The sequence below is a fragment of the Borostomias antarcticus genome, assembly GCF_949987555.1.
Source record: "Borostomias antarcticus genome assembly, chromosome: 15".
Classification (NCBI taxonomy): domain Eukaryota; kingdom Metazoa; phylum Chordata; class Actinopteri; order Stomiiformes; family Stomiidae; genus Borostomias; species Borostomias antarcticus.
In genome coordinates, this window is record NC_140248.1 from 20,256,940 (window position 1) to 20,401,118 (window position 144,179).

Consider the following 144,179-nt stretch of genomic DNA (forward strand, 5'->3'; position numbering starts at 1 on the left):
CAAGAAGACTTGAGGCTGTAATCGCTGCCAAAGGTGCCTTAACAAAGTACTAAAGTACTGAGGAAATGGTCTGAATACTTATGTACATGTAATATTTTAGTTTCTTTTTTTTATTACATTACAATACAATACATTTGCAAACATTTCTAAAAAAAACATTTCACATTGTCATTGTGGGGTATTGTGTGTAGAATTTTGAGGGAAAAAAACTAAATTTAATCCATTTTGGAATAAGGCTGTAACATAAATGTTGAAAAGGTGAAGAGATGTGAGTACTTTCCAGATGCACTGTATGTTTATTGCCTAATTTGTACATGTTTCTATAGTGTATTGTATGTTATTTTGTATCACTTCAGTGTTGCATTTTGCACTGTCCTGTCTTGCTCTTGCACTATTTTATCATCATGCATTAACACCTGGAAATGAATCTGTTACTGTATGATGACAAAACCATGGTGTCTAGAAAGGCAAAGTGAACTTATATTGATTTATGTTTTGTTTTACTAGAATTTATTATATTGTGCAAACCCAAATCAACCCTAGTTCAGTTTGGCCCCATTTCCTTGTACTGCTGTGGCAGTCAGTCATGAAGATACTGTGATAGCCTTCTTGACCAGGATATCAGACCATGCATCTCTAAATCAAGTGGATTGAAAATGTCAAAGGCTTCTACAGTATACCATACATTGTTGTAGTCAGGCCTACAGCATTTTATCACTCAAACAAATATACAATGGCTGTAATTGTAAATACTAATTGTTCCAGTTGCTGAGAAAGGACACTCTATTGACATTATGATTATCCTTTACCAGTGTCATGTAATTCATAGTGATTATATGTAGTTTACATTTCGAACCAGAAACTCACAAGTATCCATTTAGTCTGTAACCTGCTGTTCTATTTATCATATTTACTAATGAAAGATTCATTGTAAAGAGCACACTTGATCGAAGGAGTGGAGATTCGTTTACTTGGGTGCACATAAGAGTGTTGTTATTCTTTGCTTCAATAATTACCCCAGCAATGTCTAAGCGAATCGTTCAGGCTCGGCTGAGCAATTAGGCTGAGCACAGAGACTAATGGAGGGAGAATCAGCATGACCTTCCCCCATTAGCTTCCATTTCCACCAGGAAACACAAGGCGCTGTTCCTTCCTTCCACATTTCCTCTCCTCTATTTCTGCCTCATCTCCTGCCCTTTTACATCTTGCACCTTTAGAGACTCTTTATCAGATGTTCACTTCTTTTTTGTCTTCGTCAGTCGTTCCCTCAGCATCAACCCCTCTCCGTTTGCTGCAGTCTTACTCTTTTTTTCTTTCACGTTCCTTTTCTCTCTCCTCAGGCAATTATATTGAAAGTGAAGGCAGTGAAGTGGGAAGACAATGTTATTTTGAACTATAGAGGTATTCTTATTGGACAGCTAACCTTTAGATGCCACAATTGGAATTCACTTTGCCGAGATATATTTTTTGTCACATAGATGGAGCTAAGTCTAAAAGGAAAGATAGCTTTTGTCATTCACATTCTTGATTCTTTTTTAATATATGAAAAAAGAGTATTTGACGAATGCCACAGCTTTCCTGTGAATTTTAATAGAATTTCCCATTAGAACATTGCACTGCTACGAGAGTATAGGAGCTCACGAAAGTATCAAATAAATCCCTCAAAAAAATAAATGAATAAAGCACTGTATTCTCTGGCAGGCTCCTTGACATCTTTGACAATTACAAATTAGCATTAGCTTTTCGGGTGATGCAGGGATATGAGGGAGACCCAGAGAGCACAGCTATGCATGATTAGCTCAGTCCCACATAGGCCAAGGCTGGGATCAGACATGGCAGCCCCATGGAAAAGAGCAATGGCTTTTGTCTGCAAGTGTCTGGGAGTGTGTAGTGCCTAGCCAGAGATCTGATATCCCAGCATCCTCTCTGGGGACTCTGGGAGCTATCCTCCCAGAGCCAACCTGTGAGCTGGCGCAGTCTTTTGACCCACAGTTTCTGTGATCTGCATCTGTCTCCAAAAAACACCATGCCTGTGGGCTGCCTTGGTGCATGCAAATGAAAGATTGCAATACAGTACCAGGTCCTCTGTGGTTTAAGAGAAATCTATGACCTCCAGAGTACAGGAAGATAGGAAGCACATCTATAACAGGAAATGGGCAGATCAAATTAGGCTACCTGACTGCTGAATATCATTTGTTTTTAACATATGTAATACTGTTGCTACGGTGGGATGCATTAAAATACATATTTGATTTTGATTGGAATAATTAATCCATAGCCACATCCACGAGGTCCGCCTGCCTGCATCTCAATCAATCATTTAGTATCTCAAGCTAACACACACCCACACGCACGCACGCACACACACACACACACACACACACACACACACACACACACACACACACACACACACACTATTGTGAGCAGTCATATTTTCACTGAGAGTAATTTCAGCACACCACTTCTGAGAGTTCTGTAAGACGAAGAGTGCAGTGTTGTTTGTGTTGTTCCTCATTTGCACTCGTCACTTCAGATCTGACCACACAGGCTGACATCACACTCAATGTCTGTCCACAAGACAAACTGCATGATTGTAAATACATGAGCACAATGACCGCTATCCAGGGCTAAAGCATTTCATATGGCTTCAGGAAGCCTCTACGAAAGGTCCCAGATTTGTAGAACCCTTTTCAGGTTTGCAAGGTTCCATTTGAAGTCAGAAAGAATGTTTAGGGTTTCAAACAGCACCTTGCAGAGCTAAAAAGGGTTCTGCAATATCAGGAACATTTCCAATGGAACCTATTTTCAGAGGATTATTCTATTGTTACAAGATGGTTCTAATAACACCCTTTTAAGAAGAGACCTTACCTACATTATTAACCACTTCTACTGTGAGTGTGGGAGTTCAGTACAGCTTAATGAAGAACACGAGCCTTGGTCGGGTTTTTATAGGGATAAAAGAAGAACAGGATGTTTCCATGGCAACTTCATCAGCAATCATTCCTCGCATAGTTATACAACACTGTCTGCTGCTACTTGATTGTATGTTTTTATAGTATAACGACAATGGAGTATTGCACCATGACAGACGTTGGAGAATCTGAGACTACCTGTAACTGTCATACAGTACATCACGTCATCTTGCAGATTACTTTTGTAGCTCAAACATGGAGGCCTACTGTAGCCTACAATATGATAAAACTGATGAATATGCAGTCTGGGAATTAGTGTAGCCTAATTCTTCGTTTTAACCTCCATAATGTACTACGGAGCTTTGTGTCATCGTAGTCAAATACAGTAGTTACAGACACTGTACTTCCACCGGCCAGTTGAAGTTTAGTGTTTGTGGCATTGTTCTTGGCATTTTGAAATCAATGTGGAACAAACAAACCACATTAAAATGGTGACAGTCGAGAGTGGATGTTGTGTAACAGTCCTGCAGTGGAGGTACAGTGAGCTGTGCCTGCAGAAGGCTTAACGGAGGAGTGGAACGACTGGTTGAGTGGCCGTGCTGCTCAGGTAAATCACTCAGAGAGATTATAGTCCTTCTGTAGCTCTAATGGATTACTGCTACAATGAGTTGACAGAGAATGATGCTTTCAAACTAATCGGCTACGGTGATGACACAGACGTGGCTTAGAAACTACCACCCACGGAAGAAGTCACAGCTACAGTACAGTAACTCTGGTACTTCTGGAGAGCCTTTGTGAACATAATGCTCATAATGATAATAAAAATCAGAAATAGATTTGTTTTTTACTGACACACCTAAATAATTTATTTTACTGGGGACCACTGTAATTCACAAAACTTGTGTAAAGATTAGAAACGGAACGAAAAAGGCTAGTTGTTGAATAAAGACTGTGGAAAAAAATAGAAAAAGTACATTCTTTTGAAAGATTCTAATGTGGTTCTCCAACACTGGACTCCGGATGAATATTTCAAGCAGAATAGCCTACTGTGTGCTCCGGTTCTGCCGCGCTTCTAGAGTGCACTTGAGAGTTGGTGCATGTTGAGCTCCCGTCCGGCGGGGCAGAGGGTCCAGTGCTCAGAGCACTTTCGCTGCAGTGTGGTGGTGGGAAAATGGCTCCCATCCAACAGAGATAATGGAATTGGTGTGTTCTCCTAGGGCTGTGCTCCTGGCAGAGGAGTGGGGGGGGGAGGGGGGGTAGAGGAGAGCACAGGGGGAAGGAAGAGTGCACTGGGCGAAGGGTATATAATGAATGAAGCGGGGACTGGAACCCACAGCTCATAATTGCTCTTGCCTCTTGGAGATGCTAATACAGTATGTAATCGTAAAGGAGCTGGGCCCTGCATGTCTTCCTCACTCCAAATCACTCTCCTTACAAATCCCCTTTCTGAGCAGTGAGCACATTCCTGCATCCTCCCTAAAATGACTGGCCACGTTTAACCGCAGACAAAACGTCTACTAGTGCAATGCCTCTATGACTGCTAACAAATTCCTTATAAAGGCTATTTCTATGCATTATTCAATTGTTCTTACTGTACAATTTAGTTACTGTGCACTAAATAAAATGTATTTACTCATACAATAGGTCTCTTTAAACAGCTACCCTTCCTTAATAGTCTTTTGAACAAATCCAGTAAATTCCACTCCACATTTGTTTGTAATGTATACAGTATGAAACACATTTGACATTAGGACTCCAGTTCCAAGTATGCAGCAGTAGTCATATTATGCTGCCTTCCAGTTGCATCAGAAACTCAAATCAAATCAAACCAAACTGTATTTGTATAGCACATTTCATGCACAGAGGAAACACAATGCGCTTTACAGAGAGCAATGGGCGGATGGACATAGATCCATAGGGAACCGAATTTTCCAAGTTTGTGATGTCATACCCCAGTTAAAAGTGATGTTTCCGATACAACTGGAATGCAGCATTATATGGCAGCCCTCACAGACAGCTGGTTAGCTTTGTTAGCTTAGCATAAGCACAATTCACTATTTATATACTTACAATCACATTCTGAACCTATTCATGAAAATAGACATTCATACCAAGTTAATATAATATATATACCATGTCCGTTACCCAGGTTTCCCCACAATATAGCAAATGCACATATAATCACTGTTTAGTTGGCGCTAGCTACTTAGCTACTTGGCGCTAGCTACTTAGCTATCATTAGCTAAAGCAGCTTTCTACTTAGCTATCATTAGCTAAAGCAGCTTTCGATCTAGGTCCTAGTCCCTGTGTTTGGAACGGGCTAAAACACACAGATTTTTTCCAGCTTTCTCAAGAACTGCTGATCCAAACATACTGCACTTCCTTGGATTCTGAGCAATACATCTACAGAAGGTCACTTCATACACTGTCCAGTTCTCAAGATAATCGGGTTACAGACATACATACAGACATAGCTTAGTGGATTTATGAATGGGGACCCATGCATATTCTGCTGACGAAGATTGTCTTACACTAATAAGCTACTGTAACCCTGAGCAATTGGGTGAGGTGCAAGTATAAAAAATATTCTAATAAGCTAACCCTTAGCAATGGGATATCATGGAGTACAGAAAATGCATTTCTGATGGCATGTCCCCTTTAAGAGAGCTAAGACAAATAGGCTATTATATCCCCGCCCTCCAGAAAAAATGCCACAGAGCCACACTAATAGAAGCACAGGCAAACAAACTCAAACAAATACACTTACAGTAGGACACCTGCGATGGGTTAAATTTTGCAAATAAATTAGCCTAGGTTCTGAAAACTGAACAGTTCCATGCTTGCCAGCTTGGCATCAAGACACTGCATTTAAGATTCAGTCAATGTCCGTTCAAAATGCACTTGCCATGACGTAGTTGAATGAAGATTCAGACTCAAGATCTGTTTATTACCGTGTATATGGTTCGGCTAAAAAACCTGGAAGCTGAAATGTGAAACTGGAAGAATTGGAAACTGAACTGCATTACCTAAAGGAACTAATAACTTAAATACACTGCTACAAAACCTGGAAGATAAACTAGTTTAGGCATAGTAGTTTATAGCTTGATAGTAGGTTAAGCTAGCATATTAATGGAATGAATACCTGTGTATGAAAATTTTATTTAAAACAGTATGAATGATATCCAAATCAGTAAAAAGCATGAAAAGTAGTCCAGACCATTATCAAAAGAGATATAATAAAACAAACAAGTTAACAGTTGTGTAAGGGTTAACAGTAGTGTTAGAAAAAGCGCTTTTAATTGGTATTTGTTGCAGTACATCTTCCGACCAAAATATATGCAACGTTTCGACCCTTAGGTCTTCAAGTTGCCTGATGAAGACCTAAGGGTCAAAATGTTGCGTATATTTTCAATAAAGTGAACCGGGAGAAATCAGTGTGCGGATCTTTCCTCTCTTCTCACGTTAGCTAAAGATTAAAGGGGAACAGAAATAGCCAACTAAGAACTGATCACGTGTTGTTCCTCATATTTAAAGAGAACTAGTAAATTCATTACTCCCCAAAAAACAGATAAAAACCCAAAATAAATCACATTTCCAACATTGATATTTACGTTTCTAGCTGTCTAGTGCCGCCATCTTTAAATTCCACGTCCCACTACGTCACTGGTATGGTGAAACCGGCGGCGCGTATAAAGCAAACAAGAATATAACTAGCTAGCTAGTTGTAAAGTAGCCTAAAAATGAGCGATTCAGACGACCAGGAGAGAGAAATCGTGGTGCCTTTAAACCCCATAGCGTATGCGTATGAACCTGTGCGAGAAACACCAATCGTGCAGTTTGCAGAGGAAGAAGCTGAGGAACAAGTGGTGGTTGTTCGGGGTCAGGAGCGGGTCGGCCGCAACGACTGGTGCAGCTGTGGGTGTTGCATCCCAATGCCGACCGCAGTGGAGTGTATTTGCTGCCAGGAGGCAAACTTGGACGATTTTGTGGTTGAAGGCCAGTGCATTACCTTGAAGAGGACTTTCCAGATGTTATGTGGGGAGAGAGATGTACTGGAGGTGGCTATGCTGTCCCTGAAGGACATCAGGGCTGAGACGCTGGAGCGTCCCATAAATAGCAGGTAAGGTTAATGGATTATGGAAGGTAGCTAACGTTAGCCAGCCCAGGTAGCCACGTTGTGTCAGAAACGCACGCTAATCATCATTATAATCGAGACACCCTAGGTGTGCAGGAGCCCCCCTGTTTTATCACGAATATAGTGGATGATTCGTGCTCTTTCAGACTGTAGAAGTTATGTTAGCTAACTTGCAGTAAGTAGGCTAATTCTTCTGATTGTTTCTGACGTTCACAACTCTACTATAGGCTGCCGTAACGTTAGATTACACGAGTTAATTTAGCGGTGTCAAAGATGGGCTATAACTCAAGGAAAGTTAACAGACCGACCGTCTTTCATCTGTTTGTAGTCTGTTGTATTTTGTTATTTGCATAGTTTTTGGCCATTCATTTAGGCTATTATTACCTAGGCGACTAAGCCTTGTTGTAGCCTATCATTACTGTAGGCTAGTTTTTTTATTTTTAATTCTGGACATCAATGCAAATGCATGAGGCAATTCTCAATGTTCATTCGAGTTTAAATAAAGGTAGCCCAAATAACATTTTGCATACTTTTTTCAGACTCTTCAGGTTGACAGCCTACAGACAGTTCACTCTTTGGACGAGAGGGCATTTGGGGAAAAGATACCGGATTCCAATCCCATCCTGCGCTGTGGCTTTCATCAGGAATTTGTTCCCCTCTCCTGAATACCATGGATTTGAATATGCTTGTGATGAATTTGAAATATAATATGCCATTGCCAACAGTGTCATTGTCTGTTTCAATTCATTTTTTGTCTTTATCTGCTCGTATCCCTGGCTCTCGTCTGCCATGTCGATTGCTGTAGTATATGCTTAGGCTATGCTTTGTTTAGAATATGCTAATAATAATAATAATAATAATAATACGCCTTACACATACATATGATTATGGAAGTATGAATGAGTATGAGTGAATTTTGTACTAGAGTCGTCATGTAGCCTGCTTATATTATCACACTATTTATGATACCTTGCAAATTGAAAACCGGTATGAAAGTAATTTAAAGTAATGCAATTATGTTCCAATACTCAAATAGCCTACCCCAACGTTTTCAGAAAACTGAGTTTGTGTTCCACCTCAAAAAAGTATCTCAATTAGCCTACACATAAGCGCCTGCGCAGTCACCCACCCCATCTGCGTGCGTGAGTGTGATACAGTTGGAAAGCGACAGTTGAAAGTGAAGTTTCCTGTTGTGTCCGATGAAACAAATCATTCGACTTGATCGGCGAGATACCATCCAACGTGGTCCGGTGTCGACACGATGATATCCGGGAGGAAAAAGGTAAGCCTGTAGCGCGCAACCCTGGAATTCACTGTTTGTCTCAATATGTAACATTAAAAATAGGTCATATCGATCCTATCTTCATATCATGCGGCCAGTCGTCCATTACGCTAGGCCTAGGTGTGTGCATGTGGATGAATACAACAGGCCCAGATTCAGACTGCAATTATGGCCTCAATTTTTTTCCTTAGATTGTCAGCATTCTCACATAGGCCACTGCATCAGTCAATATATTGATAATTGATGATTCACACTACTCAACAGCTGCAAATAGACATTTAACGAGCAAAATTGTAAAAAAAAAAAAATCATACCTCAGTTCTCTCACTTTCTCACACACCGATTCATCGTTCCAACTTTATAATATAACAAATTATAATTTAATTATTATTATCGTTCCTTATGTCAGCCAGTCTTAACTCTGGATTTTGACTTGACCACTACTTTTTTGTCCTAGGTGAACCTGCTCAAGTGTCTTGCCACTGACTGTCCCTTATCCGGCCTTACAACCCCTCTGTGCTGACCCAAGGTAGGGGGTGCTTCTTGCTTCTGTGCCTCTAGTGCTGCCTGTATGGAGGTTGACTCTCTACACCTTGAGATAGCGCCATGGACTATTTCCTTGCGGAAACTGTAAGTCTTATTTTCTTTGATGGGTACCACCACATATTGGTTGGCCGCCTTTGAGTACTGGTGCTTGAATCTGTCCTGTCCAGCCTTGGTTTTGGCCCTCTGTCTCTCCACGTTGGTGTTGTGGTCGAGTGCAGCCAGGTGAAGACGTGCTGCAAAGCTCTGGTGAGTGAACTTCTTTCTCTTTGTTGCATATTTATTGTACAGCGAATGAACACTTTCCAGTTCGCCTGTATGGATGCCCTCTGTTACCTTGTCCAGTTTTTTTAGAAGCTGCTTGTCCAGCACAACCTTCTGAAGGCTCTCAAAGGCTGAAGACCCTGGGAGAAGCCATGGACGTTTGCTCGCGTCTTCAGGGGAGTAGGGAGGGTGGTCACACCTGGTGAGGGTCTCACTTGATACCCACTCATGCACATTTGTTATGTGGTGCAGCACAGAGGTCCACCTCTCCTTAAGTTTGGTTTCATCTCCTCCACAGGTAGAGACTGAGTACCAGAGATGGTTGGTGATCATCCGGATCCACTCACCCAGGTCAGCGTTGTTGCATTTCAACAGCCTCTTTTTCACATTCTTCACAATGTGCCACAGATCATATTCGTGCTTGATTTGTTGGTGTTCCTCTCTTAATATTTTTTGCACAGACGGGTGGCAGTCTGTGGCCAGCATCGAGATCGACACACCATGGTCTGCAAGATTGGCAAGGCATCTCTCCATTCCCACTACCTCGAGCCAGTAACTGTTCTTGACCTCAGTCACTCTCACAGTCTCCTGAGCCACCACCATCTTGGACTCTGTGTCAAGCATAGAATAGGTGCCAAAGGTGGCATTGTGACCTGGGCTGTCGTAGCGTGCATCTCCGGAGAGGATGAGGGGCTTATCACTCAAAGCACTCATGATGCTCTCATTGTGCATCGACCAGGCATGATTGACTTCAGGGATGATGTAGGCTTTTTGGATGTTGCACCACTGCCTCTGTGATATAGCCTCCAGCCCAATGCTGTCACACACTTCAAGGAACGGACTGCACTCATTTCCTGTCACAAAGACTGCAGCTGGAACGGAGATGTTGCATTCCATCACTCCCCTGATTAGCTCTTGTGAATGCCAGGTGTAGTTGTGGCCATCCACACACTCTGTTTTAACAGTGACCCCAAATCCACTCTTGGACAGTGTAGGTGGCTCCACAAGGCATTTACCACAGCCCTCCCAGTGACACATAGAAAAGAGCATTAGTAGCTGTTTGTTAGAGACTATACTCTTTCTGTCATCTGCCCAGTTTGTTTCCTCCTCCTCCACATCGCTGGAACTCACACCATCACTAGAGGTTACATTAAAATCCTCGTCTCTGTCATTAGGACTCTCCTCAAATGAAAACTCTGACTCTTCCTGCTCACTGCAGTGTTGTTCATCTGCCATTTCCTCAGTGTGCAGTGGTGATGAGGTTCTTCTGGGGACGGGTGTACAGTGTGGGTAGCTGAAGCGGTCCACAGCAGCAGAGTAGGAATGGTCATTGGTGATCATTGTGTGGTTGGCTATGTCATCAGTTACTGTTCCTACGGTCCTGAACTGTTTTCTCCTGCCCTCGTGAATGTCCTTCTCTACTGGGCCTGTCTGGTTGCTTACACTTACAATCACACTGGCATCATTGAGCGCTTCCTGTTCCTCGTCCCTGTCACTCCCTGTCCTCTCACTGTCCATCTCACTGCTGACCAGAGACACGCATGCCTGCTTGACCTATGAATAGTGGAGATAGAGAGTCTGTAAACCTCTTGGAGACCAATAAACATTAGTGTACTGTCATAATATTATGCAGCTGATTCCTGTACTGTATACTGTCATAATTATGATGTGGGCCTACACTTTCTCCTGGGCATAAGCATAGCCTATATCAAGTACTATGTAGCCTAGCCTACATCCTCATCTCCTGGTGGTCCCCCCACTCTTAATCCTACCTCCTGTATGAGTTACAGTACCTAAGTATCCTTGATTATGTGTAAATATGTGTAAATTCATAATGTATATCGTTTGTATAATTATGCCTTTACTGTGAGATGTCTGTCTTTGTTGATTGTGTTGTTCATAATGTGCAGGGCCAATGCATTGCAATTAAATTCAGTAAATCTCCAGACTTACATTTGGTCCTCCCTGGTGAGAAAAGGTAGGATTGATATTTATGGAATTAAATATAATATTTTAAAGAAATTTCGAATTATTCATAATGTTGTTTTATGATTACTGTATTGTAAGTGTAACCCACATTTTATCATGGAACAGCCCAATGCATTAGACTAGGTAAACTGGTTTGATGTTTGAGATTACACCTGGATAAATTAACGATGCCAGTGGTGTATTGGGAGAGGGGTTGCTTGGAAATATGAGTGACTCATACTTGACACCTGAAACCTTTACGTCACAGGGGTCAAGACGGTCGTCTGAAAAAAAATCTTGGAAAAAACATGTCAAGTGTTTGTAGTTTTTAAAAACGTACATTTTGTCGTAGTTTGGGGGGGGCGGGGGTTATTACTATGTAAGTAGGCTATTCATGATTCAACATATTTATTTTTTCGCTGGAAAAAGCCAGGCCAGCCCTAAACGCACGCGCCGTACGTGTCTGTAGTTTCTGCAAACCGTGCGGGATTAACCATTGTTTGTTTTTTTTACTATGGGAATAACTCGGACTCAGTAATCTCGGATAAAAGTATAGAAGCAAATCCCCCAAAATATTACTCTCACACTTTGGATTAATTTATTCGAAATTAAGGTAAGACCATATGTTTGCTATCTAGAGCTCTACCTTGTTCGAGAAAATGTGTAATAAACTGTTGTGCCTCGTGTGGCATGGCGTTGTTGTGAAGTAGCCTAATTGTGGTTGTTATTAACGATTAGCCTTGGTGTCCAAGTTATAGCGTTATGGGTAGCCTAGTTGATCGATTCGGCTTCCATCCATGAAATGTAGGCCATATAAGACCATTATTGAAACTTGTAAAGTGGGGGCCACTAGATAGCCTAATCACTGACTGGCTTGTTAATTAGGGTTATCTAGAGACTGGACCAAAATACCAAGAGAAAGAACGTTTTTCGAGTTTAATTGCTATGCAGGCTGGTAACGGTGTGCGTGTCTGGCTGTGTGTGCATTTGCGATGTTGAAACTGGACTGGTAGCCTAACGTTAGATCTCGGCAGCCTGGCTACTTGAAAAGTAGATCTTGGTTCAAAAAAGTTTGAGGCTTGATTAGCTTGTGACTCGTAGGCCCTATTCAGTTTATTTCAGCAAGCTGCAACTGCTAAACCTACCAGTCTGTCCTCTGCCTGACTTGCGCGTTTGAGCGCTCTTTCTCTGCGGCTCACGCACGACTGGCCCTGGCTCTGGGTTGGTCTGTCTGTTGTCCCTACGCTGTAGCCCGAAAAATCAAAAATAGTTGGCGTTGCCTCTGGCTTCAGTCGTCTGGTTCTTATTTTCTCAATTTTCCCTGTCTTGTCGAATTGGTAGCTCTCCACATAGTCCGTTGGCAAGAAATGATCGCTGCAGACCCTGAATTCCGGCGCAGTTGGCGGGCTAGCTCGTTTCAGAGCTGCTAGCCAGCATTGCAGGACAGCTTTCCTTTTCAAAGGCAATCGGTGGTAGTGTGTCTCCAGACCGGCTGATGTAGTTCTGTAGAACTCGTTACTACAGCCTGGAGCAATACAATAAACTCCCCCCGTAGATCTTTTAGCAGAAGTGGAAGCCATTTCAGTGTGTACAGTAGCTAGCATTACAGTAGGCTAGTGTACAGGAGCTAGCTATAACCATACCAGTGACGTCACGTTCAAAATGGCTGCGCCCTAGTAACAAAACAACAAACTCGTATCACAGTTTTCTCATTTATAGCTAATTTGGCAGTTTTGAGTATTGGACCATGTATATGACTAATAAAACATCTGTTATGTCGCCTTCACTTCCTATATCATTTCCACTCCTCTTTAAACATGTTTATTAGCAGCAGCTGGCTTTCAAAACCCCCCAGGGTTCAAGACATAACCCTCCTGCATCTGTGAGTACCATTGAAATATCTCTGCGACACTTTACCGAGGAGTTTTTATCCAAGAACCATGTGGACTGACCGTAGAATGCCATTTCACTCCAAGTTTGTGTCTCTGCAGACTGGAGACTTTGAGAGGGTGGGCAATGGCCGTGGCAACTGTCAATCATTGTTTAATTTAGTCAATCAGAGGCTTACAATTCTCTGTCAATCAAAATCTAATTTTGCCTGAAACTGTCATTCAATTTTTCATTTGGCTAATCATCTTTCTCATAGGAGAAGGGAGGGTGTTCGAAACGAAGATGAAAACTTGTGGAATAAAGTAGTTCTGAACATCTTTATTTCAAGTACGAAGTTAGTTTGTTTGATTGTTTTGTTTAATGTCATCATTAGCCAATTGTCCGACTGGATAGCCAGATCACTGGGTTTATCATGCCCTTGTTTGCAGTAAGTAAGTTGAAGTAATCAACCTGGTATCACAGCTAAAAATTTAATAGATGAGTAGAAGCATTTGTGTGAAATGGCTCAGTTGCACATTTTTGCCATGCTTAAACGTAGAATATACACATTGGTCCACATACTCTACCACACATGCATGGAGGCACTCGGGCAGCAAGCAATGAACAATTCCCCCGCGCCTTTGGGCACGCATGCCCGCGCAGGGGTATTATGATATGTGGAGCATTCCCACTAAGCGCTGTCCGAGTAGCTCTACTCCTGGGTCCAGTTTCGTAAATTAGCCTGATCCCCGTGTCCATGTTTAACCCCTGTGTTGACGTGAATGGTGCTTGTGTACACTGTGAATAGCTAGCTAGCTCATATTCTAAGGCTAGATAATGCTAGGATGATAGCTATCTCGCTCTACGCTAGGATGCTAACTAGCTAACGGTAGTTAATGTTAAACGCTAGCTAGCTATTGCGAACAGTAGCTATAAGAACAGTAGGGGGCTTATATCTGAAACTTGGTTGAAATACGGTTTGCGTCTTGGTTTCGAACACCCGTTCTTCTCCTATGAGAAAGATGATTAGCCAAATGAAAAGTTGATTGACAACTGTTTCAGGTGAAATACGTTTTTTAATTGACACATGATTGTAAGCTTCTGATTGGCTAGCTTAAACAATGATTGACAGTTGCCACAGCCATTGCCCGCCCTCTCAAAGTCTCAGGCCTGCAGAGACACCCTTCTCATTTCGCTCGGGTCCATGAAGGGACTGCATATACCAGCCAGACAGTACTAACACAGTCCTGAAAGGAGCAACCCTTAAGTAATAAGGTAAGGCAAGGTAAGGTAAGTTTATTTGTATCACATTTCAGCAACAAGGCAATTCAAAGTGCTTTAAATGAGACATTAAAAGAATCAAGACAGTGCAAAAAAACACATTATAAAAGTGACATTTAAGACAAAATTCAGGAAAAATAAAATACAAGAATACAAGTTACAGTGCAGTATACAAATGAATAATTATTTGATTTAATAAAAAAGGTAGCCTATATACCTTAGCTAAGGAGGCTCTGGGAAAAGAGCTTACGGCTTGGCTCCACTGGGTCCGTCCGCGTCAGCGTCAACCATCAACTATCAGACGCTAAGGAAGTGAATCCATTGTACTTAATGACAGCGGCTCCACTGCAGCCATTGCATGGTGTACGACGCCAGCGTCTGACGTTAGAGAATTTTGACGGTAGAATGTCGACGCTGATGGTTCACGCTGACGGCCGCAGTGGAGCCAATTTACGATGTAGGCCTACCTTCTGGCGCGCTGTACGACATATCTGGCGCGCTGTACGAAAGAGTGTACGACATATCTTACGACGCACTTACTCTAGCACTACGATGGCTCTGCGAAACGCGGCCCTGGTTAAAACATCACAGTGCACAGCACCTTTGTGATATTGTTCAGTCCAAGGCCTTAGAAATCATAACAAAATAATGTAACCTGTTATTCAAGACGATGACAAATGTTGCTCTAAAAAGCTAAGGAAAGAGTCAACAGTAGCAGCTGGCTGTACTCACAGATGTCTTAGCAGATGAGTGAGAGGATAAATATTCTGACAATCTCTAGAGGATGGCTAATTCCTGTTCATGATAGAATTAGGACTGGTAGAGCAGAACCATCTGGAGACAACAGGAATGCCTCTCTGCCAACATGATCCCTATTTACATGCCCACGAAAGGAAATGCCAAAAGGATGGTTGTTGCTTTGTGGTAAAATATCAGGGACAAATGCCAGCTGGATAGATTAGTATGCAATTTTGATTGTGGTCAATCCCGTTCTCAGTCAGCGTGGGCAGTTGATATAAATGAGGCTCATTGTCTTACTGCTCAGCTCAGCAAATTAATTCAGCATGATGCATACACACTGGAGGAGGAATCAGGCGCAATCTTCACCTCCAGTTAATTACTGCAGGCAAACGGATGGACGGCCAGAGGCTCTTTCTGTTGGATCGCTCTATACAGGAGAGATTTCCACCACCAGCTGACATGGTTTAAACTCTGAGTAATATTTGCAACAAAACAATCTGTTTGGCCTATTATCAAGTTGATCCTCCTTTTTCACATGAGCCGATCAGAAGTGGATGGGTGTGTGTGTTCTCACTAATTAGAGAGATTATTATGTGATGGAATAGTAAGCACTTCAACAATCACTCTCTTTGTTATCTCTCTCTTTCTCCCTCTCTCTCTCTCCCTTTCTCTGCTCTCGCTCTCTCTTTGCCTTTATCTCTCTTGCTCTCTCCCTTTCTTCGCTCTGCTGTCTCCTCCCTTTATCTCTCTCTCTCTCTCTCTCATTCCCCTCTTTTTTTCTCTGCTTAAGTGTATGCTTATACAATCAGACAACTCCATGCTTTGAATGCCAACTCAAAAACTTCAACATGTGCAGCTTCGGTGGGTGCCAAGTTACTCCCCACTGAGCACAACATGGTGGGATGATGACAGTCTTCACCAGGCCAAACCACAAAATTCCCGATTAAACACATGGCTGTTCGTCTCACACGCACACACGCACACACACACACACACACACACACACACACACACACACACACACACACACACACACACACACACACACACACACACAGGAAAGCTGCTGATCCAAGACCCTTTTCAGCCAGAACATCATCCAGGCCATGATGGATAATGGCCACAATGGTCTACTGTGTTGTACTGACTCTATAAACCTCATACTTGGGCTGGGATGTGGGAGGATGTCTTACTATACCACATTCTAAATAGAACATTCCAGAATGTTATATTTAGAATGTCAAATGCTCTAGTCTGGAGACCTCTGGATCGTGATCTGAAGATGCCCTCCAGATGAAGTTCTCCGATGTCACCAGCTAGAGTCTTCAGGTGCCATATGGCGTACAAAAATGCTTTGCTTGGAACAGAGTGAGGGAGAGGGAGCAGAGTTAGGGAGAGCATTAAACACAGCCACGTGTGATACCTCACAGCCAGATTCTCTCCCTCTTTCTGCAGTCATTATTCTAGCAAAGTGCTGACCAAAGCTATTGCGCCACAGCCTGTGATCTCAAACAATGGGGAACTTTTACCTCTCTTTGGTGGATAAAAACAATGACGTCTGCAGAAACAAAGCCATAACAAAAAGCACCCTGTTCGAGCTAATGTTGGGTGGGGAATAGATCATGTCTCTGGATATGCTATGATATGCTAAGCAAAAAATAGACTCTAGACATCATCAAAGTAGAATTCACCTCAGGAATGTATTAGTATGCATGGGCTACACTAAGTACCATAACATTGTTTTTCCACACATTTGCATTCAATTATCTATTCACTATTCAGTCATTATGTTAATTCTGCATACTGTCCTATCTAACAGACTAATGACCTTAAGGGATATATTTGTTTGTATGCCATCTCAAGGTACAAAAATGTATAAAGCTCCTTCCATATTGAAGTCCGCCTCTCCCCGGCCTCCCCATAACTGCCTCTTGAACAGGTCATTCGGCAGAGTGCCTGTTGATGGGCTGTCTAATGGGAGAGCTGTGGATGTGCCTGCAAGGAGTACCCCACTTGCCTCATCTGTTCGCTTCATTGCACTCTGGGAAATATTTCATGAGCTCTAAGTGGCTAAAACATACTGTGAGCATTCCTTATCAGATCTTTGCATTTTAATCTACATTAAATGTTTAAAAGTTTGAATTTTTTTTCTTTTTTAGCTCTCTGCCGTTTTGATTTATGAACACTTTGGCGTTCCATTTTGAGGAGTTGTAGATGTAGTTGTATCTGCAGGCCATCATTATTATTTTTATGTTGTCCTCATCAAATAACCCCTGTGTCTTCTAACTCCTGTGTCACTCAGGTTTGCTTCGGTTCCAAATATGTCTCACCTGTTTAGTCCATTAAATGTTTTGGGTCAACAACTTTATTGGCAACACCTAAAGAGGAGCCCTGTGCACACTCTCTGTCTGGCAGGCCTTAAACGCCACGGGCTGCCAGACAATGGACCACTCGGATTCTAGCTTGTGATCAATCTTCAATCAGGCCAGCTGTCAGTTTTTGCCAGAGAACCTCCGGTGAACAGAACTCATCGATTTCTGCCTCAAATGGATATGCCTTGTTTGCTGATTCTAGTCTCTTTTAAGAAGAAAACAATGTTCGGCCCTGAAACCCATTGAAACCCAAGTGTAATGTAAAATGTAAATGAAGCCCAAGTCCACAATAAGGCTCTACAGTCTGGACATGGTATTTCCAAAATGCAATTAAATTTCACTCTTTAGGTAGTGTTTGGGTGGTGATTAGTCGTCCTGAAATTATATCCTGCAAATGAGGTGGGAAGAAACTTGTGAGATGAAGAGACTGGATGAGAGGTTTGCCCTTAATGGGAGGTAACTGGGACTCATCAGGGTTCAAGCAATGGAGCTATTGGACTTTCATCAGTGCAGCTCACGTGCATAGGACTTTGATGTGCAACATGACACAAGTAGAAAGGCAGAGCACTATGATGCCTCCTATTCAGGCAATCACACAGTCATTGATCCTGCAGGAAGAACATCACCCAGTCTCTCCATGTGCTCCAATTACCACGCTCCCTCGCCAACCATGAATCATACACAGGAACCCCTAATATGCCAGAATGTAGCTGGCTGGATCCTGCTAATGTCATGCTTCACTGACTGATGTACGGAATAGTGAGGTTGTGTTGATTGGCGGTGAATGAATACTTCATGTGATCTGAAGAGGGAAATGAAGCATGCACACATTTTGATTGAGCGAATTGCCAACTTTCAAATGATGGGGAAAGTGCTGTTCTTGATATTCTGGAGGAAAAGCTAGTGTTCAGGGTGTAGGCCTATGTTATTGCTGGATAATGGATTGCAGACTCTAGGATCTTTGTTGTAGGGACTTTACCAACCGACTTGGATCGACCCCTGTATTCATTCATTCATTCATTCATTCATTCATTCATTCATTCATTCATTCATTCATTTATTTGTCACACATGTACCAGAGACCACCACTAGGGGCTGCTCGCCACAGTTTTTTTTCCATTGCTAAGAAGTCTTTTTTGCTTTGTACATTAAAACAACTATCCTTAAAATAAGTCTATTCTACTCAGGGGCCCATCTGCTTTAAATAGACAGTTCATGCAGACCTTGAGGTGTGAGAGATCTCCGCCTACCAGTCCTCTGGGGTTTTCTACATTCAAGGTAGTTGCTAAAACGGTGGCAAGAACAGCCGGTAACAAACCTATGCTTTGGAAATCTCCACCATTTTGTCAAGGACTTTGATATGTTGGGTAATGCTTGCTAGCGCCTAGCCTTATCCGATGTTACCTAGCCAGCTAGCTACTTAGTCCAGCCGGATGGATGGATCCTTCCTGTCCTAATTGTTTTTAACCAATGCATATGTTTTACCACAAATAAAAGTTTTCGGTGACTGCAGCTGAGCCATCCAATAAGGCACATGCTGCTGCTACGACCAGGGCTGCCAAGTCTCATTTCAGCCTATTGTCACGCTCGCGCACGCTCAAACTTTATTTTAAGTCCTGTAAAGTATATGTTTTATAATTCAGATGTCAGTTATTAGGCTTATAATATGTTTGAGAATGTGCTTGAGGTGAGCTGAGCCAGGGTGGAGCTGAGGGATCTCATCTGTCCATGGTGCTGGAGGTGAGCTGAGCCAGGGTGGAGCTGAGGGATCTCATCTGTCCATGGTGCTGGAGGTGAGCTGAGCCAGGGTGGAGCTGAGGGATCTCATCTGTCCATGGTGCTGGAGGTGAGCTGAGCCAGGGTGGAGCTGAGGGATCTCATCTGTCCATGGTGCTGGAGGTGAGCTGAGCCAGGGTGGAGCTGAGGGATCTCATCTGTCCATGGTGCTGGAGGTGAGCTGAGCCAGGGTGGAACTGAGGGATCTCATCTGTCCATGGTGCTGGAGGTGAGCTGAGCCAGGGTGGAGCTGAGGGATCTCATCTGTCCATGGTGCTGGAGGTGAGCTGAGCCAGGGTGGAGCTGATGGATCTGTCCATGGTGCTGATTTGGGAGAATGAAGGCCCCTTGTTCTTGTTCTCGATATGATTCAATAGCCTTTATTGATCCCCGGGTGGGGAAATTTTGTTGTCACACAGCACAGGCAGGAAAGAGTAAAAGAAACATACAGGACATGGCAGAGTACTGTACTAAAAGAGACAATATAGAATCAAATAAATACAATTTATCTCCTTTGAGCAACTGCGGTGGCAGTGCTAGTGACAAAATGAAAAAAATCTAACTCCAAACTTTTGGTCAAACTTGACAGCCCTGTCTACGACAGTGTTTTCAAGCACACAACTTAAGCATGTCGCTGCCCGAATATGAAGGTCCGCCCTAAAGACTTTGGATTTGTTCTGGGACTTTTTTTTTTTAACTCAAATTGTTTCCAGTTATCTAGAAAAGCAGGTGAACTGCAGTGCTCCTTGCTTCCGCGATTGATCTGCGGTACACGCTTTGGGGCTCATGCTTCAGACATAAAGAGGATCTCTGAATAGCACGGGAGTACGAAGCACAGCTCTGCAAAGCTACCAAGAATAGGGAGACTGGGGTTGGTTGGCACTCTCTGCTGTATTTCTCTGACAGGATTTATGTTACAATATTCTAACCAGCAGCAAATGTAAGGTTAAGGTCTCATCTATAAATACATGTGTTTACACAAATGTTTTCTAAAGTTAGGTGATATGTGACTTAAGTCATGTTGTGCATTTGGGCCAACCAGCCTCATCACGGGGTTGGTTGGTACATGTTATGGGGTTGGTTGGCACTGTAGCCTGGTAAACCAGATTCATCACAATTTTTTTTTGTGGACACTTTCACTATGAGTCTGTACTTTCAGCCGGAGTCTTTCAGACTCATAGTGATGATGAGTCTGGTTTAGCAGGCTAGTCGCACGATACTTAGCACTGTCGCCTCAGACCAAGAAGGCCCTGGGTTCGATTCCCTTGCTTGAGACGATGTTGGCACTGGGGATGTTCTCCCCAGGGTTGTCAGCTACTCAGGTGAGGTATCGTCTGGGCCTTTCTGTGCAGGGTTTGCATTTTCTCCCCATGTTGCATGTTCTCCCCCTCCTCCTCTACTAGTCCTGCCTCCCTAGCTCAATATCACTCATAGATTTGGCTTGCCGTTTCTTGCTAACGCGTGAGAGGCTGGCTGTAGTATCTGGTTGAATAGACCTTTCCTATTCAGGCGGCAAGTTCTGCCCCCCCCCTCCCCAGTTACTGTTGCTGTGGCCCACAAGCTGGAGTACACGTCCACAGAACAGCACATTCCTGATGATTCTCACAAGGATTCCTGACAATATTGCTGTATGTCATTTGCCAAATGCCACTACTTTGTCTAAGGGAGTTCTACAACTATTTTACACAAGGATATATCCATGAGATTTGGATTTTGGATAGAACAGGTGACAACATAAGAGTTGATGCTAGGTGCTGGAGATTTACGTTATGCCGAAGGAACAAATGCCTAACAAAGTCCAGATTGAGATTCATCAGGACAAAATCATGGAGTAATGGTTGATGTGTTTAAAATGAAGATAAGCCTGTGAGAATGATCTGATAACTACTAGCTAATTAGCTACTGATATCAAGCACCTAACGTTACTAGCTTCGTAGCTTCTTGTTGGCGCTGCTGTAAACTAATGTGTGGAGGGAGGTGTGGAGTATCGTACAGCTTGTTTTCTTATAACATTATGGTACAGCAGCCTGCAGGCTTGTTTACTGTATGTTTTAATTGTGTAATGCCATGTTAGAATAGTGTTGACTATAACGGTTAGCTAGCTGTGATAGCATGTAGCTTCTAGATATGCGTAGTGAACTGTATGGGCTAAGAGCAAAGCTGTCTTGACATTCAACTGTGTCTAGGGCCTTTCACAAGCCGTAATCTACTTTAAACATTTTTCCAAATGTGTTTAAGGTTTCTGTAGTCTCTCTGGATATCTCTGATATTTACTACACATTCCCCAAGTGCATCTAACAACCAGTCCTGTCCCTGAGCAGTACTAGGACTTGAAATGCAGTGGACAAATTCCACCAGCGACCGCTGAAATGCATGTGTTTGTGTATCCATGCCGTCCATCCATGTCGCTGCTCACTTCCATGTGTTGCTGCTCACTTCCATGTGTTGGTTTGTAATTGCCATGTGGCCAATAAAACGATTTCAGAGGTCCTGTGTATTTTATTTTATTTTATTTTATTAAAATACTGTAGTTACAAAAGCATAAGCAACTAATACAAAATAAATAAATTATTCAAGATTAAATTCAAACAAGTACCAGGACACATGAACATTTAATAGAATGTCTGTCTTTTTTCTTCTTCTTTTTTTACCAAACATTTTTAAGCAATTCATCAGTAGAAATGTCTAATTACTTTTGCCACTGACCATTACAAATACTAACGATATAAACATTCTGTTTTAATCTTCAAAAATAGTTTTTAATCTCTCAAAACACCCCAACAAAATATACAATAGCAGTTAGGCTACAAGTTAATGAAAAAGAAAACTATTGTTAAAACATTTGTCATGAAAAGATTTGACTAATAGGCCTGTAATGTCCAGTCCATTGCCGCAAAGGAACATGCCCCATGGGTGGGGGACAACATGTTTACTGTGCACTTGTTACTCTATCAAGTATTCTAGGACAAGGAGGACTGTCAACACATCAATTGCTGCCTGAGAATGGTTCTGAAGTTTTTAATGCATTTATTTATTTATTGTATTCTCTCTCACTTCCAGAGCAGACTGGTGTACTTCTGCAGATATAATGTCTGTAGGCTATCTCAGATCAATCTTTTGGCAATATTATATCAATCCCTGTTGCTAGCTAGCTGCTGTCTGCCATGCGGCCGTATGCTGGGAGGCGCCTTGAGCAGCCGTGGGGCAGACATGCAGTGCACGCAGATGAGGGGTGATTGTTTTCCCTTGTGAGATGTTTGTGATTGTGCTGTGCGTGGAGTGTCCCCAGCCCCTGCGTCTTCTGCAGGCAGCAGATCAGCCCGGAGCTGCCTTGACGAGCTCATCCATCAGCCCAGCGTGCTCAAGTCCCCGTCAGAGCGGCTCCGCGGCGCCATACAGCAGGGGAGGAGAGGTGTCACTCTTAAACAGGATATATGGCCTCTCACTGAGACACAAATTACACAGTAAATACATTACAGTGGAGCAGGTCTCCTCTGCAGCGACATCTCTGTACTGCCTCAGTGCCAGAATCAACACCGCATACCGGGTCCCATTAGAAGAGCCTGCCTGCCTCGCCTGCCTGCCGACATCTCACATTAGATTACCCACCAGCACATCCACAATCACATTAGAATAGCCTATAAACATGCTCAGATACATCAGAAAAGCCCATCCATTAGAACAGCCAGTTCCTCTGGCGCAATCACATTAGTGGAGCTCACACCTGATACAGAATTATGTCCGTGCAGCCATTAAGATTACAGGTACAAATTACATTAGAAACATCTTGGCCCCCATAAATACCTTGATTGCATCTCCATTGCGTTACAAAACTATTGATATACCTCCATAATACCATGAAGTTGTGTGTTGAGTAGTTGAGTATAGCATGGAAGGGCATTTCCATAAGGATTTGAATCACAAATTACCACACCCTTTCCACAACCACAAAACTCCCCTCCCATTAAGACACACCTGTATCTTCTGCCTACAGTTCACCATCAAATTTGCACAAACAATGCCCTCTCCACGGACAACACTGCAAACATATCCACAACAATCAATACACAGTTCGCCATCAATAAACACATGAAGCTATAAATTGGCAGGGCTCTAAGTAATTGGCCATGTGTTTGAAGCACAGCTATAATTTCCCTAACTACTCCCATAGATAATATGAGAGGCTGTCTATCACTGAGCTGGAGGACAGACAGATGCCATGTAGATGGCTCCACTTCCACTCTCATCCTCCACCCCTCCGGCCGCACCGACATCAAGAGAGCTCAGGATGGATAATCCAAACCAAAAACAATTTTGGTCTTTTTCCACATTTATGTTGTTATTTTAAAAGCAGGCTTCCACAGCCATCTGGACTTTGTGATTTTTTGTTTTGTTTTTCACACTTAGATCTACAAAAAAATCTCAATAGAATTACATAAACTCAGAAAGAAAATGAGCCATAATCACGAAAAAGGTCACGCCTACACATCCTGGTTAGCACATCGGCCTGCTTCTCTCGCTCCATTCTCCCTAATGGTTTGGAGACATGTGGTTGCTTCTCTGCTTTTCTCTGGCTCTCTCAAGAGTGTCTACGCTCATGATATGAATCTCATTTTAGCAGGGAGGAAGCACTGCTTTGCATGGGTGGCTATATCGCCCCACTCTCACACTGCCGCAGGCATGCAGTTGATTTGTCACCACCGTCCAGCGACTCGCCGAGAACACTGCAAAGACCCTCCGAGTAAACGTACCCTGTCTGCACGCTCCGTCACCACAGGAACAGGCTACGCCACAACAGGGCATTAAAGCCACCTCACCATGAAAGAAGATTAGAGCGCAGCCCCCCCCAAAATATACTGTAAAAATAAAAAAGGAAGAAATAATAGAGAAATCTCTTGCTGGCCAATAAATCATTACTTTATTATAAGAACACTGTCCAAACTTTCATTGAAATGTTCACTGAGAGGAGAAGAGACGTAAACCTTCAACACTAGGCAATAGGCTTTAGATGTTGTAATTCATTTAATTTCTTGGGCTGAATCAGAGGGACCTGACCGCGCCTGTCAAATTGTCTTCCCTGAGAAGAGAGCTAACATCCTCCATCACAGGAACAGGGAGAAAATACAAGTTTAGTCAAGTGTGAAGGAACAACTCGTTATAAAAGTGAAACATGTCAGTCTTGTCAGCAACAAAAAAAATAAAAAGATAATGTAAAAATGAATTTGCCTCACATGTTCTCTAACAATAGAGTGCTTATGGCTAAATGATACTACTGTTTACTACTGATACTACTGTTAAAGAGAGAGAAAATGAATCACTCACACAGTAGACTCCGTATACAGACAACTTACCCCTGAGTAGTTTTCCATTCCTGTAGGACGCTATCAACAGGAAGCCAGAGGGCTATCAAACCATTTTCTCTCCTGTGACTGAAGAAATAAAGCTCTCCGAGTGCTTAAGAAATGTAATACAACATTATCTATGAAACTTCTCCAGTGGGGAGCAGATTGTAAACCCCCTCCCAGTTCCCATATCTGCTGAAAACATATTTCCATCGAAAAAATCTCAAAGCATGTGAAATATAATGCTACTGAAGGCAATACAGCCTAATACCCAAATTGATTTTACTCTGCTGTTCTGAGGAAAATGCATGTAGTAAGTAATGGGCTCGCTAGGTGTGATGTTTTAGCCACTCTTGTTGTAAAGGTGAGGTGAGTCCCAAAATGAGCCCACGAAGAAAAGCCTCTGGAGACGACACCAAATACCGCCATGATACAGCTCAGGAAGCAGCCCAGGCCCGCGGCTGGAAACACATCCCAGGTAGTTATGAAAGGAAAAAGTCCAATTCCAAAAGGCTTTGGAGCTTGGGGGGATAAAGAAGAAAGCAAACAAACAGGCCTGGCTGAGATTGTCTGGGTAGTGAGTTGAGAGTAGTACAGTGCTGCAGGCCCATTGGGGATTCTCACAGCCCAAGGAGGGAGACAATGATCTGCAATTACCAACAGGTCTCCGTCTAATTCAGTTGCAGACACAGAAAGAGAGGATAAAGTGGGTTTATTCGGGTAGAAGCTGTAGGGAAATGAATAGTGAGACCTTTACTTGGAGTAGGATGGACACATAGGCATAGAGGGAAGAAGGAGAGACTTTTAATTAGACAAGATGGGCAGAGAGCATGAGAGAGGAAGGGTGTAATTAGATCTGATGGACACCGAGAGAGAGTTTCCTTCTGAGTGAGATCACTGAACTGAGAGAAGGAGAGGGGGAGAAGAAGAAAGAGAGAGAGAGACCTAATGGGAGCAGAAAGTTAAAAGAGAAGGAGAGTGGGGGTGGGGCGGTTCAGAGAGAAATCGGAGGGGGGTCTGACAGAAAGAGACAGAAGAGAGAATTTTTCATCACAGTAAAAGTTAATTTTTGGACTGCTTTTTCATCACTGACAAGTTGATTTGTGGGTAAACCTGTCATGGGATATGATGATAGTCTTTCTTATGTGTCTGTTTCATAAACACATGTTGGGAATTGCTTTGTCAGAGAACAAAAAATGATGTTTTGTTCCACGACACACTTTCTCTGCAAGGCAGTTTGATGGTGGAGAAACTGTTGAGAGAAACAGCCACTGTTGCTGACATTTAATTGAGCCATTTCAGATTGTGATACATTGCACAGAAATAGTATCAAATTAATCAATAAAACAATACCAACATAATCGTTTACATCACACACAATGTGTCTATGAAGTCAGGCTTAAATTAGTTAATAGTTACTTCATAAAACAACTACCCAAGCTTCACAACATAGAACATAGAAATAGACCTAGAAATTCACAACATAGAAAGTGGACAGCAAGCGTTCAGTATTGACGGGTGAATGTAGACCTGTAGAGATAGTCTCATTCAAAGCTGCCTAACAGCTCAGGTGTGTGTAGTTAATCAGAAGTGTCTTTCCTTTACGTCTCAAATTGGACAGAATGAACAGGTCCTCTGGGATCCCAGCCTGTCAGCATTCATCTTCTAAATGAGAATCCCTTCTCCACTCTGTCATGTAGGCGGCCTGTCCTTCCCCGGGAGCTGCCAGTTCTGCTTTCACAGGCACTTACAGCATCCTTAAACCTCACACACTATTCTCCATCTTTATCCCAGCAAACATCTTTACAAGTCCATCAACCAAGCACAGCATGGCTGTTTGAACTCGCTTACTGTCTTGATATGCAAAGCTGAGAGCCGACATCTTGTCTCTTCAAACACATCAACAAAAGAAGCTTCTGTCTGACCGTTAGCCATACGTCTCTGGAGTCCTGAGACTACACTCACGCTCGTCAGCTACCACCATCCCGCCTGTCCGTATGGTACACCCCCATAAAACAACAACAGCAACTGATTGTTCACGGATATACCACAACCTGTGCAGCTTGTAACTGTTTGTCAGTGCTGTGCCTCATGTTCAGCTGCACTGGAGAGTTCAAAATGGCAGAATAAAATTCTTCTTTTACTACACCGCAGGTCAAACGGATCAACTCTCTGCTCTGGCACACTGGATGATATGAAGCGTACTTTCTGTCTCCTTCTCTCCCCCCTCTCCCTCTCTCTCCCCCCTCTCTCTCTCCCTCTCTCTCTCCCTCTCTCTCCCTCTCTCTCTCTCTCTCTGTGAACACCTGTTTTCTCACACATTTACTGCATGGCGGCTGCTTTTCAGCGTCCCGGGGGAACAACATCTCACAGATACACCATGTTTCCACGGCATTAAATAAGTCCCCTGCCGATGAATAAAAGCTACTGTAACAAGAAGAGGTTGACATAGACATATTATGGGAAACCTCAGGTAAGATGGCGTGATACAACTCAAGATACTATCGAGGTCCACACACACACACACACACACACGTAATATATCACTGACCATAGGTCCGGAAATAAACAACTGACCATGAGACCATAAATAAACGAGTACAGAGCCAGAAACCAACAAGTGACCATGAGACCAGAAATAAATGATTGGCCAGAGAGCTGGAACTAAACCATTGACCATAGGAGAGGAGATAGATGGCTGAGGAGGGGGTCCCTCTGGAAGGGCTGGACAGCCATGGGCCCTGCATACTCCCTCCAGCTTCAGCTCCTCAGTCTCTCTCTCTCTCTCTCTCACTCTCTCTCTCTCTCCCGCTCACTCTCTTTCTCTCTCTCATGACAAGAAAGTATTTCAAGTATTGCCAAAGCAAATATATATATATCATAAATACAGAGGACATTGCTAACAATTAATCAAACATAGATTCGCATTCCACTGTTATGCATTGTTCCACTTGTAGACACACTCCTGTGCCTAGCTGTCTCTGTCTCTCACTCTTTCTTTCACCCTGTCTCTCTCTCTCTGTCTCTCTCTCTCTCATTCTCTCTCTCTCTCTCTCTCTTTCTCTCTCTCCCTCAGGACACAATCACTCTGGAGTCGACTGTCCCTGAACATATGGGTCAGTGACTCCTAAAGGTTAGAGACTGTCACTCCAGAGGAGCTAGGTCAGCTGCTCATGGAGATCACTCTGTCAGAGTCAAGGTACTGAGTACTGACCGATGACTCATTGTGGAGACCCACTTGTTGTGTGTGTGAGAGAGAGGGGAAGCTGGTCGGAGTGAAGTAGTCATCTTGGGGCTGCAAATCGTGAACCCATAGCAAGAAGAAAAAAAAAAGTAATATGAGAGAATGTGTCTGAAAGAGGAGGCAAGCCTCAGTGACAGTTTATCACTGTGTTCTTCCAGGGTATAGTGAGACAAGTGTCAGGAAACTACCTAACATGTTCTAAATAAATCCCGGAGGAGAGTCAGTGACAGAGGAGTATCTTGAGGGCTGCTGTGTGTTATTGCATATGGTACAGGTATTAGACTGTGTGAATGTACACTGCCTAAGCCTCTAATGGCAGAGAGTGTGAGGAAGGACAGATAAATGCTAATAGAGTTTAGACATCTACGCCGAAGACATCTAAAAAGAAAAGCCAAACAGTGTTAATTCCATTTGGACTTAAAGTTGTGGCTAATTAGATTACCGCTTAAGCGTCGTGTTTCCCTGGTTTAGAGATGTAAATGGTGGGGTTTAAGCGTAGCGAGCCCACCGACAGGCTGGTACTGTAAGCAATCTTTTCCAGCTAACAGGGAGATCCTGCGGTGCTGAACATGCTGGATGGCTGACTTAATCCCACAGTGATAGATGCTGGGGCGGTAGGACTTCCAGTGGGCCTAGAGCACTGATAATACACAGTGTAAACACACCTACGTAGACCTCATGAAATGATTTTAGGCACACCATCAGTCAGAAGCATGGGTTATTGATAGTTTTCATTAAAACAATAAATCATGTCCAACTCTGAATTAAGATTCCCTCCTATTAAGTAAAATAGAAGACCTACACCATGTCGTCATCGTGTATAATTGTTTAATGAAATTGTTCGTCTTCTCGTTGATCCTGCGGTCAGTAAAATCGATTACATTTTAAGAGGACGTCAAGTGGACATGGTTGTATTCCTCTAAGCCTACAGAATCTAGAGGAGTTTGGAGTCAAATAGTGTCTTTATAAGCACGGAGAATATCCACCATTCATCATTCATTCTGTATGGTGGCCGGTTTTATACCCCCATCTCGGGTTCTGGGGTGTGTGTGTGTTGGGGGGGTGACCAATATTCAAACTGGTGGTTGTGTACCTTTCAGGGCCTGTATGTGTTTCGTTTGTACTTGAACCTGCTGCCCATATCGAGTGAAGTTCATCCACAGACGTTTGATGTCATACCGTGAGTTTGTTTCATTCCAGGCCCGTACCTCACACATATCTATTAGGGTTTTGATGGAGGACCCAAGAGCAGACACGATTGGGGTGAAAGCCCGTAGGCAGGTTTAAAGAGATCCGGGGAGAGGCAGGCAGTAACGTGGTCCGTAGACAGGCGTGGGTCAGGCGGGGACGTGGTAGTCGTACAGGCGATGGTCAGGCAGGAGCGTGGTAGTCGTACAGGCGATGGTCAGGCAGGAGCGGGGTTGTCGTACAGGCGTGGGTCAGGCAGGAGCAGGGTTGTCGTACAGGCGTGGGTCAGGCAGGAGCGGGGTTGTCGTGCAGGCGTGGGTCAGACAGGAGTGGGGTTGTCGTGCAGGCGTGGGTCAGGCAGGAGTGGGGTTGTAGTACAGGCGATGGTCAGGCAGGAGCGGGGTAGTCGTACAGGCGTGGGTCAGGCAGGAGCAGGGTAATCATACAGGCGTGGGTCAAGCAGGATCTGGATACAACTTGGTGAGTCAACGATCTGGCACAGAGGGCTTTGTGGACCGGCTTCTTATCCTGCTGGCGATTGGCTGATCAGGACCAGGTGCGTTGAGGTGTTGAGGAGAGGCAATCAAAGTGATGCACGGCAGGTGTGGATCGGGGGCGTGTCTGGCTTGTGACCGCAGACGTGCCCGCAGTTCCCGCTGCAGGCTCTGGGAGGTGCTGGGGGAAACGGAGTCCGGCACTGGAGAGACGGGGACAGGCTTGGGACCAGCGTCAGAACCGGGGCTCGGGCCGGGGTCAGGGGGCTGAGGAGGTGGACGAGGCTGACGCGGCGGTGCCGTGACACATATCATCCTGTCCACTCCTGAGCTTCTTTACATGTCCGACTGTTTGCAGCTAAATGATCCGGTCAGTGTAACTTTATATAAAGTGCAAAAGTCTTAGGACCCCTAAGAAAAAAACTATGTATCTATGTGTTTATTTGCTCGTAAAAACACTATATAACATTGCAGTCAAAACAAATAAACATGAATTATAACAATAATAAAATCTGTAATCCTGCAAGAAGCTTGTGAAAAAAAAGTCCCAAGGAATCCCATGGGGGGAAAGTTATGAAAATCATCCAAATATAATCATACTAAAAACGCCCTTTTAACACACAGGAGAATAGGGTAAAATTTTTAACCAATAGATATGACCATGGAAATTACAGCAGGGCTCAACACTAAGGTTTTTTTTCACTTGCCCGGTCGGGCAAGTGGGTCATAAATCTACAGGCCCAAAGTCATTTTTTACTGGCCCGAACTCATATTTCGCATTCGCCTCCATGTTGGCATGTTGTCTGACTCTGTGAGAAAGATGGTCACCACTACACGTCACGTACTCTGTAGGCCAGAGTTCTCTTGGTGTGGTGGTGCCAAGCTCAAGACCCACAAAATAGGGAGGATTTCTATACCAAAGCAGGGGTCTGTTTGATGCCCATTGATGCTTAACTGCATACTCATTCCTTCTAAATCCTCACTCTTTCTAATCTCTCATCCTGCCCTGTCCCCTTCCTTCTCCTCTCTCTTCTCCTGCTCTCCTCTCAACAACCTCTATCCTCTTCTCTCTCACCTGTCCCTCAACTCTGTGCTGGTCCTGTCTTCTACCACAATCACTGCCTTTTTTTTACATAGTTTACATAAATAATATGCTAGATTAGGCTACGCTAAACTGATATTTCGTTGCATTTGCTGTTACCTTCACTGGCACTTTTAGGTGGCTGGAGGAACATTAATGCAAGCTAGCGTCGTTAAACTTTCGGTTCAGCCAGCCAAAAAGACGGTTGCTCATCGTATTGTTGTGGTGTGGGCGTCTCATTGACAAATTATGCTTACTGACTGACAGACAGCAGCGCGTAAGCTAGGCTACGTAGATGGAGGCTCCATTTTGGCTCAAACATAGGCTAGGCTACTGGGTGCATGTGTAGCTCCACGTCGTGTTTCTACACTGTATTTTTAGATAACGTCACATATTTATCACACTTCAACCATAGGCTATTTTTTTACTTGTCCGATCAGACAACTGCATGAGGCACTTGCCCGAACAGAGTTTAGGCTACTGGTCTGGGGGAAATAATAGGCTAGCCTACCTGACTGCTCTCAACATCATTCTACTTCAACTGTTCCTCTTCAAATATTGTCGGATGTCCATCTGGAAAATGTAGGGTTTATGCTTTAGGTTCCGCCAGTTGTCATCAGCGAATGATAACCAAATAAGCCAGAGATGGGCAGGAGCTGTCAGCACTTTTTGGAACGTTATCTAGCTCTACGCCATATATGAGTCAACTTATTACACATATTAATATATTTTAAACTGCTATGTACCCTAGTGAGGAGTAGGCCTAGGCTAGTAGTAGCCTAAGTAATTAGTAAGTAAGTAAGCTTTATTTATATAGCACTCTTCACAGCACGGATGCACAGAGTGCTTTACAGTAATAAATTAAAATGGCAATACAACACGAGACAAGATTAAAACGACACAGAACAGATAAAACAACAACATTGCGAGCAGCAAGGCGTTATAGATGGCCGAAGGCCTGCCTGAACATGTGTGTCTTAAGAAGTTTTTTGAACATGAGTTCAGTGGATGGCTAGGTGGCCTACCAGCACATTTTGGTCCGATTCAAACACTGGTTAATCACTAGCCTACATTATGTTGTAATAGGCTCGCTAAAGAGAACATCCCTTCACACGCAGTCTTTTGAGTTGACCACAGGCGCTACTCAATCTTGATTGGCGGGATGGCACATTCAAATCAAATCAGGCAAAAAAACGTTTTATGTTCAAAGTAAACTACGCTGTGTACACATCTTTTTGTGTGTTGGCTGTAAGCCGACACACCAAGAAGAGGGAATCTTTTTTGTCGCTCCCTTCCTCCCTTCCTCCGTCCCTGTTGGCGTTGTTGACCTGCAGTTCTATGTTGCTACCACAAGAGGCAGTGGTCCCAGAACATCAAAAGAAAAAGACTCCACAGATTTCTCAGGTCAGTGGTGGCCGAGTGGATAGTGCGTTGCCTATCACTGCGAAGGTTGTGAGTTCAGTCCTTGGTGTGGACATACCAAGGTACCATGACATATTTTGTCACTGGATGTTATAGAAGTTATGTAACGAGCGTGGGTCATATTTGTTAATTATAGACCCTTTTACAGCCTAGTCAGCACAAGTATGCGCGCGCATTCTTGAAACAGTAGCAGAGGAAGACAGACGAAATCGCCACTATTAAGCGTACGAGGACATCATCAAAAATGCCCGCGTTTGCGGTGCCCATTTTATATCAGGTAAGTTATTTTGACTACCTGGTTTCACTGGAATGTCTGGTTGAAATGTAGCCCTTCTCAGTCCCGTTGTCGCATTCCGCTCGCTCATGCCAGACAACAGTCCTTTGCTGGTCCATTCACTTTGCCGTCAAAATAAATCGGTGTCGGCCTAGTTAGGAGAGGCGCTCATATTTACAAATATGTCAGATAAACATGAAACTTCACTTACCTAAGCAAAAGTGTCTATTTTAACAAATGAAAAAGTGTCTATTTTAACAAATGCTGGGTTGAAGCTTCAAAGCACCGCCACCACCACAGAAGAAGACTACCTCGGAAAAATAATTTCACTCCGACAGAATGCGTCTAAATAAGTTATTTATTGGTAGCGCCGAGGCTTCAAAACCCAGCATTTGTTAAAATAGACCCGTTTGCTTAGGTAAGTGAAGTTTCATGTTTATCTGACACTTGTAAATATGAGCGCCTCTCCTAACTAGGCCAACACCGATTTATTTTGACGGCAAAGTGAATGCACTATTTTCTCTCCCTTCTGTTCTGTTGCAGCTTTGATGCTGGGATGCCTGGTGTGGTCAGATGTCACCAGTCAGATGTCGGCTGCTGTGCAACGCTGATGTCCAGCCCCCCCAAAGATGGTCTTCAGGTGCAAGCCCCACCCGGACAGGACATGGCCAGACAGCAGTATCTGATCATGGATGGCTGTGACCATGTCCATTATACAGGCAGTGCAATTACATAACATGTCAAGTATACTGTACAGTAGTATACAGTAGTGCAGAGTAAGTTCTCTATTGTATAGACAAGGTGTTCAATTGCTCAAGTGTTGTCAGGTGTTGGTTCGAGTGTGAAGTGGTGCAGAGTCAGTTGTTTATAGTACTCTGGTTGTACTATACAACATAGGCCCTCACTCTAATTATAACAATGGCACACATGCCACCCCCTGGACCAACAAGTGAACACGTGACACCTTGCACCTTGTCTATACAATAGACAACTGACTATGCATCACTGTACACTCGAAACAACACCTAACAACACTTGAGCAATTGAACACCTTGTCTATACAATAGACAACTGACTCTGTACTACTGTATACATGTGCATTACATGCCTCTCTTCTTTACAAAGATGGTCACAACCACAACATGTGCTGAGAGCACATGCAAAATAACAACTTATGGCTACTTTTAATGTGCATGTCTGTATGTTTTAATAAAGCATTTAGGAAAAGTTTCAATCAAGACTTCAGTATTACCTATTCTGTTGAGTACTATGTTTACAATTGTTCATTCATGATACTATTACAATTGACATTTCAAGTCTGCCTACACTTAGGTTACTTAGCTAAGAACCATTTTAATTACATTTTACTTCTAAAGGAGAATGCTCGTTTTTGACAACCTGGACCTTATTTACGGCATATTATAAGACGTTTCACTCACCGAGATAACTTTGGTGTAATTCGGAGGCCAGTAGAAGAAATTTAAAATCCAGCGCGAGCCAAGTATATCCATGTAATGGCGGCGGACGGGGCACTGAGAATGCAGCTTCTAAAAAATCTACTTTCTGCCGCGAAACGGTTGTTTTCATCAATCTGTCTTTATGAATCGCTAGTTGTAAAGGTCATATTACAGAGGCATGTGAAAAACCACAACAGGCCTACGCTCTATGTAAGCACAACTAGCGATTCAACACTGTTTTTCTTTATACAAGCCTGTCCCTGTGTAGCCTGTTTTCTTACAGTTATTAGCTAACGTATACTTGCTAACTGGAATCTCATAATTTCCGCTCACTATATTGGCCGGAGTGTATGTTGAAGTACATGGGATTTATTTTTTCCAACTATGGTATCGAATTGGGTATCCAGGATTGTGGAATTTCACAATTGGTATTGCCTACTAAATGTCTGGTATTTTGTGACTTCCCTAATGGACAGATATATCAATTTATGAGTTGAATGTCAGTCTAAAAATCAAATGAAAATCTAAATTTTCATAAAATAATTTTAATGTATGAAACACAGCAGCAGTCGAGAGAGAGAGAGAGTGAGAGTGGAGGGACGCAGCAGCAACCAAGAGAGTGGAGGGACGCAGCAGCAGCCGAGAGAGAGAGTGGAGGGACGCAGCAGCAACAGAGAGAGAGAGAGAGAGACGCAGCAGCAGCCGAGAGAGAGAGAGTGGAGGGACGCAGCAGCAACAGAGAGAGAGAGAGAGAGAGTGGAGGGACGCAGCAGCAGTCGAGAGAGAGAGAGTGGAGGGACGCAGCAGCAACAGAGAGAGAGAGAGAGAGAGAGAGAGAGAGAGAGAAGGAGTGTGGAGGGACGCAGCAGCAGCCGAGAGAGAGAGTGGAGGGACGCAGCAGCAGCCGAGAGAGAGAGTGGAGGGACGCAGCAGCAGCCGAGAGAGAGAGTGGAGGGACGCAGCAGCAACAGAGAGAGAGAGAGAGAGAGAGAGAGAGAGTGGAGGGACGCAGCAGCAGTCGAGAGAGAGAGAGTGGAGGGACGCAGCAGCAACAGAGAGAGAGAGAGAGAGAGAGTGGAGGGACGCAGCAGCAGTCGAGAGAGAGAGAGTGGAGGGACGCAGCAGCAACAGAGAGAGAGAGAGAGAGAGAGTGGAGGGACGCAGCAGCAGTCGAGAGAGAGAGAGTGGAGGGACGCAGCAGCAGTCGAGAGAGAGAGTGGAGGGATGCAGCAGCAACCGAGAGAGAGAGAGAGAGAGAGAGAGAGAGAGAGTGGAGGGAAGCAGCAGCAGGCAGGATGAGATACACTAAGAACATTGTATTAGTATTATTCAATGTCATAAATATATGAATATTTAAGAGGTTTAACCTCTCGTCCCCAGCAAAAATTGTGTATGCAGGCTACACTGTTATATTGTCCCTACCAATGTTGAACCCAAACCTACGCCCTTGCCTCAGACTCATCTCCCAGAAACAGCCCCACGGACCCACCCTCAAACCCCATCTCAGCAAGAATAATGAATAAATACGCCCACTGGCTTAAAGTTCCTTCTGCCTCCCTATGCCTCTCTGTATTCATTGGTTCCATGGGACACATTTACCTTAACATATGTCAACAACATTCAACAAGACATTTTCACCTGGCTTTATAGTGTTAACATCTGTTGTGGTATATATGCAAATTAGTGCATACATAAGTAGATTATGCACCATTTGCTCATGTAAACAAACAATTTAAAAAAACTTGTAATACATTTTTTTGTTTGTATTCATGTCAATCAACTCAGTCATTTTCATGGTGATATCTGTTGGTTACAAATTCTACCCTATTCACCTGTGTGTTAAAGGAGTAGTAAAGTAGTCTTGTCTTTGAAATTGAGTGTTTAACATGTTTTTTTTAATGATTTTTCACGGTGCCCACCCACATCCATTGTATGACCAAAACGGTGGTAGAGCAATTATCAGACTGTCTCAAAAGTGCTAGTTTTGACAACATTTTCATCTGAACCATTGTATATGATCATAAGTAACCTTAAAACAGGGCTAAACATGCATTTTCCCTTTACTACTCCTATAAAAAAAATTGGTATGATTATATTTGGGTGATTTTCATACCTTTCCCCCCATGGGATTCCTTGGGACTTTTTTCCCCTCACTCAGGACATATTTAGAATATACTTTATTGTCCCCTCAGGGAAATTTGTCTTGGACTCGTTTAGTATATATATATTTAGGATACAAAATCAGTTGAATTTGCTTCTGTTGCAATTTGTTTTACCTTTTCTCCTAAAATGCCTGGACTACTTTTCTCCCTTCCTCCTCCGCCCCTACCATCAGTCTCACTGGTCTCTGTAGCTCCATAGAACCCAGAGGAAATGACAAAGCTCAGTGTCTCTATCTAGAGGTACAAACAACTGTAGGACCCACAGTAACAGTCCCTCTGCAATAATATGAATTTTGAAACAAGCACCAAAAGAACAACTAAACCCCTAAAGCTCTGAACTCTGTGGCTTTAGAAAGTAGATGGATTCCTGAGTTGAATAGACTACACTTTTACTGAGACACCAAGCATAGTTTTATATGTACAAAGCAAAATGTACTTGGTAATGGGGTACTTGTGCCACCTGCCCCCCAGTGATGGGCTCTGGTAGCTCACATGTGTGCCGGACACAGCTGCCCTTTTTTGTGGGGGACAAAAAAGAAGGCATCTCAAAGACAAACACATTTCCAGATGATCCTTCTGCCGCATAATCGAATTGTGCTCATTATGCGGTTATTTGTCAGTTTGTGATATTGGGAGCAAGAATGTTAAGAGAACAAAGAAATTGCTGGACAAGAGCTTCTTAGACACAACTGCTGAATGAGCTAGAAGTTCCATTGCTCTCGAAATGGACTGAAAAACAACATCTGCTTTGTTTGTGTGTGTATGTGTGTGAGTGTGTGTCTTCACTTTTATTATTTTTTTTGTGATCATTTTTATTTATTTAAACAGACAAATAAAAAACATAAATACACAAAAACATATACACATATACACACACACAAAAAACACCACCACCACACCAACAACAACAACAAGAAACAACAACTTTACACTCAGGTACTCACCCCCCCCCCCCCCCCCCAAGGTCCAGTTATTGAAACAGCACAATTAAGTATAATTGTCTGTCTTCACTTTTAAGTATGTATTTGTGTGTGAGGGATTTTGAAGTAATGAAGTTGGTTTATGTACTGTAGGGCATACAGCATGGAATCTTCTCAAGTGTACTTATTGACTTTACACAAAAATTCCTGTAATGACGATGCACTTTAAATTGCTCCATTGATTTTAATGCAGCAATTACATCTTCAGTGTATGAAAGTCAATACACATGGCAGTAATACAAATTGCTGGCTATGACTACGGACCAATTTCTCTGGGTCTTAAGGACATATTATTATCCATAAACCAACGGATATATTTTTGGTTAACAACACAGTCATGTGTGATGAAATATATGGCAGATATGAATGGCAGCCAGTAGTCTATGAAAGCTTTGGGAACAAGGGGAAATGAAAGTTGTCACATGTGCATCCTCAGGCATACATAGTGATGTGTGTATCTGGATCAATCATCCACACTCTAAGTGTTTTTCCCTCCGAACACTAAATATAGATGGTGTTGGGAACATTTCAATGTTTAACAGAGCATGCTGTAGCCCATGGTTTTTGACAGTAACACGACTAAAATGAAACCTGATCCATTTTGTAAATGTATTCACCATATTTATAAGAAACATGGCTTTTGGACATATCCATCCTCAGCAGCAAACAACACACTGGCTCTGGGGCACATGGGTTTATTATACAGGGAGCGGATGTATCTTGGAGAAACGTTGCTATTTGACAGTGTTTAATTGGAGACTGCGTTCCAAGGCAGCCAGCCCTGCCGCTGGTTTTATTTCTAATTGCCAGCAGCAGAGCGCTTAACGAAGCGAGAGGCGAGGAGCGTGGGTGAAAGAGAGAGAGAGAGCAGCCAGGTTTCCACGGCAACGGCAGATCAACAGCGGCAGTAGCCGAGGGGTAGTTTCATCTAGAAGGAAAGGCTACAGGAGCACACAGTCTCCCCGCAGAGCCTCCTGCAATACGCTAATGAATGCCCCGGCACCAAGGGCCCACATTGCACCACAACGAGCCACCTTCTAGCATACCACTTTCTTTGGTAAATCCTGCCTATTATATGAAATGTGGTGAAAAAGACAAATCGATGCAATATATATATAGCCTATACGCTGCAGTGTGAGGACTCCCCTGGCTGTGCAGTAGGCCTGTACTGTGAATGAACTGTCTTGACGGCGTCTTTATTGTGTAGGATGATGTATGGTCACATCCGATGCGTCTGTGAAGTCAGACTGCGGTTAGTACTTTAGGTTACTGTAGCCGATCTCTACAGTACAGTACAGTATGTGTTTATAATGTTTGTGCTAAATATTCCTAATATAGCCTAATATTCTATAGCCTACTACATACAGGTATAATATCCTAAGATTGAGACTGGAGTCTCTCTCTCCTTTTATAGCCGTTCTGCTGCAGTTCCCAGTGCAGTTTCTGCATCATCCAGAAGGTGTCAGTTTGGACTGCCCCAACCAACGTGGATCTGGGTCTACACTGGGCTTCGGCATTTCATCATCTTTCAGAATATGCTCAATTGTCTTGGATATTAATTTCTAATAAACACATAGGCTATTTTACACAGATTTTCTGTCAACTTAAACCTTTACAGTGCAGTAGGGCAAGTATTCACAATAAAGTATTGTCACGTGCACATACTGAACCACTCCACAAGGCTGTGACTGTAGTATGGATTGAGTTATTGACTCAATTTTACAGAGCTATCTCCCTAGTCGTGTCTTTATTGTGTTGTCGATTATTGCGAGGTCTTGGGTCACTCTCTTCAAACAAGACACTAAGTGACCTTCCTGAATAGCAATGTGGACACTTTCATGACTCAAAGAGCAGGTAATATCCCCAATACTGTAATATCCCCAATAGCGAGCGAGCAAAAGATGGTGAGAGGGTCTCCTTTATATCTGCAGAGTGCAAACACATTAATAATTGATTGATAGACAGTGAGCACTGTGGTGTAATTCTGAAATGCTTTTGAGCTTGGTCTTCTACAGGAGCAATCCCCAGACCCAGAGAGGTCCTGAAGGTGTCAGATATGTCTTCCTTCACCACAATGCCGATGTGTAGGGCCATCAAGTGGAATACATCCACAGCACAGCAGTATAGACAATATTAAAAGCTGAAAGTACATGATGGTGCAGTATATAACACCAACCACCAACACATCCAGCCCAATCTATATGATGAGAAAATGATTGCAACGTGTTTGAATGCTAATGATAAATAACCAACACAAAAAGGCATTTTTTTTTAGAAGTAATTTTATTACAAAGTTATTGAGGACATATTACAAGGGAATTTCTCAACATGCGAAAACAGAACGGAACAGAACACATGGTTATTAAACGAAACGGCAGGATCAGACAATCCACTGTTCACGATAAACATAAAGTCAGATAAAGCCCTCGGGAGCAGGGAGTCGGTGAATGACTACGGTGCAGGCATAGAACGGCCACATTCACACTGACTCAGCAAAGATCAATCCAACCAAGGCAAGATGTGCACATCTCAAGAAAACACAGTACAATTTTTATATGCCATCGGCTTTTGTCATAACTTTTAGAAAGCTTCACTTGCATGTACATAAAACTGTACAAAGACATGGCATCACAAGCATTTTTGTCCTATATAAATATAACCAACAATTAGGATAACAACTTTACTCTCCTGCAAAGACATACTTTCAAGGCAGCTGTCTTTATTTTAGGTGAACTGTGACAGAGATGAAAAATGTGCAGGGAATGTCAGTTCATTTGGGAGAGGGCTCTGGAACAGAAACCAGCACTAACATCTCAGCAAAAACAGTAAACACTTTCTACCAATTATCTTTGGAATTCATGCTAAACTCATAGCCTGCTTGACAGCACACATGGGGATGTGAGGGTCTATATACAACACCATCAGGAGAGATATGTCATAACCAGCTATAGGAGTCTTGGTCGCCAAAGAAAAATAATTCGCCAATTCATCGGTATGAAGCCAATCTGTCAACAACAATCACCTTACAAGTACACTACAGAGAGGCAAGGATACTAAGGTGATATCAACATGAAATACACACCAAAATACAAACAAAACTTGATTGGACATTTGTGTGTATCAAGGTGTTTCATGTTTTCCTATTCAGTCGACAACAATTAATTCAGCATGAGTTCAAAAGAGAAGTTCAACCCTGTGATTCGGTATTCAAAGAATCTGACTGGGTAGTATACAGTAGGCTGGAGTAACGGCATTCCAACAAAGTCATTTACGCTCAATAAAAGGGACATTGATCCAGAGTGGGACTGCTGTCTGTGAGGACTCCAACTTGGCAATCAGTTTCAGTTGGAGTCAAATCAAAACTAGTGGTTCAGGCATGCCAGATCAGAAGTACTGTACACTTGTTATTCAGACTGTGGCTAGCAAAAACAGACATCGCACACCAGATTAACTGAAGAGTAGAATTTTTGTAATCCGGGCTGGATCCAGATAGGCGTAGAAGCCAGGGATGAGGCTAGGGTCTGCGTCTGTGGACATGGATTGAGTCCATGGATTGAGGTTGTGTGTCGGTGGCTTTATCACTCATCACTATCTTTCACACTTAGCAGTAATTCCAGGTCAGTGATCTCACCCACTGCTCTGGCGCTGTGAAGCTGCACTCAGCAGCACTGAGATGGCGGCAGGGGGTCGAGCCAGCGGGGTCTGGGGAGGGGGTCCGAGGGGGGGGGGGGGGGGGGTCAAGGGGGCTTAATCACAGTGTACTGTATCATAACTCTCGCTGGAATTTTCAGTCGCTAAATGGCTTTGAAAACAGCATAATGTGCTTCTTTTCCTCAAGGCAGGATAATAACCATCCTTATCTTAATCACGACCATGTCCAGTCATTTCCATTTGTTTTTACTTTAATTATTCTCCACGTGCTGCAGCCAACGGACAGCGTGGAGAGATAAGTGCAGTTAAAAATATTCCCCCTTTTTAAATGATTGTAGTTTTGCAGATGGATCAGGATTATCTGGCTGCTGAGTTGTCCTCAGGGTGTGCTCACTTATGCCCTCACTCAGGACTCATCACTCATCCTAATGAGGGATATGCCCATTCTAGGCATATCCACCTTTACTCAGACCACCTCTCCAGGGACGGGTAGAGGAGGAGGGGGTCAGAGAGAGGGGCTAAGGTAGCAACAAATCCAATCGGATCAGCGCTCAAATCAAAAAGGTCCATGAATAATGTCACTGTGCCTGCAAAGGCAGGCTGGTGGCATCACCATCATCCAATTATCAACTTATAGTCAGTGTCCTTAAAACAGCTGCTTCAGAATTACTTTGAGAAAATTGTTGAAATAGATAAAGCACACATTGTCCTTGATTGTCCCTCTGTTTGAAGGGTATTACGTATGCTACTTTCAATTCAAGGACATTCTTAGTGGGCAAGAGTACTGTGGGCTACATCTAACTATTGTTTACCGCCCACCATCTTTGTTAAACTTTGAAAGCTCCCCAGTTCACCGTAACTGTGTTACGGATCCACTGAAAGATGAGATGCAAAATAATTTAAAACAAAACATTTCCAATGTTTTTTGGAAGGCATCGTCTGTTTGTGTGGGCGTTCACCCGATCAGGCCTGTTCACTTCCCCAGAGGAGTATTGAACCAATCAGAAAGTGTGAAAGCTCGGAACCTCTTCCCGGAGGAAACACTCAGCAGAGCGAGGTATGTGACAGGAGGGAACTTCAGCCACGGCACCTCAGCGTCACTCCATTAACTCTCAGGACTGGCGAGTCCTGCTCGCGAGCTCAAGTGAATACCTCCTTATGCATTCATCAGAACCCATGAAATTCACGCGGATCGTGAAGAGAGGGCCCAATGAGCCGAGAGACAGGGGTTCGAGTTAATGGTGACCTCTGCGCAAGAGAGCAGCTGATTAACTCTGTGTAGTTCAGGCCTAGGCGGGGTGGGAGGGGCTTCTCACACACACAACAGTGAATGGACTCTCAAGCCCTAGTCTGGGAGGTCTGAAGCCTTTAGAATCTGGGAGAGGGGGTTGGGGTGGTGGGGGTGGGAGGGTGGCTCTATAAGGGACCCGTTTCCATGGCGAGAGTGGGGTCACAGTGCAGAGATTCGGTGGGACACATAGTCCGATTAAACTCCGCTCTCTCTCTCACAGCTCCTCCCACCGACAAGCTCTCCGGGGAGCGCGAGGTAAAGACTATTGATCTCTGACGATAGGGGGTCACAGGCGTGTGTGGGTGTGTGATTGTGGGGATGAGATTCCAAGTGCCTTCCACATAGTCCATCCCAGCTTCTGGACGCGGGTTCAATCAAGTTTAAGCAGCAGCAGCAACGAAACGCTCAAATGCTAAAATTCTGAGGCTATTGTATCGGCCTGTGCCAGACAGAAATATATACAGTATACACCATCCAAATGTATTTACAGCACTGTACATTAAGAAATACCATTCCATTTGATTGTTAGTCAAAATGATAAAGCCTTCCCTAAGGGCTTTAGTGCCTGTCTGTAGACTGTTATCTGGTTATGGCATTGAAGCACTGGTCACATCTTTGAGAATCCAGAGAACATTCCACAGACTTCATCTCAGCCAAGTGATTAAGTTGGGCTTGTGTTTATTTTCTGTGATCTGTTGAACCTAAGGTTCTTAAACATAATGTATGAATAAATGAAAATATTAATCCATCCATGAATGAAAATATTAATAATTTGACTAATTGTTCATTAAATAAGTTAATAAATAAACAAAAATAAATACATGGACAAATTCAATTGCACAAACAGTGCACTGTCACTGTACCACTGATTAATTTTCCTACAAAATGGGCGTTTGTTCCAATAAATATTTACGATTCTGATCCACTAAAGCCTGTTTCTTTTTGTAAAGTGGGTGTGTCTCTGTGGCCTCTCCTGACTCACCAATCAGATGTGAGACACTCCTCACAGGTAAATCTCTCTTTTGGGGGTGTGGCTCGGAGGGGAGGTGGGCGGGAACTCGGAGGCCACGCTGAGGGGAACCTCCTCCAGGGGGCAGTCCTGACCGGGGACCTGGCCGGTGCTGGAGTAGGCACTGCGGGAAGGTGGTAGGCGGCCCCGGTGCTCCCCGTTGGCCAGGCGCCCCAGGCTCCCTCTCTCCTGGTAAGGCACGAAGGTGGAGAGTTTGGGGGTGTTCCTGGTCTTGCGCACGGGTGAGGGCTGCCCAGGCATCCAGCAGGCGTCTGAGTGGCCCAGCTCGCTGCACTCCTGGGTGCAGTTCCCCGTCATGGCCACGTCGGGGATGGACCGCATATCTGCAGGGGGGAGACATGAACACAGGCAGGTTCATGCACATGCTCCACTAACGCAGTGGGCTTCGCTGTAGATGAGACTGCAAATACAGTAGTTGAACCTAAGAAAGTTGTAGTTATGTCCATGGTCTTGTGTTCACATCCGCCACGCCCAGCGCAAATCCTTCTCCCGCGGTCCTTCTTACATAGTAGTTGCTAAGCATTGTGCAGCTGTTGCTATGTGGCGGTTGCTATGTATCGTGTGTTGAGTGCTACCCTGCGTGTATCCCTGTGGTTGGTACTGTATTTGAGGTGCAGAGAAAGGGCTGGTGTACTTTGTATAGTCAGGGGTTGTGTACATTGAAACATCTGCTACTGTACAGTACTAAGCGTTTCATCGTGCATGGCAACTGTATCCTCTACTGTACATACAGTATGTCAAGTAAGACAACTTAAACTTGAACTTGTCCGTCATGTCACGACAGACGCATTCTGTGCTTCCCTGTTGTTCTTTTGTTCAGGCCAGTCTGGTGATTTCTTTGTGCAGTATGTAGGTTACCATGCCAGTGTATTGGGTGTACAGTACAAAGGAGACTATAAATGGGTGTCTAGTACATTAAAAAGGAAAATTAATCGCATAAACACACATGTATAATCACACAACCACACAAACCCAATGCTATACAGTATGTGCCTCCATAGGGAATCCTAGCCCCCGGGTGTAAAACCATTGTTGTATGGGTTATTGACTGACAGATCTGAAATTAGTCCATGGCCCTGATTCTTATCCATTTCCCATTCTACCATTCCTAATTAATTAAATAGCTCCGCAACCCAGTGACCCCATTGTATTGCACCCAGATCCAAAGTCGATAGTGTAGTGCACATGTGTGGATTACTCAGTTCCAATTACAAGGTATGGTCACTAGGATATTGGGAAGACCCTGTCTGAAGCAGCTGTGAATAGCTGTGAATCACATTCTAAATGCACAGAAAACAGGAACACTATGTATCTGTATTTCAGATTTTTCCTGGACAACACAGGGAAACAAGACCGTGTCGAAAAGCATTTTCATGTGTTTGCCTGAAATGTGCAGATGGCAGCCTATGGGCCTGCTGTGGGGCCCAGGAGAGCTCTTCCCATCAGCCAGCTCCTACGCAGTCATTAGGAGAGACTTTGAGATTCTCCACCTGCACAACACAGTGGTTCCCTTTTACACGGAGTACAGCTCTGACCCTTTTAGCTACCTACCACGCACACCTTGGAAAACACAGCTCCAGCCTTCGGAAATAAAATGGCCCCAAACACATAGCGGACGTGGAAGATACATCAAAGGAGACTACAGCAGGTTAAAGAAGCAGCCAAAAACAAGGAGAGCCAAACCTATTTTTTCGCCTGGAATAAATCTGCCCAGGGTGTGGAACAAACCCCTTAGAGTTCACCCTCTCACGTGTCAAGGGTGGACAACGCAGACAGTAGCATTGGCTGGCTGCTGGCTTTAACAGGGAGGATTGGATTTAGTGAGAAGGCGATTGGGTTTTGATGCCATTTTCGCTCCGCACAGGAAGTCCTGGGACCTCAGGAGTTGAAAACTGATCGCATGCACGCGTCTCTCTCTCGCCCTCCATATATTCTCCGGGCTGTTGCGTACAGGACTAATGCTACTTTTCCCATCTGTGTCACACAGCCCACGTAAGTCATCATGCTCGCATTAAACCTAGAACTACAGAGACCCCGTTCTTGGCCACATGTGATATCTACATTTCACAGTTAACTCCAGTTGTGGAGGTGTTCCAGATGCCCCTCCTCCTCCACGCTGGCGAACACACACGACCTCTCCAGAATGCACTCCGGAGTGAAGGGTTTGTGTAAAGCTTAACCCCCCCAGCTGATAGACACATGTGAGGACCAGGTTTGCATGCTGCTTGCATCAGGATGCCAGTGGGAGGTGTTGGGTGTCAGAGGCTGGCTTCCTCCTCCGTGTGATCCCTTGCCCACAGGCATGGGGGGGGGGAGGTGGGCGGTCTCTCCCTGAGCGTTCACACTGCTCCTCTCTCTTTGATTGCAAATGCCGTCTCTCCCCACCGTCGGCTGCGTTTCAGTGTGTCACAAGGCTCTGATCGATGGGGGCGCAGACTTGAGAAACCAACAGTACGTGGAGAGATGCGAGGTGACAAGACAGAGACATCATGTTTTAATATCGACCGAGACGTCTTAGCGATGTGATTGTGGTGGATGCGTAATTAATAATGGTCAGAGTTTAGTAACGCGACGGATAGCTGACACAAGAAACTAAGCGTGTTGACGTGCTCAGGCCACGCTTGAAGTAAAGTTGCCTGTTATCTCAAGAGTGTGACTATTACTGTGTGTCATGACGGCCATGGAAAGTGAGAAAAGAACAAGAATCCTCAGTCCTGTTTGTTTGCTTGGTTTGGTTTGACACACTGAGGCTGTTTACAAATGTATTTCACAGCAGTTCTATTCAGTTGGCACAGACTACCTGACATTTTCTCTGTCTCAAAACAGAGGAGAGAATAAGGAAGCGGCCTGAAACGTACTGTAGCTTATCACAAAACTAACAAAACACACAATGTAATGACAACACAGTGCGTCCTCAAAGAATATACACATTTTTACTCATAGATTAAATATACATGAGACACTCGCTGGTGTGTGAGATGCATTTTGACAGGTTTGAGCTAGGCGGAATTCAGGATGAGATATGAATTCTGCATACTGTCATGGCACTTTAATAGAGCACATTTCAATGGAAGTTCTAAAAATGAGCTAAGACAGAGCAGCATACTGTATTCCTCTATTCCTCATGCCTGCCCATCACAAAGACTTTCTCTGAGCAGGCCTTTTGTTGAGCAAAGTAAGGAGGGATATCTCAGCCAGTACATTTTTCACACTTGAAAGTACAGTATGCCTGCCTTTCGACCAGAGACAGACAGACAGAAACTCTTTATGAATAATTGGGGGCCAAGCAGCAAAGCTGCATAGGCCATCATAGAGATTGTCCCTTTTCTTGCTCATCATAAACTTCTTCTGCCATTGGAGTCTATGGCAGCCCCTAGACCCGTCTGGTCAAAAGTTGTGAAATTTGCTACACTGATCTGGGACAGTCCCATGACCAAGACTGTGTTCCGAATCGCACACTTCTTCTTCTTTTTATTACCAGTATGTACTACAGCTGCCTCAAGAAAGTACGTACTTTGCACGCAGTACACCTCCAATTGGGACATACTAACTTGTCATAACATTGCGCCTTGAAATTTGACCACATCTGTCACTGAACATGAAGCAACATTCGTCCACAGCTGGGATTCATCAAAAGAACTCTGGTGAGACTCACACATGTGACGTAATTTCCACTGAGCACAGGATTGTGGGTCAGAATAGCCAGAAAGGTGTGCTGGCTTGCATACTGCAAGCAACTTTTGATCCAGGATATAACTTTTCGCTAGCTCGCTCGAGTAAACCAACCGCAATGAAGGATAAACGGTATCATGACGGTGGTTACTGTGGCCTGCTGTGTTTCACACTTTAACCCCGCAACCATCAGTAAAGCTTTTAGCTTTGAGCAGAAATCCAAGTAGTGAGTGTAGTGCATGCAACACGCCATAACAACAACATGTCGTCAGTCGAGTTTCAGCGCCCGTTAGTGGTCAAATCAACCAAATAAAAGTGCTTCTTCAGGATGGGGTCTCGAGTCCATGTACCAAGTTTGGTTTTGATACATCAAAATGTCACTGAGATATGACCACATTCCTATGGGCTATGACGCGTCCACGGTAAAAGGGGAGGTATTTGAATGAAATGACCAATCGCAACCTTAGTATGGGTATTTGGATACGGTCATGCTCCAAGCTCCATCCACCGCATTTTACACAAGAGGAGCAATATTATAGAAATATTAACTATATTATACAGACGCAACACAGTAGCTGCTGTCAAATGCAGGAAGGAAAGCTGACAAAATATTCCCTCATGAACACCAATATCCTCATGAACACAAATAGGCTATCACTATAATTGGGCCATATATTTTTATGCTGTGTAAAGCAATTGTAGACTATAATTAAATAGACTTGAGTACCAAGCCTAATTGTAGCCTATGCCTATATCTTATTCTTTCAGCTGCAACGCCATGAGCCTGGCAAGGGACACTTAAATAAAGCAAGCAGAGGCTATAATTTATTACCTCCGCCCCAGGGGCAAAGCCCCACAGGGCGGAAGGTAATGTTTTCGCCCCTGTCTGTCTGTCTGTCTGTCTGTCTGTCTGTCTGTCTGTCTGTCTGTCTGTCTGTCTGTCTGTCTGTGTGTCTGTCTGTGTGTGTGTGTCTGTAGGCGGACAGGATTAAACAAAAACTACCGGCCCGATATGCATGAAACTCGGTGGAGGGGTGCAGCATGGGCCAAGGAACTCACCATTAAATGTTGACCATGATTCATTCATAGGTGGCTCTACAGTACCCATATTACAGTAACTTCAGTGTAGTGGGGGATTTAGGTTTCAGTTTCCTCATAGGTTTCAGGTTCTTGGCGCCACTTGCAATACCGACCTTGGCCACTACGCCAAAAACTGGCTGTTCCTGGCCATGGGGGCTTGCCACTGAGCAACTTTCATTGGATTGCATCTTTTGCATCCTTATCCACTTCTTATAATCCATGATCCAGCCATGATCAGTTATACTTGCGTCAACAGGCTGGTGTCTATTTACTTTTTCAGCTCGATCCGGAAGGTAGAATGCTAGAGCCCGCCTACTATAATTTTTCCGTCCGGCGGATGGAAGATGATGCTGCGGCAGTGTTATTATTTAAATCAGCAATATTTAAATTTCACCTTGCGCCTGACGAGACTACTAGCTGCAGTGTAGAGAGCGACAAACAAGGTGCTAAAGCTGTTGCTGATTATGGTGTTTTGTGCGCACAATACCACTTAGTGCGTTGTTATCAACTTGTTTGCTAACAAAGGCTAGAGCTACTAGTTAGCTGTTGATAATGAGATCAGCTGTTGCAACTGGAAGGCTCACCTCGGGAGTGACCATTGCCAGTTCCCACTCGCACCTCCCGAGACAAATGGAATGCACCATAATGTTATATTTCTCATTTGTGTGGATAGTTGAAGCGATGCATTCTGTAGGCTACATCAATAGAGTCTGCTAAATTACCATGTTTAATGCTTTATGTATACTATCTGTTAGTGTGAAGTGTGATGATTTCTGTACAGCCAAGATTGAACCCAGCATGGGCAAGTGAGCGTAAAGACAATACTGCCAAGCAACACAGTGACACCTGTTATATAGACTAGTGTCTCAACTTGTATTTAAACGATAATGTAAACTTCAAGCATTCAAAGTAAACTGCAGACACTTTCAGGTGGATGAAAATAAAGTGTATGCACATTAAAATGATTGACTTCATAGAAAACTATATATCGCCTATAGACTAGATTTAACATGTCATTGGCTGTATAACTCCCATCTCAAATGTACATCTTGTAAACTACTGTCTGCAGACTCTGAACCAGCCCACTCCTCCCTCCACTACTGCTCTGCTTGGCTGTTAATGAATGTGAATGGGAAGTCTTAACTAGTCTTAGCTAGTCTAAACTAGCAATGTTTTGGAAATTGGAGAGGAAAGATGTCAAGCAGAAAGAGGAAACTACAGGTGGTGCTACAGTAACCGATTCAAAAAGTCAGTAGGAGAGCACAGCACATGAGAGGTGGTTGTGGGAGGTGGGAGGAAGGTAGAGGGGGGGGCGTGGAAGGGGGAGAGCAGTTGAGGTGGGGGGGGGGGGGGGGGGGGGGTGCGTGATACTGTAGGTATTAGCCAGTTGCAGATCATTCTCACAAGCTTATTTTCTAAGAATGGATGCCACTAACTTACTCAGCCTGCTTTACATGTGCAGTTAGACTCCACAATTTTGTCCTGGTGAATTTTAATCTGGAGTTTGTGAAGCATCTGTGCTTAGATCACCAACACCTTGCACCAACTCTTACAGTATGTTGTCACCTGCTCCATCCGAAATCCAAGATTTCATGGATATATATTGTGTAAAATAATTAAGGCCTTTCTGTAGAACTCTCAAGGTAGTGGAATTTGGCAAATAAGATACAGCAATATTGTCAGGAATTTTTGAGAAAATCATCAGGTATGTGCTGTTCAGTGGACATTTTATTAACTTGCTCCAAAGCTTGTGGGGCATAGCAACAGTAACTAGGGGGCCTGAATAGGAAAGGTCGCCTGAATAGGAAAGATCTATTCAACTCAAATGTAGGCTACTTCTCTTTGTTCCTAGGAATGGGAGGCTAGTCTGATAAATCAACAATACTTGAAAAAGGAATAAAAAATGTACTTGGTTCTCCGCATCACCCATAGCCTGAAACTGTAGGTAATGAAACGCAAGTGCATAGCTTACAGTCTGTCGGTCTGTAAACGCACATGTTCTGGCAAAATATGGCTCAAGCAGTTGACAAAGCCATTCTGCAGTCTGTAGGCTATCTTTCATATATCAGGAAAAGCTGAAGAGGGGTTTGTCGGTCTGTAAAATAACTTCTCGCTATTTGCATACTGAGATTATTATTATAAAATTTGTATATATATTTTAATATATTTCCATATGGATCCAACGTCCAATGCCATTTTCCAAGTGAATTGATCAGTCAGCAGGCAGTGCTTTATACATTTTGATGGTCAGGTTAGCTCTGGAGCATAAGTTACCATGGCAATATAGCACGGTGAAAAGTGATCCACCTTTGTGATGCGGATAAACCAGGCTTGAACCTGAAGTTACCGTGCTAACCCTGTAATCCTGTTTTGTAGTACAGGTACAGGGCCATGATCTTCAGACGAAGCCTTACAAAACAAAAGATTTTTGATTTTCAAAAGCATTCGCCCAGCTAATTGAAGTCGGCGGCAATGCCGCCAAATAGGAATGTGGTCATATCTCAGCAACATTTTGATGTATTAAAACCAAACTTGGTACATGGACTTGTCCAGGAATTTACATCCAAACACCTTAAACCCACCTTAAGCCTTTGTCTTTGTAATTTATCACCTCCCCCCAAGTCCCCTGCAAAACCCCAGTTTCAGTCATGTAAAACACCTCAGCTCTCCCTCTTTTGTAATTGTGAGCACACTCTGCATAGCTCTTCCTCATCTCTTTGTTTAGGTCGGAGGGGCCCCACCTTGGTCTTCCTCGTCCTGATTCAGACTTTTGTTTTCTTTGTTTTCTCATGTCACATGTCTTTACTCTTGGCCACGCCTGCCATTCATGTACAATGCAGTAGCCAATCACATCCTGGAAACACTGTAGCTTTGTTTGGACTGTACATAAGCCACAGCCAGAAGTGACTGACTTCACTTCTCTGACTGAACCACCTTTGCTGCGTTTGTCAGGAAGTCCTTGCGCAAGTATTTGATTTCATTCAATAAACCAGACTCAACCTTTTGAACGTATCTTGGTAAATCTTTGGACTACACCAGTCTAAAATAACCATCACAGACTCGAGACCCCATCGTGAAGAAGCACACTTTTATGTTGCTTCATTTGACCACTAACGGGCGCTGCAATTCGATCGACGACATGCTGTTGTTATGGCGTGTTGCGTGCACTACACTCACTACTTGGATTTCTGCTCGCAGCTAAATGTTTTTTTCTTCTTCTTTTGATTTATTTCTTTACTAATGATCGCGGGGTTAAAGTGTGAAACACAGCAGGCCATCTTTTTTTTGTCGTTCCCTATGAATGCCGGCCCCCTAACCCCTCCCTTCCTCCCTCCCTCTCTACCTCCCTCCCTCTTCCCATCTGTAAGCTAATCCCTTTCTCTCAGCTCTCTATATGTTTCTGACCGACTTTGATGAGGAAGAGAGGTCTTCCTCTGAGAACCTTGATATCCTTGAACAGAAATAATCATCAAGTCTGAGAATTGTGTTCAGATGTGACAGAACTAGGACAAGTGAGGATAGACCAGGAAGCTCAGGTGTTTCTGGGAGGCCAAATGTTTTGGTTATATGACCTTTCAAGCATCTAACTGAGATCCCACCTGCCCCTCGCTATTGAATTGTGTACAAGTGTCAAACGTTGCAACACATTCTGACCTCTTTCTGCATTGAAATATATAGTCAAAGCTGCTTATTTAATGCGGTATACCACCTTGAGTATATGGATTTGGTTGGTTGTGTGAAACTGAAACATAGCTGCAGTGATGACTACAGTTTCTCTTTAGTTCGTCCTTGGAGGAGCCTTCCATACATTTGGATATGTACTGTATGTGTTGTATTAATATTAATATTAAATTAATTATTAACAAGATAACATTTGATTCCTTTGTGAAATCTAGATACACTACAGTATATTCGGGATGAATGTTGTTCAAAACAGTTATGTTTCCTTTTTTAATTGTATTAATTTATTAATTTATTTATGTATTTATTGTGCAGATACTGTACTTCCCAGCTCTGTGAAACTCTGTCAGGATTTCTCTTTAGTGGAGTACTGTACTGTAGGTTTCTAGTCTGTCCGCAGTGTTGCTATACTCCTTGTTGAGTCGGCAGGGGCCGTGAACCACAGTGAATTGTGGGACACCCTCCACTGGCTGTGAGAGAGCCTGAACGACGAGAGCGTCTGTATTCCTCTGTGACTCGCTGGCAATAAGGAAGTACATGCCAGACCCACACAGTTCCAGTCCCCCAAGTGTCATCCATCATCGAAGGGCAGTGCACTAGTTAGAGAGCGCTTCAGCGGCTCTCAGGCCCCGCTGCCCAGTGATGGAGAGATGACCCCCGGAGCCCTCCTCTGGTGCCGGGCTGAGCAGTCCAACTGGGGCGGAAGTGGATCTGGCTCCTGGCCTTGACCTCTCCCTGAAGACCAGCTCTCCACATCACTCTGTGATTCCGGTCCTGGGTAAGAATGGGGCCTAGCACCACTGACACCTACAGTATGCACCTAACATCCTCTAACTACCCCTAGATGCTCATCCTTAGGACCCCCCCCCACACACACACACGCACACACATAAGCTGCCATTGGATGCCCGCCAGAGTGGAGCCCCATGGGCGGCTGGGAGCAACAGCGGGCTAAAGGATACCCCCCACCCCTCCCCTCCCTCTCATTATAAACTCATACTCTCAGGTCCCAGTTTGCAGTACATCTCATCACCTCCAAATCTGCAGCTTCAGCTCGCCTGGTCCCTGCTGATATGGAAGGTCCATAGACAGACCCAATCTTAACCAGGCTTTTTCGGTGAGGACCCACTCCCTTTAAAGTAATACATGCACACATACAGTAAAGAGCTTAGAGATAAGGGTTACAGTCCGTCCTGGCAACACTTGACAAGCTTAGTGGTAAAACCACACATTTACATTGATAGCATGGCATTAAAAGCACTTATTTAATACATGTATGCAGAGTGTAGCTAGAGAGACTATTTAGGGGTCTTAATATGTACCGTACTCATATCTGAGTGCTCTTAGCCACATACTATGTTTTAAAGTAGCTACTGGCACAAGTTGAAAGAGGCTTATTTATTCATGTCCTGTAATTCTAAATTCAAGTCAAGCAGACTGGGATTCTGTCAACAGCAATATGCCATTTCCAGAAAGAGAATATAAGAATGCTAATAAGCACCTTTTGAGTCGATCATGTCCCAAATAAATTTCAAATGCCCATCTTACTCAATGAACGCTAGTGTCTGAAGCCCAAAAGTGACTTTGATGAAAATAACAATGAAGCCAAGACATTGAAATGCAAAGCAACATTTCTGACAGGAAATTCAACTGCTACTCCACACGGTTGCTGTCCAAACATCTTTCAGGCTCTGTCTAAGATCTACAGTTTTGTTATCAGACCTGCAATCAAAGCCTTACACAGCTAATGGACTGGCCTCACTGAATGATGAAACTTCAGGGAAATCTTTACCGAGGGGCGGAGGGTGTTATAGTAAACCTCCGCGAGTTGCATTGAAACAGCATATTTCCCGGCCCCTCTGTAAATATCCCGCTTATTCAACTTACTTAAAACATAGCAAAACATAATTATGAAAACAAAATAAAAGTATTGCTCAAATATATTTGCTTTAAAAGGTGTAGGCTAGAAGTTGAGTTGCATAGTCCATTTTGCGGTGAACTGCGTTGCTATGGCGCACCTCAATCAATGAACATAGCAACGCATCTACTGCCTGTCTGAATTAGCCTACATCTCTTTGGATGTTTTCTTTTAACGTCAAATCAAAAGTCAGTTTTTCATCCCTCGCTTCTAGCCTTAAGGCTCATCTTTGCCCCTCGTAACCCCAAGCAGCCATTCAATGCATTGCGTGACTTGCGAGGCTTTATGTTAGGCTTATTAGGCTTCTATAGCAACCGCAAGGCTGCGTCTGATCGCTTGATTACTCCGGGTCGGCGCATTAATCTACAGCTGTGCTTAAACATTGGGCGGGATATACAGAAATAGTGTATCCCTCCCAGCCAATCAGAATCAAGCATTTAAAAATGAAGTTGAATAAATATATATATATACATATTTATACATATATATACATATTTACATTCAGGAGCTGTAATAATAACAGTGCAGAGTCATGATGCCGTTGTAACTGCATGTCACATGTGGCTGCAATCTGTGCTATAAGCTCTTATGCCAAACCACCATGAAGGACAATGGGCCAATTTCATACACAGTGATCCAGTCAGTGGTCTGGGCTCTGCTCTACTGTCCTCATGCACTGTAGCTATCCTAATGGTCTGTCTGCTTTGTGGGGGGATGGGGGTCATTTTACAGCCATTGTAGAGTGTGGGTCGATGCATGGGATGAGTGTGTGGGATAGGCTCATGTTGCCACTGACCAGAGATCAGAAAGGAGAAAGGGATGAGATTGGAGAGGGGGAGGGGGGGAGGTGAAAGAGGAGGAGAGGAGATGAAAGAGGATGGGAGGGGAGGAGGAGAGGTTGTTGATCTAGACACATCCATAACTATGACACACTGATACATCATCAGACCATTTTGAATGCAGCTCCATCGCCCCAGAAACGCTCCACTGAAGAGGATATAGCGGATCATTGTCCGTGATGTCAAAGCTCGTGCCAGGTTAGACCATTTGATTCTGCTACAGTGAGGCACTTCCACCGACCTGCTTGCTCGGCAATAATGATACAAAAAAATGGAGCAACAAACACCAGCAGCTCATTTGACCGGAGCACAATGGCTGTGCTAGAATGTTCTCTGAATTAAGGCCAGATTACCCATGACAACACGCCTCTCGGGGATCCCCTACATGGGAGCGCATTGTTCACACATTTGCACCCGGCCCCAAAAAAGCTGCCAGTCACATGACCTCTCCCCAGTACGGTGCTCCCAGGATAGCCTGGCATAGGCCACTGTCCTCGGAGAACCTGGCACAGGGCACTGCAATCAATTCTACTAACAGGCAGGGACTCTGACAAGGCTCAGCGCCATCTGTCTGTGCAAAACCATGCCCCCGCATCGCCACGCCACACTGGCACCCGGGCAAGAGCCCAAACTGGCACCCGCAAGACAAACACGCCCCCTCAGACTCTCACTCTGTCTCTCAGCCTGTCTCGTTCTCTTCCTCCATGTCCCTCTCCGTCTTCCTGTCCTGATTCTCTCATCCTCTGTTCATTCCGTAGCTCACGCTATGTTTTATGAATAAACACTACGCATGAATACATGCATGGATTGTGGCACACACACACACACACACACACACACACACACACACACACACACAAACACACACATGCACATACTGTATGTACAGTATACACACTCACAATCACACTCACACACACACACACATACACACACATGCACATACTGTATGTACAGTATACACACTCACAATCACACTCACACACACACACACACAAAATCGCACCAACCACACCCCACTCAACAAGGTGACAAACTGAGAAATTAATGACTAACACTAAAGTTCTGGGCCGCTGCTGTGTGAGACAGCCAGAGGGGGGGAAAAAACCACCTGACAGCCAGGAGTTCAAAAGAACAGATACATAAAGCAACACAGATGATCAGACAGACATCTCAGGGAGGAAAATCACACAGCATTGCTAAAGATCCTTATTATCATGCAAATGACATTTTATTCCATTTCATCTTTCCCACTCCCTGGTCTATATTACAGTATGTGCATGAGTCCACTCAGAGGCAGACACAGAGAGAGCCCCCCATGGTGGGCACCAAGCCCACATGGAAATACCGCTATCTGGGGCACCAAGAATATGTGTGTGTGTGTGTGTGTGTGTGTGTGTGTGTGTGTGTGTGTGTGTGTGTGTGTGTGTGTGTGTGCGTGTGTTTGTGTGCCCTGTACCTTTCTCCAATCCCCCAGGGCACTGAGGGCAGGGAGACTGAGCCGTGGTCCCCGTGGAAGTCATCGCTTGCCCGGGGGGAGAGGGCAGGACTGGACTGGAGGGGTCTACTGTCACCACTGACCCCCACTGTGCTTGGGACACTGAGGGTCCCCCTGTGACCCTGACAGAGGGGCTTTGATGGGGTGTGTAATGTGGGCCAGGGGCTGTGTGTGGTGGTGCTTATAACCAGCTTTGTTGCAGCCTCACTGGCTTGATATGATGGGATATGAGAAAATAATGCTGTGATTACTTCCCCCAAATCATGGCATGAAAAAGCTGGACGCATTTCAGCAACGAGAGGAATCTGAACCAAAACAACTCAATTAAGCACTGAAGTAAAGCGAACGCTATCATCTGAACAGCTGTGCCCCCCCTCCGAATTGTTGTGTCTGATTATGTCTCTATACTCTGATAATCTGATATTAGCAACGAAAAGATGTTGGAGCAAAGTCAACATTATACATCAGCATGAGACATCTGCAGACTCAGAGACGAGGTATCCAAGAACTAGGACTTGTATACTATCTTTAAAACAGGCATGCTATTCTGCTGCATCTGCAGAACACCTTAAAGGTCATTGTAAATCCAATGGAATGGAAATCATGCCATTTCAAACTTCAAAGTTTGAAGCAAAGCAGTGCCCATGCAGCATGTGATGCTCATTTGCATGCAAATTAGCAAGCTGAGCAATCGTGATCAGAGCCAATCAAAATATGATCACAGTTTATAACTTGGGGGGGCTCTCATGCAAACACAAGTGTTTGGGGGCATTTCAAAGGAGAGCATTCAGTTAACAGAGCTCTCTCTCTCTCTCTCTCTCTCTCTCTCTCTCTCTCTCTCTCGCTCTCTCTCTCTCACTCTCTTGTATAGTATATGACATGTACATACATACATATATATATATATATATATATATATATATATATAGTATGAGTACATGAAGAATGAATACATTATGTGAACAGATCTCCCCATCAGAGAGAACACAACAGCTTGCAGCAGTGCCCAGGCACGTGTTGGTGCCACAGAGGAGGATGCACATGGGGAATGCTTCATGTAGAGCACTGCAACACTGCCTGGAGTTGATCATGAAAATACAGAGCCGGACTACTGTACTACTGAGGCCTTCAGAGAGAGGAACTGGAGGAATCAATAGCTGCGGATCATGTAGCATACAAATCAAACATCACAGATCTTATGAGCACCGCCTGAAGCTCCTCTCAGAAGACAATAGCCCAGAACCACGGGAGGCCACACGCTTCTGTCGATAGAAGTGATCCACAAAGTGAGTCAAAGACCACACACGCCCTGTCCACCTCTTACACCTTGCTGAACCGGCGGTGCCAGGGGGTTCATCATACCCTCGGAGCATCACCATGGCGACGGTTGAAAGGAGAATGTACTGTACTATAATCCATAGTCCTTGGACAAAACCGAGCAGAGTGGGATGAATGATTCTTTTTCCAATGCAATGTTTCTCCTTAAAAGGATAAGATGTGTTTTTTTTCCCACAGTACCTAGAGATACAGTACCTGTAGTTGGTTTCATTTTCACAATAAGTGTCAGTGTGTGGGGTGCATGAGTACCGTTTTATTTTAGAACTCAAGCTTTAGCTTAGCTTTCCGTGGGTAGAAATATAAACTCATAGCTACATATTCTCATTCAAAAGTTTCTTCAATCAAAACAAATCCCCTACCAATCAACAAGGGGGGAAATGGCCTCAATGTATCAGCGGTGAGTAATTTTGACTCCAAACACCGAACCCAGGTGGAGTGTCTCACCTGGCACAGGCCAGAGTGATAAAATAAAATACTTTCTCGCTGCCATTTCCACAAACAGACCCATATTTGCAGATTCATTGAACAAATCCAAAGTGAATCATAAACGACATCTGTCTGCTGTGGGCTGCCACTTTCAAAATGTAGATTCCCTGTACCCAAAGGCCACCCTGCTCCATAATATCACATACATGTCACTCCGTCTGCAGGCCAAAGATGCCAACAGTCTAGGGTTCACTGCTTTTCTTTCCAGCTTAAATGGAGTGACACGCAGAGTGCTCACCTCCCCGTTTTTCGCCTGTCAGTCACCCTCACAGCTGCGGATGAAGCCCTGCACCGGTGTAGCCTGTCACTCCGTCACTCAACTTCATCCATACAAAGCCACAGGAGAGGGGAAAAAACCCAACCTGGCCACCGCCGTGGAGGCGGGGCTGAGCGGTAGAATTCCTCCGACGCTCCCGATTCCTTTCTCATCCATCATTTCATGTGGGGCCTTTCAGTAATATCCCTGAAGTGAGAATCACGTTTTAATTAGGTGTGTCCTTGGGTTAGTGGTTCATCTCGCCGCCGTCTCCCAGCCCTACGTGCTCTCACGCCGACGGGCTCCGGCCTCCCTGTCACAGCCTCTCCACCCCCCCTGCCCCCAGCCCTCTCTCTCTGTCACGATCCTCATCCCGACCTCCTTTCGTTCCCTAACAACTCCAGCTCCAGATCAGGATCGTGTCCTCCTGCCACCTACAACAAAGCAGACCTGTCTGACTCAAGTCAGAAGTTCTTGAAAGAGCGCTTTGTTTCTATACGAAGCCGATGGCAAAGGGTTGAGAAGAAGAAGAAGAAAAACACACAACACAACAAGGGGAAAACCCATGCATTATACATCACACTCGGAGGAAAGTGCATGTGCATGCACAAACAGGAGGCCGGCTGGCTCCACCTGTGAGCGTATCACTCATTTTCTCCCTGAGCATCCGACTGTTCCTAGGCGGAGCTGACATTTGAGTCCCTAACGTTTCCTTCCTCCCTCCTGGCTGTCTGCTGCCACGCTGCTGACAGCCACTCCCTGCGCAGCGGCCCCACCACGCTTCTGTAGGAAATCCACAGGAAGCCATGTTCTGTCTACTTAAAGACAAAGGAAGCAGAAAGAGACATTTTTGTTCTGGACATAAAAGATGGGAAATGGGTAAGAGATGGAATATAACCATTAAAAAGACACAAACAGGGAAATTGGAGCAGTTAATTATCACCGCCCAAATTATGTTGGCCCTCATTTATCAACAGAGCGCAGATCCGAGCGTAGTAATGATGGTACGACAGCGTCCACGTGTGATCAATCAAACATCCGTAGGCCGCCAATCCCATAGGACGAATGATCGGGCGTTGATAAATGTGGCGGATTAAACTAATCGTCATTTAAATATCACGCCCCTACATATTCTGGCCTCACCCCTGTAGTTTACGGCATGGAGATATGAAATACGGCCAAGACAAGACATTTCTCAGACTCTCATCCAATAGCAACTCTTCACTCTCCATGGAAAGATCCTGGAAAACCATCTTGCTACTGTACATACATCTTGCTTGATACAATTTGATCTTAAGGGATGATTCACACATGTAAGTTCACAAAATCAGACAGTGGGCGACCTGGGCAGCTTTCTTGTTTAATTGTGTAGTCTAGCCTAAAACCATTGCACTTTGCTGTTAATAATCCTAATATTAAGCCTAATATTCATATTCATATTCATATTCACATCAATATATGTTTTTAATATTAATATTATGATTAACGCTAATATTCATATTCATATTCATGTGCATAATAATAATAAACCTTTATTGTATCTTCCATACAGAAAAATGTATTATTATGACAATAAACTGCAAAGTAACAAAATCTCAAATTAGAGCTAACACCTGTGTGAATGTAAAATATCATACAGTGCTTCAACCCGTAGGCCTATAGAAACTGGTGCGCATCAGGTTAATAGTCTACAGTACCTCGCTCGCCCACTCCTCTCACCTCGGCTGAACGGTGAGACGCCCTTAGGTCTTCAACAGAGCATGGCATTACCAATATGATGACTGTCAAAGGTATTATTTAAATAAGTGACTGGAGCCTACACATTGCTTTTCATTTGTTAATTTGGATTGCTAGTAATTATTACATTACATTACAGTCATTTAGCTGACATTTTTTATCCAAAGCAACTTACAATGATTGCATTTAACGTTAAGGTTAACATAATTATGTCACCAGTACATTAATTGATTAGTGTAGAATTAATTTTGCTTTCATTTGAAGACTTGTATGGCTGCATATTCTAAGTAGGCTCCAAATGAAAACAAAATTACTACACCAAAAACCTGTTTACCCTGTTAATTGCAAATAATTGGAAAATACACATTTTTGTGGGATATATGACACATAGTCAGCCTTTACAAAATATAATATTTTGCCATAGGGTAGCCTACACATTTTAAGTCATGAATATGTGGCAGTGCTTAGATGTCAGTCAGAATCAGTCTCATGACAATTCTCAAACTTGCGTACACGAGCTGAGGGCGTATTCACCTTAGTGCCCACCATTGATGCAAAGCGATACATTGTTTTCATTTCTCAGCTACTGCGGTTTGCTTTCACACAGCACTTTCTTTACTTTGGTCCAAATGCAGCACCACAAGTCACATGAAAAGGCAAAGAGTGTCATGAAAAACTTTTTAGGTAAAACGTGGCGTGCACAAGGTAGTTGCATCGGTCCGAGGTCGCGCGCTTTCACACCATAACTGGTGCGCACAAAAATCTGGTTTAAGCCGCTCTGAGACCACCCCTTCTGGAGGGTCGCGGTGCGGCTGTTTTGGTGCGATTGCTGTGTTCACACAGGCCTAAACGAAGCGCTCTCGGGCCCAAAGCTCATTCGGTGCACACTAACTAGTGCCTGTATGAATACACCCTGAGACTTAGCATGAGATTTGGTCGCAGCCTCCGCTCACGTCCAAACTGATAAATGCTGAGCTTGGTGTGGAAATGAGCGTACGCCCAGGCTCCTGTCATACGAGCGCTTAGTAAATGAAGGCTACTGTACCTAAAGCAGTGTTCAGCTAGCTGGATGCTGCACGCTGTCGATGATTTACTGTGGTGTGTTACAAGACTAGCAATGCATTACGCTCAGAGGCTTATGGAGCGGAGGTTCTTATGCTGCATGGATCACCTTAATGGGTGTTATGGCTCTTAGCATGCGTGTTATTCTCCATGGAGCTTGTTAGATGTGTCTACAGCTCTGTTTATAGATGCAAGGTTGGGCTGTGAGCATGTCTATGGCGAGATTGACTGCATGGCTATCGGAAACCAGAACTCCAGTAAAGCTTGGCTGGAGAGAACGAAGAAGAGGACTGTTTATGGCAAACCCTCTATGTTGTCTGCACAGATGTCACAGAGCAGATTTATTCGCTGGCCAAATGCTCCATTAGTTAGGGTTTTTAATTAGCACACATGTGAGGGAGGGTCATTAAGAATGACTTAGGGCTCTGACAGAGGGCCTGCTGATGAGGAAGACACTGAGACGCTGCTGACACAATAGACATGCACACACACACACACACACACACACACACACACATACCTGTACACTCACGCACTCATGAACACACACACGTGCGCGCGCACACACACACACACACACACACGCTCACACACTCATGAATACAGACACGCATACACAAATGCACAAACACACACACACACACACACACGCATAAACAAACACACACACACACACACACACACACACACACACTGCTATAATCACAACAAACACAGCAGACATGTCAACACACCATCTGTAAACACAACATGTCAGTGTCACCACCATTGCACCATCTCTGCCCTCCAACAAACAGCAGAGCACAAACAACCCTCCCACTTGTGTCAAACACTCCACATCACCACACTACAATGGAACACAATTATGCCACATCCACATCCACACTGAGAACGCAGAGCAACACATAGGAGAGAGAGAGAGAGAGAGAGAAAAAGAGAGAGAGAAAGAGAGAGAGAGAAAGAGACAGAGGGAAATAGAGAGAGAGAAAGAGAGAGAGAGAGACAGAGAGAGAGAGAAAGAGAGAGAGAGAGACAGAGAGAGAGAGAAAGAGTAAGAGAGACAAAGAGAGAGATAGAGAGAATCGTACCATTTTCAGGGTGTTCCATCTCTCCAATGCTGCCATCTGGGGTAGTCCTCTCATAGTGGTCCTCAGGCACGGTCAGGGGTCCGATACGGGGGCCGGATGATGACTTACTGCTCGGGGTCTCTGACTCCTCCAGGCCGCTGTCATAGTAACTCTGCTGTGAGGCATCCTGCAGATCTTGCACAGGATTGGTTGTTGAGAAGGTCACTCGCCGGTGGGGATGCTGGAACCAGAAAAGAGCCCCGTTAGCTCTTTTAGTTCCGTAAAACGTCTGACAAAAAGCTGTATCAACAGACCAACGGAGGGTGAATCAAAAGAGCGTGCCATATATTACATTTCAACTGCAGTGGCTGTGTTGGAAATGAGAGAAGGGGATTTTCCCTCCAGAGATCAGCTTACTAATGGCTACTGGCCATCACAGACAATGGAAAGATGACTCCTCGTCGCACACACACACACAATCACAAGCCCCCGTTGCATGCACACACACATACACACACGCACACGCACACACACGCGCGCACAGGCAGACATTGTAAAACTAAGGAAACCACTGATACAGCAGAAAAGGCCCTATTCCCTATTCTCTGCTGCCGAGAGGGGACCCAGATCAATAACATAGGTCTGTAGTCCATCCTCCAGTCTATGGCAAACACATCCATTTTAACAAGGAGCGGACCCATTACCTCAGTCATTTTAGCACACCGTGCACACCAGCCATTCAAAGATGCTTTTAGGGCACACACATTAGTGCTATCAACAGTGTCATTAATCGGACCTATTGGACCACTAATGCTTAGCATTCCTTGAAGTGTTCCTCTGCTCTCTCGCTGCGCCGTCGTTAGTTCACTCCCTATCAGTCACAGCCATCAGCATTCTGCACCACAACGCCCTCCGCCACAGCGTGCTTCCTCTCTGCACATGCCCCGGCACAAGCGGTCATGGCCCATGAATAGCTCAGAGATAACATTTGAGCTGAGACATTGAGTCAGAAAATGTAAACCTTCTGTTGTGCAGCAACTGACTAAGCTTCTCTGAACATCTAAAAGGACTCTCATCGACTCTCTCTCTTTCTCTCTCTTTCATTTTTCAACTTTAATGCCCCCCCCCTCTCTCTCTCTCTCTCTCTCTCTCTCTCTCCCTCTCTCTCTCTCTCCCCCTCTCTCTCTCTATCTCAATGTGTGACTGTGTGTGTATTAGGGAACAAGTCTTTTATGTGTTTCCTCCCTTAATTGCAGTCTTTGATCTGTAATAAGACCATGCACACCATAGGGCTTGTGGAAAATGTAAAATGTAACTGACATTGTTTAATCTAGTGGAAAATATGCGCTTCAAGATTCAATATTTCTTTATTATTAAAGTATAAAAGAGTAAAATGCTTGGGTTTTGGCTCCTCAGCCTTGCTGCAACAACAACAACAACAACAACAACATAATAACAACAACAGCAATAATAATAATAATAATAATAATAATAACAGAATCTACGAACACGGAAGAGCAGTCTTAAGTAGGCTATGGACTATTCGTGCGAAAGACATGTTCATTTAAAATTATTAGTTATTGTGTTAACTTCAAATCTACAGTTGTATAACATTATAGGATTGCAATACTTTAATACTTGTCATTTATCTTATAATAATGGTTTTTATTATTTTACAAAGCGAGAGTGCTCAGTAGCCTACAGTAATATTCCTGATGCGCCGGGTCCAAATGTGTGCCCTTCTCCGTTAACTGAACCAGTAGGCTAATATCGTCCCATGCATTTTACTGACACTGCTAAATATGACAGGTGGAGTCCCGTCTTTAGATTTTTGTTTGGGCATGCTGGTTGACAGCTGTGTAGGCCTACATTTTTTTAGACTGTAGGCTATTGTATATTGTATTCTATCACGTTGACATTTTGCACTGTTCTGCCTCGCTATGTTTATGTACCAAGGCAAATTCCTCATGGTAGGAAGCCTACTTGGCTGAATTAAAATCAGATTTTGATTGCTCACGCTGGATTCGACCTGCAGTCCTCAAACTTGCCAATGCACCTGACACAACCCCACCTAAACCATTATGCTATCGAAAAGTTGGCGAGTCGAGGGCGCAGATGACCGGTATCGACCCTGTATGAGAAGTCTACGCTCGGCCCTGCATGCCCTTATATGGGGCTGGTGGGGAGTTTACCTATGCTAATTTGGGTGAGTGGCCACGAGCATTCAACTTGTATTTTACCGGGTGATACTGATTTTTTGCTTCCCTCTGGAATATGTAGGGGTGGGACGTATGCCCACCTCCCTTGTTCTCTGTAAAGCGCATTGTGTTGCTGTGTATGAAATGCACTATACAAATAGATCTTTGATTGATTGATTGATTGATTGAACTTGTGAAACAATGGGATTCACCATTAAGAGAAGGCAGATGCGAACTCATCCAGCGGTTTGCGAACACGTCGTGAATCAGACGGGAGCTTTCTTTAGAAACGTTCTTAGGAAGAAATTTAAAGGACACATAAAATGCAAAATGCCCTTTTTCAGTGTTTTTGCATATACATTTGAGTTTCTGATGACCCTACTAATACACAACGATGTAAGACAATCCATTCATTTTGTTGTGGTTGGCGAAATGCAGAAAACCCAGCTCCCAGCTGGCGACTCAATTCGATCTATGCTTCTGACGTCAGAATCTTAGACTCATTATAATAATCCCTCCCTCATTTGAATATCTCCGCCTACCTGCCTCACCTGGCTATAAAGGTTCTCAGTGTTGCTGGCCTCGCATGCTAGCATAATATCTGCAAACCTTAAATGTTCTGTTCTTGGGTGTAATAACCAGCATAAATTGCTACATCGTCTCCCAACCTAAGTGGACAGAAGAGCTGAGTGGATGAAGTTTATTTTTGATGGCAACGTACCCGCTCAAGTTCCTAAAAGGCTGTTGGTCTGTGCTCATCATTTTTTGCCAGATTGCTTTGTCAACCTGGGTCAGTACAATGCAGCATTTTCAAGTCATCTCAACCTGGATGATAAAGCATGTGAACACAGCAACTGCTCGCGGTTCCGGGGCGGTTTGTTTTCAGTGAGAACGCATGTTACCCACTAGTCTCTCTCCTACGGAAGAGCATAAGGGCCAACAGCGGAGTTTTTTTTTTTTTTAAGCTTCTTAGTTTAAAGTCAGAAATTCAGACTTTTTTCTCAGAAGTTATTTCTGACTTTCTTCTCAGAAATTCCGACTTTAAACTCAGAAGCTTAAAAAGATAATAAACTCAGTTGTTGGCCCTAATGCTCTTCCGTACTCTCCAGACTCATTACGTTGAATCGCTGTGCTCCGCATACTACATAATAGAGTCTGTGCCACTTCGCCGCCCAAGCTGGTGTTCTGAGGGTGTATCACGGCTCAAAACTGAAATAGTGACAGGTCGTAGCAGCAAATGAGAGACGCTAGCCCAGATTAGATGGGAAAGGCATATCTATGGGTGTGAGCGCCTGATCGCGAAAGTCCTTACTGATTGGTGCAGCAGATCTATCTATTTGTATCCTTACCCTCTGGAAGACGGTATCAGTCCATAAGAGCGGTTATAGCCTTTCACAAGATAGCCAATACCCCAGTAATGTATGGCTTTTGAATGATCACTCACTTTGTATATTCAAATTCTAATATTTACTGAGATTGTTGTATTAATCACCATGTATATATTCTTACTGTAATATTGTATTTATCTTTTTATTTTGGTCTCATCTTTTCACTCTTGCTTGTATGATAAAAAAACATGTGGATAAAAATGTGTGTGTATATATATATATACAGTATATATGAAATATGAATGGCAAAACATTTAAATTGAACTTGTTATTAGGGCTTCGGTTACTGTACTATTGCTATTGTAATATTTCAATCAAGGACATTATTGCCCTACTGTACGTGGGCGGTCCATGGTAATGGTGTTTTCAAGGAGAGAGGATGTGATTAAAGGTCTCCCAGGCAGACACATTGCTATTTAAATGTAAAGGGGCATTTAGTTGCTTAAATATGGATTCTTGCTTAAACTGCTCCTCCAGGCATGGCTCCAGAGAGTCAGCATTTTGTAGTAGCGAGAGATGTAGAAAAGATTCCCCCTTGAAGTCTGAACACGACGAGCCTCCAGGGCAGCTGGCGGGAGAGGGAGAGAAAGGATGGGAGGGTGGGGTGAGCGAAGAGGGAGAAGGAGAGAAGCGTTGTGAGGAGGGGTAGAGGGGGAAGGTACCTGTATGAGAGGGTGGGGTTAGGAAGAGGGAGAAGGAGGGGTGAGGGGCGAGGGTGATAGGGTGGGGTTGGGGAGAGAGGGAGCAAGAGAGAAAGGGTGAGAGGGTGGTGGGAGGTAGAGGTCTTCACAGGTCCGACGGATCCGAACACTAATGAAACCGGGAAATTCCTTCCGAGATCCCATTGGAAAAAAGAATATATAGTGAACCTGTTTTTGTACAGTCCCTACACCTGCATGTCTGAGAGGACAGAGACACGGGATCTGAGACAGGTAGGGTACTTTACGGGTCCAACAAACCAGCTCATTAAAACTGCTAATAAAAATTCTGTTCTACTGATAAGAACGTTTATCATGTTGGATACAACAGGTAGCCTAATAAAAGAGATAATCAAAATAACATAAAGACCTATCGCTAGCGGTAACTGGACATTGTACTTGTATGATGGACTATGTGAATAAATAAAACTTGAATGGGAAACGGCTACAGTCTGACATCGTTCCTAAGAGGTCTTCCTTTGTGATATTCCATTTACAGTATAGCCTAAACTAATGAGATCAAGCACAGAAAAATGGAGAGCAGATTCTGTATCCCACATCCCGATTGTAGCTACACTCGATTTGGCTGGAGAGGCTACTGATTCGAAAGGTCAGCCTAATGGTCACGCAAGCAGCACGGCATCTCTTTTCTCTAGTGATATTATTCTCTAGTGATGGTATTACACATCATTATAAACAGACCCGGGAATCGCAGTAATTGGACCCAATTGACCATAATAAAACATGGTCGGGTCTTGGATCTAGGGTTCGGGTCGACCCGTGAAGACCTCTAGCGTGAGGGGGGAAGGAGAGGGAGAAAGGGGGGAGGGGCTTGCAGATGTGGTCAGACCTTGGTAAAAATACTATTTGAAATCATTTCAATTATTTATCTGTGAATCTTGATTGTTTTTGTCTTGTGAATGAAACCAATGGGCTGTTCCCTAAACTGCAAATCCCACCCACCTGACAATTAAGGCAGATATAAATAAACGATAAAGTAATTGAAATGATTTCAAATGAGAATTTGGACCAAGGTCGCTGGAGGTCAGAGGGGAGGAGCCAGAGGGGGGATCGATTCTGGACAGCAAAGATCAAGAAACTCTAGTGCAGACCTTGTGCTCATGGGAGGGCTGTATAGAGTACATATTTATAAGAAGAAATCTGTCAATGTCAAACTCTGTGGATCTCTTAATCTAATAGAACACATGCAGCATGGATTTTTCATAATCACATAGGACCCACCTCAGGATACAGCCTGAGCCGGCGTTGAGAAAGAAAAGCAAAGGCCAAACCTCTTCAGATTCACCGTTCCTCCGTCTCATTTTAATCAGCCTCTACCTCTAGCGGTCTGTAGTGTGAAGCCCCTCAGTGTATGAGACAGAAGGTGAAGGGGTGGAGATTGCGCTGGCGGGAGAGGTCAGCCGGTCTGACCGGGCACGGTTCACTCCTAACGACGCCCTGGAGCCGGGGCTGAGAGAGCTCGCCAAGCAGTCTGTTCCTCTCACAAGAGGTGTGGCCTGTGGTGAGAAGTGTTCCTCTCTCTCTCTAGTGCAAGGAAGAGCGAGGCAAAACGCATTACGGACCAGAGAGGCCGAGATAGACTTTTTTTTCTTTTTTGTTGTTGTCTGAGAGTGATTCATTCACACCATTACTCCAGCCCCCTGTCATATGAAATGCTGTGAACAGTGAGATTCGTCATTAGATGTGGCAGCTACATTCACACTTGGTGGGTCCTGCCGCAGTAATGCATGGTTTCACTGTGACAACATTATGGCATTTCAAGGCCACTGCGCCTGTTGTAAAGTGGTGCATTTCCACTGTATTAAAAACTATTTCAGAAAAGGTACTGTAGCTGCAGGGATAGTAAGGGGCATGACTTCACTGAGGCATACAAAATTGCAATATGTCACTTTTTTTTGTAAATGCGTGCATTTGCCTTCTTGTGCTCTTCTGACCATTTCCCTTAACGCTCTCTCTCTCTCTCTCTCTCTCTCTCCTTACATCTCCCCTATTTTCTTCCCCTCTCCTTCTTCTCTCCTTCCTCCCTCCATCCTCTGACCAAACTCTTGCTGACCCCTGGGTGCTGTCCCATCCCCATGCCCCCCTTCCCCCCCCCCCCCCACTGTTCCGGTAGCCATGTCTCTTTGATAAGCCCAGGCTCTTTGAAGACCCCGGGTCCGCAGCACTGGCCTCCGAGCGACTGCGCCCACAACAAACAACTATGAGAGAGCGAATCGGAGGGAGATGAGGAGAGCAGGGTTGAGGGGGCGGGGGTTGCTGGGGGGTGAAGGAGTCGGAATGAAGGATATGCGAGTGAAATGGAAAATAAAAACAGATCCGCGTGCAATTCTTTTGCTTCTGCTTCACTTTCTATGATTTTATGCTTGCTGCATCTCCTCAGAGATGCACTCCTTCATTGTCATATTTGTCCGTGCAGCTCATTTTTCCTGTGCTCTCCATGGCTTCACAGGAGGCGCCTCATTGATCCCCGCGTACACGCCCAGAGAGCCAGCACCAGGGCGCACTCTCAAACGCCGGCACTAACGGGGAGAGCCAGTGTTTACATACTCCATAGGAGTTCAGACACGCTGCCGGCGATGGGCTGGCAGCACAAGCCTGAAACTATAGCTGGAGTTTGAGTTTTTTGAACAAACAAGCATGCATTACTAGCCTAATCACCCTCACTATGAACAGTGGGACTGAAATTTGACTTGTAGTCATACAATTCACTTTATTGCTCTATACCTTTCTTTGACTCAACTCAAATGAAGTAATATTTCATGAGAGGGTACGGTACAGTTTAACATTAATATACAATTGGTAGAATATGCTGCAGTTACAGTATAGCCACAACTTAGGTCCCGCCAATTCACAATAACAACCTCCAGTGAGATATTGCTTTAACATCCGTTTTAATGAACTGAAAAGCGGTTCCAGAAGCTCCCATCAGATTGATATCATCAGCTGCTAGTGAGCTGGTGGCTAGTGAGCCAGCTAATTTACCAACAGAGCAGCAAGTGCCCGCCTTTGAAAACAAAAGATCACTATAAATTAAAGGAATTTCATCTGTGCAAAGTTTAAGGGTTGGTATTAACACAGGGTAATGTGGCTGGGCAGTAATAATTAAAATATAACCGTAAAGCAGTTTTACCCATGATAACGCATCAATATACAATGGCTGTTTACCATTACTAGTGCACAGTGCCCTCTCGAGCCCCCATGTCTCTGGCCCATACCCCCCCCCACCCCCCCCCACCCCGCTGATCACGAATGGGGGGATTTTTTCGCTCCTGAGGCCAAGTCCAAATGAATGGAGGGGAATGGGTGGCGGTGTTCGGGCAGCTCTGCGGCGCCCGCCCTTGGATTGGAGCCGTTCGGGGGGCGGTGCGGTGCAGTCTCTAGCACCTCCACACAGGGAGCTGGCTTCGCTCAAAGTTTAGCTTTGGCTCTGTGAGCAGGTTTGGTATTGCTGCCTTCATTACATCGAGAGCATTCTTCCAGTCCAAACCCTGTGTCTCAGTTCCAATATTTTGCACACATCACTCTCTGGCAGCTAGGGTCGGTTGTTGAAATAGGGTTGGTCGACCGTACCACCCTACCACCCTACCTACCCTACCTACCCTACCACCCTACCTACCCAACTTACCCTACCTACTCTACCACCCTACCTACCCTACCACCCTACCTACCCAACTTACCCTACCTACTCTACCACCCTACCACCCTACCTACCCTACCTACCCTACCACCCTACCTACCCAACCTACCCTACCTACCCTACCACCCAACCTACCCTACCTACCCTACCACCCTACCACCCTACCTATCCTACCTATCCTACCACCCTACCACCCTACTACCCTACCTACCCTACCACCCTACCACCCTACCTACCCTACCACCCTACCACCCTACCACCCTACTACCCTACCTACTCTACCACCCTTCCTACCCTACCTACCCTACCACTATACCACCCTACCACCCTACTACCCTACCACCCTACCACCCTACCACCCTACTACCCTACCTACTCTACCACCCTACCTACCCTACCTACCCTACCACTATACCACCCTACCACCCTACCACCCTACCTACCCTACCTACCCTACCTACCCTACCTACCCTACCACCCTACCTACCCTACCACCCTACTACCCTACCACCCTACCACCCTACCACCCTACTACCCTACCTACTCTACCACCCTACCTACCCTAACTACCCTACCACTATACCACCCTACCACCCTACCACCCTACCTACCCTACCTACCCTACCACCCTACCTACCCTACCTACCCTACCACCCTACCACCCTACCTACTCTACCACCCTACCACCCTACTACCCTACCTACTCTACCACCCTACCTACCCTACCTACCCTACCACTATACCACCCTACCACCCTACCACCCTACCTACCCTACCACCCTACCACCCTACCTACCCTACCACCCTACCTACCCTACCACCCTACTACCCTACCGCCCTACCACCCTACCACCCTACCTACCCTACCACCCTACCTACCCTACCACCCTACCTACCCTACCTACCCTACCACCCTACCTACCCTACCACCCTACCACCCTACCTACCCTACCACCCTACCTACCCTACCACCCTACCTACCCTAACACCCTACCACCCTACCTACCCTACCACCCTACCTACCCTACCACCCTACCACCCTACCACCCTACCTACCCTACCACCCTACCACCCTACCACCCTACCTACCCTACCACCCTACTACCCTACCACCCTACCTACCCTACCACCCTACCTACCTGGGCCTATGATTCCTGCATTTGATATAGATCATACTAAACAAATACTACTAAAATACCAAAAAGTGAGAGACCTTTTTCAGTATCTCTCTCTCTCTCTCTCTCTCTCTCTCTCTCTCTCTCTCCCTCTCTCTCTCTCTCTCTCTATCTCTCTCTCTCTCCCTGTGTATTGCTCTCTTTGAAGTGCATCCTGCATTTCTCTCTACCTCTATGCAAAACAAGCTTACTCTCTTCCTGTGCCTCTCTCTATCTCCTGGTCTCAATCTCTCTGCACTCCTCTCTCTCTCTCTCTCTCTCTCTCTCTCTCTCTCTCTCCCTCCATCTTGCCCTTTCCCTCCCTCCCTCTGTCTCTATCTCTCTGTCACTCTTCCTCTATTTGGCATAGTAGCATGCCATTGGGATTTAGAGGAAATTGAATTGAATTATGAAGGAATTTCTCTGCAGTACGATTGGCATCATTTCCCCCTCACAATAGAACATCATTCTCATATCTCTCGGTGTGGGGGAATGAAAATAGGCTGTGCACCATTCTTTCTCTCATCCGTTTAAATTGAATTTTTCATATCACAGGGCCACTGAGACATCTGCAATTTTCCTTTAAGATGGACGGAAAACCCATTCCATAACATTCGAAAGGCACATAACTGTGATTCAATGGGAAAAGTCTGTTTTCCAGTTCCAGGTGTATATGCAGTATACTGCACCTTCATTCTGAAGGATAAACAGAACAAAAGAAGGTTCCCTGCACCCAGGGAAAGGCGAGGGTATTCCAATGCAGCACACTGCATTCGGCTTCACAGCCCTTTTATAGCATTATATTGTAACCTAAGTGGAGCTGAGTGTCTTGCTCCTGACCTCACTTTTCTCCCTCCCTCCATTGCTCTCTCTCTCTGTCTCTCTCGCTCCCTCTCTCTCTCTCCTCTAGGGAATATGAGTTTATCTGTTTGTTGGTTGTTTTTTATTATACTCTATAGTGCAGTGTCAAAATAAATGGGGATGTGGCCTTTTCAATACACACTTTATTTATTTTGGAAAGCCTAGGGTTGGATTTATAAACAAGGCAGGCTTTTACAATGGAGCATAATGGATACATCTGCATAATCATCACAGTCATTTACAGCATGCACACTAGGTCACATGCGGTAGTTATTAATCCCATTCATTTCCATTCTAAAACTAATGGTTGTTAAAACCACAGCAGCCTATCGCTATCAGCTAGAATTCGGGAGAGGGGTGAAGCTGTGCAGACAAGTGGTTGCACATTAACGCCATCAGACAAATGTCAGACAACAAAATCAGAGACATACCCGGTGTATTATACTTGATTTTTGGAGATAAGAGCCACTGCGTGACACATCCAGTTTCTCCAGCTGTCAATGGTAGTTCGTCCCTCACTATGTTACTCGTCAGCCGGGATAGAAGCCCCTCGGCCGGAATCGGCCCAGAATTCATTGCGCCAGCTTGGCTCCAAATTTGCTGCCCATTATACTAGGTGCCTGTCTTGAGAAACAAACAAACCACACCACATTGGAATGACTTCTGAAAAAACAGAATACAAACCAGCCCACACATTGACAGAGAGTGACTGAGTTAGAGATGGGGTCGCAGGGGGGGGGAGGAAAGATGGAAATGTGAAGGAGAGAGAGAAGGGGTGGAGATGAGGGGAGGTGGAAAGGAGAGCTAGACACCAGAGAAATTAATCCTCAATATCCAGTCCCTAGTGGGTGACTTATTCCATCTGAAACGTCCCTTTCTCGGCGTTAATATCTCTATCCCTGCAGCGTCTGGCTGGGAGCTACCGTGTGCACAGAGCTCCAGAAGAACTGGGACGTAATGGGATTGGAGAGCAAAGATGACAAAGCCTTCAAGCACGTTTTTCTGGGCTTCTACGGGTGTTGTATTCCCCCCCCCCTCCCTTTTTGGTGTCCCTATTTCATAGCTCAGCTCGGGGACTTTCTCGTCTTCATTTGCCAGCCTGCATCCAGGATGTCCCGATTGACGAAGACATTCCAAGAGTGGGAGAGTCTAGGAAAAGCATATGTGTCTCGTTCCTGGACTCCTGGTAATCCTTTCGACATAACTCTTCCAGGCATCTCGCGTGTCCCTTCATCTTACCCAATTGAGGATCTGATGACATTAAAAAATCATGCTTAATTAAATTCTGAGCCGCCTTTTCATCTCTGCCTCCAAGCTCCCTGCCGCTGCCAGAAGCAGTGGGACGTGTCCCCTCCACTGATCTAGCGCAGCAGACCCCCGGGTTCAGCAGGGTCCTGACGCACCGCAACCAGGCAGAAGAGCGACACACAAAGAGGAATCATCTGATCAAGGGATTATTCAATCAGAGCAAGCTGCTCTGTGCATTTCAATCACATGTCTGGACAGCCCACAATCTATCTGGAAGTATCCAACGTATAACGTATTTTTTTTTATCTCAAAATGAAACAGATTGTGTCGATTCTGCCAGATTGCGTAGACCCTACTACTGTTTTCCTTGCCGTAAAACAAGGGACTTTTCCCAGCTGATGAATCTGCAGCTCTCTCCAAGTCCTAATGAATTAAAAGCTGATTAGTGGTCAATAGCGACGGGGCGAGTGCAGGTCGGGGATGCTAGCACTCATCATGAAAGAAGAGGCTCGGTGAAGAAAAACACAGGTCAATCCGGAAAAGCAGTGTCGTAAGCCAGAAACAAACTATCTGAGAAGCCTAGTAATCAGAATGCATTGATCCGGCATTTCCAATTAAGCGGGAATGTTGGGGTGAAACGTTTGAACAAGTGCTCGCTCGTGTGCTTGGGCTTGTGGAGTGTGCATTCAAACTATTTAGATTAGGTCTTTGTAATTACTGGAAAAAAAGCATAATCTCCCTAAACACAAATCACATCCTGTATGTTTTAGTTTTTTTAATTACAAGCAAAGCGTTCGACATCCTCAGGCACCACCAGTTAACCACTAGTGAGGAGACATCTTAGGACAACATAGGACAACTTCAGCTCTAGAAGGGGGACAACAAAGCACAATTGCTAAGGAGTACATTTTGACGCTTGAGGACAAAAAGTTGATAACAATTGAAACGGATACAAAAATGAGACTGACAGATTTGATTTGACTCAATTGCACTTGAAATCATAGTTCCTCTGCACTGGGCTTTGGTTAAAGTCCCAAAACGCAATAGCTGCCGTAAAATATTCTATTCCATTGTCCCTTCAGAGCACATTTGAGTCATATCTGACATATTCATGGCTCATCATGTCAAGTCCTGGTCATCAGAGCACAGGAACCATGAACCCTATAAGTACTGTGGGCAATGCTGTCAACTCCTGTTAGGTAAACACTACTGAGTCTTAAGGAGCAGGACAGAAGCTTGTCTCCTAGACATATGCATTGCTGTGTGTCAGAGAGGAGTGATCCCTCACTATGTGAATGTACTGCACTATGAGCTGCACGCTGGAGAATGACTGGTTAATGTGAGTAGAACACTTGAATACTGGATGGTGGATATGATATATGATATATTCTGTCCTGGACCTCGGATGGGTATGGCTTCTGCCAAAAAGAGAAACATCGCTATCATTGAGTTTCTTGTAAGATTTGCTTGGCAAGTACCGAAAGAGAATTGCGCAAGAGAGAATTAAAGTGTCAAACTAAACACATTCATGTAACCCAGAGGGTACAGGGATTTAATGTAACACAGTGGGAGTTCTTTGCAGTCAAGCCTTTAAATTGTTTCTGAGGTGGTGAGGAAAATAAACGATTTTCTGCATGTTAATTGGAAACTTTCCAACAGAAGCCTTTGCTACAGATGTTTGGTAGGAGCAACTGTTTGAAACAAGCCATAATAATTTGTTCACTGTAATTAGCCAGTTGTTAAAGCTGACTGTGTACATCAACCCTCGCAGGGGCTGCTCAGTCAGTGAGATGCAGTAGATATTGTACAGTACATATGGTCGATGGAGGGTTGGTGAGTACAGTATGAGGGTTTTTTACCCATTCTTTTGAATTATTGATTAGCCGATACTCACAACCATGTTCACATATAACCAATATGTAGTTGATGAATCTAAACATGACTTCAACGCACAGAATTGCGTCCAGTAATATGCAAATGACTGTGTCCACATGACCTAAGAAAAGAGACTATAAGTGGACGAAATAAGCTCTCACACATGTGCGGTAATACACACAGACACATGTATCCGTATACATGTACGCACACTCTCAACACACCATGTGTTATCATGTACTGCTCACAAGCCACTCTCTTTATTTCTAAAGGAACATTACTGAGTGTTTGCTCAAAGACCCAAATGAGTCATTGATTGAAGATGGATTCAATGCCCCACCAACCCAACACTGGGCCTATCAATCAAAGAAAAGCATGATTAATACATCACTCTCTCTCTCTCTCTCTCTCTCTCTCTCACACACACACACACACACACACACACACACACACACACATGCATGAATAGGAACACACTCACACATACCATAGTACACAATGCCCCCTCCTTCATGGTTAATACATCAAACGGCATTAATTTCCTGAGTTGCTAAAGCTTAGATAGACACGCTCCTGACAGTCTAGGACCCCCCACCCCTCCCCCCCTCCCACCTGTCTATCCAGCTTCTTTATTCCCTATGAAGTCTGCTTGGGTGGTTACCGAACATGCTGCCAAAGTACATTCACTTACATATTACCTTCGTTTTTGTAAGCTTGTATAATGTCATGTTGGTAAGCAATCCCTACAACCAGATGACAGGGTGAGGAGCTTTATGCAGGGCCAGACTCGGGAGACATAACAATCAATAAACACCTGCTCTCATCAGCATCTCCTTATCTGGGTGGATTCTGCATTTCTATTCTGCACACTGGTTGTTTATAACCCAGAATATCCCAGGGCTCCAGCTCGTGGAAATTAAACTCAACAACCTGTCCGCTCAACAAAAATACATTCCCCAACTAATGAGATTAAGTCTGCCACTTACAATCGCAGCCCTGTTTTTCCTGGTTCTGTCGTTTCAATGGGGGCAAATAAATACAGACTGGTCTCCAAACAGGCGAGTGAACGAAGACAGCAGGTGGCCTATTGGATCCCCTCTAATAAAATGGACACTCATTAGTTTATCAACAGGATCAAATGCTTTATAATTGCCCCTGGCACTCCACGGCCTGTTTTCCCTATAAATCCTGGCCTAAGTGGCTCTCCGCTCAATTCTGCAACGCTTTCACCGGCCTGTTGATCTGAAGTACAGTATGTATCTAAAACAGTGGGTTACCTTTCCTTCCTGCAGCAACATGAATTAGGCAACAGAAAGACAGTCTTTAGCCTGTACTTTGATGCATATCAACCACCCAGGAACTCAAGTCGTGTCCCGGCACACGCTATTCACAATTCATCAGTGTCTACGAGTTGTTTTCCACATCAAACGCATGAATAAAAGCGCTATTCTCCTCCGTCTCCATCTGCCTCTATCCTCCCCATGTCCATTAGAACGCAGCTCCTGGTTTCTATGAAGTCCTAAATGTGCCTTGACAATCTGAAGCCCAATTATTATGCCAACTTAATATGAGCACAGGCATTCTTCTATCCGGAGACTAGAGAGGTGTTATCTCCAATTACCTGATCATTTCCAGAGTGAGCAGGTAATCCGTGAAATAGCCTGTTAGGTAGCAAGGACAGAGATGCAACCTCTGTCTCATTTCTCTAAACTAAGGGCATTTCATTAACTTAAAGCAGCAGTTCAGAAGATTGGCCAGTAAGACATTTAGTAGATGGATTTATGCGTTTGAGAGGTATCCTCTGGGTATGAGGCGGGGGGGGGCTGGCGTTGCTATGGGCAGCCCACTGGGCCCGCAGCTTAAGCGTGCAGAGAGACTCAAATGGATGCGATCCGCAAATCCTAAAAAAGCGGATGGAGAAGCTTTAAAATCACATTTTCAACAGCACAGGAGTACCCAGCCTGCAGTGCGGAGGAGTCCGTGAGGATCATTGTGTCCATTAGACCCTGTCCATTAGCACAGTGACAAGACAATGCTTTCCAGGCCGTCCACTGCAGCCATGTGGAGAGGTGCTTTCACTGTGAGGGTCAGTCACACACATATCATACTGTGCCCCCACAAACTAACACCATTTCATTCACATAGGACTGCAGTGCACTCACTTGTAACAGGAGCGTTTTTGAGACCCGAGAACAACCAGGGCCAATGTCTTTGACCTATGGTTGCGTGATTTCATCATAAATCCGCCATCATTAGTCTGCCATTGTACAGTATCTTCATAGGACGGAGATAGAGGATAAGAAATGTGTGTGTGTGTGTGTCTGTGTGTTTGTGTGTGTGTGTAAGACTGAGAGAGAGAGAGAGAGAGAGAGAGAGAGAGAGAGAGGTGTGTATAAGAGGGAGAGAGAGAGAGAGAAAGAGAGAGAACTTGGTTGCATACTGTAAAGGTTGTTTTTATTGACTACCCTTTCTTTTTGGATTCATTCTAAACCCGGGAGAACCTGGAGAAACCACCCGATTTTCCTCCAGAGGCACCACGCGCCCACGTGATGAAATATGCTGTGACATTTCTGTTTTATTCCATCAGCCTGACATCTGCTCCCACCATCAACACACGAGGCAGACAAGTGAGGAGACACAGCCCGTAACATACTGCAAGAATAGAACGAGCTCCACATTAACTTGTCAAAGAGAAAATAAATAATAAATGAAATAGAGGAAAATATGTACATCCCACATCAACAGGCATGGATCTGCTTTGATCCACTTCATCAAATATACAGAGTGTGCTGTTACCACGACTGAAATAAAGTTTCAGCTTACCCCATTACGCGGGCGACAATTCTGAAAATAACAAAACTACTGAATGGTTTTTAATATTTTTTTCCTAATCTAAATTTGATTATAATTATAATTATTATTCTAACTATAATTATTATTATAACATTTTAAGCGGATAAATGGATGTGCCTCGGTGGAGAGCTGCAATGATTTTGATGGAGATAATGGCAAACTACTCAAGGAATCCTGCCAAAATGTTGGTTTTTTTCTTCTCTTTGCAACACTGGTGGAGTCTGTGAAAAATGCTTCTATTTCCCTGCTGGCATTTTAGTGGCATTTTGATGTGAGGGTGTCTGGAGTGTCCTCAGGAGAGTTTCAAGAAATCCAATATAGACTTTGCAAATAATGATTTCGCTTTCACCAGATAACCATCCCTTCCCTAACATCCCAGGTCGATACTTAAACCCAACTATTGTAGGTGACCATCTTGAATCAATAGGAAAAAAGTAATGTACAGTACATTAGTTATGCCATCTCCCCCGCCTTTTATAAATAAACAGAACAATGTTATAAAAGAGCTACCCCTGGCCGGTCGGCCTGTCTGTCTGCTGTCCGTCCGTACTGTACCTCTATCCGGACTTTTCTCGGACAACGTTGGCCTGACAGCATTCATATTTGGTACGGGGTCCCGGACAGATCGTGACAGGGCCGGATTTTCAATTCATTTATGCTTTAACATAAAGTACACCAGCCAATAGAAATACTGCTCCGAGGGGTGCACCGGTGGTTCATTGGGTCGCAGTGCGCGAGTTAGTTAGGCTTAAGTCCTAACCGCAGTGGCGCAGGTTCACAGGTTCGCAGGTTCGCATCCAGCCCAAGGCCTTTGCTGCATGTCTGCCCCTATCCCTCTCTCTCCCTCTCTCCCTCTCTCTCTCTCCCTCTCTCTCTCTCTCTCTCTCTCTCTCCCACCTTTCCAGTCTATCCTTGCACTGTCCTATCCAACTAAGCAGACATGCCCCCAAAATATCTTAAAAAAAATGTTAAATACAATACAGCTCTGAATATAACCCCGCCTCAAGCGTTCCGGTTGCCTAGAATTATCTTGGCAGCTCATTAGCTGCAAGGAGCTGCAGCTTTGCCCAAAATTAGTTTAATTAGTTTAAATTAATTAGCTTGCAAACAAAAGCCAAACCATGCAAGCTATTATTCAGATGGGACTTGCCAAACACAAGATGTCCGCTATGTTCTTGGGGGGGAGACAGGCATGTAATGAACTAAATGGCCAATTGCTGATTGCTCCAAAGAGTATCAAGTCTAGATAAGTTGATTGAATGGGCTAAGCCGGAGTGATAGCAGACGTACAGTATTGAGTTGGCGTCCATATTGCTCCAACGGGTATTAGAACTAGTTTATCCTTGCTTCCAGGGTGAGTTAGCACTCCTGGTTGGACTAAAACAGTGAGAGGGGGTTTGGACTGAATGCAGTGGTGGCGGGTCCTTGCTGTCTGCGGCAGGTTTGCAGCCCCCCCCCCCTCACACCCCGCCCCCGTTACATCACGGCGAGGGACTATAGCTGGGTGACTCAGTGGCAGACGCTAGTAGGTTCCTGCTTTATTTATGAGAGCTGGTGCTTTTCTCCTGTGTCTCTCTCTACGCCCCAGTGATTCATGAATGGTCTGGCCGGCTCGTGCCTGCCATCCTGCTACGCTGTAGCGTGGGAGGAGCTACGGGAGTGCCCGGCGCCGACTCCTGTTTCCACTTCCCCCCCATCGCTCCCCTCTCTACCGTTTCCCTTATCGCCCTCCCACCACTCCACCAAATTCACCACCATACACACACAGTGGGATATTTTATGTCTTAGGAGAAACCATTGCCAGTTATGACTTGAAAGCTAGCTTCGTTCCGCGTTCCTTCCAGGAAATACACAGCACCTGTCGAGTGTTTTATTACTATCAGTTCGACCAAGACGGGCAGGGTTACAACCCAGAGAGGAACTAGGAGGATGGAAGGATGTATGAAACACTACACCTAATGGTGCCGTGTGTAATAGCCTTGGGGTGCGGGAGGGGGGGGGGGGGCAGAAAAGCCAATATCACTCTGCCTTCGCCGGAGCTTTTAACACTGCCTATCATTAGCATGTATACTGACGAAATGAGGTAGAATAAGCCCAAGCAGCTAGAAGGCAGAGCATGCCCCCTCATCACGACATCTTCCTCTTCACAGCCCAGAGAATAATAAGGAGTGCGTTTCCTTTTTGAAGGGGCTCTCCCTCTCTCTGCCTCTCGTTCTCTCTGACTTCCCCTGTCTCCCCGTCACTCACTGTCTTCTGGGTGGAAGTCCATGTCCGACATGCTTCCATTAGTGGGCAGACGGTTCAATTACCCCAGCCCGAGATGTTTAAACCCTGCCAATTACTGATACATCTCTGCTTTAAATTATGCATACACAGAGTTGCTAAGGTTGTGTGTAATGATTTTCTCCTTTTGACACCGTCCAGTGTGTTGAATTGTGTCAGCGTCAATTCATCGACGAGCAGGAAATCTCATGGATATCCACTGTTTGTTTTGACTCCCTCAATGCGCTCGTGGTATTCGCCAGGCACCAGGAATGTGCGGCCATATTTGATACACAATCCCCCCCCTTAAGCATCCAGCAATCATTGGCTATGGTTTGCTTGACATGAAATCCAGTCCACACATTCAGTGTGTGCTCAGAGAAAGCGCCCCATCTCCTGTTCCCCCCCCGTATCCTAGCAACTCCCTCCATTTCAGACACCGCCACAGAGGCATCTGTGCTCCTCCCCCCCCCGCCTCCCTGCGCCTCCCTCGCCCAGCCCGGCTGCCTCGCCTCCCTCCCTTCCTCCCTGCGCCCAGCCCGGCTGCCTCGCCTCCCCCCGCCTCCCTGCGCCCAGCCCGGCTGCCTCGCCTCCCTCCCTCCCTCGCCCAGCCCGGCTGCCTCGCCTCCCTCCCTGCGCCCAGCCCGGCTGCCTCACCTCCCTCCCTCCCTCCCTCGCCAAGCCCGGCTGCCTCGCCTCCCTCCCTGCGCCCAGCCCAGCTGCCTCGCCTCCCTCCCTGCCCTCTGGCTCAGCTTCCCGCTCCTGGCTCTGGCCCCTGGATGAAGAAGGGGCACCACCATTCCACATGCCACCGTCTGCATCCTCATCCTCCGCCCACTCATCCTGGGCCCTGTACTACTAGCGCGATAACTTCTGGTTCAAGCCTGGTTGATCCGTACCACGAAGATGGTAAGATGGTTCACTTTTCACCGTGCTATATCGCCATGGTAACTTATGCTGCCGAGCTAACCTGCTCCGGGGCAGGTTAAGTTCCAGATTATGGATCAAAACGTATGAAGCACTGCTTGCTGACTGACCAATTCACTTGGAAAATGGCATATGGACGTTAATTAACTGATTCAATTAAGAGGTATGGAACTTCAATGTGCGAATTAAAAAATAATCTGCAAGAGGTTATTTTAAGAAGACTTTTTACAAACCGACAAAACCCTCTTTGGCTTTCCCCGATATCATATGAAAAATTGCAGAATAACAGCTGCTTGAGACATATTTTTCCCATTGCATTTACAGTCGTAGACTGTAGGCTATGTACTGGCTCGCGTTTTATTAGCCTACCTGCAGTTTCATGTAGGCTGTGGGTGATGCGGAGAACCAAGTAAAAACACTTATTTTTTATTCTATTTTCAAGTCTTTAATGTTGATTTATTAGACTAGCCTCCCGTTCCTAGGAACAAAAGAGAAGTAGGCTACATTTTAATTGAATTGTGATAGCACCAATGCCTGACAATCAATGATGTTATAGGCCTACTGAACACACACACACCTAGGACCGCATATCATTCCATTTTCAGTATCAGTGCGCCTCCCATTTGATCCAATGCATTGTAGGCCTATTATTGTGTTTTTTAAAAACAACTGAACATTCCATCCAATGCATCTGTTGCTTGGCAACCTCCGCTTCGCGTCGTGCCTAACAACGCTTTCCTAGCTGTTATTTAAGCAATTGACCACGAGAGGCAGTGGGTTACAGGGGATTTTACCACAGCTACGGGGCGTTGTTAGGCCCAACGCAATAGCTTTTCTACAACGGTTACTACATATATATATATATATTCACAAAAAACACTCAGTAGTAACATTCAATCATTTATTTACCGATCATTCTTATCATTTTAGTATTTACAAAATCTTCTGCGATAGGCTGTAGTTCTGAATTAAATGGTTGCCAGGCAACATAGGCTATCTCGCCTATTTGGGTTGGCCTTGTTCACATAAGACATAAAGCATAATTTGGGTGGTTCACTTTTATTTGAATATTTCCAGCTATGTTGCAGTTATTAAAACAGTTCTCCAGAGCATTTGTTTTTGCTGGTAGGGGTGTGGAAGTGTTGGAGTCGGACTGATGAGTGCGTTTTTGTAATAGGATACGAAAAGCAGCAGCAGCACATGTTTAAAGCTTGTCACGCAAAGCAGGTACAGGTGGAAGATGGCGCAGCCAACATGTTACACACAACCCTTCTCTTGTCACCGTTACAGCCACTACAACAACCACTAGCTACGGTTAGAACTTGGTTCGCGCTAATTTTACATATGCTGCTGTAGCTTTCACCGATTGGTGGCAGCACTGTGACGTATCGCACAGAGCGCGCGCTATTTCCGCTAGAGCGTAGAAGAAGAACCAGAAAACCCCGAAACAAAGGAACAGTGAGTGAAAAATAGGCTATAACTGTGGTTATTTCACCTATAAACGAACCGACAAGGCCCCGACATGACAAAAGACATCTACAGGAATGCATGGTGAGCATCAGATTTGAAATTTGCCGTTTGGAATAGTCCGGTCATCCTTTTCTATATCCTTATATACGTGACCCCAGATTAGAGGAGCGATAGCGTATCTCTGGGGTCACATCGGGGCTAGTTAGTACCGTGCTCTTACATCAGAGCAAATTATTTGGGCTGCCCTGCGTTTCTGCAAACGGGAGTTTTTTTTATATAACATTGGCGATGCAGAACACATTGGGAAAGCTACTGCGTGTAGAGCCATAACTAAGGAAAGTGTCCCTTGCTCTGGACACAACCTCTGACCATGAAGGAGGGATTCCACAGAATAGCAGGTGACTATGTTGAAAGCATTCAGTTGAAGTTAATGACGATATTTTACATAATATTCTGGTAATGCTGCAACCTCATTGTGCCTAATGTACCTGTAGTCTAGTACTGTAGTACTGTAAATGAGTGAACAGGAAGTTGTTCCACAGCATTAATGTGCAGGTCATCAGTGCAAGTAGCCTACATTGACTAGGCTACTGTCTGAAAATTACAAACACTCTTCATTCATATACTGTAAAAAAAATAAAAAAAATAAAACTAGCCCTCAATCTCTGCACTTTTAAAATTGTGTGTGATGCTGCACACGTTATAACAAATGCAGGCTAACGTTAGGTTTGTATATACCAAGTGCGCCTTAATCAACATTAATCAATGAGATTCCACCACTTTTCACCTGTAGGCAAGCCTAATATTTACGGATTCTGTGCCCGAAATCACCATTTATGCACACGATAGAACTTCGAATTCCACTGGGGTGATGTAGGCCGATCTTTTGTTGTCTTCGGTTGCCATGGTGAATCATTGTATCGTAGCTCTACTGATGATGGCTTTTTATAGTTCTCGTGCACGAGCTTAGCTCAAGCTGTACATAGTCAAGGTTGATTGTGCCAGCGCGAATCAGTGGGAACCGCATTTCTGGAACCGAAAACTCAGGGTTGTCGATGTCAGGATTTATCAATTCAAACCTCAGGGTTAGACCCAGACTTTATTGAACCCGCTTTCTGGAACAGGCCCCTGGTCTGCCTGTCTCTTCCTCCACATAAACACAGGCACGCACACACACACACACACACACACACACACACACACACACAGTTCTAAAAAGTACATGAATCAAATTTGTGCAGGGCTATCTCTTCTTCTACTCTTTCTGAAATCGATAAAGCAGCACTAAATCTTTCTTTCAGGTAACACTGTGCATACAGAAAAGTTCTCAGAGTCAGAGTGGTAGCAACAAAAGAAGGTAGCTTTCCAAGCCACCATTAACCCCTCTTATCTGGTAGACATTATTCCCAGTGAAATCAAGGAAAAATAATTGAATTATGTTCAAGTCATCAGGGTCCCCTAAAGGTAATAGTTTCTGAGTCAGTGGCCATGGCCAACAGGAGGAAAGCATGCTGGGACAAACAAGCCCCCAGCTGTAGAAATAAACGCACAAAGTCACACAACCATGATCAAGCAATGCGCAAATTGCTATAATCAAAATACACCTGCTGGATCAAAGCACACAGTGCCCCAGTGAGACATTTTCAGATATACAGATTTAATAAATAACACAAACCTAATGAAATAAACCAAAAAGCCAGTAGGTTATCTGATGCTTGGGCCCTGTTAGCTCATACAGCCAGGCTACAATTTGACTTTGTCAACGGCACACAGAACCAACACAAGGCCTGGCCTGATAACAAACACACTCTTCTCTCCACTATACACAGTGTATGCCCTCATACTGTACAAAGCTTTATGATATTGACACAAATACTGAGTTTTAACACATTCACAGAGAAAACTGATCAAAAGCACCGACTTTTAAAAGAGGAATAATCAAATGCTACAGCGCATCACACACTCACTCACACAGCTGTGACATGGGCTTAAAGAAAACACACAGAGCAAGCTCATCAGATGCCCACACTCAGTCTGAGCTTAGGCTTATAGAGCCTTGTCTTGACTAAGTCAACATAATATTTACAATAGAAGGACATCAATTCAGTCTAAACAACTTTGGAATTCTATACTGTACGCCACAGCTACTTCGCTTGTAATGCATTTTAGAGATACAGAGACATCCTGGTTCACATTATATATGAGGTATATTACTGTACGGTACTTTGTGCTTTGCCTAGTGCACTGGAAATAGCCTACTGGCTGTTAGCGCTTTCAAATGCAACAAAGGTTTCAGTGTTCCAACGCACCATGTTTGTGCCTGTCCACAGAGTCTATATTATGTAATACATGGAGAATAAACCACATTTATTTTGATTCCTAGCTTTTTCAGAACAGATGTGACAACACTATCAGCGTGGACTCGGATGAACTCGTCAGCATTCCACTCATACTCTCCTCCATGGTTAAAGCTCAACATCAATATTACAGTGGATAACCTTGGTAAGCAGTCATTGTTTGCATTGTCACTGTCCCCAAAGGGAGAAGCTGTGGTGGATTTATAGCAATCAGCCCCTCCTAAATTGACTCTGCTGAATAAAATATCTTGGAAAACCACAGGTTGCACACACAGGGGTCAAGTATCTGCCTTCTGTCCACCGCCGTGACAAATGAGTGTGTAAAGAATCTTTCCACAAACTCATTTTGATTCAGCCGATATCTGGGGATCAGCTCAAAGGCATCCGATAAGTATCTGCTCCATCGATTCCCTTATCAAAGCAGTTGCCTGCCTTTATTGACTAAAACCATTTGACGTTAGACATGTCTGATAGAGCTGGTTGGAACTAAGAGAAGATGTATCCATTGTCTGGTCTAGGGTCCAGAGGGACTATTCCTTTCTCTATTTCCTCTTGCTAGAGGACGAGTAGCTGGGTACGTTTGGACGGCTCTCAGAAGGCATATTCTAGGTCAGTAGGCCAGCTGCACTGATAAGTCTGTCCAGCCAGAGACAAAGGGGCAGCAAACGCAACGGTGAAACGTGAGATCCAGACCGCGCTCGATTTTTTTTTCAAAACGTCTTGAAGATTTACGTCCCAGCGCACGGTACGTCGATTCTGCAGCTGTGGTGCAGGGCAGAGGGGAAGAAGAAGGAGAGGACGGCCGTTCTAGCGTTGGATGCCTCGGGAGGCCAAGCTGCGCAGCCATGGAGACGGCCGCGTGCTGGGCAGGCGGCGTTACACGCATCATCCCCGTCTCCAGCTGTGACACAGAGCCTTGGAGCGGCGGGGGCTCTGGACCGGGCTGGGCAGGCTATTTGATCTCCAGCTGTGCTGCCATAGCAATGGACAAATGCAGGACATGGAAAGAACACATGCAGTTGATCTCCAGCTGGGTTGCCATGACAATGCCGGAGCAAAGATGGAGAGGAAAGTGCAGGTCCTTCTTTGGCCCCAGCTGCGATGATTTGTTGATAACATTAATGCAATACAGATCAAATGCTTTTATCACTTTTTAGTCACCCTACGAAAAGTGTGCACTCAAGTTGCAAAATTAAGGCTTTGATGCTCTATAATGCTGTTTAGTCCCTTGTTAACCAAATAATCATCCATCCTGACATTTCCCAGCTCCCTAGCAAATCCCTTTGTTCATAGATGTGCAATTTAGCTTTGACATCAAAGGCACAGATTCAATTAGGTCTGTCAACAGGTGAGTACAATCTCAATCAGCAGAGAGGAAATGTTTACTAAATTCCCATTCGTTACAGATGAGATGAGAATCTATAATATTAAAGTACAGAACCGCGACATCTGTTTGAATGATTGATATGAACCCTGTAGGCATGTTGGAAATCGTCTCCACCAACATCTAAACTGTGTAATGAGGCCTCCAGTCATTTATCAACAGAGACGCCGATCATCTCTGTGGCTAATAATTAGCTTTATCAGACACTGACACAGGTCACCCAGACGTATGCCGTTCTATCTGGATAACGATGGCAGACAATACGCCACTGCATCTTAGAAATCTCCAATGGGGATTGGCAGCTTTCATATAATAGTTGTCAAATCTCAGGTGACATTTTATATGGTGGGAAATCAGACGCAATCCTTCCCAGGCTGAGCTCCTGCAGCTCCTGATAATCATTCTGTTGAGAGCTGGAATCCAACCGTGCGTCACCTCAGTCTTCACTCAGAGTGCTTTGTTTACCCTGACATTTATCAAGACGGGAGACAAGCCAGATACAAATCCAAACAGCCCTAAATCAGTGGCCCTGGCAAGATTAGCTTGCTTTGTGCCGAAAAAAAATTGTATAATTGCCAGAATTGTTGAACTCCAGGGGTTGTATCAGAGAGAAAGTATGCTGTTTAGATGTTTTGCTTTTGCTTCCATAGGTTAGATCAAAAGCATCTGTCTTTTGATCTAGCCACCATTGTCTCACATTAATGGACATTGGCGATGGCACAACTGCTCCAGGACTGATTAACAATATTAGTGTTATAGTTGGAGCCTATTATTTCTCATACCACTCATTGTCCAGAGTGCACCATTCTTTTAATAGCACGACAACACATGCTTGGGTGAACAGAGAGGAAATGGTCCAACAAACACGTTTCCAAGTGTTCTCCCTACAGGTAGAATGAATGTACAGTATTAACCAAGTGTTAAATAATGTAAGCTTAGCTATACTATTTATTATTAAATTTAATTTCAATACCCGCCCCTCCCCCGAGCCAGTCTAATGGGTTTACATATATCTGCACCGTATGTGTGGTACATACCATGACCTCCTAGCCTTACAATTTGCATCACAGTAAATTGCCCGCAGTCAATGCATGCATTAGCTACAGTATATACATTCATGAGCAAGACTGTGTGTATTGGGTATACCTTAACTGCTGCATGCAATTATTGTTGGAAATTGAGTTTTGCCTGCCTCTTGCTATTATATAGAAATATGTTGCTGTTCAGCATAATGGTGTGGTGTTCAGTTGTTCAGTTGTCAGGTGTTCGGTGAGTCTGTCTGACAACAGGCAGCGTCACAGTGTGTCAGGGTGGCCTTGATCCTCTCTCCCTTATCAGGCCTCAGTCCAATACACAAAGTAGCAGCACAGCAGGGGAAAAAAACAGCAGAAAAGGAAGCCAAGCAGTTAATTGCATTCTCTGCCTGGCATCCTATTCGAACAACCAACCAAAGAAAGTCTATTAGAGGCACAGGGCAATCATTAAACTGCAACAATAATCACAGATGATCTATCCCCTCATTCCCCTTCCACTCCTCTAATCCTCCTGTTAAATGCTACCAGACTGTGACCATATTGAGAGGCAATAAAGGTGTTGATACGTTCAGGGCCATTTGTACTATTTAAATTTGTAAGAGTAGCTCTGCTGAGCAAGCAGGAATCCGGGGATTCTTGTTTGCTGAAATCAATGTATAAATAATATCATGCACGGAGAGTGTTTCCCTGTCAAAAGCACATTGTGCTTCGACGGCAAAGGCTTAGAAAAAAGAATTAGAGCAAGATGGAGAGGGGAGGGGGGGTTGAAATAAGAGGCAGAAAAAGGTGAGGGATATGGGGGGAGGGGGTGGACAGGGGGGGGCGGGGGGGGGGGTGGAGGGCGGTGAAGAAAGAGCCGACAGAGGAGTGAAGCTGAAACGGAGGAGTGGAGGAGTTTGAGAGGGATGAAGCTGGCAGTTGGGGGAGAGAGGAGATGGTTCATTTGTCACTGTCAGATCGGTTTGCTTCTCCTTCATAACTGTGAGGACGGGCCCTGGCCATCGACCCCCCCCCCCCCCCCCCCCCCCCACCCCCATCTTATTCCCTCCTCCAGCCAGCCAGCCACCCATCACCACCCTCTCCACACACACACACACACACACACCTCTGCTAACTGCCTACGCCCTCTCCCTCCAGAACTGGAGATCAGAGCGCACACGCACAATTTTGCCTGCCTGTCTGCATTGCTACACTCCCTCAGCCTCCAGAGGAAGCTAATGCTCTGATGCTGATGTACTGTACTGGAATCTTATTTAGACAAACACAAACATGCTATTTAGAAAATGATCGAATTAGACTGGTATGTGTACCTTATTGCTTAGTAATCAAGTAGCTATATCCATATAATCTCATTATCCTACAAAGCCCACATTACGCGTTAATGAAAAGGCAAATCGTAAAAGAATGTGCGACCATTAGGCTTTGTTAGAGCAGTAAAATGCTAGAAAAACCCAGCCGTTGCCCCCCCCCCCCCTCTCTCTGCCTGTATGTATCCCTTGTCTGGGACCAGAGTGGACGCTGATGTAGCACTCCTGGATGCATCGCTGGCAGAATTGGACAAACTCATTTATTGGCTGTGTGTCCAGCGCGACCACCTCTATGTAATGAATGGTGTAGCACTGCTTCCTCAGTGAAAACCTCTCTGTCGAAGCAGAATAAAAGCCCCTCTTTGGCTCTGGAAGCTTGGCATGGCGGCAACCAGACATGACCTGGTGACTGCAGGTTCTGTCCCCATTTGGGGAAACTGCTGTGTTGCCTTGAGCGTGTGTAATTAACCTGACTCGTCTGTGGTGTGCATTCGACTGTGTAATGTGGAGAACTGAACTGAGATATCTCAGCTGCTCTGGATATGAGTCCTGAGCAACAGCTCTCAGTTGAAAATCGAATCTAAGGCCATCCTGATCATCATCATCGTCATCGTCATCATCATCATCATCATCATCATCACCACCACCACCATCATCACCATCACCAACATCATCATCATTATCATCATCATCATCATCATCATCATCATTATCATCATCATCATCACCACCACCACCACCATCACCAACATCATCATCATCATCATCATTATTATCATCATCATCATTATCATCATCATCTTCATCACAAAGATGTTCACACAAAGCACACAGTATTTGCAAGTGGTGTCTGTATGGTCAGCCTGCCTCTCCCTTTGTCCTGTACTACTGTAGGAGAGAAGATTTCAGTAGCTACAGAGACAAATTACCCCTCAAATTACCCTCTCTCATTCTCTCTCTCTTTCTCTCTCTCTGCCTTACAACCTCTCCTCATCACCTCACACACTATTTATCCCATGTTCACCCTTGTTTTAAAACACTTTAATTGGATTTCATCATCCAGACAAGTGCTTTAAGACAGATAATTATCACTGATACTCAGTCCATCTCACTTTTTCATTCCCTTTCTCTCTCTCTCTCTCTCTCTTCACTCAATCACTTTCCCTCTCTCTTTGTCTCTCTCATTGTCTCTCTCATTCCCTTTTCTATCCCCTCTCTCTCATTTTCTTTCCCTTTCACTGCCCATCTCTTTCTCTCTCTCTCTCTCTCTCTTTCTCTATCTCTCTCTCTCTCTCATTTTCTTTCCCTCTCATTCCCTTTCCCCCTCTCTCTCTCCGTCTCCCTCGGTCCCTCTCTCTTTCTCTCTTGTTTTCTCTCTCAGTTCGCCCTATGTGTTTCTTAAACACTGATAAAGCGAGAGATAACCGTTCAAAAATACTGTGAAATCATTACTGTATCTCTGAGGAGGTTGACCCACAGCCCCATGGAATCACAACCGCACCCTCCAGAGAACCACTTGTTTTTGTCTGTTGGCTCTGTCAGTATTGTGTAGAAAGCTCCATTTGATGAAGCTTAAAGTGTATCAATAAAAGCATAATTTAGATATGTTATAATTAAAATAAAACCGTATCATTGATTCATGCATATAGATAGGATCTAGGATAAGGATATGAGGGATATGTTGCTATATACGTTCAATTTCATGATGAGTATTCCAGAAATTGGGATTACAGTAATGTCTTATCATGGTAACTTTGCAGGATCATGAGTCAAGTCTGAATTTGTGGATTCCAGGAAAGAGATTAAAGTGAAGCTGGATCAGGAACTATGGCAACAAAATCCTTCTGTGATGGTGTACACATGTTGAGCCAATCATGCACACTTCAACAATGCAGCTGAACAATAGGGGTCTGTGTCAATCATGATAATTCTGGTTGCAAGGAATGAAGTGCACATATTTCACTCTTCCTCCTTCTTGCCTACCAATACATGATAAGATCCACTTGTTAGTTGAATAACTCAACTGAATTAAGCTACAGTAGCTGAATTGGTTGATTCTGAAGCTACCTTTCTAGAAGTGATTTTGCTAAAGATTGTGTTTTGCCATTGAACCTCAGGTTAACTGAAGAGAGATACCCTCTGAAGATTCTGGATTTCTCAATCAGTCTTCCTGAAACACCCCTCTGGAGAAAATCAATAGTTTGCATCAGGTTAATCAAGACCACATTGGGCCACATTGGGCCTCAAACATGACACAGACCCCATGCCCGTCAGGATGAAGCTGAAGGAATACTCAAACTCATTTTTGCTAAACCCATAACTACATTCAGAACCATACTCATGTATTGTAACCAGATGAAGTTCATGTACATTAATATGCATCAGAGCACTATTCAGAAGGCACAACAAACCAAGAAATACAATTAAAAGTCTGGTCACATAGGCCATTAAAGCACAGAATGCAAGGTTTTGTCTTCCTCTATTCTGAGACGGCTTTTCATCTGTCAGGCTGAAGCATATTTAGTTCAACAAAGCAGCATTTGACTGTGATACAGGCCAAGCCAACAGAACAATTTCCATTGTCAGAGATACCAGGTCCTTGTTCTCATCCCATTTTAAGAGATTTATGCAATTAAGCCGTGTTCTTCTTCTGTGCCAACATGAAACTGCAGTGAACATCTTTTCGCTGCAGCCCAAGAGCCAGCAGGGTTCAATATTCATGAAATATTCTTAAAATCCTGGGTCCCCAGTGAGAGGAAGACATAGAGAAAAATAATGATCACTTCTCATGTCAGCCAGCGCTGGTCAGCAGGGGAATGGAATTATGCAATAACTTATTTCAGAGGGTTTTTATTTCCAGAGCTTTTAGGGGATTTGGAAAAGTGGATTATTATCCACAGCAATGCACCAGGACACAAGCATTTACAGCCAAGTCAGAGAATCAGCTGTGACTTCATTTAGGATTTAGAAATTCCCACTCACTGCCTGAGACACGTCTGCCTCTGGAAGATTTGGGTCAAATTCATCAAAAGTAATTAGCAGTGCTCTAATCACACGAGGCCGTGTGCACACACTGGCTCCACTGAAATGAGGCTGAGAGAGAGCTTCTGGTTGTAGGGCGGAGAACCTCAGCGCACTTAAGGAGGGTAAAATTCAAGAGAGGCCCAATCAACCCATTCTGCTGGGATCTGTTTCAGGTCAATTATTGCAGTACATTATTCAGAGCATTCAACTTTAATGTTGGTAAAATTGTCTGGGGTGATGTTTTTATTATGGCTTGAAAACTTGCAATGCAAGTGTTATCTGCATAGTCCAAAGCCCTGCAGGCAAAATTATACAATGTATTATGAATACGTTATCACCAACATATGAATAAACTATCACCAAAAATCTGCTACTATCAAATTAAACATAATAATATTGAAGGTATGTGAATCAGGAGGTGATATGATGAGCCTTAGGAATTGCTATTATCAGTGTTATTGTACCAGCTCATTACACAATGAGTACAGTAGCAGCGTCATGCCTAGAGACACTGAGGGGCGAATTCACTAAAGGATTGCGCAGCTTTTCCTGACGCAAAGCCTGTGCAAATAAGTCAAAAATTATGTTTGCTATTCACAAAGCCCTCGCAAAGGGTGAAATACGGTGTTAACTGCGTTGCGTTCGTCATTGCGTTGCTCTGCGCCGGTGTTATTAGCTCATATTTAAATTAGGTAATATGGGCGGAGAATGTTCCCCTTTCTATGCAAATGAACATTATTGCAAAACCCGCCCAATTCACAAACATCGGCGCAAATTGCCTCACGCAGTTAAAGTGAAATTAATACCGTTTTCAGAAACGTGGTGGTATTTAAGCGCAAGGGGTGTGTCGCGGTCAGCCTGTCCGCTGATCATGGCAGCAGTGATTGTTGCGAGGCGAAGGCATCGCAATGCCAGGCATGTTGTTCGTGAGAGAATATTTAGAAGAAGGTCACTTTTTGATTTAACACTAGAACCACCGCGGTAACTGTTTGGACACCAGAGCGCGCAGCTCTTCAGCCAACTGGAGGATGAAGTCGCGTCTGGGGAGGCTCAGTTGACTATGCGTCTCTCCACCCGTCCCCAGCGAGTCCAAGCTCCCCCAATGAATATAATAGCCTACATAGCACGAAACTGTGCGTATAATAGTCTATACGCGAAACTGCGCATTCCCTATAGCTGTTCATTGAACGGCTGGGGGCCGATATAGGTATAAATAAATAAATAAAAACATAGCCTACACAATATTTGTTTTATTTGAATGGTCTTGAAAATATTTTGCTTTTGTATCATAGGTGACGGCAGGTATCATCTTCAGCCATGGATGATGACTCCCGTGCGTAATCCTTCCAACGTTGGAGAGGCGGCGTACAACTGGGCTCACATCAGGACGCGCGGTGTGATTGAGTGCACATTTGGAATCCTGAAAAGCCGTTTAGATGCCTAGATCGTACCGGTGGGGCAATGTTATACACTCCCCCAAAAGTATGCCAGATCATCGTGCTGCAACTTGCATAACATAAAATGACAATTTTTCCTTTGTTCGTCTTTTTAAATCATTCCACCTCCGTTTGCAGTCTTCCGCGTTTACACACACAAATGGCACTGACTGATTGGGAAATTAAAAACCAAATATGATTTTTTGCTGCAGTCGTGATATTTTTTGCCGAAAGCTGTGAGACATGTTTTTGAACCTCGTCCGTGAGGCCTTCAAGTTCGCTGTCTGAAAATCGTATCTTTCTTTTTCTGTCTGCCATCGTCCAATGATATGCATACGAGTTGTATGCGCTGTATGCGCAGTATTTATAGTCATTTCCTATATCAGCAGCAAATTGCACTCAGCTCCAAACACCGAATGGGCGTGTTTGCGCTGGGATATTATTAGCGCAATATCTTTAGTGAATAGGTTTTTAAAACGGAGCACATAGCGGGCGCAACTGACGCGCAATATTATGGTGCAATTAGCGGGCGCAATTTGCTTTAGTGAATTCGCCCCTGAATGCAGATGTTGTCACACCGACAGCAGTGTAGAAGAAGAGATTTATCACATCAGAGAATACACCTGAACAAAATCAGTTTACAGAGCTTAAATTCCATGTGGCCCTCGGCTATATAAGGTATGCAAAATGTGACATTTTACAATTAAATTAATAATTTGATTCAATCTGTAACTAAGCACCTATGTGACTGACTGACCTTAAAGGTATCTGTGTGACTGTATACTTTCCTAATGGACCTTAATGGATTCCATGGTGCTCTACAGGATCTCTAATGGGGTTACTTGTCTGATGGCAAGGTTTCTCTTTGGCTCTCTTGGGCTCTGTCTGGGGTCCTAATCTGACCTGTAGACAAACACACTCTCTCTCTCTCTCTCTCTCTCTCTCTCTCTCTCTCTCTCTCTCTCTCTCTCTCTCTCTCACTCTCTCTTCTTAACCACGCTGAGGTGGTTTGGGTGGTTTTTAAACTGGATCAATTGTTGGTTGGACTAAATGAAAACAAGCTTTGGCGATTGTTACAGATATAGATTACCCTTTGCTTTGGGACACAGACCAGGGGGGAGCTAGCAATACGGAGAGTTGAAGAAAGTGAGGAATATGAAAGTGCAAAAAAGAGAGTCAGACAGCGAGAGAGAGAGAGAGAGGGTGGGGGCTCGGAGAGGGGAGCCTAGGAGTTAAAGCAGCAGGAGAGAAAATACTGTGCCACATTATTGAGGGACGCTTTGGCGCTAAGCTGCTTATTGATAAAAGCACTAATCTGCCTGGCAGAAGGTAAGGAGGCTGGAATGTGTGGTGATAAAATATCTCAGCTAAAGGCAGCACCATCAGGGAGCTGAGCTTCTACACAGCTTTGCCTAAAGGAGCTTCTCTTTTTATTTTTATTTGATTTTTTTTTTCTCTTTTTCTGACCACGAGCAGCCAGAAGAAGCAGCTGTGCCTGCAGATGAATGAAAACAGAACATGGAGGACCAAAGGCTCAGCTTTGAGACGGTGAAGGAGAGTGTCACTTTCTCATGCTACGCCACCATTATTCCTCCTCTGAAAAAAAGCAGATCAGCATCTGATTTAATAAAATACAGAGAGAAAATATGGTTGGGGGGCGCCCCGGTGTCTCATGGGTTAAGGCACGTACCACATTAAGGCTAGTCCTGAACGCAGCGGCCCGGGTTCGAATCCGGCCTGGGCCCTGTGCTGCAAGTCCTCCTGTCTCTCTCTCCCACAAATGCCCCACCCCCCAAAAATAATTAAAAAATAAAAAATAAAATAAAAAGATAATGGTTGGGCCATACAGAGGAAATTGAATTACTCTGAGTCACATATAAACCTTAGACTGGAGGGTATCTACACAATCATATTATTTGAGAATACGCTTGCTCCGAGATAACCATGATCATTATCTTCATCATTTTTCACTTCCACAGGTGCTGCATATTTGTTACCATGACAACTGTTTTTACAACTGTTTTTCCCCCCCGCTGGACTACGGAGCGGGAGGAAATCTAACGTGCCCCAGGATTCTCACTTGGTATCCAGCTGTACACCTTCTTAACAGATAACCGTGGGGGGGGGAGGGGGTTAGCTGTATATTACCCACTTCAACACAGCGGCGGCACTGGAGAAGCACTCTGAGGGAGACGTACTGTGAATTCATTTTGCATTCTCACCACTTCACACTCTACTGTACATACATCCTGAGAACAGCAGCCCAGACAGGATGCCCCCCAGAGAACACCTGTCAATCCCATAAAGCCAGGCCAGGCCAGGCCAGTCAATCGCAGATGGCAGAGCCAGATCCCTCAGTCCAGGAATCTGTGCCAATGGAATCAATCCTGGGTCCCAGTTCAAAGACAAACTCTTTTGTTAAAGCAGGCCTGCTAATTGAAGCAATTTGCCTTTCTGCCATCCCTCTTGCCCTTACGGTGTTGGCTCGATCATCCCAGTGTGAGTCGGGCTTTAGCTCCAGGTGTATTAGAATAACTCATTACCAGGTCAGTCCCCTCAGTGGAATATTTCACACGATTTATCTACAAAATATTTGCTGATAATTGCTCTGTTGCCTCCCCAACGGGTAAAGAGAACGTGAAAAGTGTGTGAAGTGTCTGTCAGTGGTTGAATAGACAGTGAGGTGTGCATACTGTAACACCGATGGAGGCAACATTAGGCAGGGTCCCAGGACTGGACGGGGCAGTACAAAGACAGGACATAATCAACAAGCAAAATCACCTGGCGTATATGACCAGTTTAACAATGAGGTGGAGTAATCACTTATTACTGCCTCTGACTCTCCTCCGCTCTTGGAATCCTCCAGGTTGGCTGGAGTTCTTGACGGTGTACAGTAGCTGCAGCAGGGAGAAGAAGGAGGCGCCCACAGGGGCACAACACTCTGCTATCTCCGACTAATAAGGCATTTTAATTGTGTGGATTTAATTTAAGTACAGATTTACAGCTTCACAAGCACTCATCACGCCCACTTAAAAATGAACTGGGAAGGCCTAACCTTGATCCCCGACTGTGCTAATATCCCTCATAGTGATTTTTTTTTTTTTGGCTAAGGAGGAGGGACACCATCATTAAAATGCTACGGTATGTGAAAAAAGGTGTCAGATCTCTGCCCCGATCAGACTAATTATCCGTACTTTAGGTTCAATGAGAGCCCGTGGTTTCCCCGGCAACCATCATGCAATATCACACATTTGGAACATGAGAGTGAGGGAGGGAGCGTTGGGAAAAAACAAGATGCAATCACAGATATCCCTGACCTCGGTGAGTCGGTGAGTACAGTATCCCATGTCTAATTCAGATCCTAAAGGCAGGGCTATGGCGTAGAGATTCAGGATTCAGGATTCAAGATCCGTTGCTTACTGTACATGGCCAATAAAATGGATCTCTACACCACAACCCTGCCCTTAGGATATGAATTAGAAATGGGATACTGTACTCACTGACTCACTCATACATACTGACACGCATGCATCCACACGCACACACACACACACACACACGTACGCACACACACACACACACACACACACACACATACAAAACCATGTCCGAAGTAGTGAGTTTGCCATCGATCGCTTATTTGCCCAATAGATCCATCTTCTCAGAAAAACACACTTGCTTCAATTAGGGAGAGAGGAGCTACAGGAGAAAAGAGGACTGGCAGAGATACAAACACTGAAAGACGAAGCATTGGCAGCAAATGGCAGGACCAGCATGTTTACATTAAACATTGCCAAGAAACCTTGAGAAGCACAGTTCTAGTCACAGACACCTGAGTACATCCCCTGTGAAAATGGGAATGATTGTTGTAAGAGCAGCACGGTTGACTAGAGTAAGCTCTCCATGCCACATCTGTCACTCTACCAGGCAGCCACTTAGATTATTTATTTTGGTCAATCTGTTCTTCCTGATGTGAGAGGGGATGCCATACATGAGCTAACAGCTGCTGAGGTATGTCGCATGAGTTTGAACATCTGTCCCTGTTTTTGCAGTTTCTGTCAATCAATATGGATGGCCCAACAATTTTTACACACTCACACAGAGACACGCAAACACGCTTGATGTGTGGAGGCTACTACAGTGCACAGGTAGGGAGAGAGTGCCACACACCACACGTATACAGTACGTGAGCTGAACATATACAGTATATGAGCCTAATGCACTCGCAGATACGCATAAACTCAAATTCACTGCAGGGCTGCAGTCTCTTTGGTCCCATATGCTGTCTATCAGGGAGACTGTGTTGGGTGACGGTTCTCTCCAGTGACTTCACCCACAGGGGTCTGCAGTCGCCCAGGCTGTCAGCCAACATCTGCTGAAATTACCCACCAGCCAGTCGGCGTTGACTGACTGGCTCTGAAGCGAGATTCTCAAAGTGTGTCAAGTACATATTGCATCAACCTTTGTGCCTGAGGAGATGGGACAATCGTGCATACTGTATACAGAATCATACACAGCTTAGTTTTCATTTACGCACGAATGCGTGCACACACACATACACACACACACACACACACACACAGAAACAAAGACGAATACAGACGTACTCTCTTTCTCCCTGTAGACATTTTTGCATTCCTAATCCTTTCTGAGCCTATTAATATGTCGGTTTCCATGGTAATGGCACGGGCCCCCAAGACAGCGGAGCACAGTGAGAAGACAAGAACAAGTGACCCTTATACCCCACTGGACTGGAGGTCAGAGAGATGAGTAAAAGTGAGACAGTCAGACATGAACCTCCGCTTCTCTTCTCTCCTCCTCAGCCAACCAGCTGGATTAATGAGCCAAAAGTGAAGAAGGGTTAGAGGGAGACAGACTTGTCCCACCACCCACCCCAGCTGAGACCAAAAGCTATTTCCTAACAGTCCCATGTGCCCTTTCTCTCTCCAAGTGGATGCAAGCTATTCTAATTACTAAAGCCTTTTTTTAATCACTGACTCTGTGTGTAAATCAGCCAGCAAAAAGCAGGCAGCCAAGAAACGCTGAAATGGCTGATTATTTTCCTGGTGGCATTTCAAATATAAACAGCCTCCATCCGTAGACTTAAATATTACAGCTGCTCCACTAAAAACATTTCCTCATTCTCTCACGATAGCAGGCAATTAAAAAAATGTTTGGCTGAAGTTGCTGGCCTACCTGTTTGTTGCTGTATTTTGGCTGGTTGGCCTTGTAGCTATAATCCGAGTACTGGTCAGAGCCGGTGGAGTTGTCATCTCCTCCAGTTCCTACGAAGGTGTTGGTGGCCGGGAGGTCCTGGACAGCCTGGTGCTTCTGGGAGGCGGAAGGGGACTGGGCCTGCAGCTGGATGGAGGGAAGGGGGGAATTGGAGCGGTAGTGTCGGCCAAGGTCAGGGCTGCCTGGAGGGTATGTCAGGGGCAGGTGGATCCTGGGACTATCATTCACTCTATCAAGGTTGAATTTGTGACTCTTCTGGAGGCTGACCTCCTCCTCTTCTCCGAGGGGCTTGGGTGACTTGGAGGGCTTTCCTTTCCTGCCTCTCTTGCCCTTGCCGTTCTTAGGGCCCTGCTTGGGGGCATAGAGATCCTTTGACTCCTTCTTGCCGGCCTGGTAGCCGCTCTTTGTCTCCCTCTGAATACGGTGCCGGATGAAGACCACCACCACAATCACCATGACCACACCTGCCACTCCAGCCAGGCTTCCATACAGGATGTTACTGCGCTGGGCCGCCAAGCCATCGTCAGGGTCACCAGCGATGTCTGTGTCCAGAGGGGTGTAGAGACTGTGACCCACTAGCGCCTCCACCAGGCTGACATTAGCGATGGTTTCATTGACGTAGATGTGCACCAGGGCGGTGGCGTGGCGGCCGGGCTTCCCCCTGTCACTCACCCTCACGACAAGGCGATGCAGCCCACCATGCTTCCTGGTCAGCTCCTTGGCCAGCGTTATCTCTCCATCGGAGGGGGAGATGTGGAAGAGCTGATAAGGGTTCCCGCCAGCGATGCTGAAGACCAGCTCGGCGTTGGGCCCGGTGTCCAAGTCCTCAGCCTCCACCAGCTCCACCCGACTGTCCGGGGCGGCCAGCGGGGACAGGCGCCGGAAGGAGGAGTTGGAGGGTTTGGTGACCACTGGATCATTGTCATTTTCATCCAGGACGTTGATGGTAACGCTCACGTAAGAAGACCTGGGTGGTTCTCCCCCATCTACAGCCTTCAGCCTGAATGTGTAGCTGCTCTCCCTCTCTCTGTCAAAGGAGATGCTGGACAGAATGGTGCCTGTCCCGTTCTGTACCACAAACTTCCCTCCATCGGGCTCCACTGAGAGGTGCACCTGGGCATTCTCCCCCTTATCCATGTCCATGACAGTCACCATACCAACAGGGCTGAGCGGGGGCATGTTCTCCAGGACAGAGAAGCTATAGCCACTAAGCATAAACTTGGGGTCATTGTCATTGCGGTCTAGCACCTTGACCACAACCGTCGCCGTCCCCCTGTGACTGGGCAAACCTTTATCTGCCGCGGTAACCCGGAACTCATAGCGCTCTTTATGCTCCCGGTCCAGCGGGCTGCGTGCCCTCACCTCCCCGGTGTCTGGATCAATCTCAAACAGGCCCTTGGTGGAGGAGTCGGCCACAATGCTGTAGATGAGCTCTGCGTTAGTGCCGCTGTCGGCGTCTGTTGCTATCACGTCCAGCACCCTCTCCCTCGGCTGGTTCTCCTCAGCGAAATCAACCTCGAACAGGGTGGGAGAGAAGACCGGGGAGTTGTCGTTCACATCTGTGACCTGCACCTTCAGGGAGTTGGTGCTGGAGAGTGCTGGGTTGCCAGAGTCTACAGCCACAATCTCCACACGGTAATCCCTGACCCTCTCGAAATCCAGAGGGGTGGTGGTCTGCAGGAAATACTTCCTTTTGTTGTCTGTGGAAGAGTCGCTGGCAGGGCGCAGCTGGAAGGGCACGTCCCCTGCCACCACGCAGGTAACCACGGCATTCTCGCCCTCATCCCGGTCAGACACTTGGACCAGGGCCACCGCTGTGCCCACAGGCATGTCCTCTGATATGTTGGCCACCCCGTTACTGTGAATCACCAGGCCGATCCCACGGATCTCCACAGTAGGAGCGTTGTCATTCTGGTCAGTCACCACTATGGTCACAAAGGTCTTGGAGCTTTTGGGTTGGGGTCCTTTATCCCTTGCCACCACGTAGAATGATAAACTATCAATTTCCTCCCGATCCAAGGGCCCTTTGACATAGATGACACCAGTAGAGTGATCAATCCGTAGGAGTTTTGGCACTGGGTCTAATACTTGGTGAAGAGTGTACTCAATTTCTCCGTTTGGGCCCATGTCAGAGTCGTTTGCTTTCACCTGCAATCGAAGAGAGAGGATATAGAGGCTGAGATCAGGGTTACAGCTCAGGGATAAGGTTAGCATAAGATGCTATTGGTATGGGTCATAGACATTATTGTACAGTCTGCAAAGAGATTAGAGAGATAGAGAGAGAGAGAGAGAGAGAGAGAGAGAGAGACTAAAATAAGCATATTAGAATATGTTCTTTACATAATTTGAAAACAAAGTTTCTAAATTTCTGACAGAAAAGTGAATGTAGTGACTATAAACCAGGGGATTTTGACTTTAAGTCAAGAAGAAACACTGGACGAAACAGAAATATGTGAGTGAACTGTTCAATGTAACTTTCAGTAAATTAGCCAAGCTGTGCTGCATTTGGCAGCTGTTACAATTTGATTGTAATCAATGTTCATTGTAAATTCAACAGCATCGTAAAATCAAGCTGCAGCATACAAAGGGTCTGCCACTGGGGGAGCTTTTGAGTCTAAAATGGTTACCTACGCCAAAACATATCCATCAACAGAAAAAAATTGAGGTAGTATAAAAATAAGATTGGGTGCTTTAAGGAGGTACTAAGAGGATCACACATTATGTGAATGTACAAACTCTAACAGAGGACATACAATGTAACAAATCACAAAAGCTTTTCATAATGAAAATTGCATATACAGTCAAGCCAGAAAGTCTGCAAACCCCTTTCACCTTCTCCATGTTTTATTACATTCAGACATACTCAATAGATTGAGTTCATTTTTTGTCTCAGAATTCTACACAAAATAGCCCATGATGACAAAGTGAAAACAGATTTTTAGACATTTGTGCTAATTTATTAAAAATCTAAATGTAAAATATAATATGTACACAAGTGTGCCCACCCTTTGATTTGACAGCCAAATGTGAGCTGAGGAGCATTTTCTTTCCACTGATACTGCTTGAGATGTTTCTACAACTTAACTGGAGTCCACCTGTGGTAAATTCAATTGATTGGAAATGATTGGATATTGCCAACACCTGCCTATATAAGGTCCCACAGTTGACAGTGCATGTCAGAGCAAAGTCCAAGTCATAGGGTCAAAGGAATTATCTGCAGACCTCAGAAACGTGATTGTGTCATGGCATAGATCTGGAGAAGGGTACAAAAACATTTCTGCAGCTTTATACAGTAGGTCCAAAAGAGCACAGTGGCCATCATCATTTGTAAATGGAATAAGTTTGGAACCCCCAAAAATCTTCCTAGATTTGGCCGCCGAGCCCCAGGGTTACTCTGACAGAGCTCCAGCATATCCTTGTGGATATGGGAGAACCTTTCAGAAGATCAACCATCCAGGCAGCACTTCACCAATCAGGCCTTTATGGTAGAGCAACCAGACGGAAGCCACTCCTTAGTAAAAGGCACATGACAGCCCACTTGGAGTTTGCCAAAAGGCACCTGGAGGACTCTCAAACCAACAAATCAAGATTCTCTGGTCTGATGAAACCAATATTGAACTTTATGGCCTAAACCCCAAGCGTCATGTCTGGAGGAAACCAGGCACCGCTCCTCACCGAGCTAATACCATCCCTACAGTGAAGCATGGCGGTGGCAGCATCATGATGTGGGGATGTTTTTCAGCCGTGGGAAAGGGGCAACTAGTCTTCAATCAATCAATCAATCAAAGCTTATTTGTATAGCGCATTTCATACCCAGAGGCAACACAATGCGCTTTACAGAGAACAAGGGAGGTGGGCATACGACCCACTCTCTACATATTCCAGAGGGAAGCAAAAAAACAGTAATCACCCAGGGGCCAGATAAGTGAGCTGTAAAAAATTCTTCCCTGACCCCTCTCGACAAGGCGATCGAGCAAGCTCCAGGAGTATGTTTGTCTACCGGCTAAGAACATTTATAAAGCAATACATTACATTAAATTAAATTTCAGAGTAAGAGAGGCTAAAAAAAGCATCATAGGAGAGACATGGCGAGTCTTGATAGAAGGAGAGATGAATGCAGCTAAGTACATGGAGATCTTTGAAGAAAACCTGCTCCAGAGCACCCTGGACCTCAGACTGGGGCGAAGGTTTAGCTTCCAACATTACAATGACCCGAAGCAAACAGCCAAGAGAACAAAGGAGTGGCTTCGAAGAAAGTCTCAATGTCCTTGAGTGGCCCAGCCAGAGCCCAGGCCTGAATCCAATTGAACACCTGTGGAAAGAGCTGAAAATGGCTGTGTACGACACTCCCCATCCAACCTGACAGAGCTTGCAAGAATAATGCCAAGAGGTAATGGGCAACAATCTCAAGTGTGCCAAGCTCATAGCTTCTTTCCAAAGACACTTTGAGGCTGTAATCGCTACCAGAGGTGCATCAATCAAGTATTAGGCTAAGGGTGTGTACAAATATGTAACCCCTAAATAGCCTATTTTTGTGAGTACATTTTAAAATGCATGTTTTCTAAAAACCTGTTTTCACTTTGTCATTATTGGCTATTGTGTGTAGGCAATGTTTGAGGCTTAATCTACAGTATTGTAGAATAAGTCTGTAACAGTAAAACGTGGAGAAGGTGAAAAGGGTGTACACACTTTACGACTTGACTGTAGTTATACATACTGAACATCATATAAAAGTACCATTATGTAGAGTAACATAACTGACCTGCAGCACAGAGTGTCCAACGGGGCTGTTTTCTGACACTTCTGCCTCGTAATTGGACTTCTCAAACTTGGGAGTGTTGTCGTTGGCGTCGGCCACCACCACTCTAAGCAAGGCACTGCTGTAGCGCTGTGGGTTCCCCCCGTCCACGGCTTTGATGGTGAGGTCGTAGGAGTCCTTTAGCTCTCGATCCAGACTGCCAAGGACTATGAGCTGAGGCAACTTCTCCCCCCTGTCCTCAGCCACCTGCAGACCAAAGAGGGTGGCGGCGTCTTGGCCTGCAGTCAGGGCGTAGTCGGCCACCCCATTCCTCTCCGAATCCCTGTCTGTGGCCAGGGGGATGGAGAAGAGGGCCCCCATGTGGGTGTTCTCAGGGACAGAGATAGTGAGCACAGGGGAGGGGAACTGGGGCGTGTTGTCGTTGATGTCCTGGACCTCGATGCGACCTTCGATCAACCGAGGGCTCTGGTTCTGGATCAGATCTGTGACTGACACTTCAAACTCCAGGAAGCAGGGCTTGCCCCTGACCAGGCTCCGACAGTCTCGTAGAGTCTCCCTGTCTATGGGGATCTCTGTGGTGAAGATGTCCCCTGTCTTCCCATCTACGCGAAGGTAAGGGGCCCCCACCTCCAGCTTGTACAGGTGTCCAGAGTCTGGGAGGCCCTGGTCTGCTGCCAGGCTTCCTATCAGGGTACTGGGGGGCTGCTCCTCTTGGACCCGGTAAAGGATACCACCTTCAGCCCAACCACAGGAGTCCAACACCAGGACAAACAGCAGAAATGCTCCAAAACACGGTTCCATTAGGTCACCAGATTATTAACCTGCAAATGAAAGAACAAAAAAGAAAATATTACATTTACTGTAGAAACTGTGATTAACTCCCAAACCATCAAAATTACAGTAGCACGTGTTTTAAAATGTCTAACATTAATTGATATGCTCGTCAATTTCATTATAATTTATTTTATGTTATGGCTCTCTGGTCATTATATGGAGATAATCATATATTCAGCCTTTCCACAGATGTTGCTCAGTCTAGTGGCATTACACTGGTAAATGTGAAATAGTGAAGGTAAATAATGAAAATCATTTTCTATTCATTTTCAATGCAGTGATGTATTAATATGATGCAATGGCATATTTACCAAAAAAATAAACAAGCTCCCCACAGCGGAATACAGAGCAAGGATAATATTTCCTGTGTCTGCAGGAATATCCCAGGAATTAAACAGAACGGTACTAACAGTAACAATTTATAACTTTAAAGTGGTGAAAAGAAATGATGGTGGATTGAAGGAACCCTAAGAGCTATAACTTTAGCCATTTGAGAGTGGTGGTGGCAGATGCCAACGGCAATACACCCAGTTTGATGTCCAAACTGACCATTTTTACATTGCTTCAAGTGCTTGCATATCTCAAACATACAATAGTCCTTGCGTGAAATGGACAATTCACACCATTCTTGCCAAATAAAGAATTATTCATCAAAAAAGTGAAATTGTGTAGCATTGTTTCTTTTATTTTTCAGGATTTTACCCAATTAAAAAGATGTCTTGCAGCAGTTGCCATAGGTTCTATTCAGTGCCTGAGAGGATAACTCTGAGGTTACAAAAATAACAGCTTAAATGAATGTCGTCTTTTGTAGAATATGAGACAGAGCTTAACATTGTGTGAGGAAAAGTCCGCAGACAGAAGCTGAATAACAAAATACTGGATAGATCTAATGCAGAAGATCTCCTGCAGTACAACGGCCATGTTACAGACCCCTCTAGGCGTCATTAAGTGGGCAAAGAAGCTTGGAGATGCCTCAGCAATAATTCAACAGAACCACATAAACCTCCAAGGTATCTTTGAAGGTCAGACCCAAAACTTTGATTGATCTCAATTGATCTAATACTGATTTAATGCCAGAGAGATCTCTAAGCAAGCACCCAGGCTCCAGCACCCGGAGACTCCTAGGGCAGCACAACAGTTCCCCCCTTCATGTGGAGGAACATGGAGGCCTAGCTCTTATCACCAAATACAGCTTTTCTCTGCCACTGATGAGATCTCCATTCCTGCTCTGCTGTTATGGGCTAATATATAATGTTCGTGTTTGATTTCTAACCTGATATTTCTCCTCATTAATCCTTTTAGCTTCTGCTTTGATCCATACTCCCCAAGAAAAATAATCAGTCTTTTTTCTCATTGAAAATTCTTTTAGACTTCAATTATTTTCTTCCTAAGAAGAGGAATAGCTGTAACTTGAAAGAGGAGTAAACAGTTCATTGAGGTGAAATATCAAGCCCTGTGCCCCAGCAGAGTTCTTGATAACATTTGTACGTTAGAGATCTTTCTCAAGAGACACTTCTCAAAACTCCAGACAAACTGCAACAGAATAAGCGTGTCAGAAATTGGCCTATTCAGCCACCAACATACTTCATGACAACCAAAAGGATCCATATCCTTCTCTTGATCTTTGTAGGCAAAGCGTACAGGTGCAGCATGTTAGCAAGCATAATGTGCACAAGATTGTGAATCATTTGGGAATAATATCCGAATCAATACTTTTCTGTCCCTCCTTGTGTAAAACACCATTCCGAAGTCAAAGCATCGCAAATACATGTTAGGTTAAACAGCAAAACACAAGCATGTATAGAAATCCAATTAGAAATCCAATTCCTCTGAATCCGTTAAGATTGGAAGTGCCGGTTATTGATGCACTAATTGCTTGGGTATTGATGTGTCCCTTTTTACATTTGCAGGGCAGCCTCCAGTCGATTTGGCTTGAATTTGTGTGAGCATGATCAGAAAGTATGGTGTGTACTGTAGTACAGCAGTTTCTGGAACCCTCAACTACAATTGACAGCAAACAAATGAATAACCTACTGGCACTGCGCCGAGAGCTAAGTGAAATCAGTGATGATAATATCTTACCAGTCTGATCTGGACTCATTCATATGATGGACACGTTGCTGTAACAGACATAAAACCGGTGGCGCAATGACGGGCAACAACAACGAACTGTCACCTCATCCCCCAATTAAGGCATGAGCCACAGAGATAAACATGACCGTGGATGTCCTTTGACTTGGCAGTTGTTTCAGTGAGGTAGAGGCCAGTCATATCAAACTATGAGGGCTTAATTATTACAGAATGGTGTCAAAACAGCATGCAATAATTAACATTTAGAAACAGCTGTCTCATCTCTGATCCATAGCCGTTCACTAGCTTGATAGTTAAAACAGATACCAAGACACCACTCAACGGATCCTCAGAAAGTGATCTCGATGAATAAAAACACCACCCACTTTATTTTGCTTGAATTATATACCAAAGTCAGTCATTGGGACTGCGTCTTCTCTCCATGGAGAGAATGAATGTCTCGCAGAGGTTCTGCTTAAAGCACCAACCACAGTTACCTTGAGATAAGAGACTCTCCAAATTCTCGTTAGGAGTGATCTCGTCAGATTCGGTTACAAGGAGACAATTACGACACTATTTTCTCTACTCCACATCAGGCAGACACTGCAGATCGTTCTTTCCATTCAACTGGTCTGTGGACTAGACACTATTCTCCACAGCAAGTTGAATAACATCATATGTCAGATAAGAGTAGCTGGAAAGCTCAATTCAAGATCAGAGGAAATCCACACAAGAATGCTCTCTATGGGGGAAGCCTACTCCGGTGAGTCTAGGCTTACAGTATGTATCAATTTCAGATAAGAGCCAATTATATATTGCTTTAGAATAGATACACAACACTAAATGAACATAAATCATCATGGAAAGCAATGAAAAAATCTGCTTTCTGACCAGGTGAAGGTACTACAAACAAGTCTCCTCATAAGAGAGTGAGTTCAAAAGCACTGGACCTTGAGAAAAGCCATGGAAGATAATGAGGGAGATGGCTGGTGCTACGTGCACTGGTTAACACTACCGAATTCAGTTGTGGTCCCAAAACATTCAGCCTCAGTGAAAATAATTTCAACAATGACATTGAGTTATGCCCTGGTGCGGTACCATGGATCTGTATTTATCAAAATGCCACAGAGAACACGACCTTTGTCACTTTTTGCATTTTGAAAAATGATAGACATGAGAATGATCTAATCCTGATGTTTGTCGGCCATTTTCATTATCGGCTGCAGAGAGAGCAGCTTTTATCAAAAGCTTTTACGAGGTGTCCTGGTGGTATCGGTCTTGTGTGCGACTGTGACCTTTCTTTATTCCCCACAGCCTGATGGCCGACAGATAACGGTCATCAGCAAAGCAACAGGTTCTGAGATTAGCTTCAGACACTAGAAAGCATTAGCAGACTCACCACTGCTGGCTTTCTGGAATACATTCATTTGATGCATGAAACTGTAGCAGTTTTCATTCCATGGTTTTATATATGGCAACAAAAGTCAAAAGTCTCATTGCTTGACATCAGACTTCGCCTCACAGTGCAGGATCCTGCTTTTGAGAAACGTATTGTGCATGGAAGTTGGACAGAGATTTCATTTTAGTTGGAGATAATGTAAACCATAGGAGCACAGGGGGCTAATTAAAATAAATGAATAGCTCACAACCTAACATCTCACAGCAGGTGAAATGCTCTTCATCATGAGTGTGGCATGTCAAGGATGTACCCAAAGGAATGACATACCTCACCAACAAACAGTTTGTGCAGAGAATCATAGAAATGGGATAAATTAGTGCATGGACAGGTTGTGCAGAATGCTGTCTCTGCAAGACCAGGCCAGTCCTCTGAACTGCGGGGGGTTCTGAGCACCTCCCACCAGGAGACTGTGTATAAAATCCCCCCCCCCCCCCCTAGGAAAGACGCGTCCTTTTTTCAAACGTGCATGTTTTTTGTTTTATCAAGAAAATCTATGGTGCACAACAGAGAGGATGGATAGATATAACAGAAAGTGTGATGTGACAAATAGTCACCGCATAGCCCCGTCATGACAGACGGTGTAGACTTTTTTTTTAAGAAGGAGCGTATAGGCCTATAGGCTAATATTCATAGACAACGATTGTAGACACAATAGCTTATGACGGGTCAATAGGTTGGTAGAGAAATGGTCAACACCACAGCATATCTCCCATCATTGCGGGAAGACGGTGATGACTCCCGTCGTTTAAAAGCTACAGTCAAACAAGTGTCCGATTCACGCACTTGCACCTGCTTAATCGGATTCTCAGTAAACGAACCAAATAGCCTATAGGGAATTAGGGACAGGCTACATCATCATCCTAACTCTAAATATCTTCAACTCCCATTTGGCTTGAGGGATTTAATTCTAAAATCAGATTCACATAGGCTACAGCAGATTTTCATTGATTAATTAATCCTCGTTGAATGTTTAAAACGCCAAAGATGTTAAGATAGGCTACATCATTAATAATGATTAAATTATATAGCATATTTGATACCGGCTACATCGGACAATATGTTACAACTGAAACTAAAATTCACATTTTGTTTGTTTTAAAAATTCTAATATGAAATACGGAACTCATTTTCACCATCCAGTCAGTGAGTGAATACCTTAGCCAGAGACTTCTTGGTAGCCTGTCGCGTGCAGCGTGATCCCTCTCTGGGTGAAGCTTTCCCCCGGTGATGCAGAGGCAGGTATCAAACCCCTAACCTCCACCTCAATACGAATATCCTAGCCTACAACAATTTCCTCAGCCGAGAACAAATCCATAAGGGCCGTTTATAACTTTCTTATCAAATTCGAGAAATCCATGTTCAAGTCGTCCTGCAGCCATCCATAGAAACATGTGTCCACGATTGATACGATTTTTTTCTGTATTTTGTTTCACAGGAAGAAACTGGTCTTCAACTCTGGAGGCTATAAGCTTCTGTTCTTGGCATCCAGTCGCTCTTTAACTTAGCCTACGTCGTAACTGCATCTATGCCGAATACATGCACTCATTTAGGCGCATCTGTGTTCCAAGTTTCTCAAGCGTCACGGCTGTCGAGTGTGAAGCGCTGTCAAATACAACAATGATGCTCTAAAATATCATAAATTCCTGCAACAAAAATCGGATATGTCTCTACGAAAGGTCCAGCTGAAGCACGTATTTGCTGTGAGAAAGCAAGAGATAAGAAATAGTCGGTCTTGGCTGCGCTCTGGTCCGCGTAGGAGGTGGGGCTCCACCAAACTGCGCTCCCATCCTCAGAAGCAACTTCCACATCATGCTATTCCATATAGGCTACAACTGGGCAATGGTTTGAGACAGAAGATATGCAGCAGTGACCTGGGTCTGCTTTTGGACCTTTATTTCGTACAGAGTTCACTCTGCAGATATTCCTCATGATTGATGCACTGTTGCTTTATCTTCAGACGGGCGTTGTGCCAGAGTTCGTTTGATACCTTAATTGAAAACGTTGCGTGGGCCTAGACATATGAAACCTTATATTGCTGCGTGATTGAACAGCCGTGTCACGATCGCCTTACATGTTGATATGCGTTCTATTTTATCATAAGCTTTGTCACGGGTTGGAATGTAGTGGAATCCTCTAGATGCGGGCGTGAGGGTATTTGTTCATTTGGCGCCACCCTCAGGCGACTATACTTTATGGAGGAAAGTCATGTCGTGGAGATGACGAAGATTAGGGTGTAGCCTACAGCAACATATCTCCGAAGTAAAAATGACTGGTCCTGACATTTTTCAATTAGCGAGGTGTGACTGATGTGTACAGATGTAGGCCTATGTCACTAACGAGGATGCCCATTCCTGGCTTTTGTGAACTTGCATGAAGCAACATGTTATTGAGTGCATTCTCCTACTCTGTTCCCAATAATATATTATTAGTAGGCTAATGTGCGTCATCTGCTAGACGTGCTGCTGTGTAAGTTCAGTGACAATCCATTGCCTCAGGCCACAAATCAGTATTGCTCATCAGGGAACAACGTGTCCCGTCCCACGCCTCTCTTCTTCCACTCCTTCCCACTGACACTAGTGATCATAGCTGCTGAGCATATGACCCTGGAGCAAACGCCCTGTTCTGTCACAAAGGAGAGAGCCCTGAACATTTTCCTCGGGAGGAAACATTATTTCCCATATTTCCCGTCATTCTACAGGCAGCCTTTATCAGTGTTCAGTCTGTGATCCTCTCTCCTCCTCCAGTCTCTCATTAAATGCAAACAAACAGCTGTTGGGTTAGCTCTCCTGGGTGCTCATTAGGGCCTGCCACTCAAACTCACACTGGGCCATAGCCAATCACGGCGGAGCTCCCGCCCACACACACCCCGGAGAGGTCAGAGCGTACTGAGATGCAGGCCCTCAACGGTCTCGCACGTATTTCTTTAAACATACCTGTCTCCAGATTCCTCACCCTGCCTGGCGGCGCTGATGTGTGGCAGAAAGGGTTCGACCATCATAGGCTGGAACGATCAGGCAGCTCTTTCCTCAGAACAAAGAGCACCTCATAAATAGAGCATTTCACTTGTGTCCCTCTGTTTAGGAGTTTTTGAGAATACTGTCCAGTGATATATCATTACATACTCCAGGTCAGGATATCCCATGTCTGCTCTGAGATTGAAAAGTTTACCAAGCAAAAATGGTCTCATACACTCAGGCTGGGGGGATAAAGGGTACAGACCACCCAGGGCCCCAAGAGAGGGGGGGCCCTGACATTTGTATCCCCCCCAAAAAGTGGAGATTCTCTGAGGCCCCTGGCACCCCTTGAAAATGTACAAAATGATTTAGTCCACTCTAACTTGACGGGCTCACTGGAGACCTAGAGACGGCTAGAGACTAGGCCTACTCACTCAGTCACTCTACAATGCAGTCTGACTCTGTGAAAGTGAAAAATGACCTAGATAATGCCTTTACCTAAGAAGTGTAAATCAGGCTCCCAAATGAGAAAAGAAAGAAAGCAAAGTGAAAGAAAGAGAGATGAGGGAAAACAATAATTGACACATTTCTTTAAAAAGAAAGGTGAATCCTGAGTTGGCTAGTTAGCTAGCTGTGTGTGCTAGCTAACTCCTAGTCTTAGCTACTACTAGCCTAGTAGCCTACCAGCTAGCTAGCTGAGGTGGACACTAGCTAGCTAAATCCTACTACAGTACATGCACACAGTATCATAAATGAATAAGCATCATATAGCCTAGCTATACTGTCATGGCATAATATTAGCTATCTAGCAAAGCTTAACATCATGGCCCTCAGTTTCAGAACCAGACAGAGTGAGCAGCGGCAGGTGCCTTAACTGCTCATGAGGATCATGTGAAACAATGTGAACAAGGTGAGCTCATGGTGCAACTAAGAGTACTCCAAGCAATCATTTGCAACTGAAAGGAGCCTAGCAACACTAACATCAAGCACCCTGTTTTATTGTAGGCCTATGTTAAGTTATGTAAGTATTGTTAAGAGGCTAATATCAATCCTGTATGCTTTATGCTTGTAGAGGGGTCTGTTGGAGCAGATAGAGAGCAATAAGTGCTGGAGGATGAGGGAAGTGAAGAGGGAAAGGAAAGTGAAGGTTGTTCTGAGGGCAGTGAGAAGGAGGAGGAGAGGACAGAAGAGGAAGGGAGGGAAAGTAAGAGCAGTGTAGAAGATTATTTGCCAGAGGACCCAGGACTATGGCCAGAGAAGCTTACTAATCCGAAGTTCAGTTAGAAAACTAAGATGGTATTTTTGGCTTTGTCTTAATATTGTTAATCCGAGCAAATCACATTTAGCCATAGTAAAGTAATTGTAGACTAATATGTTGAGAAAGTAGGGTTGAAATGTGCTGAGATTTCAAAGCAGTATCACTTGTTTAAATGTGATATGAACTGTTCATTAGTGACCTACCCTAATAACCACATGACATCATGTGTTCAGTTGTTGGCTCGATTATTTGTCAACATTTTTCAAAAGATACATGAGAGACATGGATCGAGAGGAAGGGGGCCCACAGACACTGCTTGTGTATAGGGCCCAGAATTTGGTCTGATGGCCCTGCATACACTAATAACCATGAAATAATATGGCTCATTCTAACTATAATACGTTGAAATGCCTGTGCTGAATAGGAATCCTTCTGGTCTATTCAGGTTCTGGCCAGGCAAGAGCAGCCATTGAATGGATGTGCATCCTGACCAGTGGTGTGCTGGACTTACCTGCTCCGACTCATAGTGAGACTACGTAGAATCATTATTCTTTTCTCTCCTGATTTTGAAACACTGATGACTCATTCTCAGCACAACGCGTGGTAATGGCTGTGAACGCTTCTGTCAATCACCTGTAATCACAGAATGGCAGAAAACTTCATAATGCTTTTGTGAAAAGTGTGTTTGCGTGTGATTGTGTGCATGTGCCTGTGTGTGTGTGTGTGTGTGTGTGTGTGTGTGTGTGTGTGTGTGGTGGGTTGAAGGGGTGTGTTGGAGGGAGAGAGACAGAGAGAGGGTGGCATACAGTGCATTGTAGCCCTCTATCACAGAAAAGAGCTTGATTATGCTTTTGTTCAGACAGGATGGATTTGACATTTATCTACCTTTCCATGGTGATAGAAACTGGAGAATGGCATGGAAAGCTCTGAAGTTCTCTCTGCAGTGCGTTGTTACAATAACAACAGTTGTATTAATTTAGTGTAATATACAGTAGTTTTACAGTACCAATTTCCACATTCCATAAAGTCTAGCCTGAAATGATGGTATTGTTTTGTTGATTGTCAAACAGATAGGTGTTTTACTGTAGCTCTGCCATGTCATTATGGCATTCATTATATCACAATACATTACATTACAGTCATTTAGTAATAATTGCATTTAATATAGGTAGTCAGTGTACTACTACTCGCCAGAACTCACAAGTGCATCTCCTCTCTAAATAAGTGAAGAAGCAGTACTAAAGCCAGAGTGCAAGAGTAGCAAAATATAAATACAATAGGTGCTTAAGAGGAAGCATCCTGACAGTCCAGGCAGAATTGGGACTGACAGGATGTAGGCTGACACACTGCAGGTTAGATCTCTTGATTAGTCAGTTGAAAGAGTACTGTGCTGTTGGATTCCCTGTGCACCTCTACTGATGGCCGTATCTCCTTAGCAGGGCAGGGAATGATGAGAGCAACATATTACAGCAGAAGCAGGCAGAATGCCTCCAAGGTCTTATTGCACTTAGATGACAGACATTGAGATTCTCCAAATGAGTCTGCCTAGAGCCATCAGACTATCCCTGTTCTGCCATTAACACTCAACCCAACTCACTGAAGTCCATGAGCATTAATACCAGTTGAAGTTTACTGTAACACTTAAGAGGTTCTTTTGGATCATTTGTATGGCAGAATTCAAAGGCTCTATAACTGGCATTTGGAAGTGGCAAAGATTTTGTTAACCCATGTTTTTTTTTTGTTTTTTTTTCACCTCACCCGAGGTGTTATGGCTGTGAGCAGTGAGTCATGATCTAAACAAACTGACATGACTTGATGATCATTGTGAATGACACTCTTTGTCTTACAGTTCATATACGCCTCTGTAATGCCCATTGATTTTGGCAGAGACACGTAAATATCTGACAACTACCATTTTTCAATCTGCTCCTCGGCTGTTTGGACGACTGCAGGCATTATTGGCCCCTCAGCAGTCTGTTACTGAGGCAGCTATCATTTAGAAATTGTTATGGACTTATCAGTGCTATGACAGACAGCGACATATGAGTGGGCTACTGTAGATCTAGAGAATTGTATAATGATTATACTTAATTTTCTGTGCAACTGAAGAGCATGATTAACAAGTGATGCCACTAGATCAAACCCTATTGTTATGAATCAACCATCAGTCTGGAGAAATCAATAATATCATTAGAGAGCAAGGCTGTTGGCACATCCACTGATGTACTACATGCCAATCAAACATATGGATCATGCGTGACCAAATGTGGTTAATTATCTTTGTTGGAGACACTAGTACTCATGCAGGGATTTCGTCTTGAACTAACAAATGGAACGTGTGAATGTTCTATTGATTTCCTTTCTTCACATGGTCCATTGTTATGTAATTATATAGAGATGCAGTTGTTAGATTACACTGCGTGTGTGTGTGTGCGTGCGTGCGTGCGTGCCTGCCTGCCTGCCTGTGTGTGTGTGTGTGAGAGTGTGTGTGTGTGTGAGATTGACAGCTACAGGGGCTCAACAATTGACCTGCTAATATGTTCGGCAGCAGCAGTTATCAGCGTCTCTTATACACACTCCTACCATTTCCCAACAAACCGCACAAGAGGCTTGTGAGATGCCTGGCAGTGAAGACAGGCCGGAAGATAACGGAGGCAGGAGGAGAGAACGTAGAGGCAGACAGAGGAGAGGAGGAGGCCAAGACTTTCAGTGAGCGTGTGAATTTCATTGCAGTGGAGACAGATGTGGATGGGCCTTTTCCTGTAATTCTATGATGCAGGCTTCCCTAGTCGGGGGTGATACCTTTACCAGCAGGCTGTAGTCCCCAGCCATTACTCTTTCTGAGGAACGTCATGTCAGGCCAGCCAGATGAGCTTTTAAATGACTGTCACTTCCCCCTCTATTTCAAATGGCCTCGTGTTATGGCATCCTATAGGCATTTATTTTTATTTATGGACTCTGCTTCCCAGCTGCTCTTATTGATGGTACCAGAATATAAACATGACAAAAGCAGAAGGCAAGCTTTGGCCATATCCATGGCCCTGTACGTTATGGGATAGCATATCTGTACACGTGCAGCACAGAAGAAATACCTCACAGTAGTCCTAATGCGACTGTAGTATCCAAGTATCAGCCAACCTCTCAGCCAGAGCAGAACAGGATGCAGAGAAGTAAACACGACCTCCCAGAATAATGTGTTAGACATTCAGCTTGGACAGGAACATGGGGACTAATGACAAGCGGCTCTGAACCAAGGCGACTTACAGTACAGTTACAAAGAGAGGGTGTTGACAAGTGTTTTCTGCAAGTGGATTAGTACCTGTTTGAGAGCATGTTTCTATGACAGTGCTATTATCCACAGGTCCAACCCAAATTTCCTTCTATATTTTGATGGCAAGCCAGACTCAATGATTAACATTACAGTGATGTATTTCAGCATCACCTTCTCCAGGTTAGAGATATAATGTATTGTAATATCTGTGATGTGAACAAGCCACAGGATCATTTCCCTTCCTTTTTTTTGCTCCATTTGTTCGTCTCGCTGACATTTGTGTTTTAGCATCCGGGCTGTCTGCCAGTGGGATGTTTAGTGGGATTATATCTGCATGATCCCGACAGCTACGGATGCACTGCAGAAAGACGAGCATGACTGATAGTGAACCAGTGGAGCTTTATTGTCTTCCAGCTCATTTAGTCTCGTATACGTACCAAACACTGAGCAAAAAAAAGCAGCAGAAAAAAAAAGAAAAGGCAAATTAAGCCGCTTAAAGGTTTGGTCTCCCTTTTTTAAATGGTTTTGCCAGCAAAAACTCTTAAATCAATAGCACAGATTTGAATGGATTAGTAAATACAGGTTATTTCATAATGTTATCCTATAGTTTGGGTATCATTAGTCTTATTAAGCCCTTTTCTGCATTTGATTATTTCTGCCCCTTAGAAACCTCATTAATGTACGCAGCTTGTAATATCCTCCGGTGATGGTAATTATATATTGATAAATAAAAGACTAACTGCCTAAAAAGAGATAAGCCCCCAGTAAATGAATAACGGATATGCCCTCTTGTCTTTCCTTCTAGAAACTAAACCTTCCCCTAACGGTATCCATATAAGCTTAACTAGCCACAGAGCACACATTCTGATTATGGCTACAGTGGACTGTTTCAATATCAGCTGTAATCTGACACTTTCACCTCTGCCCTCTGTCTTTATTTGATCATTTCTCCACAGCCTCTTACTTTGATCTTACAGAATAGCACCACGTCAGCTTGATCCTGCATGATCACCACCAGATCAGCAGAGCTTTAGAGTTTAATGTTAACATGTCACAGTCAAAGTCTTTGCTTGGATAAAATATGAGATGAGACAAACCAGAAAATCCTATCATGCAGCACAATTGATCATGGGGGTGCCTATAATTCAACGTTATAGTGCTATATTAAGATATATCATATTTTGGGAAACACGTAGGAAGGATCCATTGGGAAATGCATTTAGAGGAAATGAAGGAAAGGAAGTTGTTTATTGTCATGCAGCAGTTTGACACACCAACACACACGTGCAACAGGCGGCCAGCGACACATGACAAGACACACGTTCATTAGCGGTCATCGATTATATTGTCCTCTGCATTGAACCCATCCAAGCGGTCCTCCTCCAGGGACCAGGAGCAGTGGGAGGACCAAGTCCAAGTGCTCCAGTCCAGGTCCTGGTCAGGAACAGGGCAGAAGGGGAACCCGTTCTTGTTTCTGGTTATGTTACTGGGGTACTGTTCTTTGCTGTATTTGGGTTCTATTAGCCCTTCCCCCAGGAACTAGGAACCTTTGCAGGAACTCACTCACTGCATTCCCACAACAGGAAACAGAGTCTAAATTGAAGTTCCTGGAACTAAATTCCCCCCCTCCCCCAAAAAGGTCATGGTCGAAACCCATGTGAGCATGGGGAGAACGTGATAACCCACCTGAGCTACGAAGGCCTGAAGAGAACATGCCCCCTGGTGCCAACAGAGCACCATATGGGAACCGACTCCAGGACCTTCTTGCTGTGAGGTGGCAATGCAAAGCACCGAGCCACACAGAACTCCTGTTAGTAAATATTGCACAGGTACCTCTATGTCAAAGTCCCATTACTTTATGGTTTCATTAAACTATCAATTTACTTTTAGTATATTTGTACCATTTATTGTGAGCAATTGCAATTCATATACTCTATAGTGTTGGTATAAACCACCAGATAGCCCCTCTCTAACAGCGTTCCCATTCGGTTGTTCTGGAGAGAAGAGCAATGCTCAGATGCAGATTGTTCCTTGTTTAAGAAGACGATAAAGGGGTACAGCACAGTACACTGAAGCTGCTGCGTTGATGTTGTGTAGTCTGTGTTTATAAGAGCAATTCTGCTTTTGATATCATGTGAATAGTGTAGTGTTTAGGTGTATTATCTGCTGCTAAAGTTCACAACCTCCCCCCTCTCACAAGTAAGGCAGCAAGGAGTGGGGTGGGGGCAGTATCAATCCAGTATAGGTATCAATCCAGTATAGGTATCAATCCAGTATAGGTATCAATCCAGTATCAATACTAATCCAGGCAAAACAATCCCAACACCAAGTAATTTCCTCAAAATTACTTGGGGGGGGGGGGGGATAAATAAATAAGCAATTTGACACCAACACACACCATCCACACTGATACTGTAGAATCTAATCCACAGTGTAGATGACTGCTGCAGATGGAGGGGCATGTTAACGACTAACTAGGTCACTTCATGTCTGCAAAAAAAACTGGCTAATTATCTTAAATGCAGTATCTGTGGATGTTGTCCTACCAATAAATATTGTACTGTATGTGATAGATCCTTATTTTCCCCTCCTTCATTTCGCCCCTCTCCTTCCCATCTCCTTCCCCCCAAACTGATGGCCAGATATGCAGAGCCCTTCTCTGCTGCCTGTCTAGACACACATGGCTGACCTCCAGACATGGAGATATGGGAGGAGGAGGGGAGCAGTGGGCTGGCACGTGGAATCTTATAATGGACTTCTCACCGTCCACAGTGTGATGAATTGAGATGAAAATGGCGTACATTAACTGAGTATTGTCAGCCTTTATTTATTGGCCTATCACCAATCACTCATCAGCTAAGTCACACGAGAAGGATGACAGCTAGTAGTGATGAGGCATAACATTTCCCAATATATATATATATATATATATTCATGGGTTTCAAATGTAGTCCTAGACCTGCCATGTTGGGGACCAACACAGGTGTTTCAAATGAATGAATTAGTTCTACTGCACAGGATTCTATGCAGTAGAGCCAATCAGATAAATTGAAACACCTGTGTTGGTCCCCAATATGGCAGGTCTAGGACTACATTTGAAACCCATGAATATATATATATATACTGTGTGTGTGTGTGTGTGTGTGTGTGTGTGGAGAAATAGCTGCATCTCCAATTAGGGGTTAAAAGTAATCCATCTTTTACAGCAAAACTAAAATCTTAAAATATAATTTTTTTAGACGTGCATCACCCAGAGGTGCTACTGTATTATAATAGGCCTTTAAGTAACTAGAAGTAGCTCTAATGAGAGTTTCCAGACGGCCCAAGCTAAGGGCCAGATACTGTGATGAATTCTCCACAGGGCCTTGCTGTTTAAGTGGTGAAGAGCTCTGTGGGGCTCTGGGAGGACAACGCCACGACCTGTCACACAGCAGCGCCACAGGGGAGAATACAAAGCGTTGCTTTTTTTCCATGTCATCTTAATCAAATATGAATATTAGATTTACCACACTGGTCCCTACTGCGCCGTGCCATGCCTGTTGCCTAGTTACCTCTGGTGGTTTGTGAAATTGATTGAATGCATATCAGAAAAGGTTAGCAACCACTCCCCATATTGTCACAGCTACACAGAGGGTACACTCTTGAATCTCACTCTCAAATGGCAACCTTGTTATTGAATTTGTCTTACATGTTAATAGGTTTGCCTTATTAATGTGGAATGCTAAGTTTATTATTATTTATTAACATTATTATCAAGCTAAATGTCAAAGGGAGGACATTTTGTTTTAGGGTATATTTGCCCATGAACAAAAAGAAACCATTTTCATTCAAGACTACTGGAGCCTGTCAGTGACACAGAGATGTTACTGAATAATTCAGTAAAGCAGCATAATTCAGTGCCCTGTCTTGGCCCATTGTCAAATTAATTTTTTTTTACCACTGCAAGTAAAATAACAAATACAGTGCAAATATTTAATCTTTCAGGCTTAAAGTGAGACTTGCAGGACCTGCAGTGATGATGAGTAGAAGAAGGGATGATAAGTAGGAGAAGGGGAATGAGATGTTGGTGACTAATTATAAAGAGGGTCTCTCATTTCATCAGTCTACATGAGACAGGTCCTGTTGGGCAAACCTTTCTGCTCTTTCATGCCTTTCTCATGTCACCATGGCAACGCACCAACCCCGTAGGCGTCTGCCAAACTGACAGTCCGTGTAGCAGAGTGCACACAAACACTCATTCATCCATTCACCCACATACACACGCACGTGCGCACACTCTAAGCTTTTACCTAGTAGGAAGACTGTAAATTGCTATATGTAAAATCATTGATCATTTATCAGCTGTGGGTTTTAACACAGTCTTCTGTAAAGGCAGTATTTTCTATCTTCATATACTATAGTTAATAATAATTCTGCGGAAGTAAATGGCTGCAGCTGGCACACATCTTGTGTTGTAGATCTGGCTAATGTCTTTATGTTGAGATAGAACCGGGCCTTGGGGGGAGGATCACACAGAGTGGAAGCCGATCACAAGCCCTCCCCTGCAGGGCATAGCAACATTTTCCACGGATGAGCTGGGCTGTCGCTGTGCTTTTAAGAAACAGGAGACAACTACACACTCAATGTGACAGTCTACCACCTTTGCAGTAGGTCTGCAAACTGTGAACTGCCATGCCACCTGCCAACCACTCTTTAGTGGATACTCCAGCAAACTGCATAAAGACTACTTTCCTGAGACCAATATCAGTGTTTATCAAGTTCCAGGAAACATTTTTGTTACATGTAGGATTGCTTAAAGGACAATGCTCGTTTTTGACAACCTGGACCTTATTTACGACATATTATAAGACGTTTGACTCACCGAGATCACTTTGGTGTAGTTCGGAGGCCTGTAGAAGAAATCTAAAATCCAGCGCGAGCCAGTATATCCATGTAATGGCGGTGGTCCGGGCACTTAGAATGCAGTTTCAAAAAATCTATTTTCTGCCGCGAAACGGTTGTTTTCATCAATCTGTCTTGATGAATCGCTAGTTGTGCTTACATAGAGCATGCCTGTTGTGGTTTTCACATGCCATGATCTTTAGAAACGTCTTTCGAAACGAAATAGCGTCCTCACTTGCTCCAGCACGCTGTGCGCATGCATGCTGGAGCAAGTGAGGAAGCTATTTCGTGTCTAAAGACGTTTCTAAAGATCATATTACAGAGGCATGTGAAATACCACAACAGACCTATGCTCTCTATGTAAGCACAACTAGCGATTCATCAAGACAGATTGATGAAAACAACTGTTTCGCGGCAGAAAATAGATTTTTAGAAACTGCATTCTAAGTGCCACCGCCATTACATGGATATACTGGCTCGTGCTGGATTTTAAATTTCTTCTACATGCCTCCGAACTACACCAAAGTGATATCGGTGAGTCAAACATCTTATAATATGTCGTAAATAAGGTCCAGGTTGTCAAAAACGAGCATTGTCCTTTAACTAAAGACTACCTTATTACTAGGCCGACAGGAAAACTGGGAATTTCTGGCACAGTGCTAGACTGGTTTGAATCTTACTTGAAGGACAGGGATTACTTTGTGTCTATAGGCAATTACAAATCTGAGCGGACAACAAATGACCTGTGGAGTTCCCCAAGGCTCCATTCTGGGGCCTCTTCTGTTCAACATTTACATGCTCCCACTAGCTCAAATTATGGGAAACAACAAAATATGCTACCATACTGTAGCTACACAGACGATACACAAATTTATATCATATCACCAGGGGACTATAATCCTATACAAGCGCTGATTAAGTGCATTGAACAAATCAACGGTTGTATGTGCCAGAACTTTCTTCAACTAAACAAAAATAAAACTGAAGTAATTGTCTTTGGAGCCAAAGAAGAATGATTAAAAGTCAGCGCTCAGCTCCAATCAGTAATGCTAAAAAACACAAACAAAGCCAGAAATCTTGGTGTCATCATGGACTCAGACCTGAATTTCAACAGTCACATTAAGACAATTACAAAGTCAGCCTACTATCACCTGAAGAATATATCAAGGATTAAACGATTTATGTCTCGGCAGGATTTGGTCTCTCTAAAAAATTTATCAGACAGCTGCATCTGATTCAGAACGCTGCTGCTCGAGTCCTCACTAAGACCAAGAAAAAACACATCGCTCCAGTTCTGAGGTCCTTACACTGGCTTCCGGTCAAAGAATTGACTTTAAAATACTGCTTTTGGTTTATAAAGCACTGAATGGTTTAGGGCCAAAATATATTTCTGATATGCTGCTACGTTATGAACCATCCAGACCTCTCAGGTCATCTGGCACACGCCTGCTTTCTGTCCCCAGAGTTAAAACAAAACATGGAGAAGCAGCATTCAGTTTTTATGCTCCACATATCTGGAACAAACTTCCAGAAAACTGCAGGTCTGCTGCAATTCTCAGTTCTTTTAAATCAAGACTGAAGACTTTTCTTTTTGCCGCTGCTTTTTATTAAATCGAATAATTATTCATTCATACACTGCACTGTAACTTTTATTCCTGTATTTTATTTTTCCTGCATTTTGTTTTAAATTTCATTTTTTGCATTTTATTTTATATGACCTTTTATGTGTTGCACTTTGTCTGGATGCTTTTAATGTCTCATGTAAAGCACTTTGAATTGCCTTGTTGCTGAAATGTGCTACAAATAAACTTGCCTTGCCCAGTTAAACCATGTGCTCCCGGTGTGCTCCTGGGACCATTTTTTGTTCATGAGCCCCAAAAGCTCAACTAGGGTTTAGAAAGAAGTGGAGACATGATACGTTTTTGAGCTAGAAAAAGGCAGACTTTCTACATGATTTAATGTGGGGTCCAAAGGAGAGGGAGAGCGATTGGTCGAGCAAGATTTGGTGAGTTGGTGGTCATCAAGTCCTTGATTTCATGGAGGCAGGCGACAGGGGAGGGGAGAGGCAAGGGGGGAAGATGGTTTGGTGTGGAGATATAGCTGGGTGTTATCGCATAACAATGATAGTTGAGTCCATGTTCCCTGATGATCTGACCAAGGGAGATTAGGTAGATGGTGAAGTGAACCCTGAGGGACGCCTTGTCTTACTGGGGCTGAGGCAGATCTGGAGCCACTGAGCGACATCTAGTGATGCCTATAAGATAGGTAGGACTTAAACAAGCCAGGGGGTTCGAGCAATGTCAGGAGACTTTTCCAACCAGTTGAGGAGGACAGAGTGAGAGATGGTGGTGAACATGGCAAAGAAATTCAGGAGGATGAGGATGTTGACACTTCCAGAATCATTTGCCATGAGTAGGTCATTTACACCCTAACCAGAGCTGTCTCCGTGCTGTGTTGTGTTGTGCTCAGAACCCAGAAAGTAATGGATCCAAAAAACTGGTGGAGTGACATGTGGAGCTGGGAAGCAACAGCATATTCAAGGATCTTACTGAGGAAGGGGAGGTTAGAGATAGTTATTGAGGTTGTCGGGGTCCAGGCCCTATTTCTTCAAAATGAACGTGACAGAGGCAGTTTTGAGATCAGGAGGACAGAACCAGTTGAGAGGGAGGAGATGACAATGACAAGTCATGAGGGGGCAGAGGACACGCTGGACTTGTATTCTTATTGGACTGGTAGTATTTAACTCCCAGAGCTCTAAACTCTGGTGGAATAGTAGAAGGGCCTGTGAGCACTTTCTTTCGATTGGAAATCCAGAAAACCAGACAAATGACTCTCCTCCGTTGTCTGACAAAGATGCAATGTGCACCAATCAGCTTTTTGCTTGCATCGTGGAAATACGAAGCAGTTTTGCCACTAAATCAAAGGATTCAGTGTAGTTGGACACATTTGTAGCTTTGACCATTGGGTTTAATTCGCCCTGTTTCTCATTCAGAGAGATGCTTGTTCCATCTCGAGTGCGTTGTTCAAAGCATGCTGTTAACCAAAGTGGAAATTCAAAGCACAGCTGTGTGAATACTCATTCCATCTCAAGCATGGATGCATTACAGTAGGTAATAATAATAATAATAATAATAATAATAATAATAAATTTTATTTATAAAGCACTTTTCATTGAAATCAATCTCAAGTGCTCTCTCAGCAAAGGTCTCAAGTGCGAGCCTTAAAGCAGCTGAACAACAATCGCGGAAGTCAGAGCTCTACAATCGATCCCCACAGATCCCTTCAAGGGCGTGACTAACTTGGTCATGGCTGGACACAACCTTGCCATACTCAATGGCTACATGATTGAACTACCAAAATAAGAGTAATCTGATCTATGTATTGAAATATAATAACTATAACTAATGATTGTACCCACAATGCACCTAACCTCGATACTAGCCTGAGAGAATCCTAACATTTTGTTAGGAATCGGCAAGGCTAAGGAACCCCAAAGCAGACACGGAAACAGGCTCAAGCTCAACGAATGTTTTATTGGGTTTCTTTACAAAATAGGAACAAAGGAGCAACTCCACAAAAACGGGTGGTTGGAGTCTTCAGAAAAAGGGCTGAAAAGGTCTTCAGGCAGCTGGAGTGGCTGGCGTCAAAAAACTGAAACAGGAAAAAACATAAGATAAATGTCTCTCGAAACCATGAAAAATAGAGGGTACAGCAAGGTCTACTAACATGTAGCTCAAACAACGAACTGCCGCTGAAGAGAAGGAGCCCGGGGTTTATATAGGCCTTCAGCTGCTGATGAGGATGGGGAACAGGTGTGCTTGGAGAGGGTAGGTACAGGTGATTGCATTCCAGGCATACCAGAGCAGGGCGGGGCTGGGAGGATGCAGAAGGCAGAAGTGGAGGACATGGCTGCAGTGGAGAGAGGGGGTGTGACACATTTAGAACAAGCACCACAAGAACTACTAAACACCTCAAGATCTGAACTGGATTTAGAAAGTAGATGGGCCCTTGAGTAGACTATACAGTACTTCTGAGACACCAAACTTTTTTTTAATCTACAAAGCATGTAGATTAACTGTGGTAGGCACCCCCTAGTACATGTGTGATCGGACGGACAAACAAACGAACACACAAAACTAATGTACACTGATCAATCTAAAGTCCCCTCATGGGGTGGGGGACAATAATAGACCACAACTCATATTGTATGCTGAAATAATGCAACATTTGGACACAAATGGCATATACTGTACAGTAGGCTACTGCCCTGTGGGCTCATTTGAGCAGTTTTCTGATTCACAAGCTCAAGACAGCTTTCTAACATTCACACAATGAGAGTGCTTAGAAATGCCCTTGTGAATGAATAAACATTGTAATTGGAGTGTGAAAGAAAACCATTTAAAAAACAAACAATTTAACTAAGCATAGAACAAAAGAATGAACTGAAACTCCACATCTGTCATCAGGACATACAAGAGGTCGACCGACGAAGCTAAGATGAAATCACATGCGTGGCTAGAACGATCAGGGCTATCTTGACTGGGCAGACGCTGAAGCTGTCAACAACCAGGATGAGTACACAGACACTGTGTCATCACACATCAGCTTCATTGAGAGCGAATGCAAACAACAAGCCCTGGTTCACAGCCAGACTCAGGAAGCCAAGGCTGGAGAAGAAGGAAGCATGTAGGAGTTGGGATAAGGCCCGGTTCAAAGAGGCCAAGTACAGGTTTAGCAAGGCAGTGAAGGAGGGTAAACAACATTACTCTGAGAAACTCTGAAAAACCAATTCTCAGATGGTAATGTGCCCTCTGTCTGGAAAGGCCTCCAACAGATTACAAACTACAAACCGAGATCCCCCCAGGCCACTGACGACTCACCCAGCCAACAACCTGAACGAGTTCTACTGCAGGTTTGAAAGACAATGGGTCCCCCCCCGCCCCCCAAAATCAAAAGTTGCATCAATCCAGACCCGTCACCCTGACCCCTGTAGCAATGAAGGTTTTCGAGTGCCTTGTTCTGCGGCACCTGGACCCTCAGTAGTTCGCCTACAGAGCCAACAGGTCAGTGAATGACACAGTTAACATAGCCCTCCACTTCATTCTCCACCACCTGGCGTCCGCAGGCACTTAGGCCAGGATCCTGTTTGTGGACTTCAGCTCAGCTTTCAACACCATCCTCCCACTTACTCTGGAACAGCTGCACCTCCAGCCACCAGTCTGTTAGGCTCCTGAAGTTTGCAGACGACACCACCCTCATCGGTCTCATCTCCGAGGGCGATGAGTCTGCCTACAGGCGGGAGATCGGCCAGCTGCTGTCCTGGTGTGGCCAAAACAACCTGGAGCTCAATGCTCTCAAGACAGTGGAGACTTTAGGAAGAATCCAGCCTCCCTCCCCCCCATCACACTGAATGACACGCCAGTGACCACTGTTGAGTCCTTCTGCTTCCTGGGCACCACCATCTCCCGGGGCCTCAAGTGCTGTACAGGAGCTGATGTACAGCTGCATCACTAAAAAAGCACTGCAGATGATGTATCACCTGAGGCATCTGAAGAAATTCAACATGCCAAATTGATGTTACTCTTCTACACCTCCATCATCGAGTCTATCTTCACCTCCTGGTTCTCAGCCGCAACAGACAAGGACAAGGGCAGACTGCAGCGCATCATCCGCTCCTCTGAGAGGGTGATCGGCTGTAGACTGCTATCCCTACAGGACTTGCACACCTCCGGGATCCTAAAACAGGTCAATCAGATCGTGGCCGACCCCTCCCATCCGGGACATGGTCTCTTTGACCCACTCCCCTCTGGCAGGAGACTGTGGTCCATTGGGACCGGGTCCACTCATCACAACAGCTTCTTTCCCACGGCCATCAGACTCATCGATAAGCCTTGTGTCTCCCGCGACGCCCCCCCACCCCACCCCCACGCACTGACCCCCTGCACCACTTGCACACAACCTCTGATTGTTCCACATACAGTACCTTAGCGACACATACAGTACACTGCACTCACTATACATATCACTCACCCACCACACTACACTCACCTACACCCCAATCTGTGTATACTGTAGTACGTATACTGAAATTGAGCCTCCCCTTTATTTTTATTTTTAACAGTTTATCATAATTTGTTCATTGCACTGTATCTTGTTGCACAGCGTGTGCCTTAACCCTAGTCAAATTCCTAGTACTGTATGTGTGAACCATACACACTCCCTGTTAGGCAAAGGGCTAGGACCCAAAAGCAGACACGAACGGCTAGGAGGTGAAGCCCGGAGGCGTGTTTATTGAGTAGGGCCAGGCAGGGTCAGGTCAGTGAGACAGGCGAGGGTCAGGCAGGGACGTGGTAGTCAGACAGGCGAGGGTCAGACAGGATCAGGTCAGTGAGACAGGCGAGGGTCAGGCAGGGACGTGGTAGTCAGACAGGCGAGGGTCAGGCAGGTTCGTGGATCTCAGACAGGCGAGGGTCAGGCAGGGACGTGGTAGTCAGACAGGCGAGGGTCAGGCAGGTTCGTGGATCTCAGACAGGCGAGGGTCAGGCAGGTTGATGGTTCTCAGACAGGCGAGGGTCAGGCAGGAATAACTAGGATGAAGGAAAAAACAAGAATGGTGAGACAGGGCTCGAGTACGGTGAAAGAATAGCTAGAGTCGTGATACCCACTAGGTTGGTCAACGATCTGGCGCAGACTGGACAGTGTAGCGTGTGAAGTTGTTTTGATCAGTGGTTATCAACGGGCGCCAGCGGAACTACTAAAAAGTAGTTCCGCATGGCAGGACACGCTCCCGTGCATTGCTATTGTCAAACCCATACCAAGGCATGCCTAATGCTACCAACAAGCTATCTACAGATATCAAGTCCCCAGGAACAGCTCTGGGCTGAGTTTCCCAGAGGCATCGTAGCGCTACATTCATCATAAGCTACGTCGTTCATCGTAACGCTATGATGAACATAGCGCTACGATGCCTCTGGGAAATGCAACCCTGGGCTGTGAGGCGATTTTGACGTAGTGGCCAAACTCGGTATTGCAAGTCACGCAACACAAAAATACATTTTCACATGGACATATGGTAAAAGTAACGGCTGGGGAAATAAACTTTCTCTCTATTGTATCACTCATCATTCGGTACGTTTAGTGCATTTAAGAAAAAATTTAATAATGCATAGCAATAGCCTTCATAAGGAATCTGTAATGAGTTGTACAGGCATGGGCACACGGCAAACAGCCACAGTGTCACGGCTCCGCCGTACCTGCCTCGCTGGTCCATTTCCCCCGACCCTGCCTTTGTCTCTGACCCTGTCCCTGTCTCTGACCCTGCTTCTGACTCTGTCCCTGCCTTTGTCTCTGACCCTGTCCCTGTCTCTGACCCTGCCTCTGACTCTGTCCCTGTCCCTGTCTCTGAACCTGTCCCTGTCTCTGAGCCTGTCCCTGTCCCTGTCTCTGAACCAGTCCCTGTCTCTGACCCTGCCTCTGACTCTATCCCTGACCCTGTCTCTGAGCCTGTCCCTGCCTCGGAGCCTGGCCCTGTCCCTGAAGATGAGTCCCCGAGCACCTCCCTCCCGCAGAGGGAACTGCGAGCACACCAGCAGCGGACTCGAGCGGGGTGCGCTCCCAACCAACACACCTGCCGTTCATCTCGGTGATTACGCCCCTCCTTAACCAGCCATCGAGAGATCCCGCACCTGGAGCTCATCAACCCATTTCTACAAGGTTAAGAAGCCGCTCCACACACCAGTCTGCGCTAGATCGTTGACCAACCTAGTCCATATCACGTCTGTAGCTGAACCTAGCCTGCCTGAATCCGAACCCTGCCTTACCCTTTTGTTTTCCTTCTTCCTAGCCTGATCGCTACTGCCTGAACTGGACTACCTCGTACCCGCCTGAACACCACGCCTGTTTGACTGCCACACTCCTGCCCAACCCATGCCTGTCTGACTGCAACATCCCTGCCTGACCCTTGCCTGTCTCACTGACCTGACCCTGCCTGACCCTCGTTCAATAAACACATCTCCGGGCTTCACCTCCTAGCCGTTCGTGTCTGCTTTTGGGTCCTAGCCCGTAACCTAACACACAGGCCCCGACAGGCATGCATAGTAACATGCAGAACAACCACGGCGGGCACTGTACTAGAACAACTAAAGTAACACATAAACACCTTGTGACACATGCTTAGATACACACCAGGATCAAACACAGGTCTTAAACCCCTTCGCTGTGCAGAAGATTAAAACGATCTGCGCTCGTTAAATTAACGCTCCCTGGTGCAGTCTAATTAGCATGTAATAGGACACCAAACCCAGCACAGGAGACTTGTTATTTAAGGATAAAGCTCATCTGTCATTTGAATGCATTTTTCATAAGCTGCACTAATTAAGTTCATTAGCATTATTAATTAAACAAGAAAAGTTACTCAGTCCCTCTCTATGTCAATGTGTCTGCTTCAGAACAAACCTGAGTGACAGCTCTCGTTGGAGCAGTGCTGGAAATCACCCACAAGCAAAAGATAGTATAATGCTTCAAAGAATACATGGGTGCATGGATTATATAAAAATGAATTTAGCTATAACCCCTAATTTATGACTTCCATTTGGAAGCCCAACAACTAGAGCACTTGTGAAATTTAGTATCCACTTCAAATGAAACTGCCTCAGTGTGAAGCAATTCTCTAAAGTGAACTTAGGAAGCAGTCATTTAAAAGTAGCTATACAACAACCACCGTCAAAATACCTCAATAGGTGGCTCAAGGCTGCGGCAGTGGATTACAAAAGGCTGTCCCTCAAAGGGCCAATGGTTTGAATGCCTCCAGATTTATTGAGGACAGCTCTGAAACACATACTTATTCACTTTCACTCAACTGGTGAAGGGACTCTGTCAAACTTGTGTCTCTGTCAAACATGAAGCATGAGTTACAAGCGTGGAGCCAATCTGGCACATAGGCAAATTAGTTTGGTGCTTGGCAAGTTTAGGATTTTTGCCCTTGTGGAAGTAATTTTGACTTGGGTCCAGATGATGTCAGGGCTGATTCGGATCCTCAAACCTAGGGGCAGATGTACATAGCGAGCAAAGTGTAAACAGTGCTTTGCCAAGTCCGCTAAAAGCAAGCACTGTGCCTCTTCATTTTATACCGGATTTATCAGCGCATGTCACCTCCCTAAAGCCATAATGTGTGCAGGGTAAATATAGAAATTGCAATATTTATTCTATATATATTGCAGTCTTGCTTTGTGCATGACATTGTGCTACCAATTTGGTTAATATGCAACCTTGTATAGTTAATATCAGTGCTGCACAAATATAGCATATTGGATTATGAAAAATATTTAATAAGGTTATCTTAGCACATCTCCTTGGCCTGTGTCTTCAAGATGCTGCTTGGAAAAAAAATAGCTGTGGGTTGCCAGTTCAGTTTTTGGATCTGTATCTAGCTAGCCAGCTATTTACCCACTTCTGCCTACAGTCATATAAATGTTTCACAAAAGCTACATTAATTAACAAAATATGTAGCTAGCTTTCTCTGTGTATGTCCATTATTAACAGGGGGCTTTACCCCACAGTTGTTATACATACAAAGGAATACTGATCAGTCTCTCCTTGCACATATCCACCCCTTTTTGTGTGCGTTACTCCCACCCACCTTTCCCTCGACCCTCCCATAAATGCATATGCATGAGTAGGAAAAGTGCAACTTGCCCTTCTGTGGTCCTGCGCCAGGTAAAATGTTGTTTGACTGATACTCTACCATGCCATGTTTTCAGGCACACATTGTGACAAAATAACACCAAAAACAGGCACTAACATGTTCGTACATCTGCCTGCTTGACAAAATCTACCAAACTTGCGGAGCCCTGGACAGCAAAAGAAACCTTGGACTATTCGTCAGAGGAGTTTTCTAGTCACAAAAGACTACCACTAAATCAGAAACAACATGCATTGAGAAAACCATACTTGGCAGATGTGTCTTTTTAAACAGACTAACATACTGTAAAGATGACGCACTTGGGTGAATGAGGTTTTCAGATACAGAAGATATTTGCACAATGAAACTAACACCCCCTTCCACACAAACACACACACACACACACACGCACGCACACACACACAGATATGCACTCAGTTCTGCATTATCAGGTGCTTTTATCTATCAATGTCATTGTAAGGTGGTCCTCAAGAACAAGAAATCCCATAAACCCTGAAATCAAAAAAAAAAAAAAAACATCTCACAGGTGAGCCAACTCTAATTAAAATTGTGAGGCCAGATGTTTGCCTTCTCAGTGTCTTTTCCCAAATGCACCCGCTTGGCAGCTTTAAGGCTGTTCCCCGGTATAAGATGCATTTGGATGCACAATAAAGCAACATAACCCTCTTTCATTTCCAGCCAGTAAATATTCTGACATTAGATTCAGGCAGGGCCTATGCTACAGTACTTGCTCAAGGTACCTCTGAATAAGGTAGTGGAACCGATTTATCATCCATGATGCTAAATACAAACAGACGATAATAAATATAAACCTTCTGAATCAATTATAACCAGACTAAACAGACACTACTTATTGTTTCAGTAATTCACACAGGAATATGTATAAACCAACCTTTCATTCATATGATTGAGGACCATGGGGAAAGAGAATTTGCATAACATACATGTATTAGTGCTGTTGCTGCTTTTATTAGCCTCGGGGTGTACCGTGAACTGTGTTGATTGCTTACTTTTGGTGTGATTCTGAAAGTGTGCCTTCGGGGGGGAAAGTGAGTGAGGTGAGAGTTCTATTGAGCTGTCAGCAGATGTGTGTCTTTGTCTTAATAAATTAACTGATTTGCATCAGAGACCACGTGGATGTATTCCATGTTGACTCTTTATTTATTGTCAAGTACATTGTTGACTAGCCTTGCCGTTCCTGGATTCTCCTCGCATAATGAATCATCACTGATCACACAAGACCACATTTATTTATCAGATAATAGCGAATTATATATATATATATATATATATATATATATATATAGTAATATGTAATTTGCAACTCAGCAACTAACTGAGACATGCAGTATTAGTCTACTATTCTCTCTACAGCACTATGGATGGGCTCTGAGCTCTATGGTCATATTAAGTGCTATGCAATAAGAATGAATATTCAGCAATGCTTTTCTCTCAAATGAACTTTTAAAAAACATGATTCACTAATGTGCTGTGCAAACAGTTTCAAGTGTGCCCTGGACCTTGAATCCATCCAATAAAATGATTTGCATGCGTAATTAATCTGCACCAATTATGCTGTATATCTCCTGCGAGGATTAGCCATGGTTGACAGAGAGAGAGAGAGAGAGAGAGAGAGAGAGAGAGAGAGAGATAAAGCAGTACAGTAGGGTTGCTTCTGCCCTGGGCTGATAGGTCCAGCAGATAGGTCACGCGCACAGCGTCTCTCTCACTCTCCTATGTCATTAGGAACACTCTAGAAACTCTTTCTCAATCACTCTCACTCTGTGTCACTTTCCCCCACTTGCTCTCACACTCAAAGACTCACTCCATCACCTTGCTCTAACGCTCAAAGACTTAATCACTGTCTTTCTCTACCAATGTCCTCCCTCTCACACTCCAAGAGATATCAATCATTCTCCCCGACAGTCTCTCCCCAACCTGACTGCTTCCTATAGCATTTAGGATTCAGTATCATCACTGACAATATAAAGCAAAGATGGCATTACAATTTAACACCATCTTATTATCATCGCAATTGTATTTTCGTGTTCTTTGGATAAAAGTTCTTAGGATAAAGAACAATCACAAGCAAACATTCTGTATACCGCATTGATATACTGTACCTTTCTGAAAGAATAATATTTCTGTCCAAATCCCTCTCACAATTTGTGTTTGGATCTAATGACCTTACCAGAAAATAATTAAGTCCATACATCAAAAATAATAGGTCCAGTGTTTATCCCTGGTTTTAGGCATTCTGGGAAAGGAGAGTTTATCCTTTGATAATTAGCGCCTCTCAGTGAGGAGCTTAAAAATAAACAGAGGTGTTAGTTATGTGTGAAGAAATAATTCCATGCTTTGATAACAACAGGACACCCTCAAGCAGAGAAACAGTGGCGCGCTACAGCTAATTAAGAAAGGATTTGGCTGAAAAGCAAGGCTATTTTTCCACATTATGCATAGATTTATTTATGCGTGCATGGACTACATTTGGAGTGAGCTGAAATGACTTTGGGAGTTGACAAATGCATCACATCTCATTAATACAATATGGTCATAATAATGTACCCAGAAACGCATATGTCACATTTGTGTCCACAATCACCTTATTGCTGTCAGTAATGCAAATTGCCCTTTCATTGTAATACTGTAGTTCTGTAGTGGTTTGAGCATTTTGTATTACACGTTTATACCAGCTATCTAGCAGGCTGTCCTTTGCAGCCAGATGAACAATATATAGTGTGATTTAATTAATGTGGTGTTGTAAGCTGGTTCAGGGGTGGCCTGATAAGGTTACATCCCCATGCAGATAAAGGGCCTTTTGACCTCTAGTGGTTTACAGCTCTCTAGACTCACACCAAACTGGCATAGACAGCAGGAGGCAGTTCACGCTTGTTGGAGAGGAAAATGAACTGATAAAGACTGAATTAAAGTTGTCTATTTATAAATGTTACATTGATTGATTTTAATGCCCTATGGGCCTTTATTTTGGAGTGATATTATGTTTTATATTTGCTTATGTTCTTGTTTCTGTGACCAGGGATGGTGTCCTGCCATTTGATACAGTAAGTTTGGTGTTTTTAATATTCTTTTGACTTTTCAGGTTGGGCTATGTATATAAGAGTAACATCAACATTAGTTTGAGTTGTTAACTAGAAGCTGCTGTGCATTAGGCACATATGTCACGTGACATATGTGGCACATATGAGTTTTGTGTTATGCTTTAGAATAACGCTTGTTAATAAACAATTTATAAATCATCTGTTCATAGTCTGTTCAACATTTATAAATCATTAGGACAACATTTACAAATGTTAGTATGCTATTTATAAACATCTTTCACATAATATTCTAATGGTTTATGATATTCTAATGGTTTATAATTAAGCAATTGACCACTCGAGGCAATGGTTTAAAGGGGATTTTTACCACAGCTACGGGGCGTTGTTAGGCTCGACGTGATAGCAGAGGGACTAAAACCCCCGTAGCTGTGGTAAAATCCCCTGTAACCCACTGCCTCGAGTGGTCAATTGCTTTTCTACAACGGTTACTACATATATATATTCACAAAAAACACTCAGTAGTAACATCCAATCATTTATTTACTGATCATTCTTATCATTTTAGTATTTACAAAATCTTCCGCGATAGGCTATAGTTCTGAATTAAATGGTTGCCAGGCAACATAGGCTATCTTGCCTATTTGGGTTGGCCTTGTTCACATAAGCCATAAAGCATAATTCGGGTGGTTCACGTTTATTTGAATATTTCCAGCTATGGTGCAGTTATTAAAACAGTTCTCCAGAGCACTCGTTTTTGCTGGTAGGGGTGTGGAAGTGTTGGAGTCGGACTGATGAGTGCGTTTTTGTAATAGAATACGAAAAAGGCGAGGTTGCTGCGAGTGGTTGCTACGCAAAGCATAGCCTACCGCTTGATTTTATCAATGGCCTCGTCAATGAGATTGACGGTGCATTAATACTAATTGTTATGCAGTAGCCAATCAGAATCAAGTATCCAAACTTTCCGTTGTAGAAGATAATTTATAAGGTATGTAATAATGGTCTGCTCACATTTAATAATTCATTTATAAATGACTAATCAGCCAGTTGTAAATTATTTACTAATGATTTGTATAAGGTAGCTTATGTGATAATGGTCTGCTCACCATTTATTGGTTATTAAGGCATTGTGAATTCCTAATTGTTAGCACATGTAGTAATACCTCAGTTGATGCTTAATACAGGTCTTTAGAAACCATTTATTAAGTAAGGGATAATACACAACAAGATGTGCTGTTATCAAAAGATTCCGAGTGAGGTTTGCCTCTGTGAAGTGCACACCTCGTCGAGTATTATCCCTTACTTTATAAAGTAAGTTTCGAAATAATGTTTCGATAACAGCACATGCTTTCAATGTTCAAAAATTGCATTGCCAATGAATATTAAGTTATTAGAAAATATGATTTGACGCAACTTCCAGCATGAACCACGCCAACGTCCGGTTTCTAGGAATACAGACACGAATACAGATAATTATATTGATTGAACAGATACAGATACAGATACAGATAATGACGTCTCAGTGCATCCCTAACTAACATGCAGGAGTCATATTAATACCCCTCCCCCCTCGACTTCATCGGGCAGGGGAGAATAACATGAAGGGACATGAGTCATGTGAAGGCGTATTATTGGCTAATCAAGTCTTCAGCATTTAGAGTGGCTTATTTCCTCGTCTACTGCATCTGAAGACATAGTCCAAGATGTCTTAGTTCTGGGACATGTGCTTGCATGCGCTATGTTTCATCTTCGCTATCTCAGACAGCCAACCAAGCCTGAGCCAGCGTGTCAGCGAGGAAAGGAATGCATGTTATGAACCTTGAAAGATGAGCCACTTAATATTCATTGTTTGTACCAGGCTAACACTGATCCTTCACACCCACAAACACTGTGTTCAAAGTGGAAGAGTGTTCTGTATCTGTTTGTCACCATCCTAGTATATCTGCTGTTTACTCAGAACCCCACCCACACACATGCTTACTGCCAATGCTTCACATTCACACAAAAGAGAGAGAGAGGGGGGGGGGGGCGGGAGAGAGAGAGGGGGGGGGAGAGAGAAAGAGAGAGAGAGAAGGAAGGAAATCATCTACTGGACAAGTATAAGCAGAAAGACATGCAGTCACAACACATTTGACAAACTCAAAACAAACAGCAAGTTTCTGAACAAGTTTAGAAATTTGCAAAACGTCGAAACTGAGCACATTTCTAAACTGTTTGACTGACATAAAACAAATTTTGTTCCATTATAAGACAGAATCATTTCAATGCTTAACTGAGCACAATGAATAAAAGTGTGATTTTCGCTCAATTGATATGAGAGGTAACAAAAATGTGCATTCAGTCATGCTTTCATTGGTCCTGCCCCTCCACTGGCCAATCCAAAGTCCATTAATGTTCTGTCAGCATAATGATCAACTGTTCTATCGAAGAAAGGAAATGTCTACACACAGTATCCTGCTGTCCTGTGCTTTATTCCCCCCTCAAACATAACGTTTATTCTGATTCCTTTCCTGGGCAAAACCTAATGTTTGAGGGGTGGATATAAGCACGGAACAGCAGTATACGGTGTGAGGACATTGCCTTTCGTCAAGCCTTTCTTCAAGCCTTTCTTCAAGTCTTTTTTGGTCCAGCACCAGTTCTTTGGAGGGATGTGCATATACCTTGTCTTTTCTACAACTGTTTTATTTGAGCATGGAATCAGTGACTTGAGAAGAAAAGTCAAAGCCCTCAGCTCAGCATCTGCCTCACGCCTGAGTAGGGTAGTAGTGCTTTGATTAGAGTCTCACACACTTAAGGAAGTAAACACAATACATACACAGCCTATATAATGACCCAAGTACTACGCAGGCCCAGTAATCGATCAGTGCTGTCGACCTCACTGCTGATTGCCTCTCTCCAGTCTTGGGTAAAAGGTGCTTGGTCAGCATAAACACTGCACCCTCCAGCAGCCAGCTGGGGGGTGTTATTAGCCAGCTAGCAATGTAACCCTGACCCTTCTCAACTCCACCAGCAGAAAACCTGTCTCCCTGTGACTCTCTTTCTGTCTCACTCTTTCTGTGTGTGTGTGTGTGTGTGTGTGTGTGTGTGTGTTATGTCTGTGACTCTCTTGACAGTCTGAAATATGTTTATTTATCTATGAAAACAATAGTTGAAAAATGGCATGCCATACACTATCATCAGTCACCTGACCATCAAATTCAGTGTTTGGACAACAGCAGGCACATGCATTTGGGCCAGTCACTTAGATGAAATATATGGCCTTTGATCAAATGTTATTTTGAGTTTGAAAACAGGTGCCCGTATAATGATACTATTGCACTGACAAAATGTACAGAATCACTTTACTCTAATATATATATATATATATATATATATATATATATATATAAATTAAAAATAAAATAGCTAAAAGATTTATTTTTCTGAAATGCATAACATGAGGGAAACGGAATATCAAATGCAATCCATCACTCCTGTCAGACTGGTGCGATGGCTATCTTGGGTGGAAAAATGAATTAGATTTCCAATGCTGCCTGACATCATAAAATGAGCTGCAGGAACATTTTCAGTATTTTCTGTCAATATTCATGATCATAATGACAGGAGTCCTCAATTTTGGTGATGAAGAGTTGTACCTTGTCGTATCTGTGCACTTGCTGCCTGTGTATTTTGATATAAAGTTCCTTCTCTCAGTTTTAGGCTGTTATTACTACTACTCTACTAATCCATACTTAAAGGCATGGGTTAAGCTATTAAGCTTTTATCTTGATTTTTTGGCAAAACACTGTTCATTAGAGTCATACTGAGCAAAGCATCCATTTTAAAGCATAATCAACACTTAAATCAAATAGAAAACAAGTGGAATGAATGACCATTAGTACTCGTCTATAGTAAACAGAGATACTGTCTTCAATTTAGTCCTTTACAAAAAAGCCATTTAATAACTAATGCTACTGCTATCATGGTCTGGTTCCAGCCTAGTGCGAGCATGTGTGAGAGAGAGATAGAGACATTGAGAAAATGAGAGAAAAAGAGGGAGAGAGAGAATGAGGTATGTATGCTCATGGTGTCTGAAGTCTACGGAAAATGAAGAAAAGACAAATATGAGAATAAGGGCCTGTGGACTTCAAGGTGGAAGTTTCACACATATTCATCATGCAGTGGGTGGGCTGAACCTCCTTTACCCAGAGATCTGGCACAATCAATACTACACAGTCCAAAAGACTTCTACATCTTACATGCTGTAGAGACTGTGTGCTTCATACAGGTGACACAAAAAGGCCTTCATAATCCCACCAAGCATTCTCACATGAGAGCAGATACATTCATTTCCAATATCATAGGAAGCACACAATAGTGACACAATGACAGCCTCCGTTGTTTACGTTGTATTTGGATGGGGGGGGGGAAAGCCCTTATGGAGGAAATAGCCAGTGCATCTCCTGAGCTGTGTAGGGGAAACGGTGCTGTCTAATTAAAGAACACACCACAGGCAGTACCTCGCACAGCTCCAGCAGACTGTCAGGTTGGGAGGGTGGACAAAGATAGTTCCTTTTCTCCTGCTCAAAATAATTATACAGCCATTTTACCCCCCCGAGAGCTTAAATTGAGTGTGTTGGGTTCTTTTGTGGCAAGCAGATTTGAGGTCTTGACTTTGGGCCGTGGCACTGTGGCAGTGAAAACCTTTCTGATGGGCTGCATTCAGCTGGTTGCAGAGAAAACAATGATGTGAGCCGCAGGGTGGCGAGAAACAGGGGGTGGTGGACTTGATGGAAGGCTATGAATCAGGCCAGAGGGGCTGGGCAGTCTATAAAGAGCTCTGTGTGTGGCGGTGGGTGGGGGTGTGGGGGGGGGGGACATTAGAGAGACTCATGCACTAAAATCCAGGTAATTAGTTTCCTCCTCCTGAAGTTTGCTTCCCTCTCCCGTCTCCACTCAAACCCAAGCTTATCGGTAAATGAGTTACTGTAATAACCCTGCGTGGTTGAAGAAGGAACATGCCACTAAAACACAAACAAATGAAAGCACTTTGTAAATCAAAGAAAACTATGCCACTTTGCTGATTTTAATTAACAACAGGGAAGCAATATGACAAAATTTCAGCATAGCCCTTTATCTACATAAATGGAAAAGACAATACCCCTCATCTAAGGCTATAATGGGATTTATGGATGTTGTGGCTGCTGCGTTGACCACCCCTACGATGTATTACCAGTGCAGGCTGTATGGATTTGTGGGCAGCAAAACACTGCAGATAATTTGAACTCCAGTTACTGTCCATCCAGCCAACATCAATAGTAGTTCAGCACCATGGACAGCTCATATTCCCTGCTCATTACGAACAGTGAATACAAGCTTGTGTATGTGTGTCTGTGTGTGTGTGTGTGTGTGTGTGTGTGTAAGTGTATGTGTGTGTGACGCGTGTCTGTTAGGCTGAGCGAGTCTGTGAGGGACAGAAACCACCAAAGGCGATATTGAACCTCCGGTTTATCAACTATTTCTTTTAAAAATGTCTTTGACTTGAGGCGAGACAACTGGGAGATCTCTGCCCGGGAATCTCAATAGCAGAGGGCATATTACTGGAGAAAGAGAGACCGCTGCTTTGTGCTAAGCTGAAACGCATGATGAAAGAGGGTATTAAAGGCACACAGCAATCAGAGGGAAACATACTGACACACCCCAAACAGCAGAGGCTTTAGCGTTTATTTTTCTCATTAGGGCCTGGTGGATTGAATCAATCCTTCAGCAGACCACTGCTTCTGAGCGCCTCAGTACCCGATTCTCATTCACCAGACATCTAAAGGCCTAATTACGGCAGTCCCCCTATAGCCCGCAGACACAGAGAGACTCTCTGTTCACTGGGTCTCACGCTGCATCTGTGACACTGTAGTCCCCCGGGCCTGTGCTTCCAAAGACGCTGCTGCTGCCAGACTGGCTCTCTTGGACGGCGGCCCTCATTTGGGGAGAAGAGATATGTGAGAGAAAAAAGAGCACCCCCCCTTCATATCCCTGACAGCTCATTACCACGGAAACAGCCCTGCCCTGACATCACTGCCCCCTCCCCCAAGTCCCCTGCCCACCCTCTGAGAGGTGGAAGAGGAAAAACTGTATGTGTGGGTGCGTGTGTGTGTGCGTGTGTGTGTGTGTGTGTGTGTGTGTGTGTGTGTGTGTGTGCGTGTGTGTGTGTGTGTGTGTGTGTGTGTGTGTGTGTGGAAGGTGTGGGAGAATGGAGGCGGTTAAAGAATGGAGAGCTGTGTAATATAGAAATAGCAAGTCTAATTCTAATTAAGACACTTAGTTAAATGCAGAGTAACGAGGTCTCCCATGGACTGAGTTCTCGTCAGCCTGCAGGCTGAATGATATCACAACAGTCTGGTTCTGAGAGACAGAGTACAACCAGTTACTTGTAGATACTATGTTTATCCACAGGTGAACATGATAAACAGAGTACACATAATAAAACACATGCTCAATAGCAAAGACAGAACCCCATATAAGACAGTATGGCTTGGCTAATATCTCTTTTTAATGTGTCGGACAGACAGCCCTTAATAATATAACAGTTTTAATACATTATGAAAGAATGATATTACAAATGTCTCATACAGTATTATGCTGGCATGCTTAAGTACAGCCTGTCCTGCATTGAATATTAGGATAATCTAGCACAGTAATGATACTTCTCGATAATAATTCATGAATTAACAAATTAATTAAATAGCTTGGGATGTCTTGGCGAGTATTTAAGAGCTTGAAGTAAGTGTTTACCTTCCGCCTCCCTACCGAGAGGATGGGGTAATTAATGATTTCTCTGCTGGAGACTGTGAGGGTGGCAGATGGCATGGGTTACTTACAGTACAGGGCCACAAACAGGCTCATTTGTCATACTGGGCCCGGCAAAGAGAGCACATTCTCCTCCCTTTCATCTGCATTTACTTTTTTTTAAACAGAACGTTGTCATTGAGCTTCGCTTTCCCCTGTAACTTTAAAGAGGACGATTTCAAGCAACAGCTACCCTTCTGAAAATATGCCTTAACGACCAACATGGATTCGGCTTTGCCTTTTTTCTGTTTTCATCATTGTCTTCGCCTTTAAACTGCAGCTCACTAATCAATCCCGCTTTTCAGATGATACAGCCTCTAAGACGTGAACCTTTCTCCCATAGCGTCTAATTACCATGGACTGAGTCTACAGTCTGTATCCACTTTTCATTAACTGCTCTATATGAAATCAGAGCAAATTCTTTCTTCACCAGCAAAAGGAAAGATCCTTACTTCATGTTGCAGCAGGTGAAGCATATAGAAAACCACAGTGTAATGGTGCTTTAAAGAACTTCAGAATGTGTCTCAGGGTGGCAGGAAGCTTCGGCTGCCAAAGGAACACATTCGGGAACAGACACAATGGCGGCAAAACATCTGGCTTCTCTTTCTAATTAGGCTGGGCTCACAGGCGGGTTTCACTTGGTCCTTGGCCTTGTTAGCCACCTGATGATATCTTGACTTGGTCCAGGTGGGCAGTGTCCCGGTAGGGGCACAGGTCAAGGCCCATCCTGCCCTTGCATGTATTCAATGAAATCAATTTAGGTCCCTGTGCTCTGTCTGAATGAACTATTTACATTTTAACTTCACAGTTAGATGTTGAAGTGATTCATGGGCAACGTATCTCTTGTCAACTCAAGACAGAGAAAATTGAGTATAATTGCAGTCAGTGGCCAGGCTTGCTGATAACCTCGAATGATTTTATGTTGAGTTCAAAAGAGAAAATACACCAATACACTGTATCACCCGAGCTCAAAATACCTCAAGAGAGGGAATGTGCATTTGTCTTTAAAGCAACTTAAAGGTCTCAACCACAGGAGAATAAGAACCCAATTCCTGAAGTGCCCAGTGCCCAATAGCCACACAAAGAAAAATAAATCCTTCAAAGACCGAAGGAGTGTCTAACTGATTTTAGCTCTACAGTACTTTTGCCTGAGGCGAAACTCATTCTAGCAGTGAACAAAGTCAGAGGCTGAGAGAGATTTTACAGTGTGTGTGTGTGTGTGTGTGTGTGTGTGAGGGGGGGGGGGGTAGTGGTGCATAAAGCAGTGGGTATACTCTGACCAAAGAAGTATGTATACTGTTGCAGGAATGTTACATTTTTATACATTAGTGGTGTTTAGAAGTGGGTATACTGTGGGTCCATGAATAAGGAAGTGGATATGCTCCATATACCTCCATATACCCTCCACTACACGGAGGACAAACTAGCCAAGATCAGTATCATCTCATTTGAATGTGTATTTGTATCTGTTCACATTTTCAGTAGATAAGCATTCTCATGAGTGTGATGGAAACCTTCATTCAGCCAGGTACTGGATCGGAAGTAGCGCGGTGGGAAAAAAAAGGTCGGTATTGTGAGAGGATGTGACACATCTGTAGCAAAATCAGTATTCACAGCTTTTGCCGTGTGACAAACGTACCCACCATGTGAGACCTGCACCCTTTTGATTAGATGGCACTGCGAGTGCGAATGTGTGTGTTGATGAGTATCACACTGAAGTATTTATATGCAGAGGACCAGAGACATGGACATATTGCCCTGTTAACAGTGCCTGGTTCCATGTGCATCTTCTGTCCATCGTGGGAGGTGCTGCTGATGGAATGAGAGTGTCTCTGCTCTCACGTTGTTCATCTGGCACCCATCAAACACTGAAATACATGTCCTCTTTGTCTGCGTTTAATGAGAAACTGCGAGCCTCAGGGGCGGATGTGGAGGCAGAGAGGAGTCCACTCGAGCAGAACACTGAGCCTTTATCTTCCTGTGACTGTGTGTGTGTGCGTCCGTGTGTGTGTGTGTGGGCGTGCATGTGTGTGTGTGTGTGCATGTGCATGTGTGCGTGTGTTTGTGTATTCGTGTGTGTGTGTGTGTGTGTGCGTGCATGCGTGTATGTGTGTGTGTATGTGTGTGTGCGTGTGTGCGTGTATTTGTGTGTGTGTGTGTGTGTGTGTGTGTGTGTGTGTGTGTGTGTGTGTGTGTGTGTGTGTGTGTGTGTGTGTGTGTGGAGCCCCAGGAAGGCCCTGGCCATCAGCAGCTCCTCTCTACAACATGGGGATATTAGCAGAATCTGTATCTATTTTCTTACTAGTATAAAATCAGCCCAAGCAGTCTCTGAAAGAACACTTACTGAATAGTGTTTTCTGTTTTGCAGAGCTAGGTTTGGTACCATTAACTGCAAAGTGCTATGACCCAAGTTGTATGCTATTGTCACTGCTGTTCCTTACAAACCAGATGTCTATTATGTGGTGTGTGTGCCTCTCCATTACGCTGCCTTCAGGTAAGTCCTTTCAGGTAAGTCCTTTCAGGTAAGTCCTTGCCTTGAAAATGAATGGTTCTTCTCCAGTTCCCAAACATATTTACAAATAACTACTGGACAGAAAACCCATCTCCTTCTCCCTTGGAGAGGGGTGGTAATATGACACCTGTACCTTTCTAATGGCAAAATCAGTGCCCAGGATCCACTGTGTGTTTCTTGAACTGTGGCTTTACATCCTGTCTTCTATGCGCTCCTCAGTTGGGGGCAGCCTCTGGAGATGGTTTGCCTAACCTGACAGCATGTAATGTCAAAGCCAGACAGCCAATTTCATAAACATATGCACCAATTACAAAATCCATTAATATCCATCATGTCCTGTCATGAATCATATAGCATGGCAGTGGGTCTGACTGTGTAATTATTGTTGAGCGAGTAGCGGAAGTCCTTGATTAGGTCGACTCATTATTTCCCTTCATATGATTAAACTGAGCTCAGAAATAATGAACAGAAAAAAATTAGGCAACTCTGCTCCAATGTGTTTATAATTGTGACTATGGGCCCATCCAAATGTGTTCGTCAGACTTCAGTGTGTGTGTGTGTGTGTGTGTGTGTGTGTGTGTCACTGAGGGAGAGAGAGAGAGAGAGAGAGAGAAACTTAAACTTGCCTCTTACACTTTGAACATAATGATCAATGGTTTGACATACTAAACAGAAACATATTTTATTTGTGGCACAGCATCTAAAAATATCCTGACTCCTGAAAGTGTACTCGACAACACTGGGGGTCTTTGCATAAAGCAAGGAAAAAGAATCGGCAGGTGTACAACAGAGCCTGAATGATTGTATGCGGTATCCCAGGGTTATATTATATATGTTATATTATATATTTCTCTTCACCTCAGTATGCTATCGATTAGGAAGCATTACTCATGTTTAATCCTAAAATAAGTGTAACAATGATAGTTTAACAAGCATAGGTCATACCCAAGAATGGCTGCATTTTCATTTTGACAACACATTTTGGTATAAGTGGTTCACAGAGGAAACTTGAGCTGCATTATTAAGTATGCAATTAAATGAATTTGTTCTTCGCACTTTACCTCCAATCTTCAGGAACAAGGGAATATTTTCAAGAGTTTGAGGGTTATGTTCTGGTGTTCAGGACTGGGAAACCTAATTTAGGGGGGAGAAGTCTAATCATAATTTAAAATGCTGATTTCTCATTATTGGCAATGGTTGTTGTATGTCTTAAACCGTATTGATCTCTTGGTCCAGCTATTTCTCTTCATTATGGGAATAATCCGATTTAAAAAGGGTGCATATATGAGATTAAAAATATCCCTCACCCTGCTACAGCAACATGCCGGACCCTCCATTGTACTGGCTCCCGGCCAGAGCTGACTAATGTCTTCTGGCACATGGGGGTTTTAGGAAAATCAATACCGCACAATAACCAGGCCTGGCTACAGTATATTCTGGCCTATGGAATGGAGGAAAGCACATTACTTTGAGTGCAAACCCTATTAACAAAGACGCAAAGTCATGCATTATTTAGGGAAGGCCAGTTTCATGAGGCTAGTTCGAAACAAACATGAATTATGCATCTGGTTCCCAGACATTTTTTTTGTACTTTCTGAAATAAATTAATTTATTTTTAATATTATGAACAACTCGCACATGACTTATCAAACACAGCCATAGTTGTTAAATATCCACAGGGGTGAATCTTTACTCCATTACTCGGAGGAAAATAAAGGCTGTTAGATTGGAGACATCCAGATCAAAGTTAATGGGAGTTCAGCCGGGCTGTGCCTTGTCCATGCTGGAGGGGCGTCCTCCTGGCTTATCGATTAGCGTCCAGGGTGGGAGTTTGACCATTATTCCTCAGCAGTCGGGGGATGGCCCCTTCCTTCCAGGAGATCAATGACAGCCCTACAGCTGTAATCACCATGCTCTTGATGATGTTTCCATTGCGGTGGCAAACCACTGGTGCAAAGGACTCTCCAGCTTCCCTCTCTCTCCGTCTGCAAACTATCTAGACTGTGTGCATGTGCCCAGTGGTACTGTGTCACGGACGTGTCAACTTGAATTACCTCTTCATAGAGCATTACAGTATCACTGAAGAGATTGGCAATTCGATATAAACATGGGCTGTCATAAGTTATTATATCTGAGATCAGGGTTGCTTTCATGTTAGATGTTATCACGATAGACCTCATGGTAAGGCAGTGTGACATATTTATATTACCCAGATGAAAAGAAAAAAGTCAACATGGTGACCAGACTATCAAGTCCAGCTTTTTTATGCCTGAAGCACACATGCTGTGTGTATCAAGTCTGAGTAAGTACAGTACAATCTAAGCGGGTGCTATATAGAACAATAGAAGAACCCTCTAAAAAAAAAGGTGCCACTTGCAACCTAGCTCCATATTGTACTGTTTAGAAATCTAAATGTTTTTTTCTGACCTGGAAATCATTTCAGAGTCTATCTTTGAATAGAACTTTTGGTTTAATGTTTTCATAGGAAAATGTATAACTTTCATGACTCAGGAATTTGTATTTTTCTTAACAATGGTTTACCTCTGTAAGTTCCACTAGTTTTATGTACCTCAGACAAGGGTCTTTACTAGTATGCACTGGAGGACTAGAGTACTTGAGGACTCACTGTAGCTGGATTGGAGTCATTCATACTTCTCTTGAAATGTCTTGTCATTTGGAACAATGTGCTTTATTCTCTCCGTAGCTGTGCCATTGTACACTGGTAGGTGTGCGAGATATGTCTACTGTAGAAAATCTATCACGGTTCTGGGAAAATGTTCATTTTTCAGTGTTGAGAGAAATCTGATATTCTCCCAGCCATTGTCCTCATGTCAG

General features: G+C 44.2%; 1 protein-coding gene across 1 annotated transcript; it reads right to left on the reverse strand.

Moving 5' to 3' along the window:
* Nucleotides 1-42,735: 42,735 nt before the first annotated feature.
* pcdh1a (protocadherin 1a) lies at nt 42,736-103,325 on the reverse strand (the record flags this gene model as incomplete). The annotated part of the gene is made up of 4 exons (XM_084449394.1): nt 42,736-43,085; nt 61,418-61,637; nt 97,727-99,913; nt 102,528-103,325. 4 exons carry the CDS (start codon nt 103,323-103,325, stop codon nt 42,736-42,738), a joined length of 3,555 nt encoding a protein of 1,184 aa, XP_084305520.1.
* Nucleotides 103,326-144,179: the final 40,854 nt, after the last annotated feature.